We start from the raw sequence: 144,179 nt of genomic DNA on the forward strand, positions 1-144,179 counted from the left end.
GAAACAAAAGTTTTATGGAACAAAACTCAACATACTATGTGATATGCTCAATGATAATTTCTGTTCCATTCTAGTGTATTAAAAGATGTTAGTCACAGCTCACTAAATTGATTTCATGACTGTTTTACAGGTTACATCCCATTGTTTGAAGAACTCAGTTTAAGGTTTTTAAAAAAGAGTCCAATAATAAAATTTAAAAAAATTTTAAACTAACGAATAAAGGAAAATTCACAAAATTTCTAAAAGTCTCACTCTACTGGACATTTAGTTTGCTTTGCCTCTTTAGGTGTTGAAACTCATTCGTACATTTGGAAAATTCTCCACCTTATAATACCTGAGGAGGCAGGGCCCTTCTCCTACTGCAAAACACTCCCATTCCACTATCCAAACCCCCTCTTTCTCTGTCCCCTGGAAGTGAGGATTTAGTACAACCTTACAGGCCCTTGGTCTGGAGCAAGAGTTCATCTGGCAGCATAACTTACTCTTGACCGCAGACACCATGGTACAACGGTGTACACTGTCTAGTGCCAGAGGCTGCATCCAGTGTCATCTGCAAGGACAGCAGTGTCTGCACCCACATGGTGTTTGGTGGTGGGATTTTAGCCACGGTCATTGTGCCCAGGTTCCTTCGATTCTTGCTTTGTCTGTGTCTTATTCTCCAGCTAAAAGCAATTCTCCTCCTGTTTAAATCTGCATAGTGTAAGTTGATTTCTCTTGTTTGCAATCAGTTGCAATCCATTTCCCTAAGGTTTAATTAAACATTAGGGATTTTAGCTCTGCTTTATGCAAAAAAAAATTTATCTTGGCAATTCTCTGAAAAATCTGCATTAGAAGTCCAGGGAAGAGAAGGTTGGGGAATTCTGAGAAGTGAAAGTTTAATTGGGAGATTGAGAATGTGGCTTGCTGGTGAGACATTAAGTTGAGGGAGAACTCATCTTGGAATTTCCCACTTTTCTTTTCCAACTAGCTTCCTCATTATTTCCCTTCTTATTGTCAAAAACTCGGGGGGTACTAAAATACCAAGATTCAGAGTGGAGGAAAGGAAAGGCAGTCATAGGCAAAGAAAGGAAAGGGAACCCAAGTTGCCCATTAGGGAATAAAAGCAAGCTGTTATGGTCACTCCTGGAGATAGACTTTCACATGCAAGAGGGCAGTCCTGGGTATGTATGAGTAGAGAACTATACAGGAAGCTAAAATACATTATTACCCATGAGCATTTATCTGAGTGTAATTTATTATTATTAAATAACATAAATAATTAAAATTATTATTACAGTATTTTGTCGACACACTGTGATATCCAGTTTAATGCTTCCCAATCAAGAGCTAGATTAACAGTATAAATTCTCCTGGTTGATTCATCCAGGTGGTACTCAATTTCTGTACCCCAAGTACAAAGATGCAGGTTTGTTAGGGCAAACACTCATTAAATTCCATTGTTGCTTTCTTCTTTGAAACATTATGTTTTGACACTTCAACTGTCCTCATTTCACAAGAGATTTCAGACTAAATGTTTTGTGTATAAATCTAGTGCAATATGTTGAAAACTTTAATTCACACCCCAAATATCACTGGGCTACCAAATCTGCACTGGATTAATGCACATGTGTAAATGTGATGACTCTTTATGCTTGCTTCTAAGCTAAATGAGCACAAATATGTTCTTGTAGCAAATAAGTGCTTTTGAAATTTCTAATGAAACAAACATGAAATACCAATAAATTCACAAAAAAGCAGAAAAAAAAAGATGCTGTAACAAATAATTTCATTTCAACTTTGACTAATTTATCTCAGGCAGTGGACATATAGGTACAATTAATATAAATATTGTTTTAATATCTAAATATCAATTTTAATATTTAAAAAATTTGGAAAGGTAATATTTACTGGCATTCATCTCATGAGTTTCTATTTAAGAAAAATACAGTCTTAGAAATACTTATTTTCTTAGAAAATTTTCTTTTCCTAAAACTTTTCTTCACCTGCATTGTTATAATGAGATATAGATGTAAGGCACAGATTTTGTTCATGTGGATTTTCATGCAGTAGAGATTTTGAACAGTATGAATAAATTATCAAAAAGTATCACCTGTCGTTTCGGACTTGAGTATAATTAAGGCTGTTCTGCCTATGTTTGCCGCTGTTCTGAGATGTGAAGAGACAGAATTCTTGGGGACATCATCTAGTTTATTCAGTAAAGTATTAAAGTTTGGAAAGAATAATTCTTGCTCATGAACCAAATGCTAAAGGTAGCTCCCAGAAACTGACAGATAAACTTATCTTCACAAATAGTCACATAATCAAAAATGAGAAGGAAAATACTTAAAAATTTTAAAGTAAGAACAAATAGTTTTAATCTTTGATCCAACTGATAAAAAATAATTAAGCATTTGTCACATTTAAAGATCTTCATAGGTTTTTGAGTGCTACCTGTTTTAGGAATGGTAAGTGCAGAATCTAAGCCTGTTTAGAGTTAAGAAAAATGAAAATGAAGTAAATTCTATTTCTAGAAGAGTCATAAATTAACTTTGGAAATTATTTCGGGAGATTAATTACCTGTGTGGCTATGGCTAACCAGCTTCTCTGGGTCTGCTTTTCCTCATTTGTGAGTCCTGAGCCAGTTGGTGTTACCCTAATACCTGATAAGACTAAACAATACCTGATAATATAATGCAAAGAAAGAAAGAATGGATCATATTTACTAGAAACTTAGGATGTGCCACACAGTGTAGTTCTTTATGTTGTCTCATTTAAGGTCCATAGTAGTCTTGGTGGTAGGTGTCTAATGTAAAACACAAAGAAGCCAAGTAACTTTGCCATGTGACGCGAAGCCTAGGTGAAACCCAGGTTGTATCCCCTACACTTTGGTATGAGAAAGTTCAGAAAAGCTCACTTCAAATATTACTTCCTTTAAAAAGATTTCTCTGACTCTCCCAAGCAGCTCAAGAAATCTTTCCTTTTGCCCCTCAATACACTTTATTATTTCATCCATTATATAAACCATCATACTAGTTGCTTCCTTCCTGTCCATCTCTCTTTCCTGAGAGGGGACTGTGATATTTCATGTTGTATCCCCAGAATCTATCAATATATGCTACACAGTAGGTACTAAATGTATATCCATTTAAATAAATGAATGGCATATTTAACATTTTTCTATGGAAGTAAAAGGTAGTAGGCTGACCATCAATTTAAATAAAATAAGACAGTCACCCAATACCAATAACTTGGCTCTGCTTTGACAAGCAGAGCAGACAGGAGTTCGATTGAGCACTGGCGTGAGGAGTGCTGCTACATAGTCCATCTGGGCCAGTCCAAACCATACATGAGTGAAATCAACAGCAGAGCAATGTGTTTCTCTTCTTAAGAGCTGCCTAGTATAGTAAGACATAGCTAACCTGAGTGCTCCTGTGTCTGCATCCTGACAGGTGTGGACTTCTTTCTCAAGATAAAAGATTTGTTTGGAAATGTCTTCACTTGCTGAGCAAAATGGTCCACCAATGTCAAGTGTCCCTTATTAGTTCTCTTAGAATTTATACTTTCCTGTAAATGCATCTTCTTCAAGAAGAGCCAATCTTCCCTCAGTAGATGAAATGCATTTGAGTGAAGCATGCAATTTTGCTGCTCCAGCTTAAGTTGCTTGTACTCACAGAATTACCATTAGGGTGGATAAAATAATAATGTTTAATTAAATTACTTTATAATGATAATATATTTATAATTATACATATTAAGAATAATCATATTTAGGTGAGAAGTTAAACAATACATAAGAAACAAATTGCTTAATAGCTTGGTAATTTATCTTACTTATTAATGTATTTGGAATATACAGGAAAGAAAAAAAGATAAGATAATGGCAAACCTACAGCTTTCATTGACTCAAGGCTTTCATTGTTTCATATTGTCATATTTCAACAATATGAAAAAGATAATGGACTTTAGTTTCATTAATAACATTTCTGATCCTTCACTGAATAGTTTACATTTTACAAAGTAGGTTCTGATACATTAACTCCTTAAAACTTTACAGCTGCCTCCTATGGAAGTTTTATTCTTAGTTACAGGAAAAAAAAAAAAAGAAAATCCATTGAATAATGGAGTCAGCATATATGATACAGCATTATGTTAATATTCTTAAAAGCTTTAAAAAAGTAAAGAGCAGGATTTTCATAAAATAGTTTTTCAAAGAAAGTGAAAAGAAAAATAAATTTTACCATAGATGCTAAATAATTATATAGCAAAAAGGAGCAGGACTAAGTGTAGGTAGTTATGAAAGTAATTTTGTTATATAACACTCAATAATAACATTTTCATTGGAATAGTTTTTAAATAGATTTCCTATTCATTCAAAGCTAATTCCTTGATATAATATTCTCTTTATTCTGGAAAAAAGGAAAGCTGACAATCTTTTGGAATTACAATATAATATAAGTACTAATCTCTCTGTACATCAAAAATTTAACAGCTAGTACACAGAGTTGTGGGTACTTCTTGAAAGCAATAAAAATGGTTTTGAGAGGGAAAAATAAGAGTATATCTAATTTTTAGTGATAAGGAAATCCTGTGAAGAAGACTTCTGCTTCTGGTTAAGATAGACTAATATGATTGGATTAAATCTCACATCTGAAACAACTTAAAAACTGGACAAAGTATATTAAAAAATGATTTTCAAGACATTGGACATCCAGCAATGAAGAATAGTAATCCTTGAGTTATAAGGAGTAAATGAGATGAGCCCAATAGTTGTGCCAGCTTATTGACTGGAAAGAGTTCCAGGGCACAGAATGAGAAGGGAGAGCAAGGTGGAATCTGGCCGTCTCTCTGAGTTGAAGAGATGGAGCTCAGAATCCTGGGAGACCAACATGGTTAGAGGTTGCAAGGCATAGTATCAGGGAGGAGAGAGATGCCCAGAGTAACTCTGAATCTGTAGAGGGTAGTACTTAAAATTTCAGCTGAGTTCAGATCAGTGAATGCATGTGAATAAAGTATTGAGGTTGGGGAATGAGCCAATCAAAAGGATATGAGGGAGCAATATGCAAAGCTTACTCAGGACCAGGAATACTTCCTATTTCGACTATCCAGAGTGGAAAATCTCATTATTCACAGGGCATTGGGTAGAGAAAGTGTTTTATCTCAGTAGTGGGGCAAACTTAGCACTAAAATAATCTTTGCTCTAGTTCTGCCTAACAAAGCTTAAAACAGGTTTCCAAAAAATCAAACTTTATTTGTGTTTCCTAACTGCATCCCAGAAAACAGGTCAATACTTAAAGAAATACAAAAATATTCAGCACTAAATAAGTTAAACTCACAATGTCTAGCATCCAATCAAAAATTACCAGGTATGCAAAGAAAAAGGAAAATATGACTGATTTTCAAGAGATAAATCAATCCATTGAAATTGATACAGAAATTATATAAGTGATGGAATTAATAAGGATGAGTTAAACAATAACTATAATTGCATTCCATATATTCAAGAAATTAAAAGACAGGCTGAGTATATTAAGTAAATATATAAATATATAAAATATATAAACATTATTAATGTTTATATTAATATCAAAGTAGAGTTAAGAGGAAAGAATATTATCAAGGTCATTTAATATGATAAAAGTATTGATGCATCGAGAGGACATAACAATGCTCAATGTTTATTCATCTACTAACAGAGTTTTAAAACACATGAAGTGAAAATTGATAGAATCACAAGGAGATATAGATAAATGCACAAATATAAAGATTTCAACACCCCTCTTCAATAAATTGTAGGACAATTAGTCAGAAGATCCGTTATGCCATAGAAGATGTGAATAACACTGTCAATCAACTTGACCTAATTGACATTTATAGAACTCTCCATCTACCAATAACAGAGGATACATTATTTTCAAGTGTCCTTGGAACATTCATAGATCATATTCTGGGTCATAAATCGAGTCTTAGTAAATTTAAAATCATACTAAGTGTGTTCTCTAACCACAATGGAATTAAATTTGAAATCAGTAAGAGAAAGGTATCTGGAAAATCTCCAAATATTTAGAAACTAAACAGCAACTTTATAAAATACCCATGAGTCAAAGAATAAAAAGGGATCAGAAAGTATTTTAAATAGAAGGAAACTAAAAACACAACATTTCAAAATTTGTGAGATGCACTAAAGCAGTACTTAGTAGAAAATCAAGGCCCTGAGTTCCACCTTAAGAAACTAATAAAGAAGACCAAATCAAACTTCAAATAAATGGAATAAAGAAAATAATAAACATCAGATAGGAATTCATATATAGGCTCATCTGGATAATCCAGGATAATCTCCCCCATATCAAGATCCTTAACTTAATGACATCTGCAAAATCCCTTTACCATGTAAGGTAGCATAGTCACAGGTCCTGGGTATTGGGGACTTGGACATCTTTGGTGGGCCATAATTGTGCCTACCACAATATGTAATACTATGAACAACCTTATACCAACAAATTAGGCAATTTAGATGAAATGGACACATTCATTTAAAAAACAATCTACAAAGGCATAATGAATAAAAATAGATAATCTAAGTAAACCTATATCTACTAAAGACATTGAGTAGTTGTAGTTATGAAACTTCTCATAAAGAAACTTCCAGGGCAGTATCACTTTACTGAAGAATTCTATCAAACATGTAAGAACAATAACCAGAAAACTGAAAAAAAAAATACTTCCTAACTCATCCCATGAGGAAGGTATTACCCTGATACCAAACCGATAAAGAAACTATAAGGAAAGAAAGGAAGGTAGAGACCACTATTGCTCATGGACAAAGGTGAAGAAATTCCTTACAAAACATTAGAAAATCAAATTCAGAAATACATAAAAAGGAAAATATATCATGACTAAGTGAAGCTTATCCTAGGAATGCAGTGTTGGTTTTTACGTAAGAAAATCAATGAAAGTAGATTTAAAAACAAATGCCATAAGATCATCTCAATACATGCAAAAAAGCACTTGACAAATCTTTTTTTTTTACTGAATTACCATTTTATACCTGTCATATTGGCAAAACAATTTTTTATATATAAATCAGGTTCTTATTAGTCATCAATTTTATACATATCAGTGTATACACGTCCATCCCAATCGTCCAATTCATCACCCCACCACCCCCAGCTCCCCATCGCTTTCAAACCTCTTGGTGTCCATACATTTCTTCTCTACATCTGTCTCTCAATTTCTGCCGTGCAAACCGGTTCATCTGTACCATTATTCTAGGTTCCACATACGCATTAATATATGATATTTGTTTTTCTCTTTTTGACTTACTTCACTCTGTATGACAGTCTCTAGATCCATCCACACTCAACAAATAACCCAATTTCATTCCTATTTATAGCTGAGTAATATTCCATTGTATATATATGCCACAACTTCTTTATCCATTTGTCTGGCAATGGGCATTTAGGTTGCTTCCATGACCTGGCTATTGTAAATAGTGCTGCAATGAACACTGGGGTGCAAGTGTCTTTTTGAATTATGGTGTTCTCTGGGTATATGCCCAGTAATGGGATTGCTGGATCATATGTTAATTCTATTTTTAGTTTTTTAAGGAACCTCCATACTGTTCTCCATAGTGGCTGTATCAATTTACATTTCCACCAACAGTGCAAGAGGGTTCCCTTTTCTCCACACCCTCTCCAGCATTTGTTGTTTGTAGATGTTCTGATGATGCCCATTCTAACTGGTGTGAGGTAATACCTCATTGTAGTTTTGATTTGCATTTCTCTAATAATTAGTGATGTTGAGCATCTTTTCATGTACTTCTTGGCCATCTGTATGTCTTCTTTGGAGAAATGTCTATTTAGGTCTTCTGCCCATTTTTGGATTGGGTTGTTTGTATTTTTGATATTGAGCTGCATGAGCTGTTGATATATTTTGGAGATTAATCCTTTTTCCGTTGATTCGTTTGCAAATATTTTCTCCCATTCTGAGTGTAGTCTTTTCATTTTGTTTATGGTTTCCTTTGCTGTGCAAAAGCTTTGAAGTTTCATTAGGTCCCATTTGTTTATTTTTGTTTTTATTTCCATTACTCTAGGAGGTGGATCAAAAAAGATCTTGCTGTGATTTATGTCAAAGAGTGTTCTTCCTATGTTTTCCTCTAAGAATTTTATAATGCCTGGTCTTACATTTAGGTCTGTAATCCATTTTGAGTTTATTTTTGTGTATGGTGTTAAGGAGTGTTCTAATTTCATTCTTTTACATGTAGCTGTCCAGTTTTCCCAGCACCACCTATTGAGGAGACTGTCTTCATTACTGTAGCTTTGTAGTATAGTCTGAACTCAGGGATTCCTCCAGCTCCGTTTTTCCCCTCAAGACTGCTTTGGCTATTCGGGGTCCTTTGTGTCTCCATACAAATTTTAAGATTTTTTCTTCTAGTTCAGTAAAAAATGCCATTGGTAATTTCATAGGGATTGCATTGGATCTATAGATTGCTTTGGGTAGTATGGTCATTTTCACAATATTGATTGTTCCAATCCAAGAACATGATATATCTCTCCATCTGTTGGTATCATCTTTAATTTCTTTCATCAGTGTCTTATAGTTTTCTGCATACAGGTCTTTTGTCTCCCTAGGTAGGTTTATTCCTAGGTATTTTATTCTTTTTGTTGCAGTGGTACATGGTAGTGTTTCCTTAATTTCTCTTTCACACTTTTCATCATTAGTGTATAGGAATGCAAGAGATTTTTATGCATTAATTTTGTATCCTGCAACTTTACCAAATTCATTGATTAGCTCTAGTAGTTTTCTGGTGGCATTTTTAGGATTCTCTATGTATAATATCATGTCATCTGCAAACAGTGACAGTTTTACTTCTTCTTTTCCAATTTGTATTCCTTTTATTTCTTTTTCTTCTCTGATTGCCGTGGTTAGGACTTCCAAAACTATGTTGAATAATAGTGGTGAGAGTGGGCATCCTTGTCTTGTTCCTGACCTTAGAGGAATTGCTTTCAGTTTTTCACCATTGAGAATGATGTTTGCTGTGGGTTTGTTGTATATGGCCTTTATTATGTTGAGGTAGGTTCCCTCTATGCCCACTTTCTGGAGAGTTTTTATCATAAATGGGTGTTGAATTTTGTCAAAAGCTTTTTCTGCATCTATTGAGATGATCATATGCTTTTCATTCTTCAATTTGTTAATATGGTGTATCACATTGATTGATTTGCGTATATTGATGAATCCTTGCATCCCTGGGATAAGTCTCACTTGATCATGGTGTATGATCCTTTTAATGTGTTGTTGGATTCTGTTTGCTAGTATTTTGTTGAGGAGTTTTGCATCTATGTTCATCGATGATATTGGTCTGTAATTTTCTTTTTTTCTAGTATCTTTTTCTGGTTTTGTTATCAGGGTGATGGTGGCCTCTATAATGAGTTTGGGAGTGTTGCTTCCTCTTCAATTTTTTGGAAGAGTTTGAGAAGGATGGGTGTTAGCTCTTGTCTAAATGTTTGATAGAACACCTGTGAAGCCATCTGATCCTGGACTTTTGTTTGTTGGAAGATTTTTAATCACAGTTTCAATTTCATTACTTGTGATTGGTCTGTTCATATTTTTAATTTCTTCCTGGTTCAGTCTTGGAAAGTTATAACTTTCTAAGGATTTGTCCATTTCTTCCAGGTTGTCCATTTTGTTGGCATAGAGTTGCTTGTAGTAGTCTCTTAGGATGCTTTGTATTTGTGTGGTGTCTGTTGTAAATTCTCCTTTTTCATTTCTAATTTTATTGATTTGAGTCCTCTCTCTCTTTTTCTTGATGAGTCTGGCTAGTGGTTTATCAATTTTGTTTATCTTCTCAAAGAACCAGCTGTTAGTTTTATTGATCTTTGCTACTGTTTTCTTTGTTTCTATTTCATTTATTTCTGCTCTGATCTTTATGATTTCTTTCATCCTGCTATCTTTAGGTTTTCTTTGTTCTTCTTTCTTAGTTCCTTTAGGTGTAAGTTTAGATTGTTTATTGGCGATTTTCCTTGTTTCTTGAGGTAGGCTTGTATATCTATAAACTTCCCTCTTAGAACTGCTTTTGCTGCACCTATAGGTTTTGGATCGTCATGTTTTCATTGTCATTTGTCTCTAGGTGTTTTTTGATTTCCTGTTTGGTTTCTTCAGTGATCTCTTGGTTATTTAGTAACATATCGTTTAGCCTCCATGTATTTGGGTTTTTTTACGTTTTTTTCCCTGTAATTCATTTCTAATCTCATAGCGTTGTGGTCAGAAAAGATACTTGATATGATTTCAGTTTTCTTAAATTTACTGAGGCTTGATTTGTGACCCATAATGTGATCTATCCTGGGGAATGTTCCATGAGCACTTGAGAAGAAGATGTAATCTGCTGTTTTTGGATGGAATGTCCTATAAATATCAATTAAATCTATCTGGTCTATTGCATCATTTAAAGCTTGTGTTTCCTTATTAATTTTCTGTTTGGATGATCTGTCCATTGGTGTAAGTGAGGTGTTAAAGTCCCCCACTATTATTGTGTTACTGTCGATTTCCTCTTTTATAGCTGTTAGCAGTTGCCTTATGTATTGAGGTGCTCCTATGTTGGGTGCATATCTATTTACAATTGTTATATCTTCTTGTTGGATTGATCCCTTGATCATTATGTAGTGTCCTTCCTTGTCTCTTGTAACATTCTTTATTTTAAAGTCTATTTTATCTGATATGAGTATTGCTACTCCAGCTTTCTTTTGATTTCCATTTGCATGGAATATCTTTTTCCATCCCCTCACTTTCAGTCTGTATGTGTCCCTAGGTCTGAAGTGGGTCTCTTGTAGACAGCATATCTACCGGTCTTGTTTTTGTACCCATTCAGTGAGTGTGTCTATTGGTTGGAGCATTTAATCCATTCACGTTTAATGTAATTATCGATATGTATGTTCCTATGACCATTTTCTTAATTATTTTGTTTTTGTTTTTGTAGATCCTTTTCTTCTCTTGTGTTTCCCACTTAGAGAAGTTCCTTTAGCATTTGTTGTAGAGCTGGTTTGGTGGTGCTGAATTCTCTTAGCCTTTGCTTGTCTGTAAAGCTTTTGATTTCTCCATCGAATCTGAATGAGATCCTTGCTGGGTAGAGTAATCTTGGTTGTAGGTTCTTCCCTTTCATCACTTTAAGTATATCATGCCACTCTCTTCTGGCTTGTAGAGTTTCTGCTGAGAAATCAGCTGTTAACCTTATGGGAGTTCCCTTGTATGTTATATGTTTTTCCCTTGCTTCTTTGCCATTTAATTACTATGTGTCTCAGCATGTTTCTCTTTGGGTTTATCCTGTATGGGACTCTCTGCACTTCCTGGTCTTGGGTGGCTATTTCCTTTCCCATGTTAAGGAAGTTTTCAACTATAATTTCTTCAAATATTTTCTCGGGTCCTTTCTCTCTCTCTTCTCCTTCTGAGACCCCTATAATGCGAATGTTGTTGTGTTTAATGTTGTCCCAGAGGTCTCTTAGGCTGTCTTCATTTCTTTTCATTCTTTTTTCTTTATTCTGTTCCACAGCAGTGAATTCCACCATTCTGTCTTCCAGGTCACTTATCCGTTCTTCTGCCTCAGTTATTCTGCTATTGATTCCTTCTACTGTAGTTTTCATTTCAGTTATTGTATTGTGCATCTCTGTTTGTTTGATCTTTAATTCTTTAGGTCTTTGTTAAACATTTCTTGCATCTTCTCGATCTTTGCCTCCATTCTTTTTCCGAGGTCCTGAATCATCTTCACTATCATTATTCTGAATTGTTTTTCTGGAAGGTTGCCTATCTGCACTTCATTTAGTTGTTTTTGTGGGGTTTTATCCTGTTCCTTCAGCTGGTACATAGCCCTCTGCCATTTCATCTAGTCTATCTTTCTGTGAATGTGGTTTTTGTTCCACAGGCTGCAGGATTGTAGTTCTTCTTGCTTCTGCTGTCTGCCCTCAGGTGTATGAGGCATCTAAGAGGCTTGAGCAAGTTTTCAGATAGGAGGGACTGGTAGTGGGTAGAGCTGGGTGTTGCTCTGGTGGGCAGAGCTCAGTCAAACTTTAATCTTCTTGTCTGCTGATGTGTGGGGCTGGGTTCCCTCCCTGTTGGTTGTTTGGCCTGAGGCAACCCAACACTGGAGCCTACCTGGGCTCTTTGGTGGAGCTAATGACAGACTCTGGGAGGGCTCATGCCAAGGAGTACTTCCAAGAACTTCTGCTGCCAGTGTCCTTGTCCCCATGGTGAGCCACAGCCACCCCCACCTCTGCAGGAGACCCTCCAACACTAGCAGGTAGCTCTGTTTCAGTTTCCCCTGGGGTCACTGTTCCTTCCCCTGGGTCCCAATGTGCACACTACTTTGTGTGTGCCCTCTAAGAGTGGAGTCTCTGTTTCCCCCATTCCTGTCAGATTCCTGCAATCAAATCCCACTAGGCTTCAAAGTCTGATTCTCTAGGAGTTCCTCCTCCCATTGCCATGCCGCCAAGTTGGGAAGCCTGACGTGGGGCTCAGAATCTTTACTCCAGTGGGTGGACTTCTGTGGTGTAAGTGTTCTCCAGTTTGTGAGTCACCCACCCCGCTGTATGAGATTTGATTTTATTGTGATTGCGCCCCTCCTACCACCTCATTGTGACTTCTCCCTTGTCTTTGGACGTTGGGTATCTTTTTTGGTGAGTTCCAGTGTCTTCCTGTTGATGATTGTTCAGCAGTTAGTTGTGATTCTGGTGTTCTTGCAAGAGGGAGTGAGAGCACGTCCTTCTACTCCACCATCTTGGTTCTCCTCCCACTTGACAAAATCTAACATCCCTCTGGATAAAAGCTTGCGCTGAACTAGATATAGATGAGAATTTCCTCAACTTGGTGAAAGGTAGCAATCAAAAATCTACAGTTAACATCACACTTAATGGTGAAAGACTTAAATGTTATCTTCCTAATATCAGAAATGAGACAGAGTTGTCCTCTCACTACTTCTATCGAATATTGTACTTCAAATTCTTGGTAGCACAGCAAAGTAAAACCAAAGAAATAATAAAGGCATCCAAACTGGAAAAGAAGAAGTAAATCTATGTTTATTCATTGATGACATGATTATCTGTACGGAAAACCCAATGGAATGTGCAAAAAAGTTATTGTAACTAATAAATGAGTTTAGCAACAGTTCCAGGGTATTAGATTAACATATGCAAATTGATGGTATTTCTTTATACCAAGAAAGAAAAGTCAGATATTGAAAAATTTTATAAATACTGTATATAGTAGTATCAAGGTTATCAAATGCTTATATAAATCTGACAAAAGCTGAGCTGTAACTGTGCAACAAAAACTACCAACATAATGTTGACAGATGTTAAAGAAGACTGAATAAATGGAGAGATATATTGTGTTACTGGATTCAAAGATCAGTATTGTTAAGATGTCTATTCTCTCCAAATTATTCTATAGATCCAGTGCATTTGAACAAAAATCTCACAGACTTTATTTGTAGAAACTGACAGACTTATTTTAAACTTCAAATGGAAATGCAAATGATATAGAAAAGCCAAAGCAACTTTGAAAAAGAAAATTAATGTTTGAGGATTAATGATGTATTTTAAGATTATAGCTAGAGTAATGAAGATACTGAAAAAATTCTGTACCAGTACACAAATGGATCAATGGAACATAATAGAGATTACAAAAATAGAACCATTCATATATAGACAACTGATTTTCAACAAAGTTGCAAAAGAAATTCAGTGTAGAAAGAAGTCTTTTTAACAAATGGTGTTGGAATAGATATCAGTATACCCAAAAAATGAAGTTAAATCCATACACTGCACTGTATAAATTATTAACTCAAATGGATCATAAATATAAAACCTAAAACTCGTATTTGTCAAGTAGAAAGTATAGGAGGAAACTTTTTTTGTGAAACCTCAGGCAAAAGACTTTTAAATGGGGTGTAAAAGGCATGAACCATAAAAGAAAAAAATGGTAAATAAGACTTAAACAGAATAAAGTACTTTGAAAGACATTCTTAAGAAATCCGAGGGGGAAAAGCAGACAAACTGAAGCCCAGGAGAAAATATTTGCAAAGCACATATTGATAAGGACCTTTTGTCCAGAATATATATAAAAAGAGCTCTCAAAACTCTATAAGAAAACAAAAAAAATCCATGCAAAATAGGCAAATGATTTGGATAGACATTTAAGCTGTATGAAGGCAAATTAGCACTTGAAAAGTAGCTCATTATTACTCATTAGGGATATAAAGTCAAAACCACAGTGAGATATTTCTACACAGATATTAGAATGTCTAAAATGAAAATATTTTAGCTTACTAAGTGTTGATCAGGCTGTAGAGCAACTGAAACTCTCATTCACTGTTAATGAGAATAAAAAGTTGTCCTAGCACTTCGGAAAACATTTTGGGAGTTTCTTTGAAAGTTAGATAGATCCTTACCCTATGACTCAGCTATTCCACCCCCAGCTATTTATTCAAGAAAATTGAAAGAATATGTCCAGGCAAATATTTGTACAATAATGTTCATAGCAGCTTTACTTATAATGACCAAACACTGGGAAAACACTAAAATTTCATTAAAAGGTGTGTGGATAAACAAGTTGTAGTATATCCATTCAATGTAATACTACTTATCAATATAAAGAAATAAACCATTTCTTTTTGTTTTTAATTGGGGTATAGTTCTTTTACAATGTTGTGTTAGTTTCTACTGTACAGCGAAGTGGAGTTCCCTGTGCTATACACCAGGTTCTCATTAGTTATCTATTTTATACATATTAGTGTATATATGTCAATCCCAAGCCATTTCTACTTGCAGCAAAATAAGTTAATCTAAAAATAATTATGCTGAGTGAAAGAAAACAGACCAAACAAAAGTGCACATTATATGATTCATTTACATGGAATTCTAGAAAATGCAAATTAATATATAATGATAGAAGGAACTGTCAGGATTTGCTTGGGTACAGGGGTAGGGCTGGTGTGGTGGGGAGTGGCAGGAAGGAGGGATTCAAAGGAGGACACTTTGAGGGTTGATGATGTGTTCATTATCTTGACTGTGGTGATGATTTCTTAGGCATATACATATGTCAAGACATTAAATTTTACACTTTGAGTTTGTACTGTTTCTAATTATTATATATTATACTTCAGTAAAGTTGTTTGAAAAATAAGATATTCTCAAGAAACTCTCTGAGTCACCTAAAGAGCATTTAAATTTGACTAATAATAATATTTATTATTGATATTAGTGAAAGAATATACATACATGCATACATATATATGTGTGTGTATATATATATGTATATATATATATATATATATACACATAAGCTAATTCTGAATTATTTACCTTGTCATGAAGTTAGAAGAAACAAAAAGAACCCATATATTACTTGTGAATGCCTCAGTTGTAGATACTTCTGTATATGCACGTTGATGAACCTCTATTTTTAGTCTAGTGAATAAGCATGCTTTTACTTTTTTTTCCAAAATCTTCTGCAACCAAGTCTGAGCAGGTGTCAAACAGTTCATGAAAGCACATCAGAAAACAATCTACTGGCTTTGCTTAAAGCAGAAGAGGAGCTGCTGAAGCAAGTAGGATAGTAAATGGGTGGGTTAGCCTTCGACCGGTGGTTTAAATAAACCCTAGCAAGAAAATAATTTGTATTTTCTAGTCCTTTTATTCTATCTTCTAAAATTTGTTGAACCAGTCTTTTAACCCTCAAATGCATTTTTAAATAATTAAGTTGCTTTAAGAAAAAAATCCTCATTCATATTTACTAATCCCTTCCTCATTCTGGCTCCATAATGAAGCTCCAGTAATCCCTATATTTACTCCACCCTTCTCCTAATCTAGTGTGAGGAAATATACCAAGCATTGAGCCTGGGAAGAAAAATGTTGGACTCTTTGAAAAGTTTCCATTTTGCTAAATGAGGTCCCTGCCTCCTCCTGCACCTTCCCCTGCTCCACCTTGACCCTGTGCTAATTCTCCTGTTTTATATTAAAAGGATAGATTGACCTTTAAATTCTATTTGCAGCTTAATGTTGCCCTGCTCCCTCAGTTGGATCTGCCCCTTCCCTGCCTCTGGCAGCAATACTGCTGGATTAATTGTCTTACACACATTCTAGTATTTGTGTGACAGCCTCTGGAAGGTACAAGGGCAAGCTTGAGGTATTGGTAGCAATACAGGGAGATGCAAAAGGCAAAACAAAACAAAAACAAAAACCTGAAACATTAAAGAACTTCTCAATAGCTCAGCAAATCATCTTTTAGTAAATTAAATATTGGTGAATGTGTCACTCATCAAATTGACCTTCAGCACATTGGTAGTTTCAGGATCCATCAAATGTAAGAGTCAGTGGGGGATGGCCAGTTGCAGGAGTTGAAAGACCCACCTACCAACCTGCTGATGTTAGAGCCTGAGGACTTCTAGGGGAGAGGCCCAGCAGTGAGTGCCAGCAGTGACATTTCTGTCACATGTGGGCTGAGGGCCCCTCAGATATCAGGCAGAATCACTCATCAGTCTTCCAGTAGGTGCTCGCTGTTAAAGGAGGGCAGGCTGGTCCCCTTGGTGTTCTGCTGATTAAATGAAGGCAAGGAACTACTCAAGTTTCTTATATGCTTGAGGTGGGCCTACATCCCTCCCATTCCACCTGATACTACAATTGACCATTGTGGTTATGTGAATACAGGATTATCACATCATATATCCTAATCCTTTAGTCTTAATATTGAGGCTGGTGAAGGAGAGGTGCAACCAGTTAGGACTCTGTGGGGTAGTGATGGGAGGGAATGGTGCAGGCCAGGGTTCAGTCTTGGGAGAAAGGAAAAGAAGGCAGAAGTTTTCCTGGGGTATTAGCTTGGTCTCTAAACATCACCCAAGGAAACTCTTCTTTATTTAATGGAAGGTCCAGGTAGGATGGTTATGGAGATGTGAGAGCTATTGCTTATGCCTACCAAGACTCCCTGATGTGTATGGACCTGGAGAATGTATGCCTTATTGGCTATGGTTATCTATTTCTGATTTACCTACTTTGAGCCCTTTTATTTGCCATGCAGCTTCTCTAAATCTTGGCCTGCTATTAGAGTAGCCTCAATGACATTGAGAAGGATAAAAAAATGTTACAATGAAGAATATGTACTTAGTAAATGCCTGGAGAGAATTAGACTATGCTAACTTTGTCCCACTGAAGTAAATAATACACTAGGTGATACAGCACTGAGGAACCCCTCAGTTTACAATTTTCTCTGCATTTGTTATTGGCATAGGAGGAGGTACCATTTAGAGCTGTATAAGTACATGGAATTTTTGAAAAGGGCCCACCAAGAGAAGAATATGAATTAGAATTCTTTAGTCTTATCATGTGATCTTGGAAGCCAGAGGACATAAAGACCTGAGTGTGACAATCTGAGGATTTTTCATATTAGGGGGTTGAATTGGGCAACCTTTGCTAATATGAGTGTAAAGACTTACATGTAAGACTGCTGAGACCAGATTCCAGTGTACTTGGGGTTGAAGAGCAGGTAAGAAAACTATTTAGTTCACCTGGTCTAGATGACAAGGTCAGGTGGGTATCGCCAGCTGACCCTGAAGCCCAGATTGTATGCTTAATTTCACTGGTGATCTACCAGTATTATGCCAGGGCGCAGGGAGAGCGCCATTCATAAGCTTCCCTGGTGAGAAATGACTTAATTAACATTCCCTCTAGAGCCTTGTCAAAGATGGTCCTGAGTTGCATGAGGCACTCCTGTGCCTAAGCTTTGACAAATTATGTGGTCAGATGGCAGCAGCGAGAGCTAACCGTGCTTCTGCCCTCCCCTGGGTAAATCCTCTAGCCAGAGGTTCTGTCAGCGTGTCATTGCCAGAACTCGTGTCTCTTGTATTCTGATCTTTAAACAAGGGTGTCCGTCACTGTGTTTATTCTGGTTCTCATTTTGTTGAAACTGAGCCACAGAAACTGGCATTGACTGTCTGTTGGAAACTCACAGCTGTGATGGAGTAGCAGGCTTTCTACATCTGTTATTGGGTATCTTTCATTAACAGTAAAATACGTAATCAAATCTGTATTCTATTCATGAAATTTCCACATTGAGAAAGGTCCATATTAGGCCTTTTGTAATCTTTCTAAGGGTTCAAAAGCTGATTTAAAGAGTCGACAAGTTTTTCCTGTTGGCTTGCATCAGAAATTCCTTGTCTGTAATCTGTAGGTTTTCATTTGGTATTATATTATGCAGTTCATGGATATCAACTATTAACCAAGGCAAAATTTGTATGTACCTCCTGTAGCAAATAAGAACACACATTCTTATGATAATTTGGAGAACAGTATCTCTTTGAAGTGTGGCCTGGATTTAGAGGCCACATTGCTGCCATATTTCTCAACTCTGAAAAGGTCTGGTAATTTAATTTAGCTTTTGTTTTAAATATGTTTTTCTAATTTACTGTATGATATAGGCTGGAAATTCAGTATCATCAAAATCATAAAACATATGAATTTTGAATTAAATAGTATCATGGAAAGTAAAAGAAAAATTTACATTTGATAGGCATGAAACACTTCCATAATAGCGTTACAAAACAGAACAAAAACCTTTACAATATATAACATGAACTAACTTGTACGTATTTGTGTAAATATGATACATATTCCCTGATATTTCCAATTTAATGAAAGCCGTTAGTAACTGCTTTTGTACTTCCCAGATAATTTCATACACTGATGGTGAACATGCCAATGATACAGCTGATATGGAGGGTAAATTGGCAATATCTAGAAAAATCACAGATATGTTTACTCTTTCACTCAGCAATCTCATTTCTAGGAAGTTATCCCAAAGTTACACTGGCAAAAGTATATACTATGTGCACATGCTCATTAACTGTAACAATATTTGTAATGGCAAAAGACTGAAAACAAACCCATCAGCAGAGAGTAGGTTGTGATAATAGCACACAATGGAGTATATGCAACCACACACACACAAAATGAGGATTTCTGCATAATGACAGATTGTAATCACAGGGACACATTAGGTGGAGGAAGCAAGGTGCCGATCAGTGTATACGGTAAGCTACATTTCATCATCAATAGTGACGTGCTATTTCAGGACAACTAGGTATTATGTTTATCTTGATGTACTACAACCTAAAGTACATAGAATCACCTATAGTCTCCCCCAGAATGTTTAACCTGAGCCTCATCAAGTCCTTAAGTCTAATTCCCAGTTTATTTGGAATACAGGGGACAAAGGAACATGTTAAAGGAGACATGGGGAAGCATCAGACCAGTGCAGAAGTTGGGACACTCTGCAAGACCACTGGCCTTTAACTAGAAAATGTCTTGGGAAAAGATACAGTGGTTGTGATAAGGTCTATTCAGATTAAAAGAGAAAGAGCTTGAGTTGATCCTGGTTTAGACCAACCAACTCTAAAAAACATTTTGGAAGGAATCAACTATGGACTAAGTATTAGATAGTACTAAAGAATTATTGTTAATTTTATCTGATGTAATTATTGTATGGCGAGTAGGTAGGGAAACATCCTTTTTTCAGAGATACCCAGAGGTATTTAGGGTAGAAATACTCTATGTTGTCTGTAATTTAAATACTTCAGGAAAAAAATAGTTGGAAAAATTGGGCAGAATGTTAACAATCATGAAACCTAGATGATGAGTATATTGGGGAGGATATTGTGAAACCAAGTCCCCTAAAACCAAGTTGCCTTGCCAAGTCTGTGATGAACCTTTCAATCAAAAACTTTATTTTCGGGCTCCCCTGGTGACGCAGTGGTTGAGTCCGCCTGCTGATGCAGGGGACATGGGTTCGTGCCCCGGTCCGGGAAGATCCCACAAGCCGCGGAGCGGCTGGGCCCGTGACCCATGGCCGCTGAGCCTGCACGTCCGGAGCCTGTGCTCCGCAACGGGAGAGGCCACAACAGTGAGAGGCCCGCGTACCACAAACAGAACAAAACAAAACTTTATTTTCTTTCTTGCCCTGCCCTTGTTCCTCTCAGGATTGAGGAGTAGCAAAGAAAAGGGAGGATTGAAACTAAGTAGAACCCTGCAGGGCCTTCCTGGGTAAAAAAGCCCCTCCATGTCCCCTCTATATTTGTAGAAAAAGGCTTTGGTCTTCTAGGCCTTCCCCAAGTTCCAAAGAGCAGACTCAAGCAGTTACTAATTAGAGAAGTGGGGGAATGCAGAAACACAGGAAAAGCAGTGAAGCAAGAAAAGTATGATAGCTTGAAAAATAGTTCAGCAATGAAAGAGTCCTAGTTCCTCCTGAAGGGATATGTGTAATAATCTGATACATATCTTTGAGTTGTTCTGTAGAACCTAAGACCCTCACCCAGGGAGAGGATGGGGACTACACACTCACCACGGGCCGTAGACGCCAGACTGATCGGAATCAGAAGGCTGATAATTGAGATTTGCAAAACATCACCCTGTTACCTCACCACCAGCCCATCAAAGAAAGTCCATGAGCTGATCAGGTACCCTACAACCCTTACCCCTAAGGTCGACATTAAAAACCCTTCCCTGAAAGTCAACAGGGAGTTTGGGTCTTTTGAGCATGTTCTCCTTGCTTGGCGTCCTGCAATAAATACTGAAATTTCTCTCACCTCAACCAGGTGTCAGTAGGTTGGCTTTGCTGCATTTGGGCAAGTGGACCCGAGTTTGGTTTGGAAGCAATATTTGTATTATTTCTATCTTTATGTATGTTTGAAACTTTTCACTTAATAAAAAGCTAAAAAATGAAACCTAAACAAAGAAACAGCAACTGAGGTGTTGCCTGGTCCCATCCTCTCTTGGTCGATGACTGGGTACAGGCAAGAGCTGTAGCAGCTGCCTTGCTTTTCTAAGTAGAAGGCACAGGTTGAAGTCTGCAGAGTCATGCCAGCTCTGGACCACCTACCTGCCCAGGGAGAAATGATTATTATAATTAAGGCTTTGGTGGAAATTTTTAATTTTAAGTGTTATAAATTTGCAGGATGTGTCAAGAAATAAGATATACGCTCTGAATCTCAGAAGTCCCACTCTCCCTGCCCATACCTTCTAGACTAAATCTTAGACCTTATCAGATATGCAAAAATAGGGGCCCATGGAACAACTCACTGCAATATTCAGTACATTGTTAATTCCTAATAAATGCTGCCAAAGACTTTCTTCGATTTATCTCATTAATGATCAGATGACCTGCCTCCACATAGGTGGCTTATAAAATAGAAATGAGGCTTACACTGAGGACTCAGAGTCAGTGATAAAACTTTATATAAACATCTTTTCCAAATAGTACATGTCACCAGCACTGAGGAAGGGGAAGTTATCATAAACAGAAGTATCCAGATGTATGCAAACTGTTTTTAAAAGCCATGAATAAAATATGAGTGTAAAATGTCTTGGCAGAATTCTGACTGGCATGACTTTCTAGGCATAGTTTGTATTCTGTGGCAAAAATGATAATTATATATTTAATTTGTTTGGGAATTGTTACCCAGACCATTATTACTGAATCACTTATTTGGTGCTATAAAAATTTTATATTTCAGGAAGTGTTTGGTGTATCTAAGACATGTGGTAATGTTAATACCACCCAACTCTCTAACAGGAAGCCTCATCTTTAATGTTGAGTTCGCTTCATGAGTCCTTGTGAGGAATACTATCGTGGGCAATAATTGTTCATTAATACAAACAAACAGATTGTAGGATGAGTAAGCTTCCCATTAAAAACCGAACTCCGATCAGAGAGTAAAACAGTAATTAAAACCTGAACAAAACCCTGTTCTTGGACAGAATTTTAAAGTGGATGAGTCTTACTTACAGTCAGCATTTCTCACTCTCATTTCACCATCTCTCTTCCTCATATACTCCACTCCACCCCAGCCCCTTCCCCAAGTGCCAGCTGCAGTGTAGGAACTCAGTGCTTCTTGGCCCAGCGCAAATACCTGTTATGGTATTTTGGTGCCAATGTAGCATCATCTGGGGCCTTTCTAAACCTCTACCTTCTTCCCCAAACCTCCCATAATCCAAAATGTGACTGCTGTAGGATTTCATCAGAAAACATATGAACACAAGTAACTGATCTTCACAAAGTAAAAATTTTCAACTTACAGTGCTAAAATCCTATGGGCATAAGTCATGGCTCATCATATGATGCTTTGTTTCAGTTTTACTTTGATCTACTCACTAAACAATTCATCCCCAACGTAACTGAGGGTAAAGAGTGGGGTGGGAGTGGGTTAGAGAGGAAAGTCAAATCGGAAATGGGAAAGGGGTAGAGTAGAGCATATTTGGACTGAAAATAAAGCAAGATTTTTCTTTTACATGGGGCTAATGTAGGAATACACACAATACTTCTAGCTGTCCCAAGATGATCATTGATTCCTTCTTTGTGGTGAGATTTCAGGCATGGAATTGGCCTTAGCCAATATAAATTTTGGCAACATATGTTTTTAGTTCTCCTAATAAATCAAACTGTCTCACATTTATGGTGCCAAATATTTTCTCAGCTCACTTATATCAATAGTTGCTAAAAATTTTGTTCCATGACCTGGGATGATGTTAGGAGGTCCGTGATATGAAAAATCAGTGTAACACATGAGTTTTTCATGAAGTTAATTTTATTTATTCTCAAAGACTGTCTTTTATTATAATGGTATTCCCTTCCTTCTTTAATGCTGAAATAAATTCTTCCCTTTATGAAATAGTGGTGACAGTAGATGGTAATTGTTTTAATGTGTGCTTAATGTTTTTAATTTTACACATTAAAAAGATGGCAAACCTATGTTTTGTTACTCATTTTCCAGTAGAGGTGGACAGATTTTACTTGTATTGGAATTCAAAAGTCTGAGACCAACTGCTCCATATTCTATTCTCTGCTTCAAATATTGTTTTCTTGGAGGTGACTGATTCAGACTAGATCTAGGAGAGAAAAGCATAGAATGTCAAAGATGCTTTTCAAGCTGTAAACTAACTTCTCAGTTGTAAACTACTGGGTACTAATACTTTTCTTTAAATGGAAAGGTGTTTCTGAATTGAAAAGCCCAGAGTTTCCAAATAAATTTAGAAAGCATTTTCTTGATCTACACAAAAGTGTTTTAAAGGCTTGTCTTTCTTTTGGGCTCTTCACTGTGACTTCAAAGTAATCATTTTCAGATTATTAAACCAGTCTGCCTTGGAGTTATCAGTTTTTTCTTTATGAGGAAATCTGAGGTTAGCTAGAACCCAGTTGCAGAACATAAGACTGAAGGAGGAAAAGCTGACAAAGTGAGGCAATGCTTAATCATTTCAATATGTGCAATTAACCATTTATACACTTCTTGAAAGCAGAGAGCTGGGATGGTGGTATGTGAAAGAAAAAAATGTGTAATTAAACACCCCTCAGTTTATCTTCAGTAAAATTTCACCATTGTCTAAAATTTATTGTTATTTGCAATTACCTGTTTCAGCTCCTCTTTGCCCTCCCCCCTTTTGGAATCCTTAGTTTGAAGTTCTGTTCATTTTTTAAAATTATTTCAATGGAAAAAAAATATTTTATGCTTTTAAAAAATATATGGATGTGGGTATGGACTTAAGCTCCCACATCAATCAGTACTGGAAAATTTTATAAAAGGCAGTATCAGGGCTTCCCTGGTGGCGCAGTGGTTGAGAGTCCGCCTGCTGATGCAGGGGACACGGGTTCGTGCCGCGGTCCGGGAAGATCCCACAAGCTGCGGAGCGGCTGGGCCCGTGAGCCATGGCCGCTGAGCCTGCGCGTCCGGAGCCTGTGCTCCGCAACGGGAGAGGCCACAGCAGTGAGAGGCCACAGCAGTGAGAGGCCCTCGTACCGGGAAAAAAAAAAAAAAGCACTGTCAAGGCACTCTAAGGATAGAATTCTAGTATAAATGTCAATACCAACCTACTGATATAAGTTTTCACAAATACTTTTTGTAGAACGGCAAACCAACTTTGTGATGTTTCATGAACAAAGAGTTCAAATATTGCTTGATCTGTCCAATTCATAAATATCTTTTTTGTTGTTGCCTGTCTCCCTGTTCCCTGCCTCCCCCCTGCCCCCTACGGCAGTTTTGGGGTTTTTTCTTTAATTCTTCCCCTCGCCTCTCTAGCCTAGTTTCCTTTATTGACTATTTATTGAATGAATGAACTCCCCGACCCTGTTCCAGCAGCCTGGTTCCCCTCGACCCCATGCCATGCGACTTTCCCTCCTGGGAGTCCGATCGCAGCACACTCGCCGGGGGGCTGGACGTGCCGTGCGCCAAGGGAGGAGCCGGCGAGGGGGCCAGAGTCGCTCAAGCGGCCGCGGTCTGAGCAGGGGTTGGCTGGGAGCCTGGAGGCGGGCGGGAGGCGGGCAACAGCTCCGCCGTGGCTCGGAGGAGAGCTACACCGGCTCCAGAACTCTCGGAGCGGAGCCGCGGCCGGCGTAGAAGGCAACTCTTCCAGAGGGCGCGGCGGTCACCTGGGAGCCCCGCGGGGACCCGACGTGCCCGAGGGGAGCTCCCGGGCGCTGGGCTGCGGCTGCGGCGCGGGGCGGCGCTGCGGGGCCCGGATCCCACGAGACCTGGGACACCCGGGACGGAGGTGTGGCCGCGTCACCCTGCGCGGTTTGTGGTTGATCAAGCCGGGAAGCCGGTGCGTTTCTAAGCAGTCGCCACCCCAGCTTCTCTCAGCTCGAATTCAGCCTCCAAGTTGCAGGCACCGGAAAGACTACCTCGACGAGGAGGGCATCTGCCCCTGACTGTGGTGGGGTTTGCTCAGGGGCTTAGAAGGCACCGGGGACTGACCCAACCAGCCCGGGGAGGGCTGGCAGGCGCCTGAGAAAGCCGCAGGGCGTGGGCGGCCGTCGGGGTTCGGAGGCGAGGGGGCTGTGCTTGATTCATAGATCCCGAGGCCCTGAGCTTATCTCATGGGCTGTCTGCTCATCCACCAGTTGTCCCACGCCTGATCCCCGGCACTCCTTGGGGCGACTTCTGTGCAAACTTCTGATTCTGTTTCGCAAGATTCCCTTCTTCCCGGAAAGGTTGGGACGAGCTGCAGGTGCTAGCCTTGCACGTTGCGGACCAGGTGTCTCCGAGGAGAGGTGCACCTAGAAGAGGACAATGGCAGGGCCGGGATCAGAGCTGCCTTCTGGCCCTGTGGCCCCCATGCTCTTGTCATGGCTAACAGGACTAGGGGCTGGAATGGTCTTCCTGAGCTTCATGCAGAAACTCCTGTACCCTTACTTCTGGGACGACTTCTGGTACCTGCTGAAGGTGGTACACTGTGGACTTCGGTTGGAGATGTACAGACTGAAAGGGGAGCTGGTCACTGTCCTGGATAAATTCCTGATGCATGTCAGGAAGCAGCCTCAGAAACCTTTCATCATCTATGAGGGAGACATCTACACCTATCAGGATGTGGACAAGAGGAGTAGTAGAGTGGCCCATGTCTTCCTGAACCATTCCACGCTGAAAAGGGGCGATACCGTGGCTCTGCTGATGAGCAATGAGCCCGATTTCATTCACGTGTGGTTCGGCCTGGCCAAGCTGGGCTGCGTGGTGGCCTTCCTCAACTCCAACATTCGCTACGTCTCCCTCCTGCATTGCATCCGCAGCTGTGAGCCCAGGGCCCTCGTGGTGGGTGCAGGTAGAGTATGGGGTGTGGTCGGCTTGTGCAGAATGGCAACCCTGCCTCCTACCCCTACCCCCTCATTTTTTTGTTAGAACCAATTCACAACTAATATTCTGGGTGTGTGATGAAGTGTGCATGTTAAGGGTACAAAATAGTTTCATAATTCTATGCCAATGGTTTAATTCCCCCTCTCCCACTTCAATCACTTACTCTGTTGTAAATTACTAATTATTAGCACAGCTTTTGAAGACTTCTGAAATCTCTGCTGCTTATTATTTTAGCGAAGGCGGGGGGGGGGGGCAGGGGGGAGGGGTAGGGGCGCGCATTTTACCTTTCTTGATACCTTCAGTGAGTGCAAGAACGCAGAGATATAGAGTTTGGTAAGTTCTAAATTTTGTCAGATCTGACAAGATTATTTGACGAGGAGGAAAGTGATCCTGATTTCATTGTGGAACACATACTGCCTCGAATAGTAACATTATCCGGGTTGACTGCCTTTGCAGAAAAAACATGTTTAATCGCAAGTGCATGAATGCCAGTCTTCATGTCTGCTCTTATTTTGCACTGCCTGCAAGCTAGGATTTGCCTGGCAAGGTTGGGCTCCCACCTCACAGCCAGTGGCGGGCTCTTGGCAGACTCTCAGCTTCTCTCTCTCCCTTCTCCCACCCCAACCTGTGCATCATTTTCTTTATTTCAGTAAGTGCTAACCTTCTTCCCGCTCCCCTTCGATTTAGGCTTTGCATAAATATACTGACAGTGAACTACAAAGAAAAGTCTTTGGTTGAGTGCCTAACTAATGAAGGACCTAGTAAGATGGGTTGCATAACAAAGTGGAAGTGCAGTATGAAAACTGATGCTTTGGTATAATCTAAGTGGTTTATGCTTATGCTTCTTGCATGGGGGTAGGAAGGTGGAGCATGAGGAGGATCATGGCAAGGACCTCAGTGAAAATATTTAAGTATTTTAGGTTAATAGATATATACTGACACCTCATATAGAAGTTTTAGATTCACAGAGAAGTATAGGGGGAAAAATCTACATTTCTACACCAGTGGTGTCTAAAGTACAGTACCTTCCGTGTAACCTTTATTATATAATAATTGCACATCACATGAAAATGAATTAGGCAGTATATAGTAGAAAGGTTAGTTATTCAAGGCTTTCGCTTTTGCTTGTTCCAGTTCTCCTTCCAGCTCAGTTTGTGACATGATGAAATAGCTAAAATGCTTACTCTTTTTATTTTATGATGATATTTTTTTTCATAGAAAGGCATTTTGTTTTAAATGTAGCAGTGTGTACATGTCAATCCCAAACTCCCAATCTATCCCTTATTACTCTTAAGCACTGATTTTATCTTATGTTATAGGAGTGGAGAAGCCAGAAGGCCTCTATTGTGTATTTTTGTTCTTTTTCTTTTTTCCATTCAACAGTAATATCCTCCAAGATTGAAATTCAGCTCCTCTTCACCTTGGAAGGAAGTTAACTAGTATGATAAAATTTCTCTGAACTGTAGCAATAAGTAGGATAAAGGAGTCACACAGAATTTTGATAACATGGTGAAGCAATATTTACCTCTAGTGCAGGGGCAGTGATAATATGAATGCAGCAGGGAAAACTATCACAGTGCATCTCTGGATATATTCTGACATTTTAGTTGCTCATTCTAATTTAGATTGCAGTTTCTGGAGCAAATCTAAACTTTAAATTGTGCAAAAAATTAGTAAAGCCATAAAGTCCCTTTAGAAGAGCAAACTAGAAGGGCCACGATATCTCTGAAAAGATTTCTGTGGCCATGATGTTGAGGCCAACCTGAGAAACGTCCCATATCCTGTCTCCTGACGGACTCGGCTTGAAGTGCATAGGGCTGGTTACCTCTCAAAACAGAGTTTTCAAACTTTTCTCTTGACCCTGTTTTTGCCTAATTAGGACCAATTAATTTTGCAATTTTACTTGTGCCAGTTTTTGCTTTGCTTGCCAATAACTAATTGCATAGTTTCCTTGTTTTTACCACTACCAGTCAGGTTTTGTTGGAACTTTAAGCCAAAAACATTTAATTGCTTTGCTCAGTAAGTAGGTACCTGGAGAAATCAACCTTAAATCCTAGTAACAGTTCTTTTTAGCATACCTCCAAAATACATAAACTGCTTATGTTTTTCAAAGGTAGGACAGTTCTATTTTTATTAATTACTAGTTTTGTTTTGTAAAACAGCACGGCTTAGATCACGGTCACTTTTTTGTATTTGAAGCTCTTACCCTGAAAACTGTATTCTTGGCATCTTGCGTCTCATCCATGAACAATTTATATATATAGCTTTTAGAACTTTCCATTTCAGAGGTCTTAAATTCTCATTGGATGTTTCTAATGGAGATGTATTATGAAATCATTATATCCCCAGGGAGAGTGTATCAGGTGGAAAGACCAGTCAAGTGGTTTAGATCAAGATAAGCCAGACAGTCCCAGGTTTCACTTATGATCTGCCACTTCTTAGCTGTGTGATTGAAGATAAGTTTATCAGCTGCCCTGAGTCTCGCTTTACTCAGCTGTAAAATGGTGATAATACCATCTCCTTCACAGTGTCATTCTGAGGATTAAATGACAACTTTTGTAAAGTGACTAGCTGAGTGCCTAGTATGTACAAAGTAAATCCTTGGTGAATTAACATAATTGCTGTTATCATTATAGATTCATCGGGGGCTTTTACTAAGGGATCTCATTTGGATTTTGCTGCTACATTCTAATTTGGTGTTAGCTGTAAGAAAGATTAGTAAGTCGGACTATCTGTTTGGGATAGGACCTTTAACGTTTCACTTTGCTGTGTTTTAGCAAAATGTTATTTTTCATAAATTATATAAAAACAGTGTCAAACAGGTTTTATAGGCAGGCCAGATATTGTCCAAGGTGGTCCATGGTGATAGGTGACGTTTTAATCATGGCAGGTGTCTGATAGTTCTGTCTGTATCAACTAAGCCACCAGGCAAATAGATGTTATTCTTGCTCTAATTGTCAGTAACAGAAATACGAATGTTGCCATTTACTCAAGGCTGACTGTGTGAAAGGTACTCCCAGTGATTCTGAGAAGCAGGCACAGAGCTATATTTTGGAAACTGAAAGGGAAAGAAATTCATCTAGGGTGTCTAGGATGACACAGCTTAGTAGGTACAGAGCAGACTCAAAACCTGGTATCTGATGTTAAGACTCTGCTGTATTATACACTATAGCCCAATGGTTTCTGGCTCTGTTAATCCCCTTTTGATATAACCATGAAAAAAATTGCATTCCAGTTATATAAAAATAGTAAAATTAAAGTTGCCAATATTAAGACATCAGGTTTTTCATGCACAGATAACTAGAAAAAATTTAAATGTTTATAAAACTATTATTCCTATTTCTCATTCTGAAGATTCAAAAATAGTTGCAAAAAAGCTTTATATCTGTATAGTTTCATTTAGAAGATGTATCAGGTGGCATCCCAACATTCCCTGGAAAATTTCAGCACTTACTGAAAATTAAATAGTCTTGTATTAAACCTAGTTCTTTCCCCCCAATATTTCAACTCTGATATTGCAAATAGTGCCTGCTGCCAAGATTATCATCCACCTAGATATGCTCTTCTCTTTACTTGGAACAAACAGAAAAATGTTGAGATGTTTGTGTATGGCTTTTAAAAGTTTTTGTCATTATATCCTTTGACATATTTAGCAATAATAAGAATAATGATAATAATAAATAATAATCTCTTCCATTTTTAAAGTACTGTGTAAATAACAAGCTGTTTTTAGACACATTATCTTATGTCATCCTCACCACAGCCATAGCCTGGTTTTAAAGATGAGGGAAGCATGGTTGGGAGTGGGCAAGTAATCTTGTTAAGCTCCTACTTCTAGGAGAGGCAGTATGGGAACTGGAGCCTGGATTTTCTGATGCTAAATCTCAAAACCTGTTGGGTATACCTTTGTCTTTGTCCTCATTTCTGCTCCTGCCCATTCCCTCATCTCCATCTTTTCCCTTCCTCTTCCCTTCACTTTCCACCCCTCCCTCTGCCCTGCTCCTTTTCCTTCTCTCTCTGTCACCTTCCATCCATTCGTCTACTTTGTTTCATCACTTTCCCACCAATCCTCTTGCCTCAGTCACTGTATGCTGTGGCTATCCCAGTGACTCAATGGAATGGTAAAGATCTGTTTGCCAATTCACGTATAGATATTTGTGTGGCTCTGAGGAATAGGCCAAGAACTCAGATGTAAGCTCTTAGAGAAGGAAGTTTGTTTTGTTTGCTGCTAAATTCTCAGAACTTAGTGTAAAGGAGATGCTCAATAAATATTTACTGCCTGGATGAATGAATAGGTGATTGAATGACCTAATGAAAAACTGTAAGGTACATCTGGGCATTCACTAACTGTTTACTTACTTGCCTATTTTTGCCCATCAATTGTCCCTCTGCTGTTCTTTTGATAGCTGATTTTGGCAGTAGATATATCAATGGAATTTCTGGTTGTGTTATTTTATATCAATGTCGCTAAATGTTAGAATCATGACTCCCCAAAAGTCAAAGCATTTTAGACTTTGTAGTCTTTAGTGTTTAGACTAAACATCCACAGAATCTCAGATTTACTTGCATGTGTGTATTTTGCACTCTCTCCTTTCTCAATATATCACATATTAAATTATTATAATTATAAGTGGATAACTAAAAAATATATATTGATATTATCCCAAACCTTTTTACTTTATATTCAGTAGTAGTTTGTGTCTCCACATTCTCAGAAGGGTTTTGTGTTTCTATTCACAAGAAGTACAATCCTATGTCAGCTCTCTAAACTTACAGTAATGCATGCAGCATTGCCCTGTTCGTTTTTATGATCTGTTGCATTCAGACTGTGCAGGGCAAATATTCCAGTTAACAATCAAGCCATTGTAATTCTCCAAATGACTTTCAACCATAAAGGCATCTTCTTTTCAAAGACCAAAAGGAAGAGGTAGAGGAAAAATAAGACCCTTTAAATTCTGTAGAAAGTTCTATAGAAAGTAATACATATTCAGATAGATAAGACATGGCTCATGTGAACCTGTAGTATTGTATCCATGTACTATGATAGCCTCACATATCTATTTTAATTTTTATGTGTAGTAGAATGAATGGCCGTTTTGCAATTTTTTTTCCCGTTTTAGACTCAGCTCTGTCAAGGATTACCTCCATTCCAAAAGAAAATAACTGATTTTGATTGGAAGTTTAAGTGGCTTCCTGGTTTACTAGTTGGAAACGGTACTGTTCTAAGCATGTGTTATTTTCTTCAGTGATCATGAGGATACCAACCCTGGAATTCTTATGTACAGTATATGTTGAACATGTGTTACCTTAAGGGAATGGTGCTCGAATACTGACAGGAGCAAAAACAATTTAAAGAGGGATTGTGCCTCCTCAGAGAAGTGGCAAGGCTGAATGGGAGAAACACACATCTGAGTAATAATTATTTACTGGCAATAGGAGACGTGTTGGAAATAATGTCAAATGAAGTATTCTACTTTTTATTTTCTTACGCAATTTTGCCAATAATAAATACACTGTCTACTCCCCAAAAGATGTGGGGACAGCTGAAAGTGAAAACCCATAAATCCATTTACAAACTTGTGTGCTCGTATTCAGGGCAGTTAATAAAGGTGCTTCAGGGAAGAATATGTTATCACAGTTGAAAGGCTTATGCCCCAGTGTACTTCCTAGGGTTATGATTATCAATAAACTAATATTTGTAAAAATAGCTGGCACATTGTTGATGATGAAATTAGTTTCTGGCCTGATAAGAAGTATTGTTATCTACATCATGATATACGTTGCTTACTTAAGCATCAGTTTTCTTAGACACCATAGCCTACCCATGTGTTCTTTGAGAAACCTGTTGAGCTGCTGTTAAGCAGTAGGATGGTAATTATGAGCATGTGATGAGACCTACAACTTCACTTTGGTTTCTCTGTGAATATTGCTTTGCATTATGGAAAGCTCAAGTTAACCCTGTGCAGATGAATTTCATGTTAGTTGTATTAACACATAAAAGTTTAAAGTTAAATGTTTGCCAGTGTTTTAAGAGCTACAAGCAATACATTTGAGATACCTATTAGTTTGTTTTATGTAGAATAAGATAATTTAAAAATAATTTTTGTAAGTCAGAGAAACACAAACATCATATGATATTACTTATATGTGGAATCTAAAAAAATAATACAAATGGACTTATTTACAAAACAGAAACAGACTCACAGACATAGAAAACAAACTTATGGTTACCAAAGGGGAAAGGGGGGAGGGATATATTAGGAGTTTTGGATTAGCAGATACACACTACTATATATAAAATAGCTAAACAACAAGGTCACAGGAAACTACATTCAATGTCTTATAATAACCTATAATGAGAAAGAATATATAGGTATGTATAACTGAATCACTTCTCTGTACACCAGAAACTAACACAACATTGTAAATCAACTATACCTCAATTTTTAAAAAAAAGTTGTTGTTTTTTTTTTTTTTGCGGTACGCGGGCCTCTCACTGTTGCGGCCTCTCCCGTTACGGAGCACAGGCTCCGGACGTGCAGGCTCAGTGGCCATGACTCATGGGCCTGGCCACTCCGCGGCATGTGGGATCCTACCGGACCGGGGCACGAACCCGTGTCCCCTGCATCGGCAGGTGGACTCTCAACCACTGCGCCACCAGGGAAGCCCAAAAAAAAGAGTTTTTAATGCAGAATGAATAACATAATTCACACTAATGGCATATTAGAGGAATATATTACATTTTTACTCATTGATTTCATAGTCTTAGAAATGTGAATAAGAGGCATAATAATGATGTAGAAACAAGAAATTAATTTGTACAAACAGTACTAAAGGATTGTAAGCAGAGATCATAATTTACCTCTTTTTATGCTTGCAACCCCTCCTAACACAGTACCTTGCATATGCATATTTCCTGGAAGAATCTATTGCTTTGAAAAGAGAGATTCAATCTTCTCCTGTAGTGCGGACTTTGTTAAATCTTGTAGAATTGTCGTCTGTCTCATTTTCTTATGGTAATTTACTGATAAGACCTGCACCTACAGTGGATCCCATGGACAGAGCTCCATTCCATATCCAGGACCTATGGTGTGTGTGCCAGGCACAGTCAGTGAAAGGATGGAGTAGGACAGGCATCATTTTGAGGTGCTTACAGTTCTATGGGTTTCAATGGTAGGACACTTCACTAAAGAGTAAATCTTCATGAAACACAAACAAGTTTCCATGAAGTATTTAAACACATGCTATGTTGTGGTGGGACTTAATATTTAAAATTTACTTGCAAAATGACACTAAAACTTTCCATTTGATTAAGAAAGATTGACAGTGATAAGTAAATAGTGATTCTTTATCCCGTACAAGACTTTTCAAATTTTTATTTCAATTTTCACTATCCTCATCCACACTTCCTACCACTATTGAAGAAATAATTTGGTTAGATAAAATTCTATTTGATAATTCTAAATGTCTCAGCTAAGTCAATTTAATTGTAATGTATGAAGGAGATTAAGTTGTATCTCCTCTGATTCCTAGGAAATCCACTCACTTCCTTTTTCTTGTAAAAGTCATCACTCTGTAAGTACTCTGATTTTTTGGACTCTACAATTCTAACAAAGATTTGGGACCACAGTTAATCATATTGTAACTTTCTTTGTACTTAATTTGCCAATTTAGACACACATATTATTAAGAACACATAAAGTTTGTGCTGTGAATTTACAATTCCAGGTGAGAAATTTGAAATTAAGGTAATGAAATGGGTCAAGTCAGAGACTTAACCTTATATGTTCAGAATGCCCAGGAGAATCATTTAAACAAAATCTAGTGCTAAAAATTGAAAGAAGATACAAAATGCAGATCATGTGCTTGTCCTGCTTTTTCATTTATTTATGACTCGTCCTTCCCCTGGCATTCCTTGTAATTTTTCACTTCTCCTCACCAAAGCAATCTGTATACAGCAGCATGCTGTGTATGCTCAGTACAAGTAGATTTTTCTCTGGAATCTTACAGGTTATTTTATTTGGATTTGTTAAAGAAATAAAAATTAACTCAGAAAATTTCAAGCCCCAGTTTGCCTCCCCAACCCTGATATTTCAACTCCTTATCATTTTTCTGTGTTTTCGCAGTTTTCTTGCAGGTTTTATTGTGAATTTCCTAGTCCTATTTGATGTATTTCTCTTGCTGCTTCTTTGTGAACAATTTGGGTTATAGATTTTGAGGCGGTAAATCATGAGTTTTTTTCAAATGTTTTGTATTATAGTAGAACTAAGGGCTGACAGATGGCTTTTTGAAATAACGAGACAGCGATTTACATTTCCGGGAAGATGTTTAATGCATCACCCTGAATTCAGCTTCAAAATAGAATATATCTGGCGATTATTTTTTATTTTTTGTTTAAAAATTATTTAAAAATGTAATTATTTAGATGGACAGGTTTTATTTACATGGACCTTATCATTCTGACCAGGGTATATTTTACATTTAATAATATTTTTTATCATTGATTTCTTTAATGAGGTAATATATAGATTTTAGAGTTAGGTTAGACTAACAGTTCTGTCCACCAACTTGTGACCTTGGTTGAAGTAGTTTCCTAGGGCTGGTGTAATAAAATAACACAAACTGGGTAGCTTAAAATGACAGAAATTCATCCCCTCACAGATTTGGGGGCTAAAAGTACAAAATCAAAGTATCTGCAGGGCCATGCTCCCTCTGAAGGGTCTAAGAAAGAATCTTTCCTCACCTCTTCCTAGCTTCTGGTGGTTGCTGGTAATCTTTGGCATTCCTTACATTAACTCTAAAAGGCCCCTGTGTAATATCCCCGTGGATGTTAATGTAGATTTTAAGATAAATAATATAGCACTCAGAAATCGCTTTTATCTTAGAAAAGTGTGATGTATTATAATACGAAAATAAAACTGGAGCACCCATGTAGAACATGAAAGTGGATCTTCACTGTTAAAGATCCATGTTGAAGGAAAGGAGTGTCACATTTTAAAAGAATTTAAAGAATATAAATAACTGTTTGTCTCTCTACTCTGGAAAAAAAAATGATGCCTCGCTCGCTTCCACCTCATCCAAGGAATGCCGATGCTCTGCTTCTTTTGTACCCCGTAGAGTGCTAGATACCTTCACGCTGAATATTTGCTTCTCCAGGACCTGCACCCACTCTCCATCTCCCTCCTTCTCTACCACTACCCTCCTCCTGGACAGACGACAGTTTCTCCTATATTAAAGATCAAATTAAGAAGGTCTAATTCAATCTCCCAGAGTGACTCAACACAGTCTCCCTTCCACAGTTGCTCGTTTGTTAATGTGTACAGTAGATGCTTCCCGAGAGAAGTATCCCTTTTCCTTTCTCCAGTCTGAATTTCAACCCAGACCCTTGACCTTGTGAGGACCCCTAAGCTCTTCAGGCCTGAAGACACCCGTGTTTCTGGCTTTTCTACTCCTCTGCCTTCTTTTTTGCTTGACGTGTGTTCTAGCCAGGCCTTGGATCCCACTGCTGCTGACACAGGCTCTGCTTTCACCAGCCCGCTCTCACCTGCCATTGTCATAGCCTGCTGTGCACCGTGGATCCTACTGCCTTTTCTGGAAGGTGTTCTTTTTCTCCTTTTGCTTTCAAAGACCTTTTACCTTTAATTATTCTAATCCAGAGGAAAGAGCATCTCTGAATCTCCTCATTTAACTTTTCACTCTGAAATGGTCTCTAAGCCATAATCTTGTGAATCCAGTCAGGTGTTTCTCCTGGATCATTACATTATAGTAGAACTAAACAGTGACAGACAGATGGCTTTTTGGAATAATGAGCTACTGAGTTGTATTTCAAGGAGAATGTTTAGTGCAGTGTCCTGAATTTAAATGTAAAGCAAAGTACGAAAATAGAGTTTTATTTAAAAATTGGGAAAAAAACACTATCCGGATAATGGAATCTCCAAAGTTCAATTTGAATTGGGCTATTTGCATTGATTAAATCAGGTAATAACTAGATTTTCCTTTCTGTTGGTCATGTTGAAACATACTCATGAAATGGCTGGGATGTTACTTGTCCAACATGAAAAGGAAGTAAGCGTTGTATTTACATATCATCCCTGTTCCAACATGCAAAAGAACACACAAGGTGAGTGCTTTGAGATTTATGTCTTATTTACTTACTCCTAACCCTTTGGCTTTCAGATTTGCTTGAAACTATAGAAGAGATCCTTCCGAGCCTCCCAGCAGATATCAGTGTTTGGGCAATGAAAGAGTCTGTTCCACAAGGCATAATTTCACTCAAAGAAAAACTGAGCACAGCATCTGACAGTCAGGTGCCACATAGCCACCATGCTGCCTCAAACCTCAAGACTCCTTATCTTTATATTTTCACTTCTGGAACAACAGGTAAGATCCATTTGTTCTTGAAACTTAAGAAGAATGCAGCGTATTTGCAAAGCAGCAGTTTCAGGCAAATCTCTGCCATGTGTAGTTGTAGCTGAGCAAAGAACTCATGTGCCCTTGACACAGAAAGCCAAACTCTGACAGTGGGAGTCTGCAGCCCAGTAAGGATTTATTGCAGGGTGCCCAGCCTCAGATCCACTCCAACTTGATCTTTGAGTTAGGGGTTTCTTAAAGGGGAAGAACAAAGAAGCTAGGGTGAATCATCAGCTTGTGACATTTCTGTGCCAGTTTCCGGGGAGTCAGGCTGTCTCTGGTTTACAACTCTCTGACCAGGTGCTTCATGGCTTGAGGGTCTGTGAGCTCATCTCACCCTGGAGAAACAACCTGAGTTTACACGTTAATGATATCTATAATAGCTACTTTAGTACATTAACAATGTTATCCGCAAGAGCAATTTTAGTCATCTGACTCTGGTTGATTATTGTTCAGTTAGCCCAGAATTGAGGTCAGAGGGGACAAGAAAGGGAACAAAGCTTTGGATGTATAGAGATTAATCACAAAGTTGGTAAGAGAACTTGGTTTTAGGGGGGGCTCGGTTTCATAGTCACCATACATCTCAGAAAGCATGCATCCAAGAAGGCCTGGGGTTCTTAGATATTTGAACTCCCAAACTTGGATGAAAAAGGTAATTGTTTTAACGTTAACTTGACAAGTCACCATGTTCACTTGGCCATTGTCTCATGTGGAAAGATTTTCTTCAAGTTTGGTAGTACAAATGGCACAGGAATGTGTGAAGACTTGACCCAACCCGGTTGCTCAGAGTGTGGAATTTGGCCAGCTTCTTTGGCAGGATCTTTGCTAGCTTCCCTTAGTTGCCTAATGTATAAAATGAAAAGATTAGTTTAAATAGTTTCTAATTATCCTGCTGCATTAAAAAATCCATTAGTCTACTTTAAAACCATTTTCTTAATTCTTGTATAAAATGTTAAATCCTAAGCACAGTCCAAGTGTAGCTGCAATTTAAGTACCTGTAGCTGGCTCTCCTCGTTTTGCATAAGTTGATTGGAACATGTGAGAAACAGGAAATCTTGAAGGCATTGCAGGTTTGAGGAAGGATACAAAATAGAATCAAGTCACTAAACTTTCCCATTTTTAGGTAAACAACAACACACACACACAAAGAATGTGAAACTACCTGAGAATTCAAAAGAAATGTTAAACTTAATTGATTCTTAAGAAAAATTGAATGATATCTTTGGTAGTCTAAGTAAGCTTTTGTAATTAATTTGAAGATGACTGGGAGTTTGAATTAGAGGCATATTAAAAATATTGGTACTAATTTCTTATGCACAGGTAGTATTGTAAGCAAAACTACTATTTTTTTTTTTTAAACATCTTTATTGGAGTATAATTGCTTTACAATGGCATGGACATATATACACTACCAAACGTAAGGTAGATAGCTAGTGGGAAGCAAAACTACTATTGCATTAGTAAAATTTTCTTACTTTTTTCTTTTCCTTTTTCCTATTTGGAGGCTAACAATGATCTCTATACTGGAGAGTAGACTATGGTTTTCTTTTTGACTTTGTTTGCAGCAGCTTTGATAAATAAACTAGGAAATGCTAATATGTATCAAGTCGCCAGCATAAATTCAGACTGACTTTGGACTTTGAAAGAGACAATAAAATTTTGGAAATTATATGCTTTGAAAACTTCCAACGGAAGGTACTTGTAAAAATAGAAAGTGACTCTGGTCTTCAAAACAATCTTTACCTCTCCCCGCTCCCTCCGACCCCCCTCCCCACCCCAAAAGAGAATAGTGTGGAGCAGACTATTAACATCTTTTGTTCTTGAAGATTAAAACCAGAGTGTTTGATACATTTGCACAACAGGCTGAAAGCAAAAGCGCTATTAATTTTTTCTGTTTGATATTTATTTGTATTAAAGTTATACAGCACAGAGATGAAAAATTCTAATAGTTTTAAAAATTTTAGAGAAAAGTACCCTGCTTACCCCTCTATTTCTCCATCCTGAAACAAATTACATTCAGTATTTTTTAGATCTTTCCTTCTGTAATCACCTCCATTTATCTAAATAGATTTATGAATAGTATTTTACTGGATACTTAATAGGTACCTACTAAAAAGTATGTACTGCTTTTCCACAATGGAAGATGAGGATTTTATCTTCTTTCTTTACCACTCTCTCCCTCCACTCATTTCTTTCTCTCTGGTGCAGATACTTTCTCTCCCCAATATCACCCTAATATTCTTTCATCATAAATTTTTGTTTGATTGGTATCAGTATCATAACTTAGTAGATACTATTTCTTGCTGAGCTCTATAGTATAACAAAATTATATTTATTTCCTTTCGTGTAAAACTCTCCCCAACCTTGGATTAATCATTTGGTTTTGTTTGTTTGCTTGCTTAGTTTTCTATACACCTATAAATGGTTTGTACCCATCCCTTTATTAAAAAGTAACTCACCTTTAGATGTTGAAAAGCTAGTCTGTATTCTGTCAAGCCCACGTTCTTGGCTGCACCCTTCCCAGAGCTTTCCTCCCTATGATTCCAGTCTTGACATGTTGCTCTCTTACTGTCCTGGGTTCATTCCTCACCATCACCCTGAGAATTCCCTTCAACTCTTTTCTTTTTTTCTGATCCCCTGATTCTTAGATTCTAAATTCATTTCCTTAGTTTGCTTTTCATTTTATCACTGCACTGCTTTCATTAGCTGCTTGATAAAGAGTATTTAGCAGGTATGTTTTAAGTCCTTATATGCCTGAAAGTGTCTTTTTCTACCCTTAACACTGGTTTGTATAGAATTCTAGATTAGAAATGATGTTGATGCAGGGACTTGAAGGCATTGCTTTTTTATCTTCTGTCTTCCAGTACACGTATTGAGAAGTCTTTTTCTTTCTGATTTCTAATCCTTTACTTGCAACCTGGTATTGTTTTTCTTTCTTTCTTTTTGGGGATTTTTAGAATCTTTTATTAGCCTTCAGTAGTCTATGATATCATGATTATTTGTACTGGAACCAGTCTTACTTATCCATTTTGCTGGTAAATTTGCAAGCCTTTTAAATCTAGAAACTCATGTCTTGCAAGTCTAGGTACTTGAAAATTTTTTTTTAAAGGTGTCTACATATTCTTCTTTTTCCTTCTTTATTTCTATTCTTTCTGCCCATTCCCTCCTTCTATTATATTTGTTTGCTTGTTTGTTCTTTTATCTTTGGAACTCTAACTTTTTAAAGATTGGCCTCCTTGCACTTAGTTATTAATTTTCTAATCTTTTATATCCTATTTTCCTTCTCTTACCTTTTGATTTACTTTTTTTTAAGTGCAAAACAATAAATTTTTATTTGTTCACAGTTAAACACAAGCAACTGCCTTGACATTTTAGAGCATTCTAGGAAGGACAGCAAATCCTTTTGATTCCAATTCCCATTCACTAAGATTGTACCATTTCCTCCTGCTGTTCACGTTTATGGCATCTCATGTGGATTGTTTGACATGCTTTTAAAATCAAGATGGGAAGGTGTAAACCTTTTGACAAGAGATGACTTTCTATAATTTAGCTTTTAGCAGTCAGCCAAAAAAAAAATCTGTTTTTCACTGATGGGACCCCTTGATTTACTTTTTGAGAGATTTATCTTTTAACCCTTGTGTTCTCTTACTATTTCTCATTTTGTAGCATGTTATTTTTGTATTATTGATACTTCATTGTCTCATATCTCTCAGAATATTAATATTTTTTGAAAATTTCTCCTCTCTACCTTGTCTCTATTTTCTCTGTCATCCTTTTATCTTTTGTTTTATGTTGCTCTCTGTTCTTTACCCTAGAGGATTTTCTCAAATATCTGGTGACCTTTGGCTGTGCATGTTTAAAATGCAGCCACCAAAACACACACACACAAAAACAAACCAAATCCTAACTAGAAGCTCTGTGTGATTGAGTGGGATTGTGGGCTGGTTAGTTTCATTGCTCACGACATTTTGTTGGGAGATTCGTGACTGTCAGTTTTTACTTCTGGGCGCCTTAGATTCCTCAGATAAAAATCTTGAAGGGAAAACTAGTCAAGTGTGAAAAGGGAGCTGGAGAAGGATGTAGACTTTCTTTTATTCTCCCTACTTGTTCAACCTCTCTTCTTCCTGGTGTTTCCAGAGGCTCATCTTTTTCCAGAGAATACACATCAGATCTTATAGCAGTGTGGAGGAAGCAACCTGGGGCTGTAATTTTATTTTATTTTTTGCATTTTAAAATATCAAAAGCATTTATTGACATTCTTCCAAATTTGGATTGTGAATGATCTTATACAGGGAAAGTTATACAGGTAGCATCTCCTGTTAGCTTGAAGTTCTGAGCAACATGGGGTCTTGTAGAGATCAGAGCAGAGCAACATACAGAATTAGGCATATAGTAGATGTCATGCTTTAGAAATACAAAGCTATCAAAGAATGTAACAAAATCATATTTTTTACTGACTAGGGCCCTTGGACTCTTTAATCAATAGAAATTGATTAAGTTCTACTCAATAGAAATTGATAAGAGGTCAGATGAGGGATTCATGCTAGGCTTTATCGGGACTTGTGCTGCACATGAGGAAGTGAAAACAAGTAACAGGTGCCCTTACTCCCTGAGGAGGGACTGGTTCCTTAAATGGTGGGGGTGGATTGGTGGGTTGGGCTGGAGGGTGGCTTAGGTGTTCTGCCCACCCCCTGGGTGGTACTTTGTGCAGGGATCACGTGCAGTGCCCTGCTTTTGCTCTGGGCACCTCAGAAATGGCAGTTGAGCTGTGGCCTTTTTGTATTTTATTGTTCATAATTGCCTCAACTGTGCATGCGTGCACAGTTATTTTTAGTCCCTTATAGTTTCTTTGTATTCTGTTGCTCAAGGTGAAGCAACTCCAATAAAGGATCCCAGGCGCCAGCTCCCAGCCTGTCTCACATTGAGCCTTGTTAGAGGCTTCATTGACACTTTTTATTAAAAGCATCTCTCTTGTTCTCTCTCTCTAATATAAGCTGATGTTTTGCAACTCAAAACCCAGAGCTGAATTAAGTGATGATAATTGTAATGAACATGAGAATTAATATTAGTATGTCACCTATTATCATAAAAATCACTTGATTCTCACATAAAAATCTTATGTTGATAACGATGAAGGTGTTGGTGCAAGTGATGTAAAGAAATGAGACTTGGAAAAGTTAGATGACGGCAGTAGAGTTTGCTCATAAGCCCTTTCAGGCAGGTGATAAGGGAGCATTTTGGATTATATTGAATCTTTCCTAATCATTTTACTACTATGAAGTTCTGTTTGCCCAAGCTCACCAAAATATTATATCCATGGACCCAGGAACAGACTTAGAATGTCTCTGAGTAAGGAAAGGATTGAGGTCAGTTTTTATACCATTCGCATGTCTTTGACCTGGGAGATTCTGTGAGATCTTGATGAACAAGGGGTGATTCCCTTATCTATAACTCTGATGGAATTGCTTCTTAAACATAACTCCCACTTAGCTCCCTCTTTATAGTTCCATATTGATATTCCACTGGGGGGGGGTACCTGGTCATCAAGTTTCTGAGCCTCGCTGGGGTTCTGTGGGAGCAAACCAACTTTCTTCAAGGCTTCAGCTTCGGTTTCATCTTCTTGGGTCTGCTGTGTCAGTCACCAGTTGTCCATCTGCCTTTCTTTTTTTTCTTCCTTCCTTCCTTCCTTCCTTCCTTCCTTTCCTCCCTCCCTCCCTGAGCCGGGTCTTAGTTGTGGCATGTGAATTCTTAGTTGCGGTATGCATGTGGGATCTAGTTCCCCAACGAACCTGGACCCCCTGCGTTGGGAGTGCAGAGTCTTACCCACTGGACCACCAGGGAAGTCCCCATCTGCCTTTCTAAAATTGTGTTGGCCATTCTTTTGGCGTATGTATGTGTTCAGTCTGCCAGCTTCTGGTTCTGTTGTTGCTCACTGAAATTGGTTAGGTGCCTGAAGATCTCTAGGAAAGGCTATTTAAGCCTGGTCAGAGCAGCCTTGCCTTCAGCCACTCCGGTAAGTAGTGGGAGGGGGAAAAAGACAGAACTGCCTTCCACGCTGCGCCTGGGGCCAGTTGCTATCACCATCTATGTCTCTATTTACTTTTGTCCCTCTTTCTCCTTAATCCTATGGATTCTTTCCTTTTTCCAAAATTATCCCCGAATTCCCCAGATTTTTTCATCCCTGCCCCTAAATTGGTTTTCTCTAGATATCATCTGTTCCTCCTTCTTCCTGCTAATCCCCAATTCACTGGACACAGCCTCACTCCCACCTTTACGCCTGGACCTTATCGCAGTGGTCTCCTCACATCTGCGGACATGTGGGGAGTTTCAATGCTAGGGATTCATAGAAGGTTAGAAGAACAAAGGACTTCAGAGACCATCTAAGGTAGCATTTCTCCAAGCATGTGGCACAGCATGTCCCTTCATGTCTACAAAGAAGGGAAATAAAAGTTGTAAAGGGGCTTTATGACCACATGAGCTTGAGAAACATCATTGAAAAAATAGTAACATTTCTGTACTGTTGGGCTTGTCAAAAGCTTTAATATGTTAATGTGCTTTCTAACTCTTCCAAGAAGGGACTTTAACTTGCAGTTTTAACACGCTTCATTTATTCTGTTGGTTCTTCTTTCCTTCTTTAAAACTTTAAACTCCATGAACCTTTGATCACTTTCATTTGTTGGATAAGCTCCTATCTGTTGTCTCATTTATCAAAAAGTCTGAGTACCTTGAATGGTTTAATAATAAATTAATGAGATCATTATTCACTTAAAGCTAACCAAATTAGGAACGAAAACATGACTAATTCGCTCACTAAAGTGCTTTACAGGAGTGACATAAGCACACAGGTGGAAAATAACTAGATAAAGCATCCTTCTTTTTTCGACATACCTCCAACTGAAAAGTTATTTTTAAGGCTGGGTTGCCATGAGGTCAGGAACAATATGGAAAGTAGGGAATATGGTGACTGAAGAACAGTAGGTGGGAACTTCTCGGAAGCAGAAAATGCATAAATATTTGATTCTCTCAATGAAGAAGAAAAGGCATTGCATTATCAAGAATCAAGGATGCTAGTCTCACTCAAAATCTTTATACATGGCTTTGAGAAGAAATTTTGGAGGGATTCTCAGTACATGTGGATGACAATAAACTCTTTTAGGGTGTGAGATGCCAACCTATCAGGAAAAGCCACAGAAACTTCTTTTGAAAAAATGTAATAAATGAATTTTGGTTAGGATGGTAGGCAAGATCATGCCAATTTTCTGTATGAGATCTTCCAGTTAATGGAAATGGAGGACAAAGCCTATCAGAAAATATCAAAGCAGGTGCAGCAGCAAGGCGGACTTGAGGCTCACCCTGGTGAGTGTCTGGAAGTCACTGTAGACTGGGGTTCATAGCTACATGTGCTGTCACCAAAAACCCATGACAACTTGGGCTTTATTCAGTAAATATGTTGAACCAGAGAAAGAATGATATATTTTTGGCATCTTTATAGCAGATATGGCTCTTTGAACCTTACAAGATCTCAAACTCTATGTAATTTTATAGTTTTAATCCTTCTGGGTAGATCTAAGATTCTAGAGATTAATTACAGTTGTAGCTGACATTTGTATGGCCCCTTTTACCAAGGATATAGACCATTTTGATGTATTTTTGTCTCAACTGCTGTTGTAGTTGATACCAGCATAGTATCTATTCTATTCTTTCTTTCTTTCTTTCTTTTCTTCTAGGTCTCCCAAAAGCAGCTGTGATTTGTCAGCTGCAGGCTATGAAGAGTTCTGCTGGATTATGGGCTTTTGGTTGTACTTCCAATGACATCATTTATATATCCCTTCCTCTGTATCATAGCGCAGGATCTCTCCTGGGAATTGGTGGATGTATTGAGTTAGGTAAGCTTTTATTTTCTGTTTCATAAGTTCTCAAAATGCCTAATAATTGGAACTTGCCTTCATTAAAGTGCAAAACTCTATCAGTAGAATTCAGAGTGATCGTGTGCATGTTATACAATTATAAAAAAATATTTATTAAAAGGACACAATTTCATCACATACTTCAGTGTATGCCTGAAGTGGAAAGAGCAGTAATTTGGCCTTGTGGTTGGATCTGGCTGTAGACAGGGCTTCCCTCTCCATGTGGTTGCTCACCCTTGAGTGGTTGCCGCCCCTGCCCTTAAATGGTGGTAGGAGCCTTCCCAGAGGGTGAACTCAGAAGCTGTGTAGCTCTTAAGTCTTAGCCTCCTCGGAAGTAACATGGATCATTTCACCTGCACTTTGTTGATCAAAGCAAGTCAAAAGCCAGTTTAAATTCAAGATTTGAAGAGTTGGGAAAGAGACCCCACTTCTTGAAGGGAAGGGTGGCAAATTCACACTGCAAAGGTAAGGGCGTAGGAGAACTTGTTGAGGCTATCTTTGCAAACAGTGTACCCCAGATACCCAAGAAGTCAGTTGGTAGAGCTGGTGACTCAGTAGATTCCATTCATAACCGTGCTGAGATTATGTGTCTGTTACTAGTTAGCCCAGAAATAATATACAGAGATAATTCACCATTATTTATGTTTGTCTAAAATACTATAAAGTAATCTTATAGAATAGTATATTTCAAATATGATCAATGTCCACAATAAATAAAGATGAGGGTCAAGACATTAGTATTTTCCTTGGAACATATTCATATGACTTACATTGTTATTAAAATTAGGATGTTACAATTAGCAGTCATCAATGAACCTTTTTTGTTGGTGCTTTCATACTAACTCTACCTTACCAGCTCTCAATCTCAAACTATATTGAGACTGCTTAAAAGTTTTTAAAAATGAATACTATGTATATATTCAACGTTGAAAGCAAGTGAATATTCTTGGTTTCTGTGAAGAAGGATGACCTTATCTATATTCACGCTCTAATACTTGTAATTCTCCTACATATTTTGACTGCTTCTTTCATCCCATATATTGCAAAAAGTGTATCTACAGTCAGAATATAAAATTACAAGATGAATATTTTTTAAAGACTTATTGTACTGTAAGATTAATGTTTTCAAATGAGCTTGATATAAATGGCCACTGATGGATTATAAAAGCCTTGAAAGTGAGCAAAAGTGTTCTAGACAGAGCAACATCATTTGTGTTTTATGTTAATTCTGCCCTTGAATTTTTTTCCCTTTTGCCTTTTTATACCTTTTCTTGTAGGTGCTACTTGTGTGTTAAAGAAGAAATTTTCAGCAAGCCAATTTTGGAACGACTGCAAAAAGTATAATGTGACTGTGTTTCAGTACATTGGAGAACTTTGTCGCTACCTTTGCAAACAACCTAAGGTAAGAGTAATCGTTGTCAGAGAGAAAATGTAACTTCAGAAAGAAAAAGAAAATAATTGAGAGAAAATAGTTTTTGTTTGCTTATACTCCATTTTCTTCCAGAACATAGTTTAACTGACTTACAAAGATGTATGCAAAACCCCAAGATAAAATGAGTATAAAACAAGTCAGAGAAAATAAAAGGAGGATATCAGGAATGTACTAATGTGTTTTATATTGAGGCAGGAGAAGACAGACTCGCAATCCAGTCCACTTCATGTTTAGACGGATTAAAATTTCTGTAAACATAGCATGCATCTGATTATGAAATTTTTTTGTGTTTACAGAAAGCAGTTATTCCAAGGGTTGAATTAGATCATCTTTTAAAATGTTGGTCTTTAAATAACACACAAAAACTAATAACAATGATTATACTTGTTTTTCTATTTGTTTTCTTTTGAATAAGTGATTACATCAGAATATCTTTTTGTTTGGTTTTGCTGTAAACTTAAAAAGAAACTTTGCTTTGATTTGCACTTGTCTCCCCACCACCTCAAGCAATCATTTCCATGAACTTTTGATAAATTGCCCCCTTCTGAAAATAGACCCGCAGAGACAGTTGCATTAGCCTAAAGCTTGTCTTTATTAGTTCGTTTGCTTTTTTGCCCTCAGAAGTTGTTGTCCTTTTCCTGGTCTCATTTGTATTTTGAGATGCTTATTTTTTCACTGTCTGATTGTCTAAGCATTCTTGAGGCTACAAGGAAGTTTCTCAGCCTGTAATCAAATCAAAACCAGCCGCCCTTGAAGGATGGTGACAGAGGTTGCCTTTCTTTACCCACAGCACAACTGAGACAAGGCTGGAGGCATTTAAATAAGACTTTATTAAAGATATGGAATTACACAGGAGAGATAACACAGAGAAGAATCTGAAACTGGATAATCTTATTTACAAAATGCCTGTAAATTTAAGCTTGGAGTTTGCCATGGAGAGACCTTCCATCTAACTCCTGACCTGCCTCCTTGTGGGAGAAGCCATCCTTCCTCTTTCTTTGGTCAGGAGTACTTCAAATAGCTAAAGATTCCCCACATCCTTAGCTAAGACAAGGAGTCCCAGAAAAGTGTTTTAGCTTTTTGACCTTTATTTTCCTCCAGGAGATTTTGCCAATATCAGAGTTGTGGTCTTACCTGAGGATTCCCAGTAGAATAATTATAATACCACAAGCTACATATTTTCTCTTATAGTTTTCATTGTATTCTTTGACGATATGATATCTGGACTATGTAATTTAAGGAATTAATGCCCTCCAGTAAAATGAAAGCCTCCTTCAGTATAGGAAATAGTAAGCACTACCTAATGAACTTCTTCATGGCTTTTCTAGACCATGCCCCCAGCCATTCTTATTTCCTCTCATCCTTTATTAGCAACATTAACTTTTGCAAGATCATTTGCTCTGTAAGTATCTATTGAATGGTTGGATTCATGCATTAATTTTTTTCTGAAGTTTTACCACCTTAAACGATGCTGTACTTAGTAGCTTCATGTAGGGCCTCAGAAGTGAAGGTAGTCAAAGGGCATGGGTATTTTGGTGATTTTTTTATGGCATATTTCCAGACTGCTGTTCAGAGTGGTGGATGTGATTTAGAATCTCATCAACAATGTGGGCGTATGCCCACTGCACAGTCTCTTATCGATACTGAGTGGTATTAAAAATAGTGGTCTTCCAGTGTCCTTCATGGAAAACTAGACACTAGTTGTTTTTGTTTGTTTGGTTGTTTGTTTTGCCGTACGCGGGCCTTTCACTGTTGTGGCATCTCCCGTTGCGGAGCACAGGCTCCGGACGCGCAGGCTCAGCGGCCATGGCTCACGGGCCCAGACGCTCCGCGGCATGTGGGATCTTCCCGGACCAGGGCACGAACCCGTGTCCCCTGCATCGGCAGGCGGACTCTCAACCACTGCGCCACCAGGGAAGCCCGACACTAGTTGTTTTTGTTGTTGTTGTTGTCAGTCAATAACGCTTACATTTTACTTACGTGGGTAACACCTAAAACACGTTATGCTTTTTAAGCTTCCTCAAAAGTCCCTGTAGGATGGAGAACAGGGAGAATAGGCCAGTTTCCATGGCCCACCCTGTCAAATACGGTTGATGAAACCCAACTTGCTTGGGCTTCGTAGTGATATTCTGTTTGAACAAAGAATGTCTTATTTAAAAAAAAAAAAAACGAGGAAAAGATTTCTAATTTTATTTATAATTTTATAGACTAGAAACAAACATTTTTAATTTCTTTGTTAAGATTACTGGCAAGGTGGGATAGTTTTCTAGCTGTATTTCCCTTTTAAAATACCTCTTCTGAGTCTTTTACTCATTTATCTCTTTGGCACATAATGTTTTATCTTATTCATTTGAGCTCTCATTTCATATAATAAAGGAATTAACAGTTTGTCATATTTGCTACAAGTCTTTTTTCAAGGTGTTTTCCTTTGACATTTTTAAATGAAATGAAATAGTCTTTTCACCTCTCTGAATTTGTAATACACTGATTTGGGGGAAATACTATAGCTGCAGAGAATTTGAGAGAACTGAGAATTGAAAGCAGAACTCCTGGTTGCTTTTAGTTATTAAGTATTCTAACTCTTAATTAAAGTTCTTTGAGGAAAGACGAGTGTTTGTGTAATAATCTCTAACCACTTACCTGAAGACAAGTTGAGGAGGAGAGAGAGAAATAAATATAGATTTGCCAAAGGAAAACTGAATGATTTTTTTTAGCAGAGATGCGTTGTATTACCTAATCCTCTTTGTTGATTTCTCACAGAAAGAGTACAAACAGTTCCTGGCATTAAAGATTGGGAAAGAGGGAAGGTCATTTTGTTATGACATCTTATCCCTTCAAGGAGATCTTGCTTTCTTGCTGTCCAGTGTTCATTCCTTTCAGTGAACTTCCCCTGAAAGGAAGTGTCAGTGTCTGCTGTGCAGCCAACATAGCAGGGGGTTCAAGTAGGGCCACAGAGTGAACAAGTGACATGGTCCACATCCTCAAAGAAATTAAATTGCGTGTCTCATGAGTCGTGGTTTGAAGCCCCATAGATATTTAATATAAATCTTTAAAAGAAAGCGAAACCATATATTCCCTAAGTATATCCAGAGTTGTTGTCAATCTCAGGTAAGTAATATATTCCAAAGGACATTTACCTGCAGGCAGAAGCCACAGTCTGAGTTGAGTGTTTGTATATAGCTGTATAAAAACATCCTAGGGTTGGTTTTCCCTGGCTGGAAGCACTTAGCACCCCCGACCCAACCCCATCTTTTTTCTCTTTTTAAAAACTCCAGTTACAAAATTTCCTTTCGCATAAACACTGGATTCGCCCCAAACTGCTGGCAGCCACACTGTCCTTAAAAAAAAAAAAAAGCTGAGGTACTGGCTTCTCTTAGTCATGGAGTGTTGGGGTAATTATCCTCTTCCCCTGAGACTAGGAAGGCAGCTCTTTCCCCACTTTCCAATCTTCTATATTTTCTACATTACCGAAGACCATCATACATTTTATGATTGCGTCTAGCTCTATATTTTCTTAATATTAATGCTGCATTTAATATCAATAGGTGAGGAATGTGGTGGAACTCTAGACATCAGTGATCCTCTGGGGGACTCTTGCTGCACAGTTTATCTTATTTAAATAGCTCTGCCATACCTAGGGATTTACCTAGGAATAGGATCATGTCACTCATTCATTCATGCAAGTAATGTAGGTTTGAGTTGAAAGGGGCACAGAAGACAAACAAGACCCCTTTTCTCACGTAACTTACACTCTGGTTTGAGGAGAGAGAAAATAAGCCAGCAAACACATGAAGAAAAGTGATTACAGATAATGATAAATATTATGAAGAAACAAAACCAGCTGAGGTGATGGAGACCAATGAGTGGCGAGAGTGGGGCATTGCTAATTATAATAGATTGAATGGTCAGGGAAGACTTCATTGACATGGTGACCTGTGAGCTGAGGAATCGTTATGACAGGTGGGATCCAGCCATGGAAAAGCTGGGGGACTGCAGTCTGGATGGAATAAACTGAAAACAGAGCAGCCCACAGAGGACATAGCCTGAGTGTTTAAAGAGAAGGATCTGAGTCATCCATAGACCAGATCTTATGGGGCTCAGTAGACCCTGGAGGAGAAATTTGATTTTGTTCCCATCAGAGTATTTGGAAAAAGATGAAGGCAAACTGGAAAATACTATACCAATTTGGGATCTGTTTTGAAGGAAAGATGACAAGACTTGTTAGTTCAAGAATAGGGAGTGAAGAGTGAAGAAATGGATAGAATCAAGGATGCGTCCCAGGTTTCTGGTTCAAATGTCTAGGCAAATTGCAAACCATTTGCTGAGATAAGGAAAACTGAGATTTGGGGAATGAAAATTAAATTTCTTTTGGACCTGTTAAGTTTGGTGTATTAATTAGACATCCAGGGTAAGAAGTAAAATAGGCAGTTGGATGCAAGAATCTGGAGCCCAAAGAGTGCAAGGGATGGGACCTAGTTAGCAAAGACCTATGTTATAATGCATAAGTATGATGCCTGTTTTTCAAGTTAACATTATAGTTTATCATTTACACTATATAGTTTGTCTATAGCTCTCAATGTGGAACACCCACGTTTTGACATTCTCAAGGCATAGCTTATATTCTTTAGTATATATTTGTATATATGTTTTCTATTAATTATATCCTGTTTCTTTATTCTATTTTCTTAAAATCTAAGATATTTATTGGGAGCCAGAAAGTATACTTATGATTCTGGATACTGTAGTGAAAATATATTAAAACTTCGACAAAACAGATTATGCTCAACTCCCATCATGAAAAGAGACATTTTTAAACACCTGAATGTTTGATGAATATTTATTAAATATTTTTCATTAAATATTGTTCATTAAATTCCATATGGATTGTACTAAATATGTCACTAGTAATGTTTAGACAGTCCTACAGTGAACCCCTAAGTGTTTTTTGAGGGTAAAAAAATGAAAATGTTGAAATTGATGACGTGAGGTTTTTTTCAGACTTCAACATGAAAGGACACCTACTTTATTTTCTCCAAAGAAAGTCTATCATTTCTTTCAAGCTTTAAGAGGTTTCCTTGTTATATTTAGATAAGATGTAAGGATAAAGACAATGCAACAGTACCAGAGAATAAAATTCCAGTAGGGGAGACTAAATGATGCTGACTTAACCTAAATCTCTTGAATTTGTTGTTTGTTTGTTTTACCAGTTATGTTTTGAATGGGTCTGAAGACAGGTAAAGGCTAAGTGCAGTGGCATTACCTTGTCCCTGATTCAGGGCATTACCATTTATTCTTTTCTTTTCTAATTGAAAATGGATATTTTTAAAGCATTTGTTCTTTTTATCATGTTTTCATTTTCTTAGTTTCTATATAACTTCAAGTGTTTTACCATTATGTTTTCCCCATTTCACATCTTGCGAAAGATGTAGTTTCTCAAAGCATTAAGCTGTGGAAACTTTTTCATCACACATAGTAACCTCTAAGGAATGCCGTTTTAAAACTATTGTGAATTTTATTTGTTATTAAGATGTTCTGATTTAGTTTCATTACCATTGTTTTCTCGACAACACTCAAAACAATTGATTTTACCTCCAAGACCTAGTCGTTTAAAGATATTTTTAAATTTTTTCTTTTCCCCAAATATTTGAAGCATATTATTACATGGTTGAGAAAATCAACTCTCTTTTAAAACCCAGTTTTTCTTAAATAAATCAAAGATGTGTTTACTATTCTCACACTAAATATGAAAGCATTTAGAAAAGTCAGCAAGGAACCAGAACTTTCTTTTCTGCTTAGAAACTGCAAATATAGAAATATGAGGGATGACAGAGGAGAAGGCCATGTGAAGACAGAGGCAGAGGTTGGAGTGATGCAGCCACAAGCCAAGGTCGCCTGGAGCTACCAGAAGCTGGAAGAGGCAAGCAAGGATTCTCCACTAGGACCTTCAGAGGGAAGATGGCCCTGCCAACAACCTTGATTTAAGATTCTGGCCTTCAGAACTTTGCTGATCATCTGAGCTGTGATCCTCAAACATGGTTCTTTGTCCCTCCTAACATCAAACAGTGAATTTCCTTGCTGCAGAGGGGAAATTGCACCTTTAAAGAGAAAATATCACAGGCTGCTTTCCACAATGCAGTTGCTGTGCTTATCTACAATAATAAATCCAAAGAGGAGCCAGTCACCATGACTCATCCAGGCACTTGACATATTATTGCTGTCATGATTACAGAATTGAGAGGTAAGGATATTTTGAGTTACCTGGAGAAAAACATCTCTACAAATGACAATAGCGGTTGGAACTCGAACGCTGCCAAAGAACTTCAGCTGTGGCTCTCTAGTCTTCATGTCAATATCCTTCATTATTTTGATGATTATTTCTTCAGCATGGCTTATATTCTACTTCATTCAGAATATCAGGTACACAAATGACGGGGACAGGAACCAGAAGAATTCCAACTAATAAATGATGAAGGGGACTTCCCTGGTGGTGCAGTGGTTAAGGATCAGCCTGCCAATGCAGGGGACACAGGTTCATTCCCTGGTCCAGTAAGATCCCACATGCCATGGAACAGCTAAGCCTGTGTACCACAACTAGTGAGCCTGTGCTCTAGAGCCCGTGAGCCACAACTACTGAGCCTGCTCACCACAACTCCTGAAACCTGTGCGCTCTAGGGCCAGTGTGCCGCAACTACTGAGGCTGCGTGCTGCAACTACTGAAGCCTGCATGCCTAGAGCCCGTCTTCCTCTGCCACAAGAGAATCCACTGCAACGAGAAGCCCACGCACCGCACCCGCTCGCTGCAGCTAGAGAAAGCCTGAGCGCAGCAACAAAGACCCAACACAGCCAAATAAATAAAGGCAGAAGGAAAAAACAAAAAGAAATATGAGGGAGTAAGATAAAAAAATAGCTATTAGCAACCTAAATGTCAGTAGAATTAGGAGGGAATTAATGTTTTGGAAAGTTTTAGAACTGCGTATATATTAAAGACTTTTTATAAGTGCCAATTTTAATACTTAATGATTCGTAGTTCGTGGGTAGTGGTACATATAAAGTATACATATCTTTTTCTGTCTATCTGCTTATACCTTTCCTGCTGTCATTTCCATTAAGAATACATATATCCTTTATTTATTAAATTTCCCTACAAATTTAGCTTTATGTGGAAAGCCATCAGATAGTGTGTTGGCTGTGGAATCAAAAGACAGGCTCAGTTTCAAGCTCTTGTTGTATGACTCTGCTGGTCTTTTCTCTTTGAGCCATAGTTCCTGTCTTCATATAAATACCTACCTCTCCTAATTCGGCCTTTGATTCTCACCATCTGGTTATGAGATATATGTGAAAAAATGTAAAGTGGTAAGCCAATACAAATGGAAGGATTTTATTTTTATGCAGAACATGGTAATGTTTTCCATGAATGTCATTATAAAATTAGAGTAATTTTTGTGGCGTTAAAAAATAATTGGCCTTTGACTAACAAAAATCATACAACATTGATTGTAAAAGTCAATTTAGATCATGATTATTTTAAAATAAAACTTTTTAATAATGTTAAAATATTAACAATTTTATATTATACTTCTCACACAAAAACATTAGAAATAAAAATAAAATAAGAAACCCTGAAAACATTATACCTGTTTCCCCTTGGGGTATATCCTGCTGTTACTGTAAATGTGGTATGTTAGTAAGGTTTTCCTACATCGCAGACTGATTTAACATTTTAAAATATACCTTCAAGACTATTTATTTTACTGTTTATTTGCTGTTTTTCACATTGCCTATTCCTTTAATTGTGTGTTCCTGATACTCATGCTACGGACATAGGAAGTCAAGGTCAGAAATGGTTGATCTTTGCCCTTCCAGTAAGGCTTACCAGCAAATACAAGAATCTTTAGCAAATTATTACCAACTAGAATTTTCCAAAAGATGATTTTATTCCCAATGAAAAAAAGTAACGATGAATGTAAAGATGAGGGTTTTTTTTTTCCAGTACCCGGGCCTCTCACTGTTGCAGCCTCTCCTGTTCTGGAGCACAGGCTCCGGATGCGCAGGCCCAGCGGCCATGGCTCACGGGCCCAGCCACTCCGCAGCATGTGGGATCTTCCTGGACCGGGACACGAACCCATGTCCCCTGCATTGGCAGGCGGACTCTCAACCACTGCGCCACCAGGGAAGCCCAAGATGAGGGTTTTAATTCCATCTTTTCCATTAATTCATCATGTGACATCAGGCAAAGCATTTAACTTCTTTGCCCCCTAGGGTTGGGGAGCTTGAAGTTCAAGCCTGTCTTCCCTGTCTTACAAGCTCTCTGATCTTGGACAAATTTTTGCTTTTCTGAGCAGCCTCCACCCCAGTTTTCTCATCTATAAAATGAGTGTAATAACAATTACATCCAGAGCTGACATAAGGATGAATGAATTAAGTACTGAAGTACAAATGAAAACAGATTGACCGTAATGCTGGGGGCTCTCTGGAAGAGGAGACAGCCTTCTCCCAAGAGGCCTTGCAAAACAGTTTTGTTATCATAGCAGATGTGCCAAAATTTTTCTAGCCTCCAGCCTGACAGGTTCAGAACTGCATTTATCAGTACCTGTCTTTACATTAGACTCATATAAACCAGGTTCAGGAATGCCAGTTTATAGCTTTAAGTTGTCTCCATTGCTGGATCTTCCTCCATCTTCCTGACCTCTAATTGTTAGTGTGTCCAGGACTCTCAATCAAGCTTTTCCCTTTTCTCTCTGGACATGTTCCCAGCTGCAAATACCATCTACAACTTAACTCTCAAATTTATATCTGTAGCCCTGTCTTCTCCCTTGATGTCAACTTTTATGTGTCTAGATTCCTACTTGGCATCTCCACTTAGAAATCTGATTGACATCTCGTCTCAAAAGTGGCGAACTTTGGGCTTCCCTGGTGGCGCAGTGGTTGAGAGTCTGCCTGCCAATGCAGGGGACACAGGTTCGTGCCCTGGTCCGGGAAGATCCCACGTGCCGCGGAGCGGCTGGGCCCGTGAGCCATGGCTGCTGAGCCTGCTCGTCCGGAGCCTGTGCTCCGCAACGGGAGAGGCCACAACAGTGAGAGGACCGCATACAGCAAAAAAAAAAAAAAAAGTGGCGAACTTTGTCAGCACCTCCCGCCTCAGCATGTACTCCTTGCTTCCATCTTGACTGTCTCAGTTAATGACAACTCCATTCTTCCAGGTACTCAGTCACAAACACTCTAGAATGTCCCTTGCAGCTTCTCTTTTTCTCACACCTCCTGTCCAGTCCATGAGCACATCCTGCAGTTTCAACCTTTAAATATATCCAGACTCAAACCTCCTCTTACCACCTGACCTGCTGCTGTCATCTCCATCAGCACTACTTCTCCCCTGAAATTCCAGCAATGGCCTCTTCTTAACTCCATTTTGCCCCCCTAACTTCAATTCTTACGTAGCAATTGGAATGATTCTGTTAAAATGTAAGTCAGATTATGTTACTTCACTACTCAAATCCTTCTGATAGTTTACTTGGAGGAAAAGTACAGATTCCCTTGGCATGGGTCACATAGCTCTATGTGATCTGCTTCCCCTGCTGGGACCTCCTCCCCTATCTGCTCCCTCACCCCACCAGACTACTTGTTTACTCCACCCCAACCTCACTGACCTCCTCTCTTTTTCTTCAGTGCGCCAGGGTTCTCAGTTTCCTCCCACTGAGTGTTCCCCCGTATATTCGCATGCCTCACTCCCTGATCCATTGAAATCCCCTCCTCCTCCTGTTTGGAGAGCATTTCTCTGGCGACAACCCCTATAAACGTCTGGTATGGTCACCTTCCCAACTCCAGTGGACCCCGTACCCAAAATCTGGTTCAAAAGTGGAGACTGATGACGATGCCACACATGCAGTAAGAGAATATGAACAGGTTTATCACTCCTATGATGGGGCTTTCTGGGGAGAGTAGGGCAGGGGCCCAAGCAGGCCAAAAACTGGCTTGAGAAAACAGGGGAAAGAGACAGGTTCAGCTTTTATTGTGATAAGAGGCAAGCACTAGGCTGAGGGTCCTTGTGCATGCAGGATTGCTCATGCGCTTTGAATTTCCTGTTGCTGCCAAAGGAAGGAGCCCTGGGCTTTCTCAAGAGCTTGCCCAGATATAGGGCAGAAGAGGAAAGGGGATTGGGGGTGGTTTGAAAGCTCTCAGCAGTCAAACATCAAGAATGGCGTCAGCTCTTTATTACAGTGTTTGTCTCTGAGTCCTCTTTCCCTGCTGTATTTTCCTCATAGAACTTATTACCCCATTACATATTTTATAGATAATTTTTATTTGTTGTCACTTAATCTCCCCACCCTATTATATAAGTTCCAGGAAAGCAGGGAGTTTATCATTTTTATCTCTAGTTATATCCTCAGTACTCAGAATGGTGCCTGCCATATTAGTGCTCAATAAAAATTTGTTGAATTATTTAAAAAAATAAAGTAACAAATATAATGAGACCAGTTGCTGGGACACCTATGTGTTCATGATGGGCACAATCTTTGCCTAGTCCAGAACTGAAAGGAAAGCTCAATTGTAATGAGAAAGTCAGAGTTCCTGGGGAGGACAGAGTTCAGGGAGAGACTTTGGAAAAATCAAAGTCAGCATCATTGCGGGAAGGGTGTCAGGCCATTGCTGCTTCCAGCTCACAGCAGAAATTATCCTGCACTTTTAATGGGCCCCTGAACTTTTCAGAACATTCATTAGTGACTTGTGGTAGCTGTGGCTCAGGTGACCTCTTTCTGGGTTTCCCAGGAAGATCATCCTCCCTTTACATCTGCACAGCCTTTTTCTAGGTGAGTGAAAACAGTCATTTGGGTCAGAGGTGAGTCCTGCAGACTCCTGGAGCTGGTCTTTCTCTACAAGGCAACTGTGCAATGCCTCTGGTCTGAAGCATTGATTTCCTCCCATTTTCAGTTCTCACCAGTGCTGCCAGGATAGAAAGCACCTGTGCAGAGGGAGTGGTCTGCAAATGGTAATCTCAATTACTTATTATTTCTAGAAAATGAATTGGAAATAAGCCCACTATGTGGTACATCTTTCTGCTGTAACATTTGCAATCACAGAGGTCTTTTCTAGCTGTTACTTGTGACTTAAAATGGTTTGTTGAACTGATGACTGTTATCTCTGAAACCGTGGCCTGCCCGTAACCAGACTGGAAAGGCAGCTACACCAAGACTCGGGCAGCTGAGCCCACGCTATCTTAGCCTTGGGGGCCTCTCCTTTTGAATCCTCTTATGTCCTTTCTCAAAAGAGTCCCCTGCCCTCTCCCCTCCACCATGCCTTTCCTGCTTCAGTATAAGAAACTGCTGTTTTGTGCCTATTTTCTTGTTAACAGGATTCTCTCATATCCTGTTTGCATTTAAGGTTTCTTTGTCCCTGCTCTGTGATACCCACTGGGCTTGCTGCCTTTATTTTTCCAGTGTGTAGTAGTAGAGTGTCCATGAAAGAAGCAAACTGTTGGAATGTATAGTTATTCTTCTTATTACAGGGTTGTGTACATGTGCGATACATTTGCGTATGTGATTATCAGTGGGTGTTAGGGAAAAGAGGTCTTCTGTTAAATAGAATCATGATGGAAGAATCATAATCCCTAACACATGTTGTTAATATGTTTTAGTAAAGGAATTAGACCATACTTTTGTTTTGTGCATTAAGCTGCTAGTTATCCAGGGCTGAAGGCAGAAATGATTTGTCCCTTTTTTTCCACTTTGAGTTTATGTTTCTCTTCTGTCTTCCCATGAGTTTATGTTTCTTTTCTGTCTCTCCATCTAACAACCGTCTTTGTTTCCTGAGAAATCAGGGTTGATACACAAAATTACCTGTATTGAAACAGAGCCTCCAGAGTTTCACTTTTCACAGGCATACAAAGAGCCTCTTCAGCCTGGGTGTGTTATAGATTCACTGAGTAGGATTAAGCACATGGTCTGGAAGAAAGAGGTTTTGTTTCTAAGAGGTGTTGTTAGAGACCTGCATATTTGGCAAGTGAATAAATCTGTGACTGGGTAGGAGGTAACTGTAGTTCAACCACTGCCTCAAATATAGTAGCTCAACAGACACTCCTGGAAAACAGCTCTCAAAGGATGTTTTGAAGAAACAAGAGCCTTGGTACAAAATAACGTGACTCCTTCACTGCTATCTGCACACCATTGTGATGCGTGGTACTGAAAGCCAGAGGGACTGTCTACTGAAATCCATAACCCTGGGGTCACTACATTAAAAGCTCTGACCCATTCAGCAAATTCTCTCTTAAATTTCAAATGGGATTTTAAAGGGCTGACAATAAAATGAGTCCTTTCTGTGTACTGTAAAATGGCTTACTGTGTGTGTGTGTGCCAGTGTATAAACATTTAAGCACTTACTACTGAATTAGAAACCCAGGTTTCAATTGCTTCCTATTACTGAAATCACGCGGAAAGGCTTGGAAAAATAGAGCAGGGGCTGTTAAGGGTTTTTGAGCTGGTTTTCTCCCTCTGCCCCTTTTTCCTTCTTTCCTTCTTTCCTCTCATCCCTCGTTCCTTCCCACCCTCTCTGCCCACAGAGCACTTACACTTTGATGAGTTCAAATTCTATCTTTGTTTATCTGGTGTATGACTTTGGACCTGAACTTCGTTATCCCCATGTGCAAAATGGGGATAATGCTTCTTATTTCATGAGGTTGTCATGGTGATTAAAATGAGATAATATAATAACCTGGTCATGGAGGTACAGACATATTTCACTCCCTTGCTTCTTCTGATACGGCTGCAGACGTGTCTTTTGTTCCCGTCCCACTCTCTCTGGATTTCTGCTTTTCCCCCTTTCTTGGACTCTGTTTGCCTTGATTTCTGTTTGTAAGTCTCTTTATTTGTATGTATCTCTTTCCGTGTGTCTCAATACTGATGTCTCTGTGAGCAGCTGTGTGTCTTTATGTGTGTGCCTCTCTGCCTTCTGGTATATGTGTCTAGTTTATATCTTTTTTTTTTTTTTTGCTGTGTGTGTTTCTGTATGTGTGTGTTTGTGTGTGTGTGAGAGAGAGAGTGACAGAGAATATCCCTCTGTGTGCATGCTTCTTTGTCACTGTCTTTCACTTTGTGTGTGTTGTGGATCTCTGTGCTGTGCGAATGTGTCTCACTTTGCATCTCTGTGTGTGTGTGTGTGTCCAGCTCTCTGAGTGTCTCTGTGTTTCTCTCACATGCGGTGGGTCTCTCTCTGCCTCTGCATATGTCACTCTGTTTCTATGTTTCTGTGTATCTCTATTTCACTCTGTCCCTTTCTCTGTTTTGTTCATATTCTCTCTCTCTCTCTTTCACTTTCACTCTCTGCCTTTCCTGCTTTCTATCTGTCTTTTTGTCTCTCATGCACTCTCTCAGATTCTCCATCTCTGTCTCTCTGTGTCTTAGTCTCTGCCACTCTGTGACTTTCTCTTGTGTATGTACATATGAAGGTGCTATGTGTTCATTAGTTCATTTAATCGTACATGTATTTATGCATGCTCTTCTCATTCTGTCCCCAACACAGCTTAGATATCCAGTGACAGTTAGGTAGTAACTTCATAACTCAGGAAGAAGTGAAAGGAATAGGAATTTGTTCTAAAGAAGCCTTCAGGGACTTTCCTCGTGGCGCAGTGGTTAAGAATCCACCTGCCAATGCAGGGGACATGGGTTCGAGCCCTGGTCCGGGAAGATCCCACATGCCGCGGAGCAACTAAGCCCATGCGCCACAACTACTGAGCCCATGCACCACAACTGCTGAAGCCTGTATGCCTAGAGCCTGTGCTCCACAACAAGAGGAGACACCGCAGTGAGAAACCCACACACTGCAACAAAGGATAGCCCCCGGTCGCCACAACTAGAGAAAGCCCGCATGCAGTAACGAAGACCCAACACAGCCAAAAATAAATAAATTTATTAAAAAAATTAAATTAAAGAAGCCTTCAGGAGACTTATGGACAGAGAGGAGATTCTTTAAATTATAGATGGGCATTAGGAAGATTTGGTTGTATTTTAGATGATTTACCACTAATTTCACAAATCACCTTCAAAATGGACGCATATAAGACCAAATATAATTAGCAACCTCAGACCCTCCTCTTAATTTCCATAAACTCCAGGGTGACGTTTGAAGGCTCCCTTTGCCAATCTTGATGATTTTTTTCTTCCATACATTTGTCGTTCTGCTGACCCTCCTTTTCCATTTCCCTGACCATAATCTGGATTCCTCCTCTAATCATCTTTTATCTGGACCATTTTAGCTGCTATCTCTGACTCCTGCCAACCTCCCAGTCCATCGTGCCAGTTGATGCTGGGTTAATGTTGCTATTACTTCAGGCTCTGCTTGATCCCTTCCCTTGGCTTCCAGTCATCTTCCAGGGTTACCAAGAGAGCTTCACAACATCACTACCTGGGTAGGATTTTTTAAAAGGCTCATCTGAACAATATTTTGCCCTCCTACCAATATGCTCAATGAGTATAAGAAACTCTACACCTGCTTTACAAATAAAACCAACTCGCATTTATTTCCAATGAGATAAAGCATTTCTTAAGAAGACATAGAATGAACTTAAATGGGAATCTGGATGAGGAAGCTTCACCAATTTGTAGCACCAGTGTGTTGTCCAGTTTACCTGGTGGTGCTTAATGCGTGTAAATATTAAGTTGATTTTGTTTTTACTTTTTTTTTTTATAATTTAGGGCAGAGGTCAGCAAGCTTTTTCTGTAAAGCACTAGATTAGTAAATATTTTAGGCTTTGTGGATCATGCTGTCTCTGTTACAACTACTTATTTCTACCTCTGTATTGCAAAAGCAGGGTAGACAATCCATATAAATGGGTGTGACTGTGTCCTAATAAAACTTTATTTACAAAAACAGGAAGTAGGGACTTCCCTGGTGGCGCAATGGGTAAGACACTGCCCTCCCAATGCAGGGGGCCTGGGTTCGATCCCCGGTCAGGGAACTGGATCCCACATGCATGCTGCAACTAAGAGTTCACATGCCACAGCTAAGAAGCCAGTGAGCTGCAACTAAGAAGCCCGTGAGCCACAGCTAAGGAGCCCACCTGCCACAACTAAGACCCAGTGCAACCAAAAAAAAGCAGGAAGTAAGCTGGATTTAGCCCCTGCTAACCCTTTATAACATTTATGATAACACCTTATTCTGTATTATATATCTTTTAGGTAAAGTTTCCATTCCTGGGCAAACTATTTTTTTTAAAACTTCTGTTTATCTCTCTTTCCCTCCATTATGTATATACATGTGATTGTGTGCCAAAAATAACTATAGGCATGTACTGTATGTGGAGCAGTGTACAGTGAAGCAGAGGCAGAGCGGCTCCGCGAGCTCCTCTCTCTCCACTTTGCCATAGAGAACCCCTGACTGGCCGCTGACCAGCAAACCCGTGAGGTCACTATCATATGACAAAGGCTTTGCTGCAGTTCATCTTCCTCCCTGTGTACTTTCCGTTTGCCTTCCTGGAATTCTGCTGCATCACAGAAGCTGGAAGTTCTGATGTTCCATTGAAATCACAATGGAAAGTCTTGACCGGCTCTTCGTACTGCAGCCAGGAGTCAGTGCTGTGCCTCTGAGGTGGGAGAGCCAACTTCAGGACATGCTCCACAAGAGACCTCCCAGTTCCATGTAATATCAAATGGTGAAAATCTCCCAGAGATCTCCATCTCAACACCAGCACCCAGGTTCACTCAACAACCAGCAAGCTACAGTGCTGGACACCCTGTGCCAAGCAACTAGCAAGACAGGAACATAACCCCACCCATTAGCAGAGAGGCTGCCTAAAATCATAATAAGTCCACAGACACCCCAAAACACACCACCAGACATGGACATGCCCACCAGAAAGACAAGATCCAGCCTCATCCACCAGAACACAGGCACTAGTCCCCTCCACCAGGAAGCCTACACAACCCACTGAACCAACCTTAGCCACTGGGGACAGACACCAAAAATAACGAGAATTACGAACCTGAAGCCTATAAAAAGGAGACCCCAAACACAGTACGATAAGCAAAATGAGAAAACAGAAAAACACACAGAAGAAGAAGGAGCAAAATAAAAACCCACCAGACCTAACAAATGAAGAGGAAATAGGCAGTCTACCTGAAAAAGAATTCAGAATAATGGTAGTAAAGATGATCCAAAATCTTGGAAATAGAATAGACAAAATGCAAGAAACATTTAACAAGGACCTAGAAGAACTAAAGATGAAACAAGCAATGATGAACAACACAATAAAGGAAATTAAAAATACTCTAAAAGGGATCAATAGCAGAATAACTGCGGCAGAAGAACGGATAAGTGACCTGGAAGATAAAATAGTGGAAATAACTACTGCAGGGCAGAGTAAAGAAAAAAGACTGAAAAGAACTGAGGACAGTCTCAGAGACCTCTGGGACAACATTAAACGCACCAACATTCGAATTATAGGGGTTCCAGAAGTAGAAGAGAAAAAGAAAGGGACTGAGAAAATATTTGAAGAGATTATAGTTGAAAACTTCCCTAATATGGGAAAGGAAATAGTTAATCGAGTCATGGAAGCACAGAGACTCCCATACAGGATAAAACTAAGGAGAAACACGCCAAGACACAGATGAATCAAACTGTCAAAAATTAAATACAAAGAAAACATATTAAAAGCAGCAAGGGAAAAACAACAAATAACACACAAGGGAATCCCCATAAGGTTAACAGTTGATCTTTCAGCAGAAACTCTGCAAGCCAGCAGGGACTGGCAGGACATATTTAAAGTGATGAAGGAGAAAAAGCTGCAACCAAGATTACTCTACCCAGCAAGGATCTCATTTAGATTTGATGGAGAAATTAAAACCTTTACAGACAAGCAAAAACTGACAGAGTTCAGCACCACCAAACCAGCTTTACAACAAATGCTAAAGGAACTTCTCTAGGCAAGACACACAAGAGAAGGAAAGACCTACAATAACGAACCCAAAACAGTTAAGAAAATGGAAATAGGAACATACATATCGATAATTACCTTAAATGTAAATGGACTAAAGGCTTGCACCAAAAGACACAGGTTGGCTGAATGGATACAAAAACAAGACCCATATATATGCTATCTACAAGATACCCACTTCAGACCTAGAGACACATACAGACTGAAAGTAAGAGGATGGAAAAAGATATTCCATGCAAATGGAAACCAAAAGAAAGCTGGAGTAGCAATTCTCATATCAGACAAAATAGACTTTAAAATAAAGACTATTAGAAGAGACAAAGAAGGACACTACATAATGATCAAGGGATCGATTCAAGAAGAAGATACAACAATTGTAAATATTTATGCACCCAACATAGGAGCACCTCAATACATAAGGCAAATACTAACAGCCATAAAAGGGGAAATCGACAGTAACACATTCATACTAGGGGACTTTAACACCCCACTTTCACCAATGGACAGATCATCCAAAATGAAAATAAATAAGGAAACACAAGCTTTAAATGATACATTAAACAAGATGGACTTAATTGATATTTATAGAACACTCCATTCAAAAACAACAGAATACACATTTTTCTCAAGTGCTCATGGAACATTTTCCAGGATAGATCATATCTTGGGTCACAAATCAAGCCTTGGTAAATTTAAGAAAATTGAAATTGTATCAAGTATCTTTTCCGACCACAATGCCATGAGACTAGATATCAATTACAGGAAAAGATCTGTAAAAAATACAAACACATGGAGGCTAAACAATACACTACTTAATAACGAAGTGATCACTGAAGAAATCAAAGAGGAAATTTAAAAATACCTAGAAAGAAATGACAATGGAGACACGATGCCCCAAAACCCATGGGATGCAGCAAAAGCAGTTCTAAGAGGGAAGTTTATAGCAATACAATCCTACCTTAAGAAACAGGAAACATCTCGAATAAACAACCCAACCTTGCACCTAAAGCAATTAGAGAAAGAAGAACAAAAAAACCCCAAAGTTAGCAGAAGGAAAGAAATCATAAAAGTCAGATCAGAAATAAATGAAAAGGAAATGAAGGTAACGATAGCAAAGATGAATAAAACTAAAAGCTGGTTCTTTGAGAAGATAAACAAAATTGATAAACCATTAGCCAGACTCATCAAGAAAAAAAGGGAGAAGACTCAAATCAATAGAATTAGAAATGAAAAAGGAGAAGTAACAACTGACACTGCAGAAATACAAAAGATCATGAGAGATTACTACAAGCAAATCTATGCCAATAAAATGGACAACCTGGAAGAAATGGACAAATTCTTAGAAATGCACAATCTGCCAAGACTGTATCAGGAAGAAATAGAAAATATGAACAGACCAATCACAAGCACTGAAATTGAAACTGTGATTAAAAATCTTCTAACAAACAAAAGCCCAGGACCAGATGGCTTCACAGGCGAATTCTTTCAAACATTTAGAAAAGAGCTAACATCTCTCCTTCTCAAACTCTTCCAAAATATAGCAGAGGGAGGAACACTCCCAAACTCCTTCTACGAGGCCACCATCACCCTGATACCAAAACCAGACAAGGATGTCACAAAGAAAGAAAACTACAGGCCAATATCACTGATGAACATAGATGCAAAAATCCTCAACAAAATACTAGCAAACAGAATCCAACAGCACATTAAAAGGATCATACACCATAATGAAGTGAGGTTTATTCCAGAAATGCAAGGATTCTTCAATATACACAAATCAATCAACGTGATACATCATATTAACAAATTGAAGAAGTAAAACCATATGATCATCTCAATAGATGCAGGGAAAGCTTTTGACAAAATTCAACACCCATTTATGATAAAAACCCTGCAGAAAGTAGGCATAGAGGGAACTTTCCTCAACATAATAAAGGCCATATATGACAAACCCACAGCCAACATCGTCCTCAGTGGTGAAAAACTGAAAGCATTTTCACTAAGTCAGGAACAAGACAAGGTTGCCCACTCTCACCACTGTTGTTCAACATGGTTTTGGAAGTTTTAGCCACAGCAATTAGAGAAGAAAAGGAAATAAAAGGAATCCAAATTGGAAAAGAAGAAGTAAAGCTGTCACTGTTTGCAGATGACATGATACTATACATAGAGAATCCTAAAGATGCTACCAGAAAACTACTAGAGCTAATCAGTGAATTTGGTAAAGTAGCAGGATACAAAATTAATGCACAGAAATCTCTGGCATTCCTACACACTAATGATGAAAAATCTGAAAGTGAAATCAAGAAAACATTCCCATTTACGATTGCAACAAAAAGAATAAAATATCTAGGAATAAACCTACCTAAGGAGACAAAAGACCTGTATGCAGGAAATTATAAGACACTGATGAGAGAAATTAAAAATGATACAAATAGATGGAGAGATATACCATGTTCTTTGATTGGAAGAATCAACATTGTGAAAATGACTCTAGTACCCAAAACAATCTACAGATTCAATGCAATCCCTATCAAACTACCACTGGCATTTTTCACAGAACTAGAACAAAAAAATTTCACAATTTGTATGGAAACACAAAAGACCCCGAATAGCCAAAGTAATCTTGAGAACGAAAAACGGAGCTGGAGGATCAGGTTCCCTCACTTCGGACTATACTACAAAGCTACAGTAATCAAGACAGTATGGTACTGGCACAAAAACAGAAAGATAGATCAAGGGAACAGGATAGAAAGCCCAGAGATAAACCCATGCACATATGGTCACCTTATCTTTGATAAAGGAGGCAGGGATGTACAGTGGAGAAAGGACAGCCTCTTCAATATGTGGTGCTGGGAAAGCTGGACAGGTACATGTAAAAGTATGAGATTAGATCACTCCCTGACACCATACACAAAAATAAGCTCAGAATGGATTAAAGACCTAAATGTAAGGCCAGACACTATCAATCTCTTACAGGAAAACATGGGCAGAACACTGTATGACATAAATCACAGCAGGATCCTTTTCCACCCACCTCCTAGAGAAATGGAAATAAAAACGAAAATAAACAAATGGGACCCAATGAAACTTCAAAGCTTTTGCACAACTAAGGAAACCATAAACAAGACCAAAAGACAAGCTCAGAATGCGAGAAAATATTTGCAAATGAAGCAACTGACAAATGATTAATCTCCAACATTTATAAGCAGCTCATGCAGCTCAATAACAAAAAAACAGACAACCCAATCCAAAAATGGGCAGAAGACCTAAATAGACATTTCTCCAAGAAAGATATACAGACTGCCAACAAATACATGAAAGAATGCTCAGCATTATTAATCATTAGAGAAATGCAAATCAAAACTATAGTGAGATATCATCTCACACCAGTCAGAATGGCCATCACCAAAAAATCTAGAAACAATAAATGCTGGAGAGGGTGTGGAGAAAAGGGAACACTCTTGCACTGCTGGTGGGAATATGAATTGGTACAGCCACTATGGAGAACAGTATGCAGGTTCCTTAAAAAATTACACATAGAACTACCATACGACCCAGCAATCCCACTACTGGGCATATACCCTGAGGAAACCATAATTCAAAAAGAGTCATGTACCAAAATATTCATTGCAGCTGTATTTACAATAACCTGGAGATGGAAACAACCTAAGTGTCCATCATTGGATGAATGGATAAAGAAGATGTGGCACATATATACAATGGAATATTACTCAGCCATAAAAAGAAACAAAATTGAGCTATTTGTAATGAGGTGGATGGACCTAGAGTCTGTCATACAGAGTGAAGTAAGTCAGAAAGAGAAAGACAAATACTGTATGCTAACACATATATATGGAATCTAAGAAAAAAAAAATGTCATGAAGAACCTAGGGGTAAGACAGGAATAAAGATACAGCCCTACTAGAGAATGGACTTGAGGATATGGGCAGGGGGAAGAGTAAGCTGTGACAAAGCAAGAGAGTGGCATGGACATATATACACTACCAAACATAAAATAGATAGCTAGTGGGAAGCAGCCGCATAGCACAGGGAGATCAGCTCGGTGCTTTGTGACCACCTTGAGGGGTGGGATAGGGAGGGTGGGAGGGAGGGAGATGCAAGAGGGATGAGATATGGGAACATATGTATATGTTTACCTGATTACTTTGTTATAAAGCAGAAACTAACACACCATTGTAAAGCAATTATACTCCAATAAAAATGTAAAAAAAAATAAAAAATAACTATATCTGTATATTTTGATCTTGCTACAGAGCTTCATATAATTTTTATATCATTATTATAGATAAAGGAATCATATTATTTTCGTATATATATATTTCCATGCTCATGATTTTAATCTGGTAAACAAAAATCTGAATAATATCACTGAAACTAGATTATATCTCAATAAACTGAGAATAACTAATTTATATCCCTTATATCAATTGTCATTTGTATTTTACTGTTTTAGGAGTGCATGCATATCAACAACAGAAGAAATATGCATTTTCTTTTTTCCCACAACACTAAGTAATGAATCTGTTGATCTTTCTTCCTACTCCTCAGAGCATGATACTCTGGGCTTTCTTTTAAATGAAAGGAAAATAGAATAAATATTTAAATACTTTAAATAAATACATATCTTGAGAGTTAAATACATGACTTTGAAATTTCTAGACAAAAGCCTTATCCTAGTTTTGATGATTTTATTTTCTATATCAGTTGAATGACTTTGGATGAATATTATTATTTAGTAAGCTTGTATAGCTATATATCCCACACAGGTTAAAGTCTATGGAATTTGGTGTGTCAACCACCTTCTTATTGGTTTTCCAGAGTGTGCCAATTCATTTTATAAATAATACTTGCTAAAACTCATCTCTAACCTGAAAAGCATCCAAGAATCATGCCATATAAAAGATTGTTCTTTGGACTTCCCTGGTGGTGCAGTGGTTAAGAATCTGCCTGCCAATGCAGGGTTTGATCCCTGGTCCAGGTAGATCCCACACGCTGAGAAGCAACTAAGCCCGTGCACCACAACTACTGAGCCTGTGCTCTAGAGCCAATGAGCCACAACTACTGAGCCCATGTGCTGCAACTACTGAAGCCAACGCTCCTAGAGCCCATGCTCAGCAACAAGAGGAGCCACCGCAATGAGAAATGAGAAGCCTCAACAAAGAGTAGCCCCCGCTTGCCACAGCTAGAGAAAGCCCGCGCGCAGCATTGAAGACCCAACGCAGCCAAAAAAAATTAATTAAAAAAGTAATAAATAAAAATAAAAGATTGTTCTCTGTTAAAGCAGAATAAATCCTTAGATTTTCAACACTACTGTTTTATATATGAAAATGGCAGTGAAAAATCCAAGAGCTAGTTCCGTGCCAGGTCGGCAATACTGGGCATGCCCGTGGGAGTTGGAACCAGGACAGAATTGCTCCTGGTAGTATTTAGTGGTAGAAAATAATCCTCTGTCTTGGAAGTAGCTACTTTGATTGAGTGAGGTTTTTTGTTTGTTTGTTTTGTTTGTTTGTTTGTTTGTATCAGTGGAATATTTACCTTAAACCCTTAAGGGTTTAAGGGCCTAATGAAATCCACAAGTCAGATTCTGATGTGTCCACACCTCGGCTCTTATTTTATTTTTTTAATTTAATTTTTATTTTATTAAATTAGTACTTTTACAATTCTGAAAAATCAAATAGTACTCTCAAGAAAACAATACCCCCTCCTATCAATACTTGACCTCTAGAGGTAAACATATTTAATTATTTTAAGACATTTGGGGTTTTATTTACTTCCATATTTCTTAATAAAACATGTATGTTACTATTTCTTGATTTTTCAGTCTTAACTGTCATCTACCTGGCTTCTTACTCAGATATTCACACACATATGTTTCTTCTCCCTCTATGGCACCAATCTAATTATGATCATTTTAAAATACTTTGATAATAAGTTTTTTCATTATAAAAATTATATATATATTATTCATAGCTGACACATAATGTATTTAAAATATAATAATTTTTAACTTTTTATTACTGAAAATAATTGACTTTTTAAATTTTGCTTTCTAAATGCCTGTTACTAATTTATCTCTCCATCATAGCCCAAATTTCTGAATATGATTTAACAACACTTCAAGTATTTTTAATCAATTTTATTTATTTTCTTCTTGAAGATATTCCCCCTGGTTGTCATCAAAAAAATCAGTCATTGTCCTACCAAATGTGAACAATATTCTGATTTCTACCTCTGTAGATTACTTTGGCTCTGAGATCTCACCATTTAGTATTCAGGCTTGCATTGAACTTACTGTTTTCAGTAGATTCCTGCATCTGAAATGGTATCTGGTTGGGCTTCTCCAGAGAGTGTCTCCAGTGTTTGACCAGTGTGCAGAGGTCAGACTCCCAGATGTATTATCTGAATCAGGGTGTCTAGGGGTGCAGATGCTTCTTAAACAAATTTCCAACCAAGTCTTCTGCCTTCCTCATTTTTTTGTTGTTTCCTTGACACTCTTAGGAGCATGTGTTGCGTTCCCAACTGTGGGCTTAGATTTCAGAATTAACTACTCTGCTTAGTCTCCTGCCTTTTATCTATTCACCTTTCAGTTTGTGAAATTACCTTTCTTTCACATTCTCTTTTTTCTTGAGAGTTAATAGATTAAAATCTCCTTTAAGACGGAGAAGGAACTAAGGTAAAGAATGTGTTCATTGGACCATTTTTAACTGTGTCAGGGACAATTGATTTCTCTATTATTGTTGTCTATTTATTGTTATTTCTTGTTATTTTGTATTACTTTTGTAAGGTTGGAGGTACTTCAGAAGGAATCATGGATCTACCATGACTAAGCTGATATTATATTCTTACTCTAATTTTTTAATTGAGGTATAACTGACATAAAACATATAGTTTCAGGTGTAAAATGTAATGATTCAATATACTGTATATATTGCAAATTGATCACCAGTATAAGTCTAATTAACATTCAACACCATACATAGTTGCAAATTTTCTTTTTCTTGTGATGAGAACTTTAAGATTTACAGTTGACCCTTGAATAGCATGGGTTTGAGCTGTGCATGTCCACTTATATGCAGATTTTTTTTCAGTAGTAAATATCACAGTACTACATGATCTGCAGTTGGTTGAATCTGTGGATGTGAAACCAGTGATACTAAGAACCAACTAGAAATTACATTTGGATTTTCTACTTCATCTCCATGTCCCTAATTCCTGGTTGTTCAAGGGTCAACTCTACTCTCTTAGCAACTTTCAGATATGCAATTCAGTATTGTTATTTATAGTCACCACGCTGTACAGTACATCCCCAGGACTTATTTATTTTATAACTAGAAATTTGTACCTTTTGACCCCCTTTACCCATTTTTGCCCACTCCTCACCCTGCCCCTGGCAACCACCAATCTGTTCTCTGCTCAGGGTTTTGGGTTTTTGTTTTGGCTGTTGTTTGTTTTTTTTAGATGCCACATATATGTGAGATCATACAGGATTTGTCTTTCTTTGTCTGACTTATTACACTTAGCATAATGCCCTTAAGGTCCATCCATGTTGTCACAAATGGTAAGATTTCATTCTTCTTTATGACTGAATAATATTCCGTTGTGTATATACCACATTTTCTTCATTCATCTATTGATGGGCATTTAGGTTGCTTCCATGTCTTGGCTATTGTAAATAATGCTGCAATGAACATGGGGTGCAGTATCTTTTTGAATTAGAGTTTTTGTTTTCTTCAGATAAATACCCAGAAGTGGAATTGTTGGATCATATGGTAGTTCTACTTTTAATTTTTTGAGGAGCCTCCATTCTGGTAAGGAAGAAAGCATATTTCAGGAAAAAGAAGACTTCAGCATCTCAAATTTAGGAAGCGATTTTGCCAGATATAGGGAAATAAAGCTCTATTACTTTGGACCAGTGTTAGTTTCATTAGCTATTGGACTTAGTTCTGCCATGGACTTACATGATACTTTTTTTACTCCTTTGCATTATTGCACATATGCAACTTACTTCTGGATGGTTGCTATTTAAGTAATAGCAATGAAAGAAAAAATTGGGAACTGGAAATAATAAATTACTAGTAAAATCTTTTCTTCTAACAGAGAGAAGGAGAAAAGGATCATCGGGTACGTTTGGCAGTTGGAAATGGCATACGGAGTGACGTATGGAGAGAATTTTTAGACAGATTTGGAAACATTAAGATGTGTGAGCTTTATGGAGCTACTGAAGGAAACATTTGTTTCATGAATCACACTGGGAAAATTGGATCAGTTGGGAGAGCGAATTTCCTTCACAAAGTAAGTAAAATATTTTCTTTACAAAAGAAATATATTGAGATCTGCTAACCTCTCCTCTAGACGTTGTGCTTGTAAATTATGCTAAATATTATCACCTTTTTTTTAATTTGAGAACTTCTATAAATAACATAGTGGCCTCTAGATGAACTGTGGTGCCATAGACTATGAAAACCTCAATTATCTCCCATCTTTTCCCCCTGTCATATGGGAATAATAATAGTTCTTTTGTTCAGTTTTCAAATTTAATGATATAATGTATAAACAAGCATAGGTCCCATATATATTAATTTGACTCCATTTTCTGTTTTTAATCCACTATTTCTACTTTCCATTCATTTTTATATCACTCAAAAATTATATGTAGGCTTCTAATATATGGTTTCATTAAAAACTATGTCAAGATATCACTAAAATTTTTAAAGTAGCCAAAAAATTACCTTCTTAGGAGTAAAAGACAGCTAATTTCTCAATAGCAACCATGGAAGACAAAATATAGTGGACAGATATCTTCAACTTGTTTGGAGGAAATAATTATCAAAATAGAATTTATATTCAACAATAATATTTTTAAATAATAAAAATGAAAATTTTTAAAAAGTATCAAAATTTATATAACCTCAAGGGGAGATAAACAAATCCAGAATCATAGTAGAATATTTTATTTTAGCTCTTTACTATTTGATAGAACATGCAAAAAGTTTTTTCAATGACATAGTGTATTAGAATAATACAATAACTAAACTATTTGAACTAATGAACATATATAGGACACTGCATTTAAAAACTGCAGAATATCCATTATTTTTAAGTGTTTATCACACATTCACAAAGATTACAGGACTACATGGGGAATTCCAGCAAATTTCATAAGCTTGAGTATATATGGATTATGTTCTCTGACCACAGTTTAATTAAGATAGAAATGTTTAAAATAACAGCTAGATCATCTCCTATATATTTGGAAATGAAACATCTCTAAATTTCTGAGTCAAAGAAAAAAATCATAATAGAAATAGAAAATAATTTAAGCTGAATCATAATGAAAATGTTACATTTCAAAGCTCAGATAAGAATAGCTGAAAATTAGTGAGCTAAATATCCATTTCTGTAAGTTAATTTTAAAAAACAACTAAAATAAACTCAAAGAGTATAAAAGGAAGGAAGTAATAAAAAGCATAATTTAAAAAAGTAAAAAGAAACATTTAGTGAGGATTATCAAAAGTGATAAAAGTATAATTTTTAAAGAGTAAAGAAATAGATTCAAAGCTGGTATAAATTGCCCTAATGTTTGAAACTTAAAGAAGGTACAAACTATTTTTATAATGCGTTTTATGGGACTGTGAGGGTCTTGTTGACATTTCAGAAATACATGTGTGTTGCGAACAAAAATAATTGGGGGAAAGTAAGTGCTGATATTACCAAGTATTATTACATTCTTTACAGTTAATTTTCTCAATGGATTGCACTGGTTCCGTTAAAAATTTGGTATTCATAATTAAAGCTTTTTGGTGAAGCTGAGTCATTCCTAAGTAATCATGTAATAGGAATACAATGAAGATTTATATTTTGTATTACTGGCTTGACCTCATTATAATTTTCTAATATCTTAAAGTCCCTGTCAGACTGTTATAATGTCCATAATGCAGGAAGTTATGATTGTCTCCAATTTATTTGGGCAACTTCTGATTTTTTTTTCTTTTTTTTTTTTTTTTCAGTTTAAAATGAAAAAAAAGTATGCAATGTCATATGAATTCTAGTCTTTTATCATTTCATTTGCATGTTGTTTCATCACATAGCAGGTAATCAGAAAAAAAATTGGACCAATAACTGTTTCATAACTACGTGAGGAGATTTAAGTGCGTCTCTCAAAAATTTAAACTTATTGGAGGCTTACACTTACCATCTGAGAGAGGAATCAGCCTCTAAATGGAGATAGGATGTTAAAACTGAAAGAAAAAGATGAAGCAGCAACAGAGTTCCTCTAACCCAAATGTCCTTCTTCTGTGCTATGCTTACTATTTAAATGCATGAAACTGAAGGGAGGTGTGTCCCATATACGCCCCCAAAGCAAAAAATATAAAAAATTTAGTGACAGTGCATTTGAGAGACAAATCCAAGTAAAAATTGGGGACTGCCGTCTCCTTTTCTATGCCCAGTAATAATAATTGGGAAGGAACAAACATGAAATCCATAGAGGAAATAAAACTTGAAAGAAAGGGAGAAAATGAATCTAAATAAAAAACAGCTAAAAATATATGGATGAATATCAAAATAATAAGTCCCCCCAAATGGCCAGAAAATGTTTAGAACAACAATTTCCCATAGGTTCAAAAAATTGTAATAATATTCTCTTTAAACATAAGAGCTCAAAGGAAAATGCAAGGAAATCATAGATCAACAAATGGAGTTGGAAAGTAGGCATGCTCAACCCAAAGGAAAAAGAATAAAAGGGAAAAATGAAAATATTACAGAGTTGAACACCACACTGAAGAACTTAAAAATAAACAGGACTGAAAACATTGTTAGCAAGATGGATGGGATTAAGGAGTCACACAGATGTAAAGAATAAGCAAATAATAATATAAAATAAATTAAAAAGGTAAATTTTGAAAGCATAGACAATGATCTGACATGTGCTTCATTCATGTTCTGGTAGAAGAAAACAAATCAAAGTGAAAAAAACTATTTGAAACCTAATAGAAGAAAACTTCCTGAAAATAAAGATTTGAATCTTTAGCAAAAGAGCACATTATGTTCCGGGGGAAAAAATATGGTACAGAATGATCATCAGGAAATATATATATTCTGGTGAAATTACTGAACGTAAGTTGAAGAACCATAAGAAGATGCTAAGGCAGAAAAAGCAAAAGATGTACAAAGTATATGGTGAAGATGGGAAATGTCTCAGGCATCTTTCAAAACAAAAACATTACACTCAGTGCCCCCCCAAAAAGAGCGTAATGTTTTCACCTAAGAATTTTAGTTCTAACAAACTTGTCCTACAAGTCCAAGGCAACAAAGTAGTGTTCTCAAACTTTTAAGAAATCAGCGAATATAATTCCCATGTACTTACAGGAATATACTACTTCTTTATATTCATTGAATGAAAAATTCTAGTGAACCTGAAGATAAAGCAGTTTAGAAATTGAAGGAACCACCTTCAGTTGAAAGGTTTGCTTGAATCCACTTAAATATAGAGGATTGAAAGGCTCTGAATTATGTTTATAGATCAAATGGAAGTATAAATCCTGACACTATAAAACTACTTACAACTAAAAAAAATGAGAATTGTGTGGGAGGAGAGAAGAAGGTATAAGTATTGATTATCTCATCTTTTATGGTGGTAAATCCATAGATACAAAGTAAAGATAAAGTATGAGACTTATTAAAAAGGTTCCTTTTGCTCACATTTGTATAAACTTTTTTTATTGTCTTAAAGTAGGCATCTTTTAGAGACTAAGAAATTTAGCCAACTGTGAAGTTAAAAAACAGTTCACGTGGGACCACCTTCACATCTAACATCAGTTGCAGCTTGGGAGTCCCTAAGACCACCTTTAAGTTTGATAATTCACTGGAAGGAACACAAAACTCACCAAAAGCCATATAATAGTTACAGTTTATTACACCTAAAGGATATAGATTAACATCAGTCAAGGGAAGGAACGTCAGTCAAGGGAAGGCCAGGGTAGAATCCAGGAGGGTACCAAATGCAAGGCTTCCAGTCGTCCTCTCCTGTGAAGTCAGGAGGATATTACTCTCCTGGAATTGATGTGTGACAATACATGGAGTATTGCCAACTCAGGAAGCTCACCCAGCCTTGATGTCCAGAGTCTTTTGCGGGGGCTCAATCTTTTAAATCTAGTTGGCTGCCTCTGTGGTCAACCTCCACCTCCAGTCCCTCAGGAGGTCAAGCTGGGTGACCCAAAGCCCCAACCCTGCATAACATTATTGGCATGGCTCAGAGACCCACTCTCAATCATAGAGTTACTATCTGGTTGCCCAAGGTCCTTAGGCAAATAAAAAGTCCTGTCCCTCATGACATTGTGAGAGATTATCTCCCAGAAGCTGAGAGCAAAGGCCAGGCCTCTAATTAAATTTGTGGTTAAAGTTAAATTCTTTGACCCCATAGGGACTGGTATCTGTTATGCTAAACACACATTTTAGTTTAACTTTGGTTCCATTTTCTTTTGTTAAATTCAAGAAAATTTAAATTGATTGCATTTACTAGAATGGTGTGGTTTCATTTTTCATAAATTATTTTACTAATCAGTTTCATACCTTTCCCTCTATTGATTTAAATGCATTTGTAATGATTGTTCATCAAATGACTTTCTTTATATATATTTATAATGTTTCCAGTATGCCTGACACAAGTGAGCACAGTGAACAAAACGCACATAAATTCCTGCCCATGTGCAGGTCATGCTCTATTGAGGAAGACAGAAAACAGACGAGATCAATAAATAAAATACAGTCTATAGCACATACTCATTAGTGCAAAAGAGGAAAATTAAACAGGGAAAGGAGATTGTGTGTATGTGCATGTGTATTGGGAGGCGTTTTTTGAAATTTTAGATAGAATGGCCAGGGATCACTTTGTATTGAGAATATATTACACCATGTTAAGAATGGTTTACTTTTGGTTAAAATTTGGGGAAATTTAACTTTTTCTTCTTATTTTTCTGTTTTACTTGATTTTTAAAAAATGATTATTTTTTAAATACAAGTCTGCAAACCGTTCAGAAAACTATTCTGTTGCATAATAGTGCATCCTAGAAATGAGTATTCATAATGTCCCAAGTCTATATAATATTACATGTTACTATAGGTATATAAATGTATATTTATGATAGAGAGAGAGATGATAAGTTTATGAGTGTGTGTGTTTGTATATTTTAAGGGTCTTCTGTTTAAGGAAACAGAGAAACCACCCTTTACCTATGGTGAGGGATAAATGAGCCTGTACTGTATAGGTCAAAGCAATGTAGTATAACGCTGAGGCAAAAAAATCCTGAATTCGAATCACTGTACCTAGGGCTCTAGCTCCAGCTCTGCCACTACTTGACTTTTTGACTTTGACAAGTCACTTTCTTCTGGATTCAAAGTCTACTCATTTATTTATAGAGGAAATAATTTTTGTGTTCCCTTTCTAACTTCTAAATTTACAAATCTGAATATGCAAAAGCATACAGGTATGTGTGGGAACTCCAAGGGCCAGTGTGCACAGTCACATAGATGTATGCTGTACAGTTCTGGGGACCCATTTGTCTAGACTGTTACAAATGAGAACCCCTGCAGCTGTGTTCTGGCCATGTATACCTCTTCCTATACCTATACCTGTATGTGTATGTATACTATACATTTAGGAGATATTGAAGTGTGGCATCTGTTTCTTTATTTGTGTTATTATAACATAACCGTTTTTGTAACCTCATGGGTGCTCTTGAAGGCAGGAAAAAAAATAGAAATCCTTCTAGCTGAGACTTAATGCTCTGATCCAGGCTACTTCTAGAAGGTGCTGTGATATATTTAAATTTCATTTGTATTATAAAATTACTCAATTTCTGACCATCAAGTCCCCTGTATCTGATAACAGGCACACTGAACAGTGATTTGGTGTGGAATGAATCTTACCCATGCGTGTGGTTGCCAAATTAATGTAAAAGAAATAATGTTAAAGATGATATTACCAGTTGCTGGGCAAATTTTTCAAAATATAAAGCATGTTAAAACACAAGAGAGTAATAAACAGGACTCTGTTCTAGTTTGGCCGAAATGATAAATGCAGTTCCGGAACCTCTGGAATCTTTCTTTTGACCAGTCATTAGGCAAGTAGCCAATATCCTATTAGCCCAATTACAGACAAAGACCAACAAGATGCAAGCTTGCATTTTAATAAGAATCTTTATGTCAAGAGTAACAGTTTTTTTGTTTTGCTGTCTCTTTCATTGGCCCTCATCTTAAAATAGGATAATATTAATTTCTACCTTATAGGGTTTTTGATGATTAAATTAAAAGCTCTTAGCACAGTGACTGAGACACAGTAAGTACTCAATCAATATTAGTTGCTCTCAGACTTCCCTGGTGGCACAGTGGTTAAGAATCTGCCCGTGAATGCAGGGGATACGGGTTCAATCCCTGATCCGGGAAGATCCCACATGCTGCAGAGCAACTAAGCTCGTGTGCCACAACTACTGAGCCTGTGCTCTAGAGCCCATGAGGCACAACTACTGAAGCCTGAGCGCCTAGAGCCTGTGCTCCACGGCAAGAGAAGCCATCTCAATGAGAAGCCCGCACACCGCAACAAAGAGTAGCCCCCATTGCCCCAACTAGAGAAAGCCTACATGCAGCAATGAAGACCCAATACAGCCAAAAATAATAAATAAATAAATTTATTATATATATATATATATATATTAGTTGCTCTCATTTGTATTTTAATTCAAACAATGAATTGTGATTGTAGTTACATGCTGACTTTCCTGAGATGTTTGTTTAGTCTTTGATAATAAATTATACTATTACATTTATCTCATTAATTTGATTCATATTTTCCCATTTGTTCTTTATTTGTTTCTCTCCTTCTCCTCATGCTCCTCCTTCTCTCTTTCTCTCTTTTGTTTGTCCTTCCTAATTATTTTTTCTCACTTCATTTTATCACCTCCATTTTACTTTAGTATGTGCTGGTTCAGCTTAATAAGATTGCTTGTTTAATTGATTGGGAAAACCTCAATTTTCTTATGCATGAAATGAAGGAGTTGGATTGAACCAACCTGCAGTTCTCTCCCAGGGTCAGATTTTGAGGATCTGTGAATCTGCATGACATGGTAATATGAACGTTACAAGAGCAGAGGAGCTGGAACTATTGGGGGTCAAGGAGAGATGTCCAATTAGCTTGTTTCCTGATGTGATGAGGATGTTCCAACAAATTTCCATCTTACACCACAACTGTGTACAGAAGTACTGAGGGTTAGTTTAAGGACATTAAGTTGAAAGGCCTGGGGAAAAGGTCTAAGTAAGTGACAAAAACAAGTACTTTTGAGGCATCTAGTCCCTTTACAAGGGATGGTAAGTTAAAATACACAACACAATCCTTGCATTCACATAGTTGACATTTTAGTTCTATTAAAACTTTCCATTTCAAGGGATGTTTGAAAGATTGCAAAAAAGAGAAGGCAAGAAAGTGTCCTCTTAACTATAGTTAGCAGAGTATGGATTTCGTGCAGGGATTGCTTCCTGGTACTCAAATTAGGGGAGTTCCCTGGCTGTCCAGTGGTTAACATTTTGATCCCTGGTCGGGGAGCTAAGATCCCACATGCCTCGGGGCCAGAAAACCAAAACATAAAACAGAAGCAATATTGTAACAGATTCAATAAAGACTTTAAAAAATGGTCCACATCAAAAAAAAAGAAAAAACTTAAAAAGAAAAGATTAGAATTAGTAAGGCTTTTCTAAGGTAAGGTGCAACATAAAAGAAGTGAAAGTAAATGCCAGTACATGAGCGCTGGTTACTAACACCTTCAGTTTTGATTTTTAAATATTTATTTAACTTTTTACCAGGAAAGCTTACTTGTTTTAATAAATCCACATTCTAATTCTGTATTTCAATTGACTGAGATTTAAATCTACTACCAGGAGATGTCATTGCACAAATAAATAACTAAATCTTGTTTTTGTTTCATTCTGTTTTTTGCAGCTTTTTTTCGCTTTTGACTTGATAAAGTATGATTTTCAGAAAGATGAACCCATTAGAAATGAACACAGCTGGTGTAGTCGTGTGAAAAAAGGTAAGATTCTTGTATTTGAAGATGTCTCCTCAGGCAAAGTTCTTGAATTTCTCTTTAATTACTGAATTTAGAAGAGAAAGAGTGGTTATTTCTAATATGTGACTTATTTAGAATTTTAATTCAGGTAGAATGGTTTAATTATTAGAAGTTAGAGGCCCCACATGGGTCACTCAGATGGTAATTACGAAAATTTAAAAGTGATTACTGTGGGCTTATAGTTCTCTTAATCCACCACTCTTACAGTGGCATATGTCTGATGTCCTGTACCACCAAGATATAATATAAAAATGCATGGCAATTTATGATTCTACGTATAGTGGAAAGTGAGACAGACTTGGATTCAAATGTGGGCTCTCACACTTAGAAACTGTCCAACTTTGGGTAGGTCACTCAACCTGTCTGAGTCTCATTTTCTTCATAGGCAGAGTAGAGGTAGCAGTGTTTCTTTCGGGAAGTGATTGTTGATAGTTTAATGAGATGATGTATACAGAGCCCTCCTGAGGGCCTGTCATGTGGCCAGTTACCTCCCTCCCTTTCTCTTCTTCCTCCCACTCCCCCTCCACCAGGCTAGTCTTTCTCATAGTTTTGGGTTAGAAATTTTAATGAAAGCGAGTGCCCCAGTTAACGTGCGGCTGCATATTATCAATCTAGAACATTAAATGTAGAGATGTGCCCTTAGAATTGGTTTGAGATCCAGTCTGAAAGAATCAGGCCCAAGTTACTTTTTACTGCCTCAGAATATGTTTAAACTACATTTCAGAGATGACTTCAAATATGGAGATAAAGGTCACAGACCCGGGTTTCTTTGTTTTGGTTTTGGGGTTTTGGTTGTTTTCCTGGTAGCTGAAAGATTGGACAAAAATATAAGCCTTGTCTTTTAAAAAGCAAATTTCCCAATCCTCTGAATTTCAAGAGCATTTATCAAATATCTTTCTCTAATTCAACTCTATAGACAGCATCTAAGAAAAAAGTCACTTCTAAGGAGATTGCAAAGAACTTTATTTAAGCACTCTTTTCTAGTGTGTTTTATTTATTACAATTACAATAATATCTGATATTGGAACTTGAATCCCAGAACTGCTTATGCAACCTCAGGGTTTTTCAAAAACAGATTGTCCCCAAATATCTGCTTTACAATTTTGTAATTCTCATTATGGATTGCTCAATTTTATTTTACATTAAAGCATTGTGTCTTTAATAAAGTATGCCTGGGAGGGAAAGATAAGTATACACTCTGACCTTTTTAAGCATTTGCAATAATTAATTTGTCAGTGAAGAAACTATCACCTGTGTCCTGAAGAAGAAAAATAAAGAACATAAATTTTAAGGGAAATATAAGAGGCTTAGAAAATTCTGAAATGTATATAGGGGATGTAGATGGATGGGATATGCGAGGGAGGACAGCCTTTGGAGTCAGATGGACCTGGTTAAAAACATTCCAACTTCAACGTTTTGCAGCTGTGTAATATTGGGCAAATTACTTTTTCTTCCTCAATTTCACTTGTAAAAAGAATACAATATGAGGCCCTGTCTTACAGGTTTGTGATGAGGATGAGATGGGATACATATGTAAAGTGCTCAGAATAGTGACGGGTACCCAGAGAGTGCTCAATAAGTGTAACAATGGCAGTGATTATGCTAACGATGCTAATGATGGTGTCCGTGATGACAGTGACAGTGAGGGGTCCCTGCTGAGTCAGGGCAGGCTAGTTTTGGCCAGTGGTATGTGTGCCCTTGGAACCCATAATGTCCAGAGGAGTGGGAGCAATAAGAATGGAAAAGAGAGTGTTAAAATGACATAAATCGCTTTAGAGTTTGCTGGAATACAGCCTTATCTAACCCATCACATAGATGTTAGTTTTCTTCACAGTGACCAAAACAAGTCAGCAATGGCCTTGAAATCTTCTGGGGAAGTGATTGCTGGTCCCCTTTGTCTTCTACTCTTAGTAGTTTTTTACCTTGTTGATGGCTGGGCAGTATCTTGATTAACTTGAAAAAGTCCGATTAAAAATTATTTTAAATAATGTGTCTAAATGTAATTAAAATGAATAAATTTCATGGCTTATCTCCTGTCCATTGAGGATTTCCAGAGTAACATTCCAGAGGAATAAAACATATTCTTAAGCTTCTAATAACATATGTATTAAATCAGAGATAATATTGTACAGAAAAATCATAGGGACTTGAATTTGAGTTCTAGGTCCATTCCTTTTTATCTGTTGGACTTTGCTAACATACTTCCTTCTTCTGGACCCTAGTGCCTTCCCTGTGAAATTGGGATTATAATGATCAATTTCAAAGGATTTCTTTGAAAAATTAATAAGGTGACAGTTGCATTTCTCTTGGGGCTTGCTCCATAGTAAGTGCCCAATAAATAAATATTGCTACCATCATAATCTTATTTAAAATTATTATTGTAGTTGTTATTTATATAATTATCATTATTATCAGTGTTAGAATCTACATCTTCAAAAAAAGTAGCCATTGCTGTATCCACCCAGGATGTAAAATAAATTTAATATTCCTTTCTTTATATTCAATTTCCTTTTTCTTAGTTTTTCCAAAGTGATTTGTGCTTTGGCAGTCCGTGAAATGGTGTTAGATTTAGGCACCCAGAGTAATTGATGTCAAATATAATAAAAATAAGTTCAGAGGAAAGTAATATAAGCTACACTGGATGTGTTGGTCATATGTAACTTAGGTACATGCATGGTGTGTGTAATAATAGTTTTAATCAAATCACTGAAAATACCTCTCTCCCAGGGGAACCTGGACTTCTCATTTCTCCAGTGAATGCAAAGAATCCCTTCTTTGGCTATGCTGGAAATAGGAAGCAAACAGAAAAGAAATTGCTTTGTGATGTTTTTAAGAAGGGAGATGTTTACTTTAACACTGGAGATTTAATGGTCCAAGACCAGGAGAATTTCCTTTATTTTTGGGACCGTATTGGAGACACTTTCAGGTATGAAATAGCGTCGGTTGCAAAGCTTGCTCCATGATTGTGAACCCTGCTCTGAGTGAGGCTCTGTGGAAACATTATACACCACCTGCTGCCTACCTTCAGGGAACGGAGAGCTTTTATCTCAATAATGTCTCCCAGTTTAAAAATTCACTGCCCATCTGTTTCTAGATTGAAACATAAGTTACATTTTGATGTCATTTCTGTAATTATCTTAACGAATCTTTTGGGTCCAAATCAGTGAGCTCCTTTTTTTTTAGCATATGATACAGGCAGGCTGATGTGAAGTCTAAATGGTAGGGTTAAAACAGAAAACCAATTTAGTCAAATATGGTCTAATTCTTGACCTAATGGCAAAAACAGTCAAACAGCAAAATTTCCCTTTCTTATATTTGCTTTTTTAATTCCTTAGGGTTATTTTAGGCTTATGAATTTATTTTGCTTTACTAATCAATGACGATAGAACAGTAGAGGACAGACAGTAGACAGTCCAAAAACGTTGAATGAATAAATGAATTATATTTCCTCACCTTCTTTGTGTCATGTTAGGAGGTCACCTTATGTAAAATCTTTTTTTTTTTTTTTTTTGTGGTACGCGGGCCTTTCACTGTTGTGGCCTCTCCCGTTGCGGAGCACAGGCTCTGGACGCGCAGGCTCAGCGGCCATGGCTCACGGGCCCAGCCGCTCCGTGGCATGTGGGATCTTCCCGGACCGGGGCATGAACCCGTGTCCCCTGCATAGGCAGGCAGACTCTCAACCACTGCACCACCAGGGAAGCCCGTCAATTCATTTTAATTAAAACATTCATATGCACTAAAAGAGCCAAAGGGGTTAATTCCTAGAAATTAAAGGGGGTCAGTGCACCAAAAGACAACTATAGCTTTCCTTTCAGTTTTTTCTATCATTAGAGATAGAGAATGCTTTCTTTGTACTTCACTGTTATTATATTACAAAACAAAGAGGAATTTATTGTTATCTTATTTTTTATGACATATTAAAAAAAAACCTTTTACAGTAGCAGTTGATACCAATGAGACACAGATAATGTAATTTTAAATAAAAAACAGATACTGATGTAATTTTAAATAAAAAATAGATACCGACTTTGTTGACTTCTCAAAAAAGTTCTTCCTTAGAAATGTTTTTCATTTTGAAAACTGCCATTATTTTTTATTATTAGGTGCTTGCACAGAGCCAAATGCAAGACACTAAAACTTAAAGCTGGGCACCTCATTCTTCAAGTATAGGTAACTAACTGGAACTTGTTTTTTGTTTAGATGGAAAGGGGAAAATATTGCAACCACAGAGGTTGCCGATATTGTTGGAATGTTGGATTTCATACAGGACACAAATGTCTATGGTGTGGCTGTACCAGGTATGAATATGTTTCAGGTTTGGAAATGGTTCTCAGAATGTGCCACTTTCCTTTCACTTTGCAACAATTTTATTAACTCAGCATTTCATTTTTCACATATTAAAATAAATATCTTAGTTTTGGGTTGGCAAGTAATGTCCTAGACCAAGCTAGCAAACTTCATGGTCACACCAGGGGAAAGGTACCCACTGCATTTTAATGTATGTGTGTATTTCTAAGCAGATCTTGAAAACTCTGATCAGTGACTCACTGCTAGAATATTTACAGCTTTTCAATGGTCTATTATTTTTCTCTTGATGACTAGAGTTTATACATACTACTAAATAGGAACATGTTCTAATTTAAATGTTTAATAACACTGACTTGTAGTTAAGTTGAATCTTTTTCAGAAATTATTTTAAAATGTGGTTGGCCTCATTTATCGTTATAAATATGCCTATGAGGATTGTCTCACATTGGTGAAAATGGCAAAGAAAAGTGACCAACTTGAAATCACAGGACAGCTATTCCCCTTTACTGCCTTTTTTTTTTAAACAAATGACAGTATTTTCCAATTAATGTTTGTAGGTGCAGGGGACACTGAGTGTGGGAATGTTTGGATAGGGGGGCAAAGAAAGAGGATATTAACTCTAATAGACAGGTACTGGGTGCTGGGAAAATGCTACAAGAGATTCCAAAGCCCTGGAAAAAAGGTGGCATGATAAACAGTAAGCAATCTGTGGAATTAGTTGTGGAAATACCCGCCTCTAGTTTCTTAACTTGAATATATTGAATAATACCCTTTATTTTTTGCATTGATGCTTAACATGGACATTTCTCTAAAATATATTTGCCTTTAAAAAAATGTTTCCTCTTAATATTTTATAATAATAGTGGCAGGATGCATATTATGGGTCACTTATGGTGTTTTCTATTCCATCTATTTTAAAATGTTTCTGTAGTGTAAACAATTAAACATAGACTCTGTACTTCCTTTCTCCTAAATCATTTCTAGGGAGTAAATCATATGCCCGGAAAGACCCACTCATTTATGCTACTGTTGCATTGTTATTACTGCAATGGATGTAATGTCTATATTTGTAACAATTAGTGTGTAATTAACTGGATTTTTTAAAAAGTTCACCTACCACTTGTAAAACTGATGTTATTACAAACTTTTTTTTTCAGATTATGAAGGAAAAGCAGGAATGGCTTCTATAACTTTAAAACCAAATATGTCTTTAGACTTGGAAAAAGTTTATGAACAAGTTGTAACATTTTTACCGGCTTATGCCTGCCCACAATTTTTAAGAATTCAGGTAATTTTACCTACCCATAAAATTTAAGACCAGGAATCTGGAGATGGTTTAGTTATAAAATAATATTTACCGCTTCGATAATAGGTGCATTTTATTTTTATTAGAAAATTTCAAGAACAATGAAAAGCATTGGGATGCTAATTTATGCCATATTTGAAGCCTAATTGTAGAAGAGAGGACAATAAAATGCTAGGAAGTCTTTGTCGTTGTCTTACTTGTTGCTCTCCTCTTCAATCAGATAAATGAGGGTCCCAGTGATGGTGGCAAGCCAAACCCAAATCTTAGACATGCCTTCATGCTTTGTGAAGACATTTGGTGCTGTGTACCTAAAATTAGGTTCCACCAAGCTAACATCAAAGTGTCTGCAGGATGTGTGTAGACCCTCAGGGCAATTGGCTTTAAGCAATTTTGCCTTTAATTTTTTGTTTGTTTGTTTTTGCGGTACGCAGGCCTCTCACTGTTGTGGCCTTTCCCGTTGCGGAGCACAGGCTCCGGACATGCAGGCTCAGCAGCCATGGCTCACGGGCCCAGCCGCTCCGCGGCATGTGGGATCTTCCCGGACCGGGGCACGAACCCGTGTACCCTGCATCAGCAGGCGGACTCTCAACCACTGCACCACCAGGGAAGCCCCTGCCTTTAATCTTTTAGCTTCATTCTGTCCAGTCTCCTTCGGGGACCTTATATTTTGCAGGAATTCTGAACTCACTGGTTTTGAGAGTTGGGCTTTCTCTTGTTAGGCTGCTGGAGTAAAGTCCAATAAAAAGGAAACAAAATTTCTCAGCTCCTGGGTAACTCTGCCTGCTCATTTATCCAGCCATTTATTCATTTAATATTGTGCCTCAAATATAATTTCCCAAAGCTAGTCCTCATCATCTCTTAACATCCAATCACATAGAACTTTTCTGGATATGTTTGTCATATCACTGTTACATCCCTGATAGAGCAATAGCTGACTTAATATTCTTTTTCAAAGCATTTGCTGGGTAATCCTTGTGGCCAAGTCACTGCTTGGCCAATGAGACACATCATCTAAACTGTCATAAATACATATTCCATTTACATAATATTTTAAGAGCTTTTACATATATTGTCTCATTATTTTCATAGCAGTCCTCTGAAATAACAAAGGTAGCTAAATATGAAAAAGAAGTAACATGGTTTTAATTGAAATTTTTGAAATAATTGTAGATTCACCTGCATTTGTAAGAAATAATACAGAGAGATCCTGTGTAAATGATTACAAACAGGATATTGACATTGATACAATCCACTCATCTTATTAAAATTTCCTGTTTTACTTGTACTCATTTGTGTGTATGTGTGTATTAAGCTCTATACATTTTTATTACCTGTGTAGCTTCATGTATCAATGACCATAGTCAAGATATGGACAATTCCACCACCACAAGGCTCCCTCACGTTACCCTTTTATAACCACACCCAGCTCCCTCCTGCCCCTCCCATCTTGCCCCAGAAAGGATGGATTTTAATTCTTAGTAGAGTAGAAAGTTGATGGATCAAATAATATTTTAAACATTTTCCTCCAAGGGTAACTTAAAATTCACTGTCGTTAAGCAGAAGAAATATTTTGTCACAGGACTCCTCTGTAAGATTAAATCAGTCTTGTACAAATTTAGAAAATATTTTAGGATCATTAAACACCTAAAAGAACTTGGCCCATGAGTGTTACGTTTATTACAGTATTTACTATAGTTAGCACTATGAATGACACTTAGTTGGCACTAAAAGTATTATTATTATTTTTTTTTTTTAAAAGATGTTGGGGTAGGAGTTTATTAATTAATTTATTTATTTTTGCTGTGTTGGGTCTTCATTTCTGTGTGAGGGCTTTCTCTAGTTGTGGCAAGTGGGGGCCACTCTTCATCGCAGTGCACGGGCCTCTCACTATCGCGGCCTCTCTTGTTGTAGACCACAGGCTCCAGATGCGCAGGCTCAGCAGTTGTGGCTCATGGACCTAGCTGCTCCACAGCATGTGGGATCCTCCCAGACCAGGGCTCAAACCCGTGTCCCCTGCATTAGCAGGCAGATTCTCAACCACTGCGCCACCAGGGAAGCCCCGGCTCTAAAATTATTTAATGAATTATAATAAATGATCTGATATAAGCAATGCAAACATATAAGTTACTTCTGACAAAATGAATAAGACAACTATCTTATTAAAGATCTGTTTAGCACAAATTTAAAAAGGATTCTTTTTAGCAATAAATTTACAAAAAATTTTTAAATGTGATATTACTCAGTATGGCTGAGATGAAATTAAACTGGTCCTTTCATTTTGCTTCTGGGAACACAAATTGTTATCATCTCTCTTGAAAATAAGTTGGTAAATATGTGATCGTGCTCTTAGAATTTGCATATATTTTGATTTAGTAATTTCATTTCCAGAAATTTACCCTTAGGACATAATTAAAGATGTACAAATGTTATATATAAAATGTTATTATTTATGTAGTAAAATTTTTTAATATTCTCTATATAAGTTCAAGAATAAGAGTAAAGTTAATTAACATATATAATTAGATGAGATCCTATGAAACCATTAAAAAGTGCCATTTTGATGAAAATTACCTAACCTGGAGAAACATACCAGGTTAATTTTTTTTTTTTAAAGAAGGCAGACTGTCAAATTGTATAATGTGAACTAATTTTTTTAAAAAGAGAAAAGAATATGTGTTTTTACACAGTTACATCTCATTCTGTGATGACAGTGTTGGGTAGAGGATGAGAGCAGGGAAGAAGGTTCAAAGAGAGGTTGACTTAGTTGCATTCGTTCGGAAGGATGCATAAAAATGGCCAAACTATTCATAGAACCTTGTATGGACCCTGCATGTCATCTGACTTAAAACAAGGTTGCTTCCCTATGCCTGAAACTACCACAGAGATAATATCCTTGTCTCCTTTAAATTTCTTAAAGCAAAGATTCTTAAACTTTCTCGATTCATAACGTCTTTAGTGTCTTAGTAATTAATTCATGGCACTCTTGGGCCAAAACAAATACCTAAACATTCATTTATTCAGTACTTAGGGCAAAGCAAAATAACTATTTAGGTCTAATAAATTAGTTGCTGTTTGAAAAAATAATGCATATAAATGGAAAGAAAAATGCTTTTATTTCATATTTAAATAACCACATGTATTAAGGAGATGTAAGTTGGGCATTGCACAGCTCCTCAAATGTTGGAATGAGATTGTGCTGAACAGGGCCAGACTAATTCCATAGTCCACCTTGACTTTTGGTTATACCTGCTTTTTATCATAGCAACCACCAAAAACCCTGTTTCTCAAAGATATGACATCATTGAAAACAATGTATCATAAACTAATATTGAAACTGAACTACCTTGACCAAGTAGTTGGTAGTGTGACAACAGATGTCACTGGGTTTACCTTGAAAATTTTAAATATCCTATGGGGACTCTGGCAATTCACTGAGGTACTATGAGGCACCTCAGTGCATAGTTTGGGAACCCAAGTTTTAGATCATTCCTTACCCCCTCTGGTTCTTGCAGTATTCTGCCTTATGGAATAGATTGCTGTCTTTTATAGCTTTTACCTTCTTGCCGTCTAGTAGCATTCTTAGTACATAATATTGCCTTGACATTGGATTGAAGAGATAAACTTATATGTTTTAGACATATTTGTAATCAGTTATTAACTGTATTCATAATTCTTACATGTTGAATGAAGCTCACAGGAAAATCAAGGTAAAGATTTAAATGTTCTAAAGAGCATTTTAAAATTTCTAATATTAAATTATTAGTAGTGAAAATAGAGATGGTCACTGGATATAAAAATGCTTTCATTAAATATTATAGTCTATATTGTTGAATATTTTATTTGTATATTATACATAATATTGACTGACTCCACTAATCCTGGTCACTGTTTTATAGGAAAAGATGGAAACAACAGGAACATTCAAACTACAGAAATTTCGGTTGGTGGAAGAAGGATTTAGTCCATTGAAAATTTCTGATCCACTTTACTTCATGGATAAGTTGAAAAAATCATACATTCCATTGACCAAAGAAATTTATGATCAGATAGTATTAGGGAAGATTAAACTTTAAGCTTTTTTATATATGGGATTTTCCTATGCTGCTTAGGAGAAGTGAAAGGGAGAGTATGTGATTCTTTAATATGAAATGGGGAGAGGGAACTGACATTAAGCCTGTGCTATATTTCCTTAACATGCAACAAGTTTTCTTTAATTAAGTACTAAATTTAATTTGTTTTAATTGATAACAAACTTTGGGCGATTATTCTTTTTACCTATTTGGGATCCAGTGCATAAGTAAATATCTGCCTTAAAGTTTTTAAATAATTAATAAGTGGTTAACAATTTAGACATCTGCTAAAAATTTACTTATTAATAATTAAATTTTCTAGTTTTGAGTAAAGGGTTAAATTTTAATCAAATATTTGATTTTTATGTGCCCTGTCCTATAACTCAATAAAACCATCTTTATTAATATGAGTTTTGAAGTTTTGTTTTGATGTTTTTAATTGTAAATATTCATTCAAAGGAAGGTAACTAACTAAATGCATGCACTCCTGTCTCCCTTATCCTAAAATCACATTAAGATGCTAGAAGAAATGTAAAAATATGAAACAACAAAGCACGAAAACTGGTAAGCCCAAAGCATTTAGGAATTTTTGGAAGATATATAAATGGGATCAAATTGATGCTAAAATCCAACAGAGCTGTAGGAACCACTAATAATACAGGGAAAGAATAGACTAGACTAGGACCCATGTGTTAACACTAAGATCAGAGGCATAAAGGCTTTGAGTGTGAACAGGTTTTTGAGTAGTTAACTGGGAAGTGTATCATAAAGATAGTGTAATAAGCACAATGGTACTTATCTCCATGTGGAAGCACCAGCCTCCAGTGTTTGCCTCAAGCCAAAAACATATAAGAGACTCTCTTACCAAAGTGAGCTAACTTCCATGGGAGGGGGTGGTGGAGTTGGACTAAGAAGCAGAGTAGGGGACAATGACGACTGCATCAGCCTAAGTGGGCCTCCATTTTCAAGTGGTTTCTGGATGTTGCCGTGGGAGCTGCAGTCGTCTCAGACCCGATCAGTGGCGGCAGCTCATGTGTGTGCTCCTGCCGTGTTCTGGATCGAGCGGCAGCGGCAAGACCTGGCAGGGTGAACCAGTGTCAGCTTGGCCTCTTCGCTCACCTGGACCCTGCCCCTGGGCTAAGTCGTCAACATGAGCGGCAACAACTTGGATGCGAATGACGAGTTTGATGAGCAGTTGTGAATGCAAGAATTGTATGGAGACACCAAGGACTGTGATACCCAGAAAGATCCCAGTGGAGAAACCAATTCTTTCAGGCAGCAGCTGACTGACACCCCGTATGAATGGGACCTGGACAAGAAGGCTTGGTTCCGCAATATCACTGAAGATTTTATTGCTACATATCAGGCCAATTATGGATTTTCTAATGATGGTGCATCTAGTTCTACTGCGAGTGTCCAAGATGTCAGTGCTAGGACTACAGAAGAACCTCTGCAAAGCAAAACTCCCAAACCCAGTTATCCCAAAAAGAGGGGAGAAAAAAGAAAGGCTGAATCAGGATGGTTTCATGTTGAAGACAGAAATACAAATGTATATGTGTCTGATATGCCTCCAGACATTACAGTGGATGAATTTATACAGCTCATATCCAAGTTGTGCATTATTATGAGAGATCTTCAAACAAGAATTTAAGGTCAAGCTTTACAAAGATAATCAAGGAAATCTTAAAGGAGATGGACTTTGCTGTTATTTGAAGAGAGAATCTGTGGATCTCGCATTAAAACTTTTGGATGAAGATGAAATTAGAGACTACAAATTACATATGGAGGTGGCAAAGTTTCAACTGAAAGGGGAATATGACACCTCAAAGAAGAAGAAGAAGTGCAAAGACTACAAGAAAAAGTTGTCTATGCAACAAAAGCCGTTGGATTGGAGACCTGAGAGAAGAGCTGGCCCAGCCTGAATACACCACGAGCAAGTTGTCATCATCAAAAATACGTTTCATCATATGGATTTTGAGGATGATCCACTGGTGCCAAACGAGATCAGAGAAGACCTTCAAGTAGAGTGTTCAAAGTTTGGACAAATTAGGAAGCTCCTTCTCTTTGATAGGCACCCTCATGGTGTGGCCTCTGTGTCCTATAGGGACCCGGAGGAAGCTGGTTATTGTATTCAAACCCTCAATGGAATGTGGTTTGGTGGCCATCAAATCACTGCCCAAGTGTGTGATGGGACCACAGATTATCAGGTGGAGGAGACCACAAGAGAAAGGGAGGAAAGGCTGAGAGGATGGGAGGCTTTCCTCAATACTCCTGAGGCCAACAGAGGCCTTCAGCTTTCAAATTCCTTCTGTGCTCCAGAAGGGTGGGGCCTTCTAGAGTTAGGCATTTTTCAGAGCACCCTGGCACATCTCAAATGAATGTTCAAGAAGCCACAACTGAAATGGCATTTGAAGAACTTATAGATGAAAAGAAGTTTGAAAAAACAGAAGATAGGGGAGAAGATGAAGAAGCTGCTTCTGAAAAAGATGCTAAAAGAAGTGGCCCTGAAAAAGAGGCTGAAGAAGGCTGTCCCCAAAAAGAATCTGAAGAGAGCTGCCTCGAAAGAGACTTGAGGAAGGCTGTCCCAAAAGAGAGCGTGAAGAAGACTTCTCCAACGGAGAGTCCAGAGAAGGCAGCCCCGAGATGTAGCATGAAGAGGGTAGTCCTAAAAAAGAGTCGAAAGAGAATGGCCCTGAATGAGAGTCCAAAAAGAAGAGACCCAAAACGGATCCTGATGAGAATGGCCTTGAGCAGGAGTCTGAGGAGGAGGCCAGCCCCCAAAAGGCAGCTGAAGACAGCAGCTCAGAACAAGGGTCTGAAGAGTGCTCAGAAAAGCAATTTGAAGATGACTCTGAAAAAGAGTTAAAAGAGAACGGCCTTGAGAAAGGTTTTGAGGAAGAGGGCTCTGAAAAGGAATTTAATGAAAACGTTTCTGAAGAAGAGTTAGAAGAAAATGACTCTGAAAAATCAGAATTCAAAGATGACAGCTCCAGGAAAGTGTTTGATGAAGAAGGCTCTGAGAAGGAATTTGACGAAGAGTCAGATGAGAAGGAAGAAACATGAAAAAGTATTTGATGATGAGTCGGATGAAAAAGAGGACAAAGAAGATACATAAGAAAAGGGGCTGGGAGATGCAAATGAAAAGAACGAAGAAGATGATGCAGATGAAAAGGTGTTTGAAGATTCAGATGGAAAAGAAGATGAGGAAGATGTAGATGTAAAGGAAGATGAAGACATAGATGAAAAGATGTTCAAAGATGAAGATTCCAACGAGAAGTTGTTTGATGACAATTCCAGTGACAAGTTGTTTGAAGATTCTGATGAGAGAGGGACTGCAGGTGGTTTAGGGAATGTTAAGGAGGAAGGGCCTCTGTCCACAGGCAGCAGCTTTGTCCTCAGTAGTGATGACGATGATGATGATGCTGTTTAATTCCTTAAACTTGCTTTGTAGGGCAATTCCTCCATCTCCATTTTGCCTCTGCTCCAGGGTAATTACTAGTAGTGTTACATGAACGTGTGCCTAGAGGTAGGATGCCATCAGATTAATGCAGTGAAATGTTCATGGCTACTTGTACTTAACAATTTTAAATATATGTGAATTGGCTGTTCAATTCAAACTTCATAGCATAATACAAGTCAACTGGATCCTTGCCCTTTGTCAAATTTGTTAAGCGCATGCAGAATAATATTTTTAAAGTATTCTGATTGAAGTTTGTGATATTCAAAAATAAAAAATAAGTTGTTAATATGAAAAAAAAAGGAAGAAGTAGAGTAGGACCCAGCAGCAAACTCCTTTGCCCATAAACCTAATTCTCTGTACAACCAGAAGGAAAGTTGACTTTGTCATGTTGCCTCCACATGCTAAAAAGTTTACTTTGGTGGGAAGAGAAGTTGCAGATAGTTCCTTTTTGTCATTGTTAGGAAAACGTGTTATAAAGTTAAAACATTTTTTAAATGTAAAGATTAACCATAAGTAGCATAGAAATAAAAGGTCACACTTTCAAATGAAAAAAAAATGAAAGAGAAATAATATCAGTTTTGCAAAAATCTGTAATTTTAAGAGAAAGAAATTTTTTAAATGAATAGAAATGGAAAAAGTTAAATAAATCTAAGGATATCCATGTTACCACTATATAAATGAGAATGGATTAATTGTCTTTATTAAAAAGTATTAAGTAAATGAAGAAATTGGCATTTAATTTTTATATTGATGATCTGGCTGTTCTTTACCTTTCCCATTAAAAAACTGTTTTGCCTTTATATTTTTAATTTAGATTAAAATGCTGTAAATCTGAATGAACTTTTTTTACTAATTCATAGCTCTTTAAAATCTCTGGAGACTAGATTGGGAGACAAGGTTGTGGAGTAGAAGGACACAAGCTCACCTCTTCTTGCAGAAACACCAAAATCAAAATTAAATGCTGAAAACCATCAACAAAAAACACTGGAGCCTACCAAAAAAAGGTACCATACATCCAAAGACAAGGAAGAAACCACAATGAGACTGTAAGAGGGGTGCAATCATGATAAAATCAAATTCCATACATGCCAGGTAGATGATCACAAACTGGAAAATAATTATACCACAGAAGTTCTCCCACAGGAGTAAAAGTTCTGAGCCACATGTCAGGCTCCCCAGCCTGGGGGTCTGGCAATTGGAGGAGGAACCCCCAGAGAATCTGGCTTTGAAGTCCAGCAGGGTTAGATCACAGGAATTCCACAGTACTGGGGGAAACAGAAACTCCACTCTTGGAGCATCCACACAGGGTCTCATATGTACCAAAACCCAGGGATAAAAGCAGTGAACTCATAAGAGACAGGGCCAGACCTACCTGGTAGTACTGGAGGGTCTCCTGTGGAGGTGGGGGGGTGGCTGTGGTTAGCTGCAGGGACAAGGACACTGGCAGCAGTAATTCTGGGGAATATTCACTGGTGTGAGCCCTCTCGGAGGCCACCATTTTCTCAACAAGACCTAGCCCAACACAATAGCCTGTAGGCTCCAGTGTTGGGACACCTCAGGCCAAACAACCAACAGGGCAAGAACACAGCCCCACCCATCAGCAGACAGGCTGCTTAAAGTGTTCCTGAGCACACAGCTGCCTGATAAACACACTCCATGACTTGGCCCTGCCGCCCACCAGAGGGATAAGACCCAACTCCACCTACCAGTGGGCAGGAACCAGTCCCTCCCAAGTGGAAGCCTGCACAAGCCTCTTAGACAGCCTCATCCACTAGGGGAAGACAAACTACAACCTTGCAGCCTGCATAACGGAAACCACAATCACAGAAAGCCAGACAAAATGAGACAGCAGAGGAATATATCCCAGATGAAGGAACAAGATAAAACTCCAGAAGAACAACTAAGTGAAGTGGAGATAGGCAATCTACTGGAAAAAGAATACAAAGTAATGATACTGAAGATGACCCAAGATCTCAGAAAAAGATAGAGGCACAGATAGAGAAAATACAAGAAATGTTTAACAAAGACCTAAAACAACTAAAGAACAAACAAACAGATGAACGATACAATAACTGAAATGGAAACTGCACTAGAAGGAATCAAAAGTAGAGTAACTGAGGCAGAAGAACGGATAAGTGAGCTGGAAGACAGAATGGGGGAATTCACTCCACGGAACAGAATAAAGCAAAAAGAATGAAAAGAAATGGAGACAGTCTAAGAGATATCTGGGATAAACACACCAACAATTGCATGATAGGGGTCCCAGAAGGAGAAGAGTGGGAGGAAGGACCTGAGAAAATATTTGAAGAGATAATAACTGAAAACTTCCCTAACATGAGAAAGGAAACAGTCACCCAAGTCCAGAGAGAGTCCCAGGCAGGATAAACCCAAGGAGGAACACACTGAAACACATAGTAATCGAACTGACAAAAAATAAAGACAAAGAAAAAATATTGAAAGCAACAAGGGAAAAGCAAAAATAACATACAAGGAACTCCCATAAGGTTATTGGCTAATTTCTCAGCAGAAACTCTGCACGCCAGAAGGGAACAGCACAATATAAAGTGATGAAGGGGTAGAGTCTACAGCCAAGAATACTCTACCCAGCAAGGCTCTCATTCAGATTTGACAGAGAAATCAAAAGCTTGACAGACAAGCAAAAGCTAAGAGAATTCAGCACCACCAGACCAGTTTCGCAACAAATACTAAAGGAAATTCTCTATGTGAAAAAGAAAAGGCCACTACTAGAAACAAGAAAATTATGAATAGAAAAGCTCTCTGGTAAAGCCAACCATACAATAAAGGTAGGAAATCATTCACACACAAATATATCAAAACAAGCAATTGTGAGATGAGGAAAGCACAACACAGGATATTGGAAATGCACTTGAAATTAAAAGATCAGCAACTGAAAACAATCTTGTTTATATATAGACGGCCACATCAAAACATCATGGTAACTACAAACTGAAAATCTGTAATGAATGCACACACACAAAATAAAAGGGAATCCAAACACAACACTAAAGTTAGTCATCAGATCACAAGAGAAGAGAACAAAAGAGGAAGGGAAGAAAAAAGACCTATAAAAACACATCCAAAACAATTAACAAAATGGCAATAAGAACATACGTATCGATAATTACCTTAAATATACATGGATTAAATGCTCCAACCAAGAGATGTAGAGTGGCTGAATGGATACAAAATATAAGACCTGTCTTATTTTGTACACTGTCTACAAGAGACCCACTTTAGATCTAGGGACACATACAAACTGAAAGTGAGGGGATGGAGAAAGGTCTTCCATGCAAATGGAAACCAAAAGAAAGCTGGAATAGCAATACTCATATCAGACAAAATAGATTTGAAAATAAAGACTGTTACAAGAGACAAAGAAGGAAATTACATAATGATCAAGGGATCAATCCAAGAAGAAGATATAACAATTGTTAATATATAGGCACCCAACATAAGAGTGCCTCAATACATAAGGCAGATACTAACAGCCATAAAAGGACAAAGTGACAGTAACACAATAATAGTGGGGGAGTATTAACACCCCAGTTAAATCAGTGGACATCTCATCCAGACAGAAAATCAATAAGGAAACACAGGCCTTAAATGACACTTTAGACCAAATGGAATTAATTGATATTTAAAGAGCATGCCATCCAAAAGCAGAATACATATTCTGCTCAAGTGCGTATGGAACATTATCCAGGATTGATCAAATGCTGGTCCACAAAGCAAGCCTCAGTAAATTTAAGAAAATTGAAATCATATCAAGCATCTTTTCCTACCATAACGCTATGAGATTAGAAATCAACTACAAGAAAAAAAAAACTGTAAAAAACACAGACACGTGGAGGCTAAACAATATGCTACTAAACAACCAATGGATCACTGAAAAAATCAAAGAGGAAATCAGTAAATACCTAGAGACAGATGAAAATGAAGGCACAATGATCAAAAACCTATGGGATGCAGCAAATCAGTTCTAAGAGGGAAGTTTATAGCAATATAGTCTTACCTCAGGAAACAAGAAAAATCTCAAATAAACAACCTAACCTTACACCTAAAGCAAATAGAGAAAGAAGAACAAACAAAAGCCATAGCTAGTAGAAGGAAAGAAATCATAAAGATCAGAGCAGAAATAAATGAAATAGAGATGAAGAAAATAATAGAAAAGAAAAATGAAACTAAAAGCTGGTTCTTTGAAAAGATAAACAAAATTGATAAACCTTTAGCCAGACTCATCAAGAGGATTCTAAGAGACTACTACAAGCAACTACATGCCAATAAAATGGACAACCTAGAAGAAATGGACAAATTCTTAGAAAGGTACAATCTTCCAAGATTGAACCATGTAGAAATAGAAAATGTGAACAGGCCAATCACAAGTACTGAAATTGAAACTGTGATTAAAAAACTTGCAACAAAAAAAAGTCCAGGACCAGATGGCTTCACAGGCAAATTCTATCAAACAATCAGAGAAGAGTCAACACATAGACTTCTGAAACTATTCCAAAAAATTGCAGAGGAGCACTCTCAAACTCGTTCTATGAGGCCACCATCACCCTGATACCAAAACCAGAAAAAGATATCACAAAAAATGAAAATTGTAGACCAATATCACTGATGAGCATAGATACAGAAACTCTGAACAAAATACTAGCAAACAGAATCCAACAACATATTAAAAGGATCATACACCATCATCAAGTGGGATGTATCCCAGGAATGCAAGGATTCTTTAATATACACAAATCAATCAATGTGATACACCATATTAACAAATTGAAGAATAAAAACCATATGATCATCTCAATAAATGCAGAAAAAGCTTTTGACAAAATTCAACACCCATTTATGGTAAAAACTCTCCTGAAAGTGGGCATAGAGGGAACCTACCTCAACATAATAAAGGCCATATACGACAAGCCCACAGCAAACATCATACTCAGTGGTGAAAAACTGAAAGCATTTCCACTAAGATCAGGAAGAAGACAAGGATGTCCACTCTCGCCACTCTTATTCAACATAGCTTTGGAAGTCCTAGCCACGGCAATCAGAGAAGGAAAAGAAATAAAAGGAATCCAAATCAGAAAAGAAGAAGTAAAACTGTCACTGTTTGCAGATGACCTGATACTATACATAGAAAATCCTAAAGATGCTACCAGAAAAGTAATAGAGCTCATGAATGAATACAGTAAAGTTGCAGGATACAAAATAAATACACAGAAATCTGTTGCATTTCTATACACTAACAACAAAAGATGAGAAAGAGAAATTAAAGAAACAATCCCATTTATTATCACATCAAAAAAATAAAATACCTAGGAATAAACCTACCTAAGGAGGCAAAAGACCTGTACTCTGAAAACTGTAAGATGCTGATGAAAGAAATAGAAGATGACAGAAACAGATGGAAAGAAATACCATGTTCTTGGATTGGAAGAATCAATATTGTGAAAGTGACTATACTACCCAAAGCAATCTACAGATGCAATGCAATCTCTATCAAATTACCAATGGCATTTTTCACAGAACTAGAACAACAACAACATAAAATCTTAAAACCTGTATGGCAACACAAAAGACCCCAAATAGCCAAAGCAATCTTGAGAAAGAAAAACAGCTGGAGGAATCAGGCTCCCTGACTTCAGACTATACTACAAAGCTACCATCATCAAAATAGTATGGTACTGGCACAAAAACAGAAATACAGATCAATGGAACAGGATAGAAAGCCCAGAAATAAACCCACACACCTATGGTCAATTAATCTACAACAAAGGAGGCAAGACTATAAAATGGAGAAAAGACAGTCTCTTCAATAAATGGTGCTGGAAAAACTGGACAGCTACATATTAAAAAATTAGAACATTCTTTAACACCATACACAAAAAATAAACACAAAATGGATTAAAGTCCTAAATGTAAGACTGAACACTCTAAAACTCTTAGAGGAAAACATAGGAATAACACTCTGACATAAATCACAGCAAGATCTTTTTTGATCCACCTCCTAGAGTAATGGAAATAAAAACAAAAATATACAAATGGGACCTAATTAAACTCAAAATCTTTTGCACAGCAAAGGAAACCATAAACAAAACGAAAATACAACCCACAGAATGGGAGGAAATATTTGCAAACAATCCGAACGACAAGGGAATAATCTCCAAAATTTACAAATAACTCATGTGGCTCAATATCACAAAAAAAACTTTGCAGAAGATCTAAATAGACTTTTCTCCAAAGATGACATACAGATGGCCAAGAGGCACATGAAAAGATGCTCAACATCACTAATTGTTAGAGAAATGCAAACCAAAATGACAATGAGATACTCCAATAAAGATGTTTAAAAAAATAAATAAGACAATGAGATATCACCTCACACCAGTCAGAATGATCATCATCAAAATGTATGCAAACAGGGCTTCCCTGGTGGCGCAGTGGTTGGGAGTCCGCCTGCCGATGCTGGGGACATGGGTTCGTGCCCCAGTTCGGGAGGATCCCACATGCTGCGGAGTGGCTGGGCCCGTGAGCCATGGCTGCTGAGCCTGCACGTCCGGAGCCTGTGCTCCGCGACAGGAGAGGCCACGGCAGTGAGAGGCCTGCGTGCCGCAAAAAAAAAAAAAAAAAAAGTCTGCAAACAATAAATGCTGGAGAGGGTGTGGAGAAAGGGACCCCTCCTACACTGTTGGTGGGAATGTAAAGTGATACAGCCAATATGGAGAACAGTATGGGGGTTCCTTAAGAAACTAAAATAGAGCTACCATATGATCCAGCAATCCCACTCCTGGGTATATATCCAGAGAAAACCATTGTTCAAAAGTATACACACACCCCAATGTTCATTGCAGCGTTTTTTACAATAGCCAAGACATGGAAGCAACCTAAATGTCCATCAACAGATGAATCAATAAAGAAGATGTGGTACTTATATACAACGGAATATTAGCCATTAAGAAGAATGAAATAGTGCCATTTGCAGCAACATGGATGAACCTGGAGATTATCATACTAAGTATATCAGACAGAGAAAGACAAATATCATATGATACCATTTATATGCGGAATCTAAAAAAAATGATACAAATTGAACTTATTTACAAAACAGAAACAGACTTACAAATTTAGACAACAAATTTATGGTTATGGGAGGGGAGATTGGGCATTTTGGGTTGACTTGTACACACTGCTATGTTTAAAATAGATAACCAACAGGGACCTACTGTACAGCACAGGTTTGAGGGTTTGAGGGTTATTTTTGAAAGCAATCTTGGCAATAGACATAAAATTTTTTCAGTATACCAGAAGCTCAGCAAACCTCAAACTGGAAAAATACAAAGAAAACCATACCTAGGCACATTATGATCACACTGCTGGAAACTACAGATAAAGAGAAATTCTTGACAGTAGTTAGAGAATAAAAGAGCATGTTACCTTAAAAATAATAATAAAGGACTTCCCTGGTGGCACAGTGGTTAAGAATTCTCCTGCCAATGCAGGGGACATGGGTTTGATCCCTGGTCTGGGAAGATCCCACATGCCATGGAGCAACGAAACCCGTGCACCACAGCTACTGAGCCTGCACTCTAGAGCCTGCGAGCCACAACTACTGAGCCCACATGCCACAACTACTAAAGCCCATGCACCTAGAGCCCGTGCTCCACAACAAGAGAAGTCACTGCAATGAGCAGTCACCACAATGAGAAGCTTGTGCACCACAACGAAGAGTAGCCCCCTCTCTCTGCACCTAGAGAAAGCCCATGCGCAACAGCGAAGACTCAACACAGCCAAAACTAAAGAAATAAAAATTTAAAAAAAAAATAGAATAAACCACCAGTTTGAATTATGACTGACTTCTCATTGAAACTATGAAAGACAGAAGAAAATGGAATAATATTTTTAAAATGATAAATAACTGAAGCCAGAATTCTATATGCTGGAAATGTATTCTTTAAGGATGAAAATGAAATAAAAGAAGTTTCAGATTAAAAAATTTATAGCCAGGAATCATGTATTAGAAGAAATACGACGGTAGCTTCTATAGACCAAGGAAAAATAAGAGCAAGTAGAAACTCCTGTCCTCAGGAAGGAATGGAGAATATTGAAAATGGTTAATATGTGGGTAAATATAAAAGATTATGTTATTTCTTTGTTTTAAAAATATTATTTCTTTGTTTAAAGGGTAATTTGTAATACTGTTTTGGAGGCTTATACTCTGTGTAGATGTAATGCAAATAATAATTATAGCATAGAGAATGTGAAATTCAATGGAAAAATTATAGGTGTCTATGAAGCACTGGGGAAAGAAATCTTAAGATTCATTACAAATTAGGAAACTGTAACTTAAAATAAGGATGAGATACTTTTTACCAATGAGATTTGAACAATTAAGAAGATTGGATCTGTCTAGCTCTGGCAACATACTAAAAATAGAACTCTTATAGGCATTGTTGGTGGACCTATAAGTGGGTTCAACTTTCTGGAGGATAGTACCTATCAGAATATAAAATGCATGTAACTTTGACCCAACAATTCTACTTTTAGGAATAAAAAGTTAGTGAGCCAGTATTTATGTCAGATTATATTCAGTTCAGGGCAACATTATTAATTGAAGACAACTTAAAATATAGAAAAGTAAAATAAATATTGGTAGAATCCATATTTTGTGTTGCTCTGCAATGATTCCAAAGAGTGACTGAAAAGTCAGCATGTACTGACATGGAATAATTTCCATGTTATATCAGTAAGAATGGAGGTTATTTATTTAAAGGGTATTTATCATTCGTTAAAAATACATTGAGAAGTATAAATATTTACAAGGACAGTTTCAGATAGTCTAATTAATTAAGTATAGAATTGGATGGGGAATGGGTGGGTTTTTACTCTTTACCCTCTGTGTCATTTGAAGTGAAAACTGCCATACACTGCTTATGTATGCTTTTAAGAAAATTTTAAAGTTAAGTGTCTTGGCATCTTTAAGGAAAGCATAAGACAGATAGCAGAGAATTGAATTAGGTGTTATTACAGGGGGGAATTTAAGATACTCAACCTTTCTCAGTAGAAATAATTTTTAGGTTGTCATTTTCTCTCTCAATAAAATTCACTTCTCTGTAGATTGTACCACTTCTTGACATATTTAAGATGAATTAAGACAGTTCAAGAGAAGAGGAAAAAGCATCTGATATTTTTTTATAAACTTCATACATGAGTGTTCTCTTCTTGAGGAAGAACGCTGGCTGTTAATTCTGTCTACATATCAGTAAATTTGTAAGTAAAATTTTTAATGTGTAACAAAAATCAAGTTTGAACCACATTCTTGATGATCTTTCATTGTTTGTTACATCTGCATTTTTACTAGTGAAAGGATTTATTATCGAGACTGTGGTTTTCAGACCAGAAAGCTCTGGGCAATGTCTTCACCAAATTAAAAGTCAAAGTTAAAATGCAGTACTAAAGCTGTCTATGGAGTTTACTAACCTCTTGCAGTGCTTTCATTGTCTTTTCCTTAGTCAGAATTTTGGGCTCTTGATTTAATCTGACATTTAGTCTATGTAAACTATTTGACTCACATCCTTCTGGAGACAGGGGCATAGCTGTATGATAACCATACAGCTGTGTACTCTGTCACATTTCAGCAGTGAGGTGAGAGAGTGAAAGTATGATTGCGTTTCTCAGTCAACACAACCTGACCTTGTGAAGAGTGATGCTTCCTCCTCTTCATCAGACTACTGCAGGAAGCTCTTATTGCCACAGTCCCCAGCCTCCAACAAGAGACATGGTTCTCAAGGCCAGAGTGAGTAACAATCATTTTTACATCTTTTAATATGCAGATTCTCAGGTGCTACGCAGCTCTACTGAATCAGAAACTCTGTTGGATGTAGGTCCTGGGAACTTGCATTTTAACAACTCCCCTGAGATTCTGAGATCTGGCTATGTACTGTGTTCCATTTCTTTATTCTCATTCTCTAGCTCTCTCTGCTGCCCAGAGTTCCCTCTAGGCCCTCTTAGAACCCAGATCTGTGCATACCAAATCCCCTGTAAACCCTCAGTGTCTTATCAAACCCATCCTTCCAACTATTTGCCTTATTGGAAATGTAGCTTTCCCTGGAGGGTACCATTTTCCCTTTTGATCCACTAAAGTGGAGGTTGTAAATACTCATATACCCCAAATGTTGTGGTCCAGAGGTTATGCTCTGTGTACCTCATGGTCCCTTCTGGACTATTATGATTCCTGGTCCTGTGAGGACCCTGAAATCTTGCTATAACATCCTCATGTTTTGGTACAGCCACCTCATCCTCTGAAAACTTCATCAAAGGGCTCACAGCCTTCTTCTCTCTCTAATTCGTGTCATCAGTCAATCCCAATCTTCATTAAACCAATTTGTTTCTCATGTTTTCTTCACCATATAATACTTCCTCATGCTTTCCCAATCTTCCATTCCTCATCCACACCACTCCATTCAGCTGATAGCTCCCCTCACACTTAATTGAGAATACATAAGTCACCATATGGGAACACCATCGTTTTCATAGCATTCAAAAAATGTAAGTCTATATGCCAATTACTTTCATTTTTCTAGCCATGAAATGAATGTTCCTTTTACTATCAAAAGCCATTCTTATTATATATGTTCTGGAACTCATCTTCTCTGCCCCACTTAAGAATTCTTCCTGATTATCTCCCTTTCTCCTCTGAATTTAACCTCTCCTCTCTATTTGATTATTTTCCTCAGTATATAAGTATGTTCTGTTATTTTCCATATTTAAAAAGACTTCCCTTTTCTAGAATTAGACAAGGTGATTTTAAAGTATGTGTGGAAAAATATCTAAGATAATTTTGAAAAAAGAAGAACCATGAGGGCTAATGAGTCATATCTCATATTAAAACATATTATAAGGGCTTCCCTGATGGCGCAGTGGTTAAGAATCTGCCTACCAATGCAGGGGACATGGGTTCAATCCCTTGTCCAGGAAGATCCCACATGCCATGGAGCAACTAAGCCCATGTGCCACAGTTACTGAGCCTGTGCTCTAGAGCCCGTGAGCCACAACTACTGAAGCCAGTGAGCCACAACTACTGAAGCCAATGAGCCACAACTACTGAAGCCCACACACCTAGAGCCCGTGCTCCACAACGAGAGAAGCCACCACAATGAGAAGCCCTCGCGCAGCAACAAAGACCCAATGCAGCCAAAAATAAATAAATTAATTTTAAAAATAAATAAAACATATTATAAACTCTCAGCAATTAAAGCAGTGTGTCCCTGGTTCATGAATAGACAGGTAGGCCAATGGAAAATGATCAAAAGTTTGAAACAAAGACAAGAATTTAGTACACAGTATGACAGCAATAGGACAAAGATGAAACTTTAAATAAATCTTCTTGAAACAACAAGATTGCCATCTGGAAAAGATAAATTCATACCACACACTGTATATGAGGATAACCTCTAAGCACTTAAAATATTTAAATGTGAAACACTGAAAGAAAATATGGACCAATTCCTTTATAACACTGGAGAGGCAAAGGCCTTTCCAAATATAACTCAAAATTTGCAAATCAAAATGGAAAGATAAAGATATTTGACTATATAAAAGGAAGAACAGGAAAGAGAAGAGACTGAAAGGGGTGGGAGAGAGTGGGGAGGAAACATGAAAGAGAGAAGAAGAGAAGGAGGAGAAAGAGGAGGCGGAGAAAGAAAAAAAAGAAAAGAAAACGAGAAATTTCTGCCTGGGAAAAAAACACCACAAAATCAAATGACAAATGAAAAACTGGGGAAATATCTGCAACTTGTATCACAGATACGAGATAATCTCTTAAATAAAGATCTCTTAGAAAAGATAAGTAACACAGTAAAAAAAAACAAAAAACAAAAACAAAGGTTATGAACATAAGCAGTTCAGAGAAAATAAGTGTGTAAAAAATGTTCAACCTTATTCATAATAAGGGAAACATGTACTGGAAATACACTTTGCTTCTATTTTTCACTTATCACATTGGCAAAATTCAAAAGTTTCACAACAGTTGGCAAGGGAATAAGGAAGCAGGCCCTCATATATTGCCAATGCAAGTGTAAAGTTATATAACCCCATAGAAATCAGTTTAGCAATATCTATTAACATTTTAAAACATGTATCTTTGGTCTGGTGATCTCATTTCTGGGAATTTATTCAGACAGATGCACCTGGCTGTATGCAGAAAGAAATATTTACAAGGTCATTGACTTGGGCATTGTCTGTAGTAACACGGTACTGGGGACAATCCAAGAGTGCATGTCCCCACCAGTCTAGAGCTCAGTGGGTGGTCTGAGTTACAGATAAAATTTTGGAATTGCCACATAAATGTAAATGTTAAGGAGCTCAAGGACACCTTCTAGTAGCAGAATGAAAGATGACCCAAGACCAAGCCCAGAGAGCCTAGGACCAACGTATAAGGAGAACCAACAGTCAGAGCTCAGATGGAAGTGGAAGCACCAGAGTGATCAGAGAAGTAAGAGGTGAGTGAGTGCTACAGTGTCACAGACCTAACAAGGTAATAGTCAATAGTGTAGAATGATACAGATTGATCTAGAAAGACAGGACTAGAAAGAAAACTGTTACATGGGTTTGGCAAAATACGTATCATTAATGACTTCAGCAAGAGTACTGGTGGGGGGGCAATAAGACGGGTTCAAATAGGTTGAAGAGTGAATGGTAGGTGAGAAAGTGGAGATAATTTTATAAAATTTTGCATTAAATGGGGACAGAGAAATAAAGAGCTTGAAGTGTATGTGGCATCAAGAGAGAATTTAAATATTTTATTTGTATTTTCTTTTAAATAGACCATCTGGTTTTAAATAAAACAATACATAAAACAAGATGAAAAGATACATTGATAAGTCTTGATTCCATCCTGACTTGTCTCCTGCCCTTAGTAGAGAACCATTTTTATTCATTTCTTGGGAAAACTTTCAGTGTGTCTTTATGAAGATATAATAAGTATAAATACATATTCTTATTTCTGTGCCCATTTCAAGCATATAAAATACTATACTATTCTGTACCTCAAGTTTTCCATTTAATAATGCATATGGGAGATCTTTCCAAATTAGTATACAAAGAGCTTTCTCACTTTTTACAGTAGTTTTTAATGCCTATATCATACTTTATTTAAGCAGCCCCAATGCCCCCCTCCTCCCCAAGTATCCTTAGCACACTCTCAAAAACTTAAGACCCAATGTCAAGAGAAATGATAGATGGAAGAGAAGCCAAAATTGCCTGAAATTAAGTGCTGCAATCTTGCCTTTTCAAATGGAAATTAGATTAATTCTGGCTTGAACTTAAATTCCCTAACTTTTAATTCTTGACAGAATTACAAAGAAGCCTCTCTACCGATAGATGCTCAGAGGACTGTTCATTGACTGTGCTTCTTGGGGTCTTCTAGGATGATTCACAATTGACGGCTATTTTACTTCTTTCTAGTTGTTTGTGAATTACGTCTGGAATAGGAAGAGTAGCCAAGCAATTACTATGGCTTCAATGTGCACGATGAATGAGAACAAGGAATGCGTTATCAGTAATGGGTGGGTCAAAGATAAACTTGTGCTGATCCCCAGCTGCCAGATGTGGGAATGGAAATAGGTAACGCATTTGCTATCTTTTTATATTGTGGCTATTTGTGCTATTTCTTGAATGTACTATTATCTCTAACTGGACATCTGGGACCCAAAAATACCATTTTCTATAGATATATGCATTATAACTTGTCAATAACTTAATGGAAAATTAAAGCAATTCTCCATATATTAAGAGCTGCAGTATTGAGACCAGATATTATATTCTCATGAAGACAAGCTAAAAATATTGAAGATGATACATGAAAACTTATGCCAAAAAGGCAATAACATAATGAACAAATTTCTGTCAGACTGAGGTAAGTAAACAAAAAGGCGATTCTTTTTTGATGGTGCCAAGAAAACCAGTAAGGGAGAAATATGAACTAATTGGTTTATATCAAAGCTAATGATCAAACCTATGCCTGTAAATCCTGTGTCAGTCAAATATTTTGGTGATTGGTAAGCAAGCCAAACTATTAAGCTTAAAGAGGAGGTCTATGAATGGTCAGTTGTCTTTGATCTGCATCAAAATACCTGCTTTAACTATTTAATTACCTTCATAAACTATTTAAATCCAAAAAGAGAACGTTATTTGAAGCTATTATGATCTAATTTTGTGCTGTGTGAAAACATGAAAATGTTTAGATCAAACGGAGTTTTGTAGTAAAATGAATCAATTTTTTACAGGACATGTGGGAAAGTTCTCTATATGAGAAGAGCAAAGCAATAATACAGATTTCTCATATGCTTTCCTTAGATGTTATTTATTGACACTGGACTAAAAAAAGACAATATGTAGGCAATAACCTATAGACAACCCCAGTCTTACCATGAAAAAGAAATCAGACAAATCCCAGCTAAGAACATTCTACAAAATACCTGTCTTGTATTCTTTAAAGCTATCAAGGTCAGTAAAAACAAGGAGTTTAATTAAATAGCAATTAAATGAATGAATAATATATATATTTACTTTTATTTAGCAAACCCCCAAGGAGAGAGAATGTGCTTGATGGGGAAGGCTTGCAGGAGGGGCATGAGAAGGAAAGATTTGGATATAAGAAATTTAGAAAAAGCCTGCTTGAAGCTGCATGCTTAGGGAATAGGTCCCTGGAGTGTAACTGTAAAGATGCAGCAGTGGGGGTCTCTAGTAGAAAAAATAAGTCCATAAATGACCAATATGTTTAATTTCCTAAACCTATCTGAAATGCTGATTATAGTGATGGTGATGATGATGATGATGATTTTCTCCTTCCATTTATAAGATTTGTGTAATGATTTCATGGGCTAGAAGTGGTTGGTCTTGCTATTGCCTTTACCAGTGACTTGTTAAGAATAGAAATGAGCCTCATATTCTAATTAATGAGACACCAGGGCAGATTTTCTGAGAAAGTTCTTCCTTACTTTTTTTTTTTTTTTTTGCGGTACGCGGGCTCTCACTGTTGTGGCCTCTCCCGTTGCGGAGCACAGGCTCCGGACGCGCAGGCTCAGCGGCCATGGCTCACGGGCCCAGCCGCTCCGCGGCATGTGGGATCTTCCCAGACCGGGGCACGAACTCGTGTCCCCTGCATCGGCAGGCGGACTTCTCAACCACTGCACCACCAGGGAAGCACCCTTCCTTACTTTTAATGGACAGCAATGGAAAGCCAGACTTTCCAGCCAGATGTGAATGAGGACGCAGGTTGCCATAATTGTTGATGGCAGTTCTGTTACAATCATAAGGGGAATCAAGCTAAAAAAAAAAACCCCAAAAAACCAAAAAAAAAAAAAAAAACCTGACACATACATACGGAAGCGCAGAGTTGACAACTGCAGAGAAATGGAGCAAAGGCCCTAATTGGACCACTCTACAATTTGTTCTTCATCTGGACTTTTATTTATGGGAGGCAATAAAGTCCCTTTAGTTAGCTGTCATTGAAAATATCCTGAGAGGGGCTTCCCTGGTGGTGCAGTGGTTAAGAATCTGCCTGCTAATGCAGGGGACACGGGTTCGAGCCCTGATCTGGGAAGATCCCGCATGCCGCCGAGCAACTAAGCCCGTGCGCCACAACTACTGAGCCTGTGTTCTAGAGCCTACATGCCACAACTACTGAGCCCATGTGCCTGGAGCCTGTGCTCCGTGGCAAGAGAAGCCACCGCAATGAGAAAGCCCGCACACAGCAATGAAGACCCAATGCAACCAAAAATAAATAAATAAAATAAATGAATTTTTTTAAAAAAGCATCCTGAGAACCCTTCTATACTGCTGATGGGAATGTAAATTGGTGTAGCCACTATGTAGAACAGTATGGAGGATTCTTAAGAAAATAAAAATAGACCTACCATATGATCCTGCAATCCCGCTCCTGGGCATGTACCTGGAGAAAAATATGGTCTGAAAGGATACATGCACCCCAGTGTTCATTGGAGGGCTGTTTACAATAGCTGAGACATGGAAGCAACCTAAATGTCCATCAGCAGAAGAATGGATAAAGAAGATACGGTATGATAAAGAAGATATACAATTGAATATTCCTCAGCCATTAAAAAGAATGAAATAGGGGCTTCCCTGGTGGTGCAGTGGTTGAGAGTCCGCCTGCTGATGCAGGGGACACGGGTTCGTGCCCCGGCCCAGGAAGATCCCACATGCCGTGGAGTGGCTGGGCCCGTGAGCCATGGCCGTTGAGCCTGCGCATCCGGAGCCTGTGCTCCGCAACGGGAGAGGCCACAACAGTGAGAGGCCCACATACCGCAAAAAAAAAGAATGAAATAATGCCATTTGCAGCAACATGGATGGACCTAGAGATTGTCATACTGAGTGAAGTAAGTCAGACAGAGAAACAGAAATATTGTATGATATCACTTGTATGCAGAATCTAAAAACATGATACAAATAAACTTATTTACAAAACAGAAACAGACTCACAGACTTAGAGAACAAACTTATGATTACCAGGGTGGGAAGGGTGCGGGGAGAGATAGTTAGGGAGTTTGGGATCGACTTGTTCACACTGCTATGTTTGAAATGGATAACCAACAAGGACCTACTGTATAGCACAGGGAACTCCGCTCAATATTCTATAACAACCTAATGGGGAAAAGAATTTGAAAAAGAATAGATACATGTATACGTATAACTGAATCACTTTGTGGTACACCTGAAACTAACACCACATTATTAATCAACTATACTCCAATATAAAATAAAAAGTTAAAAAAAGAAAATATCCTGAGGTGCTCACTATCTATCAATACTAGGAAACACATCAGGGACTTTCAGGAGAGCAGCTAAGTCAGGTTCACATGTAAGTCAAGCACAAAGTCTGACAGTATTAGCAGCAGTAATATTAAACCATAACCAGAAGGAAAAAAGGAGAATGAAATTAGAAGTGGCCGTTATTGTGCAAAAATCACTTATAAGAACATATTTTGCCACATATTACCTTGCATAAATGGTACTTTCAAAGATGGATGAAATAAACTTTCAAATGCCAAAATAGATAACCTGAGTAAAGATATCGGTATACTGCTTTGCTGCTCCCTGGTGTCAGTAGCTGGCACCCTAGTTTCTGAGTGCCCAGTAACGGCTGGGGTTGGCCTGTGTGGCCCAGGCAAGCATGCCTAGGTTGCCAGTTTCAGACTGTTCCCTTTATGGAATTGTAGCTTTACATTCTCCATAGAGCTAAGCAGATTGTGTACTTATACCAGGAGACTATAATGCTTTTATGGGCTGGTGTCTGAATTCTTTTCCCGTTCCTGTGTAAAATAAAATTTACATTGTCATTTGAAAAATACAATCGTCTAGCAAGAACACAAGTATTACTTTAGTAACAATACAAAAATATACATTTAAGAAAAAGAGAGAGAAAGAGAACTCCATCCCATAATATTTGGTAGCATCTGAGATTTAGGATTGAATGTCTTCAATAAGAAGGGGAAAGGATGTTGAGGATGAGATCTCTGTATTTTTTTTTTTTCAATTTTTCCTGAGTTAAATTTTGTTATCACCATGTGACCAGAAGACAACAGGCTATAAAAATGAGTGAATTTTCTGCCCCAGCACAATTCCATTTCTCATAGCATTTAAAAAACTTAAATTTTAACTTATTTCAAGAAAAAATACAATTAGTAAAATTATACATACATTTAAAAACTAACTAATTAACTAGCACTTTTCTCTCTCTTCCCTGAACAGGTAAAATTCTTTCCTAGCCTGGATTTAACTCTAATCCCATTCCCTTTCAAGTAGAGCCATTTACACTTCACAGCTCTTCTAATATCAATAATTGCACATAATTGAAGAGCTTCCTCTCCAAACATCCACTCTCATAGTTGTCCTTTTCCTAGTCTATATGAGTTTGAGACTAAGACGGCACTATGAATCCACCTCTTCGTTATCCAAGAACCACCCTTTCACCCCTCTCCCTTCCCTCCTCACCACCCTCTTAAAGAGCTAGGGCAAGAGGCACCTGTTCCATCAAAGTGGGCCTATTAATTATAGCAGAACACAGAACAAAGAAGTCAGAACTTAGCTTCTGTGCTTCAGAATTGCAAGCTGCAAAGTCAGTCAGAGCCACTGTTTCTTGTCTCTGGAGATAATATTCGAGTTTGCTAGACTGGAAAGGGGATGGGCAGTTACAAAAGGGTTGGATATTGGTGTGATTCCCAGAGAATGGGCTCTGTGCCTTGGCTGATGTCTGAGGCCAAGTACCAGGGAAGTGAAGAACAATAGAAACCCTAATTAGAACAGTGGGGCATCTGAACCCCAGTTCAAGTAAAGCCCCTGGAGGCAGCAAGACATCAAGAGCCCCTTTATCCAACCTGGTGTGGTGTGGGTAGGAATTACCTGTTGCACATTTAGGCAAAAATGGTCTGAGATAGCATGGGAGAATTTCTTCTTGTGCCAGCATGGCTTGGGAGCACAGCAAAGTATTTTCCCAAGCTTTTAAGAGGAGCATGATAGTAATGAAAGAATTGGAATAAAAAGCTATGAAGTTGGGGAGAAGGACAACTCAGCTGCCACTGATGTGCCACAGGTCTGATCTGCAGATCAGATGGGCTAATGGAATGATGGACAACTCAGCAGGTGAAGTGAAGTGCAGTGATCAAAAGTTAACCAGAACTAGTTTCACTTCCTGTGCACCTGAGTTTGTGACCCGATTCACCAGTCACTGCTCATGTTTTCCCATCTTCTTCTGTGTTTACTTTACTGAAGGAGAGGAATTAATTACTTCTTGGTCATAAAACTTTTAACACAAATAGCATCTGCTCACTTATGTATCAATTTGGAATTCTAAGAATATGTGTATATCTGAAATATAATAATAAAACAGAGATTTGAGTCTCTGGAAAAAGTTGAGACAATTTAGAGTGTCACCTACATAATCATTTGCTTAAAAATTATCTTTTATTTTAAAATATCTCCTTTACTACTCTTATTGCAACATAAAATTGCAATATATTACAAGTTTAGTTAAAAATAATAGAATTAGGGCTTCCCTGGTGGCGCAGTGGTTGAGAGTCCGCCTGCCGATGCAGGGGACGCAGGTTCGTGCCCCGGTCCGGGAAGATCCCACATGCCGCGGAGCGGCTAGGCCCGTGAGCCACGGCCACTGAGCCTGCGCGTCTGGAGCCTGTTCTCCGCAACGGGAGAGGCCACAACAGTGAGAGGCCCGCGTACCGCAAAAAAATAAATAAATAAAATAATAGAATTAAAATTCTATAAATGATCACAGTTCATGGTGAGAGATATTTGGGAGGAATATAAGCAAAACTAAGACAAAAAGGAAACAATTTTCAAACTTGATGATGTTTGAACATTTTGAAAAACAGATGGTTTAAAATCATAATATTGCATTATGTAGATGATAATAAACATTTTAAAGTGCATTTTTGCTAATAAATCTTTATGATCAGTTGTAATAATTCAGAAAAATTGTTGCACAAAGATTTTATTGAGTTTAAAGTTTAAGTGTTTTCCTATAACAGTAATGTCATTTTTTTATCCAGGTTATATTAACCTAACTTTTTCTTTTTTTTTTTAATGAAGACAGAGTAGCAGTACAAAGTGGAGAGTATCTCCATTGTCTAGCATAGTACTTGGCACACAGATGCTTTCAAAATGAACTTTTATGAATGAATGAATGTTATCCCCTTTTCTAAATATAGTACTATTAATGCAGCTTAAAATTGCATTATCTTAAAAAACTTGTATTGATCATGGAGTCAGCTAAAAAAACTATAACAGTTTATTTTTGACAATATTTCTGTGAAGTCATGTCTTTCTCATTGCATGTTCATGGTGTTTTTTACACATTAAGTGCAAGAGCTTTGATTGATTACATTGTACTTTTAAGATAAGCTGCCCACTACTTTGTTCTTTTTCTTTTTTAAAAAATAAATTTATTTATTTAAATAAATTTTTATTTATTTTATTTTATTTTTGGCTGCCTTCGGTCTTCGTTGCTGCACGTGGGCTTTTCTCTGGTTGCAGTGAGCGGGGGCTACTCTTTGTTGTGGTGTGCAGGCTTCTCATTGTGGTGGCTTCTCTTGTTGGGAGCACGGGCTCTAGGTGTGTAGTCTTCAGCACTTGGGGCACATGGGCTCTAGAGCACAGGCTCAGTAGTTGTGGCGCACAGGGTTAGTTGCTCCGCGGTATGTGCTACCTTCCCGGACCAGGGATTGAACCCATGTCTCCTGCATTGGCAGGCAGATTCTTAACCACTGTGCCACCAGGGAAGCCCCTACTTTGTTCTTTTTCTATATTTTCTCAATTGATCTCAAAATATAGCATCATTAGACCATGTTTCCATAGTGTACAGGTTTTACATTAGAGAATTGGAAGCAAAATTATTAACTTGTGGCTACCAGCATATAATTTTAGAAGTTGTTCACAATTCATTGGAGAGGCTGTTGTTAGAAGTAATAACTTCTACTAAGTACTGTTAGAACTTCTAACTTCTACCAAATGTTAGAAGTAAGTTTAAGATATTAGCTGAAATCCACAGTTATTATTCATTTTATTTGACTGGTCTTGAAAGTAAAGGTAATCAAACAAGTGCTAGTACATGTTAGAAAGATGTAAATGAAATGAATCCTGGGGCGGAGAGAATAATGTCTCCCCCACATACACCCTAAGATTTCTGTGTCCTAATTTCCACAACCTGTGAATATGCTACCTTAAGTACAAAAGGGACTTTACAGATACAATTTAGTTAAAGATATTGAGATGGGAGGTGTAGCCTAGCTTATCCGGGTGGGCCCAGTGTAATCACAGGAGGCCTTATAAAGGAAGAGAGGAAAGCAGAGGAATCAGAATCAAAGCCAGAGGCAGGAAGACGAAAGCAAAGAGATTTGAAGATGCTAAACTGTTGTCTTTGAGGATGGAGGCCCATGCCATAGACCAAAGAATGCTAGTGGTGTCTAGCAAGAATCTGGAAAAGGCAAGAAAACAGGTTCTCTGAGAACCTCCAGAAGGAAGGAAGACCTGCCAACACTCTGATTTTAGGACTTTGGACTTCCAGAGGTGTAAGATAAATCAGTGTTGTTTTAGGCCACAAAGTTCATGGTATTTTGTCCCAACAGCTGAAACTAATATAGATGCTGAGTTCTAGGACAAAAGAGGATTGAGATAAAAACAGAGACTGTCTGGTCAGTAGGCGCCTGCCTTCTGATTTTGAAATCTTCTCAGATGTAGCCCGTAGGATTGCGAGACTGCTCGTTCATCAGGAAGGGATCAACATGAAGCACTGAGAACCAGAGGTTCTGAATTTGGAACACATAGATCCCGCAGGAGATCTCTGTTTCCCCAACGAATTGGATGCACCGACCTGGGAAAAGGGGCCATAGCTTTCCTCAGTTTCTCAAAGTAAGTCTGGAACCCCCCCAAAATTTAAGAAGCACTAAATTAGAACGGTGGTTTACTGTTTAATTTTATTAAGTAGTCTTTAAAATCGCCAATTATCATTAAAATTGCAGTCCTACGAGGATGTGAAATAACTGTCGCTTCAGTGACTGCCCACAAGTTCTTTCTGGCCTGCTGAGATGTCCGAGCTGTGCACGCTTAACACAGGATGCTCTCATTTACGCTATTTGTCTCCTACAGGCATTGTGTTGGTAACAATGGACTTTTGGATTTGTGATCAGGCAGCTTGGTAGCCATTTAACTTAACATGTTCTAATTTAATTCTTACAAGAGCATCCTGAGGGTCACAAAGAGTCTCCTGAAGCACGTGGCTAATCGGGAGTGATCTGGGATTTCAATGCACACCTGAATTTTCATTGACTCTAAGAAGCCATGTGGTGGGGGGAAAATGAATGGGGATTTCTCAAGTACCACACAAGGAAGAGGGTATTTTGTGCAGCTACCTAGAACTAGGCAGTGGTTCTCAGGTGTGGTTCTGGGGCAGCAGCAGCAGCCCCTGGGAACTTTAGAAATGCAATTATCTGGCTCTTCTCCAAACCTATTGAATCAAACTCTGAAGGCAGGCCCAGCAATGTGTTTTAACAACCCTCCAGGTGTTTACAGTGTGAACCTTGGCAAATCATTGAGCTAAAGCATAAAATCCCTTACCTGCTTATTGAATATTTTGCATTGATTTTTGTATTCAAGAAACAATATTCAAATTATAAGTTAGTTTTCCAGGGTGGGGAGGGAGATGGGGAAGGAAAAGAAGGAAGGCAATGCAAGTTAACAGAAGAGGAGAAGTTAATTTGATCTTTCTTTTCTTTTTTCCCCCCTTTTCTCTCCTTAAAAAAAAAAATGTTAATACAATCCTTTCCTGATCACTTGTGGTGGCAAATAATTACTTCTATCTAGGGCACTGGCTCTTAACCTAGGAGACCCTGAGAAAGCTTCCAGGGGTTTATGAGCCTCTTAGGCATTCTTCCTGAGATTAGATTTTTACCATCAGGTCAATAGTTCAGCCTTAGCTAATTTTCTATAGTCTGAGCAGCTAAATTTATAATACCAAGCATAACAAGGTCAAATTAGATTAAAGCAAGCTGCATTGGCTAGGAGTGGCTTAGGACAAACTCCAACAGGCATGGCCATCTGATTTAAATTTCTTGGCTCTCCTAACTTGGCATATTCACTCAACTCCAGCGTGACCTTTCTTAGTTTTAACATTCAGCTAGGAGTGCCTAAATCTAGGCTCTCCATATGACAAATGCTGAATAGAAAAGGAGGCTGGGACAACACTTGTAGACGAGGCAAACAAGGATGTGTGATCTCTATCTAAATAGCAAAGGCTAATATAAATAAAAGATTACTAGGTGCAGTGAGTTGTAGTGAAAGCTTCAAAACGCCTTTTCTGAGCTCTTATGTTGTATCCTATCTTTAGGCATGTCCTCTTCTTTGATTTCTGCCGTCTCATATATTCGCTGTATCCTGACAACTGGCATTTTCTTTAGTTGACGGACTGGATGTCCTTGAAGTCTCAGGGTAGCCTAACTGATGAGAATGTAACCTTTGTGGAACATTAGCAACTCCCTTATATCCCATAATGGTCGTTCAACTTCAGTCTTGCATGCAAGATTTTTATGAAAATCTATTATGGGATTTGTTCACCGTATAATTTATCTTATTTAGAGACTTCATTATGTGGATGACTATTACAAATTGTCATTCCTCATAATTATAACATTTATATTAAAATCAACTGAGTTTTCAGAGTGCAGCTTAATCAATGTATCTTGCTTGGTTTAGCGTCTGATCATGCATCATCTACACAACTAATCTTCTACAAACATGTTCACATCTTCATCTTCATTAAGCAGTTTCGCCTATCCTCAGTTGTTAAAAATATCCTCTCCTTTTTACGGCCAACCACTTTCTATTACTTCCGATCAAGACTCCTCTTTCTCACTTGATATTTTCTCCATCAGTTATGAACTTTTTCTCTTATATTTATCCTGTCTCTCCCTTGGGTCTTTCTCAGTCTCTAAGTTTATTCCTTCTGGAGGAAAACAAACAAACAAACCCTCTGTCAATCTTGCACCTCTTTATAGCTACCATCCCGTCTCATTATAACTAAGATAAAGTCTTGAAAGTCTACTCTGACCTTGTTATTTCCAGTTACTTACTTCCTTTGCATCTTAACTCAGTGATATCTTATTTTTGATGCCAAAATTGCTCTATAAAAGTACTTAATCAACTTATTATTAAATCCAATATTTATTTATTATTTATTGGGTAACAGTAAACAAAATTTATTGTTAAATTTTTTCTTTAGCTATATAGGGTTTATTTGACATCTTTGAGTGCTTATTTCTTCTTGAAACTCTCGAATCTCTTGGCTTCTAATACACTACTTTCTCTGTTTTTTTTTTTTTTTTTTTTTTTTTTTTTTTTTGCGGTACGCGGGCCTCTCACTGTTGTGGCCTCTCCCGTTGCAGAGCACAGGCTCCGGACGCGCAGGCTGAGTGGCCATGGCTCACGGGCCCAGCCGCTCCACGGCATGTGGGATCTTCCCGGACCGGGGCACGAACCTGTGTCCCCTGCATCAGCAGGCGGACTGTCAACCACTGAGCCACCAGGGAAGCCCTCTCTGGGTTTTCTATGTTATCTCAAAGTGCTTTGCTTCTCTTTCTCAACTCAGTTCTTAAATATGGATGCATCTCAGTATTTCAACCTACTGCATTTCTGATAACAGTAAACGGCACCATTATCCACCCACCCAATTACTCAAGTCAGAAACTTTTGTCTTTTTAGAGTCAGAAATTGCTCCTTTGGTTCTCAAATAATGAGATCTTAAAATATATCTCTTAAATGTCTCCCCGCATCGATTACCCTTCCCCCATGCCCTTTTCAACCTTTCTAATTTATACTCATTATTCAACAGTCATCAGAGACTTTGTCTTAACCAGGAAATCTTCCCTACTCCTTAAGCAGTTTCTGAACAAATCTGCATTAAGCAAAACTTGAAGTATTAAAGTAACTGAGTCCATCTCTTGCCAACTGACTGCACATTGCTCATTCACACTAAGAAAAGCAACTGAAAGCCTTTGAGTTATTTAAGACTAACTTCTATTTATTTAAGTTCTGGTAGCTGTCTCATCCAGCCTGTTAACTGGCCATACAATCTGGCCTTGTTTTCATTATCAAGAATAACCAAGCATAAAGCTGTGAAACTGAGACGGGAGAAGAATTCATATGAGTCCACAGTTCAACATTATTTGCATACTAGGAGAGCTGCCAGCTATTCTAGAACAGCTTCAAAGAGCCATAGTAGATCCTAGGAAAACTGAGAGAAAGTGGAATTTGTCTTCTGCACATATCTACCTTTATTTCTATCCTTTCTTTCAGCTTAATGGTATTTCTATCTCTCGTGTGTCTTCTAAGCTATAAATATTTGGAGTCTACTTTCCCCATATCCCTAATATTATATCTATGTTCACTATGTTTTTCCTTAGAGTTAGCTAAGGTAAAGGAAATTGATGTTAAATGTGCTTGCATGAAACTTATGCCCTTTTTAATATTGATAGAATGGGGTATGGGGCATTGCATACCATGAATCTGTTAAACCCTTGGCTTATAAATATTAAATATAATATTAATGATTGAATTATGAGATTCTGACTTTCAATGGATCTTATGCTATTCTATTAAAACTCTTATTTTTAATAAGTTTAAGAAATGAAGAAACCATTTTAACTAGATTAGAAAGAGATGAAATGACATGTAAAAAAAACAAAAGGGGACTTATCTTTACTGATAGTAGTAAACTAGGTAATTAAAACCACTCTTCTCACTGAGAACAGCTAGAAAACTTGCATAAAATTTGTTGTAAAACATTTACTTGAAGTGATCACTGTCCTAACAAGACAGTAAAAAATTAGTGGATGAGAAGACAGAAATGCAGAGAATCAAATCTTGACACAAATGCAGAGAAATGCAGCATCTCTTTGGGGCTGCTTTGGCCCAGAGGTCTTTGGTCAGCCCTGAAGTGGTGGTAGAGAAGCTGAGCAACACTATTGAAGAAATTAGGGGATATGGGAACAAAAGTTATCCTCCAGAGCCCACCAATTGTGGGGACCCTTATAAACACCCAATGCCATAGATTAAGGCTCAAAAAATTGCATTCTAGGAGTTAGCATAAACTGGGAATGAATCAGCTCTTGCAGAGACTATAGAACAGCTTTAAGGCATCTGAGACGTTCTGAAAAGTCCCAATCCTAGCACTTAGTAATTTATATTTAATGTAACTAGTACTTAAAATTATAACCAGTATCAATAGTATTTGAGTTAAAATTTACAATCTTGCTACTTGCTTTCTACATAATCTATCTCTCTTCTTTTCCTTTCTCTACTTTTGTGACTTCTTTAACCATCTTCCTATTTATCTGTCACTAACTTAAATTTTATCTTGATTAGAATTTGAGTTTCTTGAAGCTAACGATTGAAGTCTTCCATTAGTTTTAGGAAATTCTTAGTTGTTATCTCTTCAAATACTCCTTCTGTCCCATTCTTTCTTTCTCTCTTTTTTCTTTCTGTAACTTTAGCTAAATGTATGTTAGACATTCAGAAAAACACAACTTACTTAAAGTGATACAAAAGAAGATAGTAAATCTGAATATTCTATTAAGTAAATTCAATCTTTAATTAAAGATCTATCATACAGTTAAAATACTTAATATATTATCTTAGCATCACAAACAGAAAAATAAAAGAAAAAAGAAAATACAGAAACCATTAACATACCTGTGTACATATAGACATTTGAGTTATGAAAACAGTAGCACTAGAGAGTGGTGGGAAAATTACATTGATTTCAAAATATTGTGCTGTGAAAATTGGATATCCATGTGGGAAAATAATGAAGCCTGTTTCAGCATCATGCCACAAGCAAAAATCAATACAAATTGATTGCAAATCTCAATGTGAAAGCAAAAACAAGAAAGTTTTTAGATGATGAGAGAATATGAACTCGGGAGGTGAAAAATTTTAAACAGAACCAAAACAGTAGCTATGAAGAAGGCTAATATCTCTAATCAATTCAAATTAAGACTTTATGTTTTTGTAAATCTGTCATTAAGAAGATGAAAATTCCAGCCACAGATTATGAGAGAACATGTACACACACAGAGAAAACTCACTTTTTACTGAAAAGAATATAACATTAGGTAAATGGCTAGAATAGCAAAAATCTATAATCCTATATTAAAATAAACTTATTTTTGCATTTTGCATTTTACCCTCTATGTACACAAACATTCTTATATTGTAATCATGGAATACATAAAATTTTGGATTACTTTAGAATAAATATGTTTTAATTTTCTGTATTCCCTATTTTTAAAGCCTTCATAGATGTAAATAATAAGGTATTATGCATAATAAAAGCTGGTGTTAATGTATATTTACGTTTTAAAGCAAAGGAACTTTACTCATGAAAAACAGTATGGCATAAGTGGATAACACATGGAAAATATTAAATAAATTAGTTTTATCACTTTATGTTTTATGGTTTTCATTATAAAAATTAAATAGATTAAAATAAATCAAGTATAAGAAAGCTTTCAGATTTAAAACTTTGTGATAACATTTAGTAAAATTTAAATTTCCCTGAGATAAAGCCTTAACATTCAAATTAAATTTAACCCATCTTATTTAGAAAGCAGAAGAGTAGCCCATAGTCATAAAATAACAAATATTAGAAATATATGATTATAAATAATGAAAAATATTTTTAAACTGAAGATGAAAGTTTTATTTATTAGTTTAAAATTCCAGAAGAACATGACCATAAAACCAAACCATTCAAGCTGTAACTTGATTCTTGTTTGAAATTCATCATGGAATACTACTGTAATTAACCTTAATTAAAATATTTAAGCCTCAAAATTATTACATATAATGTAAGATTATGATCAGGGGAACTAGATCCTATTCCATATTCTGCCACTTATATGTGATGTATACACTTATCCATCTCTGTGTCCAAGTATCCTTTATTGTTTTTTAATATTTATTTATTTGGCCGCGTTGGGTCTTCGTTGCTGCGCACGGGTTTTCTCTAGTTGCGGTGAGCTGGGGCTACTGTTCTTTGCGGTGCGCGGGCTTCTCATTGCGGTGGCTTCTCTTGTTGCGGAGTGCGGGCTCTAGGCACACAGGCTTCAGTAGTTGTGGATCGCGGGCTCTAGAGCGCAGGCTCAGTAGTTGTGGTGCACGGGCTTAGTTGCTCCGCGGCATGTGAGATCTTCCTGGTCCAGGGCTCGAACCCGTGTCCCCTGCATTGGCAGGCGGATTCTTAATCACTGTGCCACCAGGGATGTCCCAAGTATCCTTTATTATATAAAAATACTTAGTGACAAAGGTTATACTTTTATTTTATTATTATTTTTTAAATTTTATTTTATTTATTTTTTTATACAGCAGGTTCTTATTAGTCACCCATTTTATACACATCAGTGTATACACGTCAATCCCAATCGTCCGATTCATCACACCACCACCCCACGCCCCGGATATACTTTTAAATTTATATAACAATTTTACTTATTTGTATACATGATTTATGTATGTGTACATGGACAGGAATATGTAAATATACAAATGGTAAGAAATTCCTCTACTTAAAATTGTTTTTCAGATTTTATGTTATTGCTTAGCCATCCACATATACTTTATCTCAGCAATTATATTCTACACAGGAAAAGAAATGCTTCTAGTCCAAAAGGGATAGTTTGATCTTAATAATAAATAGTCACTGATAACCAACTAGTTGTCAGGCATTGTGTTCGATGCTGCTTTCTGAAGGCAAGAACATATGAACAATTATATCTTTTCATTTTAATAACTTTTAATAATTATAATCTAGATGAGTGCCAACATTGAAACACACATGAATCACCAGATGATGAGGTTAAAATGCAGATTCTGATTCTGTAAGTTTCAGGACCCAAGATTATCCCCATGTTGCTAGTGCAAAGGTCATGCTTTGACAGCAAGGGCAAGCCTCCTTCACTGACTTCTGTTTAAAAGTTCCCCAGGTTTTTTTCTTTTCAATTGTTTATTCCCCTTGGTGTTTGGCATTCTGTACTTGTTACAAGGTTATTTCCTTACTTCCTGGTGTTACTGCTCTTGAAGTGTAATCTACATATTGAAAGATACCCCATACTTTCTCATTTATCATTTATTTTTCAGCCAACTGTGCCATCAGTTAATGAAAACAGTTGCTCTGTGAAAGTTCCCCATCCTTGTGAAAAATATTCCCTCTCTTTCTATAGATCTATCTTCTGTAGGGGAAAACTCAGTTGGGACCAAACAAACTAGATGCCAGAAGCACAGATATGAGACTTCAGTCCAAATGAGCTCAGGGGCTGTAGACTGCACAGGCAGGACAGACAGGAAGAAAATGAGGTAGAAATAGATGAGAAACGCATTTGCTAAAGGAGTCCTGGAGTTTAAATTTAGTTAGCCCACAAGGGAATTTAATTTTGCAGACTTAGAAACTGACAGACATCCCTGGGATAAAAGTAAATTGTGTCATATCCTGCTGCCTATCTATCTTTATACAGGCTACATAGGGTTTTAACTTCATCATATTAATTGGCAAAGCATTGGAAGCTCCTTGTGTCTATTCTTTCCAGGTATCACCCTAGGCCTAGTTTAGCATGAATAAAATGCCAGACTGCTTCCTGATCCTGCTCATTGATAAAAGTCACAGAAAAGTCACTAAACTAGTATTTTTCAGCAGTTCTTCACTTCCTGAACTGGCCTCCTATTGCTTCCAGCATTAGCCTATGTATACCCTAATGTGTGTGTGTGTGTGTGTGTGTGTGTGTGTGTGTGTGTGTGTGTGTGTGTGTTGGAATTTAACTTGTTTTAGTTGGCAGGTCTCCATTTCTAGAGTAGCCACATCCAAATTTGAGGTAGAGACTGATGAATGCAATGCAGAAAGCCAAGGTATTGAGCTTAATGCCATGACAGAGTGGGATTTTTTTTTTTTTGGCTGTGCCATGTGGCATGGGGAATCTTTAGAACCTGACCAGGGGTCAAACCCATGCCCCCTGCAGTGAAAGTTCACAGCCTTAACCACTGGACTGCCAGGGAAGTCCCATGAGTGGGATTTTTGGACTGTCTTTCTTGGAGTAGGGGTAGATGTATTCTCTTTGTGGGACAGAGAATGAGGCAGTTGAACCACATTTGATAAACAGAATGATGGTTTTATATAGTCACTATGCTGTTTATCAAATATTTCCAATTTCTTTCCAGGCATATCATGGAAAGTCTATCAGTTCCCGTTGAAGTTATAGGTGGCCATGAGATTTGCTAGGGACAACCAAGTGTGGTCAGAAACGATATATATCAATTTGGAGAGAAAGCTCTGATGATCACAGAAGCTTTTACCTCCCAGATAATTATATTGGTCAGAGCCTTCTCTAACCCATGCTGAATATGTAATGTACTTAAGGAAAAATTATTTATTGGGTTAAGTCATTATATTAGGGTTTGTCTGTTATCGTTGTAGCATAAACTACCACCTATTCTGGCTAAAGTAGAGTTAATTTGCTCAATCTCTGTTCTAATCTTTTCTGACTCTTCTTTCTCTCATACTTTCTTTCTCTCATCCCCTACCTCTCTCAAACTCTAGAGTTTCTTTCAGTCTGTACCTCATAATCTGTGATGAACGAGTAGGCTTTTTCAGAGTCTCCCAATAGTCAACACATAAGGAGCCACCAATATCTACTTTTAAGGTCAAGCCTGGGAGATGCCACAGTACTCAAGCGGAATTCATAGGGACGATATAAATGATCTCTTTATCATCTGGAAATGACTCACATTAGCTAATGTCTGGCCTTCCAAGTACTGGCCATATGTTTTTGTTGTAAATACTATTAACTGATGGACTGTAGCCATTATCTCAATTAGCAGATATTTAAGCCTGGATGAGCAGTACGAAAATCCTCGACAGTTGGCAGCATGTTTAGATTCTGTTATGTTTAGCTACAGGGAAGGTGAACTATAAGAAGTTCAGGGCTTGTCTTTCTTTGATCTGTGTGGAATCTATGTCCCAAGAAATCCCTTTAGTGAACTACATGTATTAATGACAATAAAAACAACTTGAAAATAATTATAATTTCCCACTAGAGTTAGCAAATATCAGTTTGACTTTTAGGTTAATTTGTCAAGCAATATATCAGACCACAAAATCAGCAATGACATTTGGGATGCTTATATTTTAAAATGAGTTGAGTTTTGAGAATATATATATATATATATATATATATATATATACACACACACACACACATAGAATGCTGGAAATCAATTAGTAAAAAATAAACACAAATGGCAAAGAATTAAAATAGGCAATTAGATGAAATCTAAATGTCTAACAAAAATATAAGAATGTTTAACCTTATAATTAATCAATGAAAGGAAAATTAAAATTAAAATCACAGAAATATCATTAAATGCTGTAAGACTGGCAAAAATAGAGAAAAAGTCAAAGAATTGGCCAAAAGGTATGGAAAATTGAACCTCATATTTTCCTAGTAGAATATGAACTCAATAAGAAACCAATTTGGCCATATTTAATAAACCTCCATATGATCCTAACCTGTGACCGACAAATTTCATTTCTGATAATATATTCTAGGGAATCTATCACAAGTTCACAAGGAGCATATAAAAGAATGTTCACTGCAATATTTCTTTGGAATAGCAAAATATTGAAGACCCCTAAATATCCATATATAGTGAATGAATGAAGGGATCGTATTATATTCATTCAATGAAACACTATGGAAGTGTTGGAATAAATGAACTAGAGCTGTAGAATAAATGTGGATATATACTGAATAGATAATGTTACATGGAAAATAAATAAAAAATGGATACCATTCAAGTAATTTAAAAAGTTCCAGTAATCATAGATTTTTATTCAAACATACTTGCATACCCAGAGTAAAATACTTGATCAGGAAAAATATACACCAACTCCAGAAAAGGTTTTCTCTGGGGTGAGGAGAGGGTTCTCAGGAGACATTGTAAGGGGATTTCAACTACATCTGTCATATTTTATTACTTAAAGGAACTTTTATGATAAGCAGACAAAAAAACCAAGGGAAAAGCAGTAAAATAATCACTAAAAATTTAAAATATAAAAAGTCAAAACAAAGTGAAAAATCATAGATAATATCAGTTAAAATTTTGTTGCATTAAAAATTTTTCCATAGATAAGAGTATTTTAACCTAATTAAATTTATTCTCTTTACAAATGTCTCTTGCCTTTAAATTTTTATATTTTAAATGTTTTCATATTGTATTGTATAGACTTTGCATCACTTTTACCAGTGGAAGGTGGGGGAAAGTGATATCTGTCACTTCTGGATTAAGGCTTTAAGTGAATATAGCTTCCCTGTGCTCTCTTGTCTCTTCTGTTTTCCAGGTGCAGATGATGACATAGGGGATGGCAATGCTTTAGAAAGAAGCCTCCTCATCTTTAAATCAGAATGTCTAGGAAAGTCACCCTACCAGGGCTGTCACATGAGTGAGAAATAAACCTCTTTTGTGTTTAAACCGGTTTACATGTTTGGAAGCAGTTACAGCACCTTAACCTACAGCAATTTACACAATAGAATTCTTAGATCAAAGATCATTAATATGTTCAAGGTTTTTGATACATGATGTCAAGTTATGTTTTAAAAGGATTAGATTAATTTACATGCTGACCGGAAATATATGAAGGATTGTCTTATTCCACCTACCAACATATATTATTTTAAAAAATATTTTTACATGATGTGGTATTATTCTTTGAATACATTTTTCCAGTATTTTGTAGAATAGCAATACCTGTGGTGTCTCAGAACTGGTGGGACCGCTTAGGGCTATACACTGAAGTGCACATGAGCTCTTGTGCTAGTTTGGTCAAAGGAGAATGAGATTCTGTGGAAAGAAGATGTGGCCTTTGGGCCAAGTGACCTGACCCTAAGAGCGTGGTGATGTGAAGAACTATGAAATTTGCTTTGGTGAAACTGGGTGTATGGGGGAGAGAAATAGAAAATGATTTGATTTGAATGGTGCTATAAAGAATGTAGACTTGGGAAAGGATATAAATATAGAGCTTCCTGGAAGAGAAAAGCTGATTGGTTAAAATAGCCTCACCTGAGCAAGAAAAGCAGTGATAGGTAGGTCAAAGACTTCAAAGGGCAAAGGCTATAGGTCTCCATAGCCCAAAGGTTACAGGATTGTCTACTAGAAGTGTGACAGATTTGATACCATGGGATGTTTAGTCTAGAAAACCCTTCCCTGGGTTCTATGGGTTACCGAAGAAGATTTAGCGCTGAAATATTGGGAGTACAGGGGTCTAGAAAGCTTTTCCAGAAGGGTCTGTCTTAAAAATTTTAAATGATAAGGAGTATCTAGCTTATTTACTGCTTATTGCCAACAATGGTGTTCCTTTGATAGATTGGTTGAAAGTCCATTCATTCAGCAAATACTTCAACTGGATACAGTTTATATAGCATACTTTTCTCACATTATTCTAAAAACCCTGCACTTAAAGTGATTTTGTGTATATAAGATGATAAAGTACACGATAGAACAAAGAGTCCTGCCAAAGATGAGAAAGTGGGGAAATTCCATAACCTAGGAGTACTGCCTTTAAAGGAGAAACTTCTTTTCATTTGATTTCTATCTTGGCACATCAGTCTGGAGAATTCTTCTATAGGAATGATGGAACCTGGGTTCAAAACCAGATACTGCCATTTAATGACTATTTGATCTTGGATGAGTTGTATAATCTCTCTCTGTCTCAATTTCCTCACGAGTAAATGGAGATAATAACTATATTTCTCTCAACGGCTGTGTGATTATATGTGTAATGTGCTGTAGCGGTCTAAATCATGGCTCCCAAAGATATCTGGTCCTAATCCCTGGAACCTGTAAATGTCTCTTTATATGGTAAAAAGTGACTTTGTAGATGTGATTAAGTAAAGGATCTTGAGATGCCGAGATTATCCAGGTGGACACTAGAAGTGATCACATGTATATAAATGTATCACAGGTATATATAAGAGGGAGGAAGATTTGACCACAGACAGACATAGAAGAAGGTGATGTGAAGATGGAGGTGGAGATTGGAATGATATGACCACAAGCCAAGGGATGCCAGTACCCACCAGAATCTGGAAGAGGAAAGAAGTAGATCCTCCTCCAGAGTCTCCAGAGAGAGCATGGCCTTGGTGACATTTTAATTTCAGCCCAATGATACTGAGTTTGGACATCTGGCCTCTAGGACTGTGACACAATATATTTCCTTTGTTTTAAGTCACCTAGTTTATGGTAATTTGATAAAGGCCACAGGAAACTAGTATGAATGCTTAGACCCATGCTTGTAACATACTAAGGTTTATAAAAGTATAGTATAAATACTATATGCTATTAGTATTCTAAGAAAATGGCCATAAGGTCACACTCTGAAGTACAGAACTGGACAGCTCAAAGACTGCTAACTGTGTATTTTCAACGAACTTATTTGTGTCTGTTTGGGTACAAAAGTGAATTCAAGAAAGAAGCGAATTCTGGTGTGGGAAGTGAATAGAACATTCCATGTGGCTCCTTCCACCAGAAGACCTTTCAATCAGGTGCAGCAAGGAAGAGGGACCTGTGGAGCCTTAGAGGGAGACAGTGGCCATACTGCAATGCCCTCTCCTTCTGCTCAACTAAAAAGATATCCCATTTGTATTCCAGGCAGCAAAATCACCTGGGAGGTATGTGAAGTATTTTTCAAAGCCTTGAAAACAGTGGCCCTGAATAGTATCTTGAGCTAAAATTTGCTTCCCAAATAACAATGCGAAACCCATTCAAGAGAAGGTGGTCTACTGCAGTGATTAAGAGCCTTTAGAGTGAAACTGACCTCTGACTGAACCCCTAATCTGTACTTACAAATTACATGACCCCATACAGCTATCTCTCTTCTCTGGACCTCCATTCTCTCTGTAAACTTGGGGTTGGGGTGGGGAACTAAGGAAGAGGAAGACAGCATTGCCTCATTGGATTATTATAGGAATCAAATTTGATAATGCATGTAAAATGCTTAGTCTTGGACTGGTAAGCAGTAAATATTCAATAAATAGTCTCCAGAAAAGGTGAGGCCAAAGCAGCAATTCATTCAGAAACACTGAGGATTAAGTAGACAACTAAGTTCAATAAGGCTAAGGGATTGTAAAAAATCTGTGCACAAAAAGTCCCAATAGGTTTTTTCTTTATTTGTTTTAGCCCCATATATTGTTTTTTTTAAACATGTTTATCAGAGTATAATTGCTTTACAATGGAGTGTCAGTTTCTGCTGTATAACAAAGTGAATCAGTTATACATATGCATATGTCCCCATATCTCTTCCCTCTTGCATCTCCCTCCCTCCCACCCTCCCAATCCCACCCCTCTAGGTGGTCACAAAGCACTGAGCTGATCTCCCTTTGCTATGTGGCTGCTTCCCACTAGCTATCTGTTTTACGTTTGGTAGTGTATATATGTCCATGCCACTCTCTCACTTTGTCCCAGCTTACCCTTCCCCCTCCCCATATCCTCAAGTCCATTCTCTAGTAGGTCTGCATCTTTATTCCTGTCTTTCCCCTAGGTTCTTCTGACCATTTTCTTTTCTTTTCTTTTCTTTTTTTTTAGATTCCATATATATGTATTAGCATACAGTATTTGTTTTTTCTCTTTTTGACTTACTTCACTCTGTATGACAATCTCTAGGTCCACCCACCTCACTGCAAATAACTCAGTTTCGTTCCTTTTTATGGCTGAGTAATATTCCATTGTATATATGTGCCACATCTTCTTGATCCATTCATCTGTTGATGGACACTTAGGTTGCTTCCATGTCCTGGCTATTGTAAATAGAGCTGCAATGAACATTTTGGTACATGACTCTTTTTGAATTATGGTTTTCTCAGGGTATATGCCCAGTAGTGAGATTGCTGGGTCGTATGATAGTTCTATTTGTAGTTTTTTAAGGAACCTACATACTGTTCTCCATAGTGGCTGTATCAATTTACATTCCCACCAGCAGCGCAAGAGGGTTCCCTTTTCTCCACACCCTCTTCAGCATTTACTGTTTGTAGATTTTTTGATGATGGCTATTCTGACTGGTGTGAGGTGATACCTCATTGTAGTTTTGATTTGCATTTCTCTAATGATTAATGATGTTGAGCATTCTTTCATGTGTTAGTTGGCAATCTGTATATCTTCTTTGGAGAAATGTCTATTTAGGTCTTCTGCCCATTTTTGGATTGGGTTGTTTGTTTTTTTGATATTCAGCTCCATGAGTTGCTTGTATGCTTTGGAGATTAATCCTTTGTCAGTTGCTTCATTTGCAAATATTTTCTCCCATTCTGAGGGTTGTCTTATCGTCTTGTTTATGGTTTCCTTTGCTGTGCAAAAGCTTTTAAGTTTCATTAGGTCCCATTTGTTTATTTTTGTTTTTATTTCCATTTCCCTAGGAGGTGGGTCAAAAAGGATCTTTTTGTGATTTATGTCATAGAGTGTTCTGCCTATGTTTTCCTCTAAGAGTTTGATGGTGTCTGGCCTTACATTTAGGTCTTTAATCCATTTTTTTTTTTTTGCGGTACGCGGGCCTCTCACTGTTGTGGCCTCTCCCGTTGTGGAGCACAGGCTCCGGACATGCAGGCTCAGTGGCCATGGCTTACAGGCCCAGCTGCTCCGTGGCATGTGGGATCTTCCTGGACCAGGGCACGAACCGGTGTCCCCTGCATTGGCAGGCAGACTCTCAACCACTGCGCCACCAGGGAAGCCCTTTAATCCATTTTGAGTTTATTTTTGTGTATGGTGTTAGGGAGTGTTCTAATTTCATTCTTGTACATGTAGCTGTCCAGTTTTCCCAGCACCACTTATTGAAGAGGCTGTCTTTTCTCCACTGTATATTCTTGCCTCCTTTATCAAAGATAAGTTGACCATATGTGCATGGGTTTATCTCTGGGCTTTCTATCCTGTTCCATTGATCTATATTTCTGTTTTTGTGCCAGTACCATACTGTCTTGATTACTTTAGCTTTGTAGTATAGTCTGAAGTCAGGGAGCCTGATTCCTCCAGCTCCATTTTTCTTTCTTGAGATTGCTTTGGCTATTTGGGGTCTTTTGTGTTTCCGTACAAATTGTGAAATTCTTTGTTTTAGTTGTGTGAAAAATACCAGTGGTAGTTTGATAGGGATTGCATTGAATCTGTAGATTGCTTTGTGTAGTAGAGTCATTTTCACAATGTTGATTCTTCCAATCCAAGAACATTGTATATCTCTCCATCTATTTGTATCATCTTTAATTTCTTTCATCAGTTTCTTATGATTTTCTGCATTCAGGTCTTTTGTCTCCTTAGGTAGATTTATTCCTAGATATTTTATTCTTTTGGTTGCAATGGTAAATGGGAGTGTTTTCTTAATTTCACTTTCACATTTTTCATCATTAGTGTATAGGAACGCAAGAGATTTCTGTGCATTAATTTTGTATCTTGTGACTTTACCAAATTCCTTGATTAGCTCCAGTAGTTTGCTGGTAGCATCTTTAGGATTCTTTATGTATAGTATCATGTCATCTGCAAACAATGACAATTTTACTTCTTTTCCAGTTTGGATTCCTTTTATTTCTTGTTCTTCTCTGATTGCCAGGGCTAGGACTTCCAAAACTGTGTTGAATAATAGTGGCAAGAGTGGACATCCTTGTCTTGTTCTTGATCTTAGTGGAACTGGTTTCAGTTTTTCACCATTGAGGACGATGTTGGCTGTAGGTTTGTCATATATGGCCTTTATTATGTTGAGGAAAGTTCCCTCTATGCCTACTTTCTGGAGAGTTTTTATCATAAATGGGTGTTGAATTTTGTCAAAAGCTTTCTCTGCATCTATTGAGATGATCATATGGTTTTTCTCCTTCAATTTGTTAATATGGTGTATCACATTGATTGATTTGCATATATTGAAGAATCCTTACCTTACTGGGATAGACCCCACTTCATCATAATGTATGATCCTTTTAATGTGCTGTTGGATTCTGTTTGCTAGTATTTTGTTGAGGATTTTTGCATCTATATTCATCACTGATATTGGCCTGTAGTTTTCTTTCTTTGTGACATCTTTGTCTGGTTTTGGTATCAGGGTGATGGTGACCTTGTAGAATGAGTTTGGGAGTGTTCCTCCCTCTGCTATAGTTTGGAAGAGTTTGAGAAGTATAGGTGTAGCTCTTCTCTAAATGTTTGATAGAATTCGCCTGTGAAGCCATCTGGTCCTGGGCTTTTGTTTGTTGGAAGATTTTTAATCATAGTTTCAATTTCAGTGCTTGTGATTGGTCTGTTCATATTTTCTATTTCTTCCTAGTTCAGTCTCGGAAGGTTGTGCATTTCTAAGAACTTGTCCATTTCTTCCAGGCTGTTCATTTTATGGGCATAGAGTTGCTTGTAGTAATCTCTCATGATCCTTTGTATTTCTGCAGTGTCAGTTGTTACTTCTCCTTTTTCATTTCTAATTCTATAGATTTGAGTCTTCTCCCTTTTCTTCTTGATGAGTCTGGCTAATGGTTTATCAATTTTGTTTATCTTCTCAAAGAACGAGCTTTTTGTTTTATTGATCTTTGCTATCATTTCCTTCATTTCTTTTTCACTTATTTCTGATCTGATCTTTATGATTTCTTTCCTTCTGCTAACTTTGGAGCTTTTTTGTTCTTCTTTCTCTAATTGCTTTAGGTGTAAGGTTAGGTTGTTTATTTGAGATGTTTCTTGTTTCTTAAGGTAGACTTGTATAGCTATAAACTTCCCTCTTAGAACTGCTTTTGCTGCATCCCATAGATTTTGAGTCATTGTGTTTTCATTCTCATTAGTTTCTAGCTATTTTTGATTTCCTCTTTGATTTCTTCAGTGATCTCTTGGTTATTAAGTAGTGTGTTGTTTAGCCTCCATGTGTTTGTATTTCTTACAGATTTTTTCCTGTAATTGATATCTAGTCTTGTAACATTGTGGTCGGAAAAGATACTTGATACGATTTCAATTTTGTTAAATTTACCAAGGCTTGTTTTGTGACCCAAGATATGATCTATCCTGGAGAATGTTCCATGAGCACTTGAGAAGAATGTGTATTCTGTTGTTTTTGGATGGAATGTCCTATAAATATCAATTAAGTCCATCTTGTTTAATGTATCATTTAAAGCTTGTGTTTCCTTATTTATTTTCATTTTGGATGATCTATCCATTGGTGAAAGTGGGGTGTTAAAGTCCCCTACTAGGACTGTGTTACTGTCGATTTCCCCTTTTATGGCTGTTAGTATTTGCCCTATGTATTGAGGTGCTCCTATGTTGGGTGCATAAATATTTACAATTGTTATATCTTCTTCTTGGATCGATCCCTTGATCATTATGTAGTGTCCTTCTTTGTCTCTTGTAATAGTCTTTATTTTAAAGTCTATTTTGTCTGATATGCGAATTGCTACTCCAGCTTTCTTTTGGTTTCCATTTGCATGGAATATCTTTTTCCATCCCCTCACTTTCAGCCTCTATATGTTCCTAGGTCTGAAGTGGGTTCTTGTAGACAGCATATATACTGGTCTTGTTTTTGTATCCATTCAGTCAGTCTATGTCTTTTGGTTGGAGCATTTAATCCATTTACATTTAAGGTAATTATCAATATGTATGTTCCTATTACCATTTTCTTGTTTGTTTTGGGTTTATTATTATAGGTCTTTTCCTTCTCTTGTGTTTCCTGCCTAGAGAAGTTCCTTTAGCATTTGTTGTAAAGCTGTTTTGGAGGTGCTGAATTCTTTTAGCTTTTGCTTGTCTGTAAAGCTTTTAATTTCTCCATCAAATCTGAATGAGATCCTTGCTGGGTAGAGTAATCTTGGTTGTAGGTTTTTCTCCTTCATCACTTTAAATATGTCCTGCCACTCCCTTCTGGTTTGCAGGGTTTCTGCTGAAAGATCAGCTGTTAACCTTATGGGGATTCCCTTATGTGTTACTTGTTGTTTTTCCCTTGCTGCTTTTAATATGTTTTCTTTGTATTTAAATTTTGACAGTTTGATTAATATGTATCTTTGCGTATTTCTCCTTGGATTTATCCTGTATGGGACTCTCTGTGCTTCCTGGACATGATTAACTATTTCCTTTCCCATATTAGGGAAATTTTCAACTATAATCTCTTCAAATATTTTCTCAGTCCCTTTCTTTTTCTCTTCTTCTTCTGGGACCCCTATAATTCAAATGTTGGTGCATTTAATGTTGTCCCAGAGGTCTCTGAGACTGTCCTCAGTTCTTTTCATTCTTTTTTCTTTATTCTGCTCTGCAGTAGTTATTTCCACTACTTTATCTTCCAGGTCATTTATCCGTTCCTCTGCCTCAGTTATTCTGCTATTGATGCCTTCTAGAGAAATTTTAATTTCATTTATTGTGTTTCTCATCCTGTTTGTTTGCTCTTTAGTTCTTCTAGGTCCTTGTTAAATGTTTCTTGTATTTTCTCCATTCTATTTCCAAGATTTTGGATCATCTTTACTATCATTATTCTGAATTATTTTTCAGGTAGACTGCCTATTTCCTTTTCATTTGTTAGGTCTGGTGGGTTTTCACCTTGCTCCTTCATCTGTGGGTGTTTCTCTGTCTTCTCATCTTGCTTAACTTGCTGTGTTTGTGGTTTCCTTTATCACAGGCTGCAGGTTCGTAGTTTCCGTTGTTTTTGGTGTCTGTCCCCTGTGACTAAGGTTGTTTTAGTGACTTGTGTATGCTTCCTGGTGGAGGGGACTAGTGCCTGTGTTCTGGTGGATGAGGCTGGATCTTGTCTTTCTGGTGGGCAGGTCCACGTCTGGTGGTGTGTTTTGGGGTGTCTGTGGACTTCTTATGATTTTAGGCAGCCTCTCTGCTAATGGATGGGGTTGTGTTCCTGTCTTGCTAGTTGTTTGGCATAGGGTGTCCTGCACTGTAGCTTGCTGGTCGTTTAGTGGAGCTGGGTCTTGGCGTTGAGATGGAGATCTCTGGGAGATTTTTGCCGTTTGGTATTATGTGGAGCTGGGAGGTGTCTTGTGGACCAGTGTCCTGAACTTGGCTCTCCCACCTCAGTGGCACAGCATGATGCCTGGCTAGAGCAACAAGAACCTCTTCTCCACACTAGCCCCATATATTGTTTTCTTCACTCCTAAAGCTTACAAATCCAGTAGCACAATATCTGGGGGTATCAGAATAGGATTGGAGAGGTTGTTTCTGAAAAGGAAGGTAATAGGAGATAGTCCAATCTTTCAGTAAGCTTAAATTGGGGGAAAGGCACTTTCCTGGTGGTGCAGTGGTTAAGAATCCACCTGCCAATGCAGGGGACACAGGTTGGAGCCCTGGTCCGGGAAGAAGAGCTCACATGTAGCGGAGCAACTAAGCCCGTGCACCACAGCTACCGAGCCGGTATGCCTAGAACCCGTGCTCTGCAACAAGAGAAGCCACCACAATGAGAAGCCCACGCACCACAACGAAGAGTAGCCCCTGCTCACAGCAGCTAGAGAAAACCCACGCGCAGCAACGAAGACCCAATGCAGCTAAAAAATAAATAAATAAATAAATAAGTAAATTTTTTTTTAATTTGGGGGAAAATCCTGCCTATGAAAGTAGATGCTGGCTTCAAAGCAATATTAATTATAGAAATTCTATTTTTGCCAAGTTTCAGTTCCAGAAAGGAAGTTATGAGAAATCACTTTAACTCTTCATAGCTTGATTTTAAAATTTAAGGAGATGACAGAATCGACAATTTTAAGTGGCCACAGAGCCCACATGTATTACCACAGTGAAGAAAGCACAAGGCCTCCCTGTCTGCTTCAATCACAGTGCTCATGTGTTGAAAACATTGCAGGTTTGCAAGTAGAGTAATGGAGTGGAACCTGGGGCAATTGCCATCTGCCACCATTGCTAAGCAAAGCCAAAGAGGGAAGGCTGAAATTTGGCTAAAGTTGTGATAGTTTATAGCCCTTATTCTTTATTGTCCGCCAGAAGCTATTCCCTCCTTCCTCCTTAGTACCAACATACCTACTTTTATTTCTACAGGTGGGTATGTGCCCCACTTCTGGCCAATGGCATGCCAACACAAGTTTGCTCAGGGGTTTCTGGAAAAGATTTTTTCCTTCAGTAGTGGCAAGGGAGTGACAGAAAACTGTCTCTGCCTTGAGTTACGCTTGCTTCCAGACACTGAATATAATTGTGTGGTGCTTGGAACTGCAGCACCTACCGTGGGACCAGGAGAGGAAAAGTGAGAGAATTAGATGCCAACCTTAAACTAGACATCACTGCAGCCACAAGCCTCCTCTGGACTTCTAGTTACATGCAAAATGTAAACTCTTTGCCCAGAATTCTATTTCTTGCAAGTAAAATGTATACAATACATATAAATAAATTCAGATTGTCAATAATTTAGGTTCAGAGACCTTGGAGCACACTATGATGTAACTAACTATATTACAACATCTTTGGGGAGAGAATGGGAAATGACTTTGAATTACTCAACCAGAGAATAGAAAAGAATGTTAAGGAGAATAGAAAAGAGTGTTAAGGAGAAAGACTAATCAATTAAATTTAGTTATTCATTAGTTCGAGTATTTATTGAGTTGTATTTGACTGGTACTGTGCTACTGAGAATAATTTGATGAAAGAGGTGAACAAAGCATCTGCCTTTGTGTAGTGTGTACACTTCATAAATAGACTTACGGAAAAGATGAATACTGGATGGCAAGTGCTTAAAAGAAAAACAAAGATAATAATATGATGAGCGAGGGGGTTCCACTGCCGGAATCTCCTCTGGATAGAATTGAAGGATGAGAAGGAGCCCAGCATGGTAAAATCTTGGGAAACAACCTTGCAAGCAGAGTAAGTACAAAGCTTTGAAGCAGGAAAATTCCTGGAGAATTCAGTGTGGCTGGGGCAGTGTGATATAAGCACAGACATGAGGTGAGCACAGAGAGGCAGCTCCTAAGTCAGACTTTGTGAGCCCTAGCAGACCAAGGTGAGGAAATGGATTTTATCTCACTTTAAATTGGAAGCTAATGAGGGTTTTTAAGGAGAGGAGTAGGATGTTCTCATTTATGTTTTCAACAGTTCACTTTGTCTGGAGCATGGGCTAGGGGGCAAGAGTCGAATCAGGGAAACCACTTGGCAGTAATCCAATAAGAGCTGATGTGCTTCAACTAGGAGTGTTGCAACCTGAGAGTCAATAGTTGGTAGAAGCAATGGACTTTGCTCATGAAATGAATGTTGTCGTGCTGAAGGGGGATAAGTCAAAAAGAACTCACATGTTTCTAGCTTGATCACTGTGAGGCAGTCTCACTTTCCGAGTTAGTGCCACTTTCTAAGATGGGGAAGACTTCGAAAAAAACTATTTACAGAATGAAAATTTAAAGTTCTTCTTTGACCGTGGTATGTTTGAGAAGTCCTGGAGACATGGGTGGAGGGGTCAAGCCGGCAGTTTGACACATGCGTCTGAAGGTCAAGGAGGAGTCGGCACTGGAGAAATAAATTTGGTTTTTGTAACATCTGGATGGCATGAAAATGATGGGAATAGATCATAATCATTTGAGGAAAGTGTGCAGAGAAGAAGAGAGGATCCAGGACTGAGGCCTGCTGTGTGCTGACATTTAAAAGTCAGATAATGAAAGAACAACATTAAAAAAAAAACAAAACAAAACGCTGGTGAAATCTTTCCTTCAGCAAGAAGGAAAATTAGGGGAATATAAAGTAATGGCAGCTACAACCTAAAAAGGTTTCAAAAAGCAGAGAGTGATCAGAGATGTGTTGAATATATTTGAAAAGTCTGGTAAGTTCAGGGCACAGATATGGTCCTTAGCCATAGGCATGGTCACAGGATTTGGCAAAAAGATCACTGGTGACCTTGACAAGAGCAGTGGACTGAGGAAGGTAGAAGCCATAGCGGGGTGAGTTAAGGAGTAAATGGAAAGAGAATCGGAATTACCTCTTCCAAGAAGTTTTTCTATGGAGAGCAGAGAAATGGGTTCATATTTATAGGAGAAGAGGAAAAGAGTTAATTCATTATCACCTCACTTCGTGTCTAATGAGAGAGATCAGTAGAGAGGGAGAAATTTTTCATGTAGAACAGCAGTGGGGATAATTGAAGAACAGAAATCTCTGACAGATGGAAGATCCAGAGCCCAAGTGGAGCACTTGGTAGGAGCAAGGGTGCTTCCTTCAGCTTCTGAGGAGGGAAGATGTGGATGGTAAACGCTGTGCTGACCTGAAAAGCTCTGCGTACTATGCCCTCTTACATAAGGGGCTTCAGCATCCACAGATTTTGGTATCTGAGGTGGGGGGTGTCTTGGAACTATTCCCCCATGGATACCAAGGGACAACTGTACTAACTTTTGTCAAAGAATGGCAAATCACAAAATTGCATTTGCCAAGCATGACACAGCCATCTGCAGCAGAGCAGTGAAGACAAGCAACAATGTAATTAAGGATTCCAAACCAGCCATAACCGAACTTGAGGAAATTAAAGCCATGCAAATTGTGATTAAAATTAATTGGGATTAGTGAGATGTTGCTAAATTGTCTTAGGTTGATGATTTCAAGATCTTAAGATAAATTTTGGACACAATAGGAGTTCTGGATTTAGGAAAGAGTTTATAATTCTGCTTTTTCCTTTCTACTCTAGGAACCTCTTTATTGAAAAATGAGCCAGACTCAGTAATGCACAGAAACTTCCTGATGGGATTTGTGGACATTCTAAAATACAAAGTAGAATAAATTATAAACACCTTTCTGTCTTCAAAATATGATCATGGTAAGGTGAATGTTTTAAAATAGAAATGTGACTCTGAAAGTATGTTCTTTGAAAAGAAAATAAGGAAAGACAGAGTTAGGAATACCTGACCAGGCCAAAATTATGACTGCCTTTAATATAGTAATATATATCTAAATTATACCAAGAAATAAGGATAATAGACATTTAAGACCTTGTTGTAAATAATACAAAAGAAAATATAATTAAGCAACTCCCTCATTTTATTATTCCAAAATTATTAACCTGCCTGTATGTTTAACCAAATTTCATTCTCAATAGAACAACTGTCTCTGGTCCTACAAGAAGCCCGAACTCCCTTCAGTCTTATTCACTGATTGAATAAATTGATGAATTGATGAAAAATTCAAACAATTCAATTTTATATTAATGTGAGTTTGAATGAGATTATGAGTGACACTCACAGCTGGATGCACCAGCAATTAACTGTAAGATCTTTGGTGATGTTGTGATCAAATAATAATAATAAATCCTAGCAATAAGGTTCTGGTAGATGTCTCTACTAAGTGATCTCTAAGGTCTCCTCTGGTCCTAAAATTTATCCGGTAGCTCTTCAAATCATTTGACTGTACCATAATCTATCTATGTATAAAATGACATCTTGATACGCTTCCCATTCCTTTGCAGAAAATTGTCAGAATTCTCCAGAGACGAGAGTATAAAAGCTGTTTTGATATTTGATTTTCTTTGCTTTCCTTACCACAAACTTTCCAGAAAACACAAATGGAGTCAGAAAATCTTGTTTGGAGCCTGCTGAGAAATCCAATAATCCAATAATAGTTGTCTCAGGATTCATTTACAATGCAGACAGAGCAGTCACCTAGAAACAAATCCCCTTTGACTAAATATACCTTGGATTTGAAGTATGGTAAGCTTGAAGACAAATTCAGTGTAACAACCCTTCACCAAATATTTGTAGAGAGCCTACTGTGTGCTGGGTTGTGATACAGCATGGAACAACACAAGTAAGTCTCTGCTCTCACAATCTATGCAAATGGTGGTAAGTGTTAAGAAAGAGAAGAAAAAAATGAAGTAGGAAATGGGTATAGATTGTGATCACAGTAAGTGATCTATTTTATATAAGATAGCAAGGGTAGATGGCTTTGATATGAGGTCCTTATTTGAACACAGAACTAAATTAAATGAGGGAGCAAAAACTCATATAGACTCATATAAAGCTCAGTGAGTGTGGCTGTCTGGGAGAATAGTTTTCAGGCAGAAAGAGCAGCAAGTACAAATATTGAGACCGTCAGGGGGTCAATGGGGCTGGAGAAGAGGGTGAGTGACAGAAATTAGAATCAGAGAAATAAGACATTGAACTGTACTTTTTATTTTTATTTTTATTTTTTTTTGCGGTACGCGGGCCTCTCACTGTTGTGGCCTCTCCCATTGAGGAGCACAGGCTCCAGACGTGCAGGCTCAGCGGCCATGGCTCACGGGCCCAGCCGCTCCATGGCATGTGGGATCTTCCTATACCGGGGCATGAACCCGTGTCCCCTGCATCGGCAGGCGGACTCTCAACCACTGCGCCACCAGGGAAGCCCTGTACTTTTTATTTTAAATTATTTTAAGATAAAAATTCCCATACAGTAAAATGCACAGATCTTAAGTACACAGATAAAATACAGAATATTTCCATTATCCCAGAAAATACTGTCACCCCTTCCAGTCATTCCACTTCTTGCCGCAGGGAATCGTTGTTCTGACTTCTATCACCAGAGATTAATTTTATCTCTTTTTGAACTTCATTTGAATGGAATCACACAACACACACTTTTTGGTGTCTGGCTTCCTGGTTTTGTTTTTTGTTTTTGTTTTTAGATTCAACCACATTCTTAGGGTATCAGATATTCATTCTTTTTTATTTCTGTGTAGTATTCCATTGTATAAATATATCACCATCTGTTTCTCAGATCTCATTGATATCTGGGTTATTTCCAGTTTGGGGAAATTGTGAATGGAGCTTCCATGAATGTTGATGTATAAGCCCTTTTGTGGATATATGTTGTCATGTCTCTTGCATAAATAGTGAGGATTGAGATTTTGTGATTAAAGGCCAGGTACATATTTACCTATGTAAAAAGCTTCCTTATCAATGTTTCCAAAATGGCTGTGCCATTTACATACCCACTACAGTGTATAAAAATTTTAGCTCTATATTGTTGTCATTGTCTTTTTAATTTTAGCTATTTTAGTGGGGTGAAGTAGTATTTTTTGTTGTTGTTGATTTAATGTTTACTTGCTTTACAACTTGTGACATTAAGCACTTTTTCATGTACTTTTTGGACATTTATCTTTTTTTATGAAGGCTCTGTTCCAGTCTTTTTCTCCCATTTTAATTGGGCTGTCTTTTTATCATTGATTAATAGGAATCCTTTATATATTCTGGTTGTCTACCTGGTGGGATAGTATCTCTCTTCTAGAGGCTCCTCTTAGTGAGCATTACCATACAATATGAAAATTGTCACACTTGGTGCTTATTCCCATATGAACACATTCATGTGTCTATCCCAGATCTCTTTGTTCCTGATTTTCCAATCTTTCTTCTTCCAGGTTCCTGACTAGCTTGCTAAGCCATTTGCACTGCCCATGATTCTCTGTTTTTTCTAAGCTCAGCTCAGGCAACTTCTCTTTCCATGCGAAGTAGATGACCAGCTTGCTGCTCAAAGTTTTGCCCAATGGGAGGATTTCCCCTCATTCCTGACTTCCAAGGCTTATACCAACATACTAAGCCAATCCATTTGTGAACCAAGCTCAAACTTTTTATACCCCATCAGCTAGTGATAGTGAATTCCCTATCTGACCTGAGGGACAGGCACTGGTGAAACACTGGTGGATGACGTGGGTGTTTAGACTAGCTGCTCATGTAGTTCAGTTGTTCTGTCCATTCTTGCTTATTATTGATCCCATAAAAATCACTTCCAGCTTTCTATGGGTTTCCTCTTGGCTTTCTTAACCTTAGGTTTTGGTGGATCTGACAGAAATCAACTCAGGATGGGCAGTTCCATCTGCATGGTTACTTTATGTCCTATCAGAATATAAATTTCTGCTGCAGGTGGCATGGCTTTGTTCCAAAACTTATGGTGTCTGCATTGTGATTCTTGCACTGGGGTTTACCATAAATCTAACAGCATCCTTTTGTACCATTAGTATGTCCAGTAACATAGGATTTGTCAGGTTGTATGGTCTGAGAGGCAGGGCTGCTTGTACCACTGCTGGGACCTACTGCAAAGCCATTTCTACTACTCTCGGCCCCACTCAAAGCTGGCAGCATTTCATGTTGTGCAGCATGAGTCTTGGCTTATGCTCAGTTGTGGAATATGCTGTCTCTATGATGTACTAAAGAGGTCTCCTAGGCTGTGTGCTTCCCTCTTCACGGTGGGAATAGCAAGTGCAAGAAGCAGTAATTTGTCCTGGACTTTGACGGGGGTGTCTTAGAATGCCCTAGATACTGGACCCGAAAATTTTACGAATGTGATTGGTCGTTGAAACTTCTGAGAGTTTCTCTCTCCCCTCTGGAGCTCTTTGGTCTCACCAAACCCTGCCATGAATAATTACTTCTTCCTTATCTTCTCCAATTAGCGTGATGTTATCAATATAGTAGATGAGTGTGATGTTCTGCAGGATGTCCAGGCACTTTATATCTCTTCAGAGGGAAAGACAGCTACCATAGTTTTGGACTGAGAAATGTAAATGTGTGGTCCATGGAGGAGCTGCCCTAGAAGCACTGGGTCTGGTCTATCTCCCAAAAGCTTTACGAGGGTGTTAAGTTCTGTATGCTGGAAGTTTCTTAATTGATAAACTTATGCTCCACCTCCTTGATCATGCACCCTCATACTCCAGTGCCATGCATGGTCTCAGCTCCTGCTGGTTAGATTCTACAATTCCTTTGAGATATCATTCCTTTCCTTCCTTATCAGGCCCAGTACATCTATGGCCTGGTTTTGCTGTTGCTTAAGCCTATGTATGGGCCTAGGTACCAGGAGGGAGGGAAGGTGGAGGGAAAATCCTGGGAGAGTTCATGTCTTGCTGAGGAAAAACCTCTGCACTGTCTTCAAAATATTGGGGAATGCTAGTCCTTGCCCTCAGCATTCTCTATCTGCTCACTGTAGGAACAGAGAGCCTCTTTCAATGCTACCAAAAAAGGCATTCTGGATTTCACACTTATCTTTTAATTGGCAATTATCTTTCTATCATCTTTTTCTAGAGCATCAATAAAGACTTGTAACTGTCACAAGTTTTCTTTATCTCTATAATTATTATTCCTATATCTCTATAATTATTATTTCCCCCATATTTTTCGAATGGTTGATAAAGCTAAGGCACTTCTTTCCACTGGAATATGATCCAAGTTCACTCTTGGTGAAGTTTTAACAGTCGCCAGGAACTATCTGTGTTCCACTCTCTGGAAATGGTAAGGTGTTCATTACTAGCTTGACAGCTTTCAAATCCCATTCACGGTGACTTTCTTGAATCATTCCTCACACCAAATGTCACATGTGCGTTTCCTTGATACCAAACTGTGAGATAAATGTTAGCATGCTGAGGACTTAATAAGAAGTGCTATTTTGGGCCAGTATTTCATCAGATATTCTTTCTGTCCCACTATGTCTTGATTCTCCTTCTTGGACTCCAATTACACATACATTAGACCACTTGATAGTGTCCTACAGATCTCTAAGGCTATCTTCATATTTTTAAAATCTCCTTGTGTTCTTCACCTTGGATAAACTCTATAAATCTTTTTTGCAATTTCATTAATCGTTTCTTCTGTAACTTATAATCTGATGTTTAGACTGTCCAGTGAATTTTTTCCCAAATATTGTACTTTTTAGTGTTAAAACATTCATTTGTTTATTTTTTGTCATTTTCATTTCTCTGCTGATATGCAGCAATATCTGCTGATATTCTCTGTTCATTCTTATAAATATCCTTCACATTCTTAAATATAGTTATATAATAACTACCTTAAAGCTCTTTTCTCTTAATTCCAACATCTGGATTTTCTTGAGGTCTGTTTCTATGTACTGGAGAATTTTGAACAGATGAGTGATGTACTGTGAAATCACGATTTTAAAGTACTACTCTGATTGCAATGTGGTAAGTGGCCTTTCGGGGTACAAAAATCAACAAATAGGCACAGTCCAAGAGGATAGTGTTTTAGTCAGATGAGGGATGCTGGTGGTTTGGCCTTGGGTGATAGCACTGGTATGGATGAGAAGTTTTGGATTTTGATGATCAGGTCTTGTTGATAGATTGGAGGGAGAGAGAAAGAGGAATAAAGGATAAGCTCATGGTTATTGTACTTAGTGACTAAAATGAGGTTGACATTTGCTTACATGCTAACACAGGCAGGAGAATGTTTGGAGAGGGTGCAAAACCAAATTAAATGTGAGAAATCTGTTAGAGATCCAAGTGGGGATATCGAATAGGCACTTGTATATGAGTCTGGCATTCAGGAGTGAGGTCTTGCATGACATAAATTTGGCAGTCAAAAGTCTGTGGGTGGTATTTAAAGCCATGGGTCTTAAAGAAGGGGTGTGAGGACTAAGCCCTGGTGTACTCAAATGTTTAGAGGTCTGGGAAATGAGGAGAACGTGGGAAAAGAACTTAAAAATGAAGTAGAAATAAAAGAGAGTGGTATCTAGGAGATGAAGTAAAGAATATGATTCAAAATGGAAGGAGTAATCAGCTTGTCAAATGTTACTGCTGGGCTTCCCTGGTGGCGCAGTGGTTGAGAGTCCGCCTGCCGATGCAGGGGACACAGGTTCGTGCCCCGGTCCGGGAGGATCCCACATGCCACGGAGTGGCTAGGCCTGTGAGCCATGGCCACTGAGCCTGAGCGTCCGGAGCCTGTGCTCCGCAACGGGAGAGGCCACAACAGTGAGAGGCCTGCGTACCGCAAAAAAAAAAAAAAAAAAAAAAAAAATGTTACTGCTAATTAGGGGGAGTAAGAAATAAGCCTTTGTTGTATTAAACCACTGAGATTTTGAAGTTTGTTTCTGCAGTGCATTAGCATATTAATCAATACTGTATAAACTAACTTCTTGAATTGCTTTGAATTTAAATTCTGAAAGTAAGTGCTTAAATTCAACTAATAAACGTCCTTAGAGTCCTATATGAGATCATTTTGGGCATTTTACCTGTAATGATTTGTCAATTAGGATAGTTATTTTCTTCTTGTCATTAGAATATCTGCTTATGGATTCTTATTCATTGACTCTTTCCAACAACATTTATAAAACTTAATACTCTAATAATTAGCTTCCTGAGAACAGTAAATTATCAGTGAAAGGTGCACTCATGGCGCTTTTCTAGCATAGTGATGCACTGCTTGACACAATTGGTACTCAATAAATGTGAATATGTCCATCAAATACCTGTTTTATTAATGTTATTTGATGTGTTATTACCACAGAGACTGCACTATTAAATGGCCAAAGGCCAATCTCAGGTAGTACAATGGATATGGAAATTACGTTTCTGACTTTCAGTAAAGAAACCATTTACAAAATCTGAGAGTGGAATAAGTATGTTGACTCGGGGCCATCAGAAGAGACTGTGCAGATGCAGAGGTGCTTGTTGAGGGGGACTGAGGTCCAGACCAATTTCCAATCTCCAATCTGCTCTGTCCCAGAAGGCATTAGTGAGTAGAAGGAACACTTTTATAATTAGTCACCCTAGAATAGGTACCTTTTTGTAATTAGTTAGTCTAGAGAAAGTAACTTTCTCTTAGCACAGATTTGCACATCTGCCTACAGAAGACTTTCAGTGGAATGATATCTGCAAAAATATCATTTTGGTTTGATGGGTTCAGACAACAGTTTTAAATGGAATCTTCAAGTTTGATGAGAAGACAGAAAACAGACTATTTTCAGTAGGTTGGATACAAGTGAGCAGTAAAGGCCAAAGGATGGTATTGGCATTATTTTAAAGCAATGGTTCTCAAATGGGGGCAAATTTGCCCCCTGGGGGATATTTGGCAATGTCTGGAAACATTTTTGATTGTCAAAATTAGGGAGGTGCATGGTGATACTGGCATCTAGTGGGTAGAGGCAGGGATGCTGCTAAACATCCTACAGATACACAAGATAGCCACCCCCGTCACTTAGAATGAAATAGTATCCACTCTAAATGTCAGCAATGCCAATTGAGAAACCCTGACATTTCTTTCTTTATAAAAGAAGAAACCCCTAATATCTAAAATCTAATTGTACGTTTAGAGTCATAAGCCTATCTTCCCAGGACCTTCTGTTTAAGGAAACTTTGTTCATAATGTATACTTTTCTAATTCCAGCTAATTATAGTGCCTTACAGTGTTCATAAGTCAAAAGTTATTTGAGGGTGATTGCTTTTACTCGCTCAAAAACAGAATCCTCAGTTTGAATATAAAGTCCTGATTTTTACTCTTTTTACCCTTTATATTTTTTGCAATTCCCCATCCAAGTTCTCCTGGAAATTGGGTTGAGATAAAGGGAGGGTAAGACCTCAAATCCACGACTAGAGAGATAACTGTGTTTCATGGGGTGGAAAAACATGAAATTCTGAGTCTCGGATGGCCCTCCTAAGGAAGCATCGACTCCCACCACTCTTCTTAGCATCGATCAGCCTGCCCGATTGGTTTTAAGATTACTGCCGCCGTCCTCAAGTACTGCCTGCCTCTGAACAAGAGCGACAGGTAACGCCTCCCAGCAGTTTTAGCCGGGCAGCCCCGTGTCCCCAAGCACAGGCCCAAACTTCCGGAGCACACCGCTCGACGGTGGGCGGAGCGGGGAGGAAGGCGGGCCGCACATCTCTGAGGACTAGAGCACCGGGCAGCCCAGGCAGGTCGAGGGTCTGTGAGGCGACCGGGCCCCTCGCGGCCCGCCGGAGGGGCCGCGCGCCGCCGGAAGTTGGAGGGGGCGCTCACCCGAGCGCCGGCCCCACAGCCAGGCCCTCCGCAGGGTCCGCCCTCCGCCGGGCATGGAGGAGGGCGCGGGAGCCGCGGCCGCCAGGACCCGCCCCCTCGCCTTCCAGAGCAAGCGACAGGCGGCGCGAGGAGGCGGGGCCGCGGCTGCTGGCGGTGTCTGCGCCTCGCGGTTTCGGAGCTAGCAGACGCTCGGGGAACATGGCGGCGGCGGAGCCCGCGGTCCCGGCGCTCCCCAGCGGCGGTGGCTTGGGGGCGCCGTCGGGCACGGTCCCCGTGCTTTTCTGCTTCTCGGTCTTCGCGCGGCCCTCAGCCGTGCCGCACGGCG

The 144,179-nt window shown here is 37.9% G+C and overlaps 2 protein-coding genes and 1 pseudogene across 9 annotated transcripts in view; all 3 read left to right on the forward strand.

Moving 5' to 3' along the window:
• The first annotated feature begins 24,363 nt into the window (after positions 1-24,363).
• Positions 24,364-88,521, forward strand: SLC27A6 (solute carrier family 27 member 6). 6 transcript variants are annotated; one of them, XM_019924348.3, is made up of 10 exons: positions 24,365-25,592; positions 35,801-36,004; positions 43,762-43,920; positions 45,219-45,343; positions 70,410-70,604; positions 78,301-78,391; positions 81,182-81,353; positions 82,628-82,725; positions 83,893-84,023; positions 87,938-88,521. In XM_019924348.3, exons 1-10 carry the CDS (start codon positions 25,067-25,069, stop codon positions 88,112-88,114), a joined length of 1,878 nt encoding a protein of 625 aa, XP_019779907.1. In that variant the 5' UTR covers positions 24,365-25,066; the 3' UTR covers positions 88,115-88,521. The 6 variants fall into 6 exon arrangements, with proteins under 6 accessions (XP_019779910.1, XP_019779907.1, XP_019779908.1 ...); XM_019924349.3 differs by having other exon boundaries at positions 24,365-25,562; positions 81,155-81,353; XM_019924347.3 differs by having other exon boundaries at positions 24,366-25,592; positions 81,155-81,353.
• Positions 88,522-89,261: 740 nt separating this feature from the next.
• Positions 89,262-103,319, forward strand: LOC141278319 (17S U2 SnRNP complex component HTATSF1 pseudogene; annotated as a pseudogene).
• Positions 103,320-143,799: 40,480 nt separating this feature from the next.
• The window catches only part of ISOC1 (isochorismatase domain containing 1), a 19,276-nt gene continuing 18,896 nt past the window's right edge, over positions 143,800-144,179 (forward strand). Inside the window, exon 1 of one of the 3 annotated variants that reach the window (XM_019924354.3) lies at positions 143,800-144,179. This exon is cut by the window's right edge and continues 176 nt beyond it. In XM_019924354.3, the coding sequence (XP_019779913.1) occupies positions 144,053-144,179 (127 nt within the window). In that variant the 5' untranslated portion in view covers positions 143,800-144,052. The other 2 variants (XM_019924353.3, XM_019924352.3) reach the window with 2 other exon arrangements.

Source organism: Tursiops truncatus, chromosome 3, assembly GCF_011762595.2.
Source record: "Tursiops truncatus isolate mTurTru1 chromosome 3, mTurTru1.mat.Y, whole genome shotgun sequence".
Taxonomy (NCBI): domain Eukaryota; kingdom Metazoa; phylum Chordata; class Mammalia; order Artiodactyla; family Delphinidae; genus Tursiops; species Tursiops truncatus.

Bases quoted from the DNA above. Each gene is read 5' to 3' on its own strand.
- SLC27A6 (XM_019924347.3), top strand. From the start codon at position 25,067: ATGGCAGGGCCGGGATCAGAGCTGCCTTCTGGCCCTGTGGCCCCCATG. The intron at 36,005-43,761 runs GTAAGATCCATT...CTTTTCTTCTAG, and splicing joins TTTCACTTCTGGAACAACAG to GTCTCCCAAAAGCAGCTGTG. The intron at 81,354-82,627 runs GTATGAAATAGC...TTTTTTGTTTAG, and splicing joins CGTATTGGAGACACTTTCAG to ATGGAAAGGGGAAAATATTG.